This window comes from Rhipicephalus microplus, chromosome X (assembly GCF_043290135.1).
Source record: "Rhipicephalus microplus isolate Deutch F79 chromosome X, USDA_Rmic, whole genome shotgun sequence".
NCBI lineage: Eukaryota > Metazoa > Arthropoda > Arachnida > Ixodida > Ixodidae > Rhipicephalus > Rhipicephalus microplus.
Window position 1 is genome coordinate 294239777 of NC_134710.1, and position 144179 is coordinate 294383955.

The 144179-nt window shown below is 45.9% G+C and overlaps 2 protein-coding genes across 6 annotated transcripts; one reads left to right on the plus strand and one right to left on the minus strand.

The window, feature by feature from the left end:
* Positions 1-1319: 1319 nt before the first annotated feature.
* LOC142775281 (uncharacterized) lies at positions 1320-90792 on the plus strand. Its single transcript, XM_075876615.1, has 17 exons — positions 1320-1548; positions 10009-10199; positions 11558-11653; positions 13099-13231; positions 16244-16497; positions 26560-26643; positions 30983-31078; positions 48030-48099; positions 58188-58378; positions 59739-59834; positions 61279-61411; positions 64422-64675; positions 74039-74108; positions 84190-84380; positions 85739-85834; positions 87268-87400; positions 90450-90792. The coding sequence occupies exons 1-17, from the start codon at positions 1466-1468 to the stop codon at positions 90730-90732; spliced, it is 2454 nt and encodes an 817-aa protein (XP_075732730.1). The 5' UTR covers positions 1320-1465; the 3' UTR covers positions 90733-90792.
* Positions 90793-96117: 5325 nt separating this feature from the next.
* Positions 96118-108328, minus strand: LOC142776168 (uncharacterized). Of its 5 annotated transcripts, none has more exons than XM_075879369.1 (5): positions 107960-108328; positions 102896-102950; positions 100518-100744; positions 96565-96724; positions 96118-96467 (listed from the first exon to the last, which is right to left on the minus strand). In XM_075879369.1, the coding sequence occupies exons 1-5, from the start codon at positions 108104-108106 to the stop codon at positions 96205-96207; spliced, it is 852 nt and encodes a 283-aa protein (XP_075735484.1). In that variant the 5' UTR covers positions 108107-108328; the 3' UTR covers positions 96118-96204. The 5 variants fall into 5 exon arrangements, with proteins under 5 accessions (XP_075735484.1, XP_075735485.1, XP_075735483.1 ...); XM_075879370.1 differs by having other exon boundaries at positions 100656-100744; positions 102896-102958; positions 107950-108328; XM_075879368.1 differs by having other exon boundaries at positions 102896-102958; positions 107950-108328.
* Positions 108329-144179: the final 35851 nt, after the last annotated feature.

A 144179-nucleotide genomic window follows, 5' to 3' on the forward strand; every position in this document is an offset into this window, starting at 1 on the left:
TCAGCCGATTGCAACACCTCCCACATGCTAGTCATGGTTCATAAAAAGTCCGAAAGTCTAGATAAAAAACAAACGGCTCGGTACTGTCGCTGCAGACGCAATTTAGTCATGCATAGAGCTTCTGTTTATTGTTTTGTTTCTCCTAGGCTGATCCTCGGAGAGATTTGTTAATATGAACAAAGCCGTATTTTTAACAACCAAACCCACACTAAAGTTTATTAGAAGGGTAAAAACCTGAAGATCTCCAACAACACCGAAACACTTAATAATCAATTGACTAGACACGACAAAGATTATCTATAAAGACCCAAGAAGAAAGGTCAGAATCTTCAACTAAATCGAACGTCCGAATGACTGAGCGGTATGAGTAAAGCGACATATCAGTGCAGCCTCACCCACACGCTCAACTTCGGCGACGATTAGCGAACCGGAACGCGCTTATTCCGACCTTAAGGGTGAACACGGGCTGGCTGGTGCGATGTGCGAACGCTGGCTGGAGGCGACGCGTCAAGGAACCAGGGTTCACCTGACCACGCATTTAGGTGTGCAGCTCGGGCCCATAGCCCGACGGCTGTTGCTGGCCTGTCAGAACCGAAGTCCGCAGGCCCTGGGCAGGAGTTCAAGACTAGATTGCTATGATCCCCTCGAGTGCAAATACGACGGAAGGAGGACCCGGCCGGTTGAAGTCTTGGAAGCTCAGGTCCGACACGTGACGGCCCATCTTCAGTCCCCGGTCTGGTGATAACCTTCCCGTACCAACGTTCTCTTCGATCTATCTTGTTCTTCTCTACTCAGGCCCCCTAGTGTCAATTTTCCTCGTCATCGTCTTCAGCCAGCTTTCTGTCGCACCGTGGACTGCTTGTGTTCTTTTAGTGTCGCGCAATTTTACAAGACACGCAGAAACGCGCACTATTCAAAAGCGATCCATACAGTACAAGGGCATCGTGCGCGCAAGAATTTGGAAAAAACAGGCCTGCCATTTACAAATGAAATCAAACAGTGGACATAACAAACGCCATGGCTGACAAGTGACAACAGCTCAGAGAATTAGCGCATGAGGCAGATAGCACCCGGATGAGGTAGTCCCATGCCAGCTACATTTGAGTGCTCTCTAACCTGTGTTAATTCCTTTGAAAACAATGTGAAAAAGTTTTAAAGGGACAGGGGTTAGCGTTACTAATGATTTCGTTAATGTTAACAGACTAAGTAAAAGTGCTAGTTACACCCAGGTAGTGATGGGATGGTATGAGCTCGAGAGCGGAGTTGTCAAGCAGATAAGCAGTGGAGTAAGGTGTTCAGGAAATGTTTAGGACTTTCCATTCAGTAGTGTTTAGGGTGTGGCTGTACTAATAGAGTAGCATTCAAAAGCACTGCATCATGTAGAATACTTCTGGAGGTGAAAAGGACACGTGCGATAGACGGGGCGGATCTTGAAATCGAGTGAACTCGGTATGCTCTGTTTCTGATGCCATGTGCAGGGGACCACATGCGTGAAACCTCAGAAGCTCCGACGGCTGGTATAGAGGCAAAAATGCACACGCCTATGAGGTGAGTTTTCAAAGCCATTTTTTTACAGTTCGACGGAATACTTTAGTCTTTACAGTGATGTAGAATAAAATATACTTGGTTCTGTGCTGAGAGTGATGAAAACTGGCATAGTATACTGCTGAATGCTTTAATCAGTAGTTCTGAATTCCGAAGTAGTAAACTCCATTAGACCTCTTAGAGGTGTCTGTAATATAGTTTGTGTTCGCATGGTTAGTGTGTGTGTACATGCACTAACCAGTCATGTAAAATCAATGTATCAATGTAAAAAGTCTGTTAGGAGATGACTGTGAGCTGTGTCGTTTAATTAAGCTATTCTTGTGTGAACTTTTTCTTTGTAAGAATAAAAATAAAATTATTGTGAGTCATTTCACTTTGCGAAGCTGGCTTGTCATGCAGCAAGGTGGCCAGATGGTGGAGGCGAGACTGGTATGAAAGGCTAGGTTGCGAACGTGCCCATTAAAGTCAAAACCACTGTGACAAGTCTTCCTTGACACATCAACGATGACTTTGCCGTGGTTATGAATACACTCAAACCTCGATATAATGAACCCGGATATAATGAAATATCGGTTATAACGAAGCAAATGAAAAATTGTCTTGCAATAAAGTGTTTACAATATATACCTTTACAACAAATTTTCGAATATAGTGAGCTTTTTTATGCAAGATTTAACTTCATTATAATGCTGTTTGAATGTAGGCTTCATTGCAATGCGTAACATACGAAAGCCAGCTTACAAAAATAAAGGATATGCCCATCCTTTTAAAGCAGCCTTTGCCTGTAGACACAAACGCTTACTGGGAAGAAATGGCTTCCGGACAATATTGCCACGTTCTATTCCCCAAGTTTTGTTGTCGTTCCAAAACGCTGCACAATTCTCAGCGCAAACCACGCCTGCAGTTTTCCGAAAGCTTCCGGACTGTAGTAGATCATTTCGATAAGATCATGCCCACCCTGCGAACTGTACAGATTATTCTGGAACCTACGCCACCGCCAGCGATAACGCTAGAAGATTCGACCACAAGAGTATAAATGCCGACGCGCTTCGCCGCTTGTCAGTAGTTGATCGACGGCCGACGTTCTGTTCGCCGCTATCAGTCCAAGACTGCTACTGTAATTGGGCTTTCCGTTTGCCGGGCACAGGTTCGCCCAAATCAACAGTTAAATTCCAACACAGTCTCCTGTCTTCGGCCACGTCACGACCCCGTGACAATATAACCCCTTCAGCAATGGTGTGTGCAGCTGTACACGTCAACTACGCGAGCAAATTGCGCACCGCGTGTTTCCCCCGCAGGGGCGCCTGCGCAGGTATGCGTTTGGTGTGTAGCGACACCACGGACCCGAGCTAACGGGGAGTTTTGACTCCCTTCCACGCCTAGCCGTGCGTGGCTTTGCCGTGTCCGGGGAAAAGGGGATCCAGGGGGTTGAGCTGACGCTGGGTGATGGGACCTTTAAGGCCCCCCGGCAGAGGCAACATACCTCTTTGGCCCCGGCTTCACGTAGACGGCACCCTTGGGCTGACCCACCCAGGGGAAATCGGTAGTCGCCTTTTTCTGTCTCTCTCTCTCTCTCTCTCCCCTGATCTTCGTCTTTTTCTCTTTCAATCTTTCCTGTCATCTCCTCACTTCTGTTTACTTCCATCCTTCAGGTGGCAAGGGTTAACCTTGTGTAGTTACCCAACCTTGGGTAGTTATATTCGGTTATAGCGGCGATCCATGGCTGGCGTCTCCAACTGTTTACTATTCAACCTTGTAGCGTCCCCTTGTTGGGCTCGGTGGTGGGTGGCCACCATCGCCGCCACACTTTAAACAATCTGTATGGCTAACTTTTTCCTCCCTCTCCCTGATCGCCGCCCGAAAAGGTGGCGCATCGAAGACCCGTTCCTCCTTTCAAAACCAAAGCAGTCTTTCCCCAAGTTTCATGTCATACATAGCCAGAAAGAAAACAAAACAGTCCGAGCAATCTCCTCCTTTCTTGTCTCAAAAACGCTCACAGAAGCAATCGGGCCAGAATATCGTGTAACCAAGTTCGGAAGCGGCGACCTCCCTTTGGAGGTTCGCGACAAGCTGCAATATGACAATTTACCTAAACTTGTAGCATTTGGGGATAACCCAGTTTCCGTAGGCCCCCACAGGTCCTTGAACACAGTCCGCGGTGTCATCTCTGATGACGACCTTCTTGGATTATCAGAGAGTGAATTATTGGAAGGCTGGCAAGACCAGAATGTAGTGAAGGTTCAAAGAATAGTAATACGACGAGACAAAAAAGAAACACCAACGAAACATATTATTATCACCTTTGGTACTAGCGATTTACCCGATTCAATCGAAACTGGCAACTGCAAGCTTCAAGTCGGGCCCTACATACCAAATACTCGTAAGTGTTTCAAATGTCAGCGCTTTGGACACGGTTCACAAAGCTGCAGAGGGCGCGTGACTTGCGCAAACTGTAGCTCCAACGAACGCCCATCGCACAATTGTACTGCTGCAGCCCGCTGTGCGAATTGCAAAGGAGACCATCCCGCCTACTCGCAAATGTGCCCATCCTGGAAAAAGGAAAAACAAAATCTTCAACTCAAAGTTAAATTCAATCTGTCTTTTCAAGAGGCGCGCCAGCGCTTCTACCTCCATAACAAGCACTCTCCTTCTTTTGCAGATGTGACGCGCCAGGGCGCCATGCAACATCTTTCCACGTCTGCGAATGTCACACGAAGTGTGACTACGGTCCCGGCATCTGTGCCCAAGGCTGGAGTAGCCTGTGCTGCTCTGCCTCCTGCCAAACAGGTTCAGCAGACTTCAGAGTCTGCCGGACCCCGGACCACTGCACCTGCAGTTGCGTCCGAAACTTCTGTGAATGTGCCTGCTCATCAGGCACCATCCGCCACCTCGCAGGAGGTGATAGATACAAGTCCCATTCCTCCGGCGCCTCATACGCCGAAGGATAGGCGCAACTCTTTGGAGCGCGCCCAGAAAGAAAAACGTCGAATTACGGGGCCCCAAAAGGTCCTGTAACCTGAAGTGACACTTCTTGTACACACAGCACCACACATCTTTAAAATGACACATATAATACAGTGGAACGTGAGAGGCATACTGAGGAACATCTACGATATCCAAGAACTTCTACACAAACATACACCAAAAGTGCTGTGTGTGCAAGGAACACACTTAAAATCAAGACACACTAACTTTCTTCGAAATTACGTTATCTTTTGAAAAAACCGAGATGATACTGCCGCCTCATCCGGTGGTGTTGCCATAATTGTTAATCAAGGAACAGCCTGTACACGTTTAGCCCTTCAGACATCCCTGGAAGCAGTAGCTGTCCAAGCTGTCATCTTCAACAATTTGCAGTATATACATACCGCCACACCATCAACTGACTAAACACGAGTTTTAGTCGCTGATAGCAGAACTTCCAGAACCGTATCTCGTCCTAGGGGACTTTAATGCTCACAGTAGCTTATGGGGCGACTCTCGCTGCGATGTGCGAGGTCGCCTCATTGAACAGTTTTTTTTCTTCCGGTGCGTGCCTTCTGAATCGGAAAGAGCCGACATATTACAACATCGCTAACAATGCGTACTCAGCCAGAGACCTCAGCATAACATCTCCATCACTCTTGCCTCTACTTAAATGGAAGGTCATTATTAATCCATATGGCAGTGACCATTTTCCTATCGTTATCAGCACATCAAAAACAAATGTATGTCCTGCACAGGTTCCCAAATGGCTCACCGACAAAGCCGATTGGGAACAGTATCAAAAAATGACTCTCCTAACTTGGACTGACATGGAGTGGTTAAGCGTAGACGCTGCTGTGAGCTACCTGACAGCATTTTTGATCGATGCTGCAACGAAATGTATACCACAAACATGTGGACAGTCAGGCAAACGACGAGTCCTATGGTGGAATAATGAGTGTTGTAATGGGCGAAAGGAGAAGAACAAGGCATGGAGGTTGTTTCGGAATTCACCGACAGCCAAAAATCTTGACAGCTTTAAGAGAATAAAATCTCAAAGCAGGAGAACGCGCAGGCAGGCCCGAAGAGAAAGCTGGCACAAGTTTTTATCAGGGATCAATTCATATACACAAGAGGCTAAAGTCTGGAACATGGTTCGTAGGGTAGCAGGAAGACAAGTACATACACTCCCACTCGTTAACACACAGGGTGACAGCCTGGAAGACCAGGCAAACTTCCTCGGTGCCCACTGCGAGCAGGTTTCTAGCTCATCACACTATACTCAAGCTTTTTAAAGATATAAAGCAAGCATAGAAAAGCAGAAACTAGAACACAAGTGTACAAACTACGAGGTATACAACCAGCCTTTCAACTTAGCTGAGCTACAAACGTCGCTAAACTCCTGAAGTAATTCTGCCCCAGGCAACGATCGTGTAGTGTATGAATTGTTGAAAAACCTGCCGCTCGAAACGCGAAAAACATTACTCTCCCTATACAATGCTACCTGGTTTTCTGGCATCATCTCTGCTTCCTGGAAAGAGGCTACAATTATTCCCATTTCAAAAGACGGCAATGACCCTTCCTCAGTTTCAAGTTATAGGCCCATTGCACTTACAAGCTGCCTTTGTAAACTTTTTGAAAAGATCATAAACCGCCGACTTTTACATCTCCTTGAAACACAGTCTGCTCGACAGATTCCAGTGTGGACTTCGAGAGGGTAGATCCACCACCGACCATCTGGTGCGTATAGAGGCACAGATCCGAGACGCTTTCGCCCACAAACAATACTTCCTCTCTGTGTTCCTCGATATCGAGAAGGCTTACGAAACAACATGGCGTTTTGGCATATTAAGAGACTTGTCTCACCTGGGTGTGCGCGGTAGAATGTTTTCAATAATCGAGAGTTACTTGTCCAATCGAACATTCAGTATCCGTTCCGTGTAGGCAGTGTTCTCTCCCAAACATTTGTCCAGGAGACGGGAGTACCGCAAGGTGGTGTACTTAGTTGTACACTTTTTATTATCAAAATGAATTCCTTGCACCTGTCCATCCCCCGCAATATGTTCTATGTACATATGTCGACGATGTTCAGCTTGGCTTCAAGTCATGCAACTTGGCAATATGTGAGCGGCAAGTTCAGCTGAGTTTAAACAAGGTCTCCAAATGGGCAGATGAAAACGGATTTTGACTTAACCCACAAAAAAGCACGTGTGTCTTGTTCTCTCGAAAGAGAGGCATGCACTCGGAACCTGACATTCGACTGAACGGGCAACCTCTGTCTGTCAAAGCCGAGCATAAATTCTTAGGCTTATCTTAGACAAATTGACCTTCGTACCACACATGAAGTATTTAAAAACAAAATGTTTAAAAGCCATGAATGTTATAAAAGTGTTGTCACGTTCTACTTGGGGTAGTGATAAGCAATGTCTCATGAACATGTATAGAAGCCTCATTCACAACCGCTTAGATTATGGGGCCGTTGTTTATCAGTCTGCGACTCAAAGTGCTTTGAAGATGCTGAATCCCGTGCACCATTTGGGCATCTGCCTTTCTACGGGTGCTTTTTGCACCAGCCCCGTAGAAAGCCTTTACGTTGAGTCAAATGAGTATTCGCTTCATCTGCAGAAAACCTACATGTCTTTTGTATATTTCCTTAAGGTGAAAGCAGACAAGAAGCACCCCTCATACTCTACTATTAATGATTTGTCGAGCTCCATTCTATTTCAAAACAGGCCTTCAATGAGGCAGCCCTTCTCAGTTCGCCTGAAGGGTCTAGCTGAAGAAACTGGAGTGTCACTTGAACACAGTTTAATGGCTCCTGTAACATACCCGCCACCGTGGCAGTGGAAGCCTATAGACTGCGATGTGTCTTTCCTAGAAGTTACTAAACATGCACCAATTGCCCATATCCGAACATACTTCCTGGAACTTCAACTCAAATACACACGTCCTGAGTTCTTTTCAGATGCTTCTAAGGCTAGCTCCTCTGTGTCCTACGCTGCTGTCGGGCCATCCTTTTCGGATGCTGGCCCTCTGCATCCCGGTACAAGTATCTTCACGGCGTAAGCTTACGCGATTTGTGGCTGCTAAACACATCAAACAACTACAAATACAAAAAGCAGTAATTTATACGGACTCCCTCAGTGTGGTAACGGCTCTGCACAATCTTAAAAAACAAAAAAACCCTGTCCTCGTCTCGCTTTACTCCACTTTATGCGCACTCTACACACTCAAACAACATGTAGTGTGCTGTGTGCCAGGGCACCGTGAGATCCAAGGCAACATGATGGTGGATCAGCTTGCTGCATCTGTCCACGAAAGCGCTGCCACTACATTCATATATATCCCAGCCCTTGATCTTAAGCCGTTTCTCAAACGAAAGCTCAGGAACTACTGGCAAAGCAAGAGGGATCGATACACACAAAACAAACTGCATGTTACTAAGCCACACCTCAGATCAACGCTATATCACGCGTAGAGCCAAAGACTCTTCAGGCAGTCATACACACAATGCCTCATCCTCTGTCAGATCCGAAACCCCTGCGGCATTGCAGTAATTGCCAAAAAGCCCAGCACGTAGAATAGTCATGCCATCATGTCATTTCTTGCCATGGCAGCTTTTAACGCTAAGCATGAATGCATGGGTCCGATTTCGGGCCACGGAATCTGCACTGCAGTCGAAGTTAAATGCGAAAACAGCCATACGTTTAATTTTGGTGTGTATTGAAGAACCAAGAATAGCGAACAGTGATCAGAGATGTCCTGCTATGCCATGCTTCGGAATAGTTTTTTTTCAAATGGCACCACAGGTTACCACGTGCTTGTGATGGCACAGTAATGCTAGTGACCACTCTTAAGTGATCTTTATTCGCGTGAGGTAGGAATGGGCTACAGGTTTGGTGAGGTGAACTTCAGCTGTTCAAGCTGGGGATTTCTCCTTGGTGTAGCAACTGTGTAGATGCACCGCTCAGTTTTAGTGTGCATTGCTGTGCCTGGGTGTCATACAGTAAAACATTGGCGATACGAATGTTGCAGTGTCACCAAAAATATTCGAATCATGTGAACTTCGTATCACCAGACAATATAGAGTATGAGCATCAAAAAAAAAAATCTGGCATGCATTTCTATTACTGCGTCTTGGGGCCACAACGCCGCGAACTGCTTTGAATACTTTCCAGTGAAGTTTTTAGGCAGGGAAATGCATGGTACCCTGCGTGTAAAAGACACCTCAAGTAAAAGACTAGAATTGCTGTCCATTGCACGTCCCTCGTTTTCTTACAGTATTTTCTACAGAACAGTATTTTCTTACCGCGGTGTTGTAGATGTTTCTTTGGGAGATTTAGGGCAATGCGAGCACCATGGGAGAGTTTTCAGGTCTGCGTGTCCCCAACAGTCGCGCATGTTGATGTTCCGAGGCCTAGCTCTTTTGCAGAGACCGTCTTCTTCATCTTTCAGTCCTCGTTCACCATTCATAACATGTCTCAATGCTCGAGGACACGGCCCCCATTGTTGTCCACATGTGGCTGCCACATCGACAGCACCGCATTCCTTGAAGTGTAAAAAAAAAGATCGCGTCGTCAACGTTATCTGTAATCTCTACATGAAGGCATACGAAAGTGCATTAAGGCTTTCAAAATTAGTTCATGCAATCTTGGAGGCTGCGACATGTCATTGAAGGTATAGTTTACTGAAATTGACGAGAAAGGACTCTGGCACTGCGATTGTTCAACCCCCATGGTAATGATGGCTACTACACGGATTTCCTAGGCTTCTTGCTTGCGGGCTTCGAACCCACTTGTGGATTTTTTTTATTGGGGTTTTGGTTTTGTTTTCAATGAAAAAAAAGAATGAAGGGACCCTTGTGGGCTTCTTGAACAGATTTGAATTGGTGAGCCTGAAAAGCCAGAAAGGTGTAGCGCAACAGCTTGACCTTTGCTAAATTTTTTGCGGCAAAGTGGATTGAGGCCACATGGAGCCAAATTGTGCCGAGAGAAATTAGATTACACAATTTCGTGGACTACCCATCATTTAAACTCTGGCTAAAGCGCCGTGCGTTGCATCTCCCATGCACGCTAGCGCCAAAGTCACCTTTAGTATAATAGGACACTCCGTGACTGAAGGTATATTCTGACGAATTGGCGGTGTGGCACTCTAGCCCGCACTTGGGTTTCCGCACCTGTGCATGCTTGTTGCGCATTCTGTGACAGCAGGAGCAGCTCCATGTCATACGTATTTCGTAGCGGAGGTTCATATCAAACGCCCCGGGGCGACAATCGGTACACAACCATCCTAGAATACATTGTGGGCTAGTAAACCTCTGCCGGACCAAAGAACGATTCCCATCACCCCAAAATTTGTACAAGCACTGTTCCTACAACCACAGTTTTACCGTACAATGGGTTTTCTGTGGGAGGCCTCAGAATTTAGTTTTGCTTCTTAATGATATGAACTTACTCACCCCTCACCTCTTTGCTTGTCACTGCTACTGTGAACCTTCAGGTCAAAGAGCAGCCTGCCTCCAACCGACCGTAAAGGCAGTGACACGAGCCTTTCAAGTGGCTGCTCCTACAGCCCGTTGCCCCCATCTATAGTGCCGGACTTCAAGACTCCCGACTTTGAGCGGTTCCGCAGTCCTTTAAAGGACTGCACCATACACAGGAATCCCAGCAAAGGTCTTGCCATGCGATATGGTAAGTACATGCTGCATACTTCGATGTCAATGCCTAAGAAGCACAAAAACTGCCAAAAATTACTCAGAAAAATGTGGTTGCAAAGCTTTAAGCATATTTCTGATGACCATTGAAACTCTGAGTGGTCTGGTGAGGGCCAATCTTGGGGTGACGAAAAATTCAAGTTCGAGTGCTACATATCTGGTTTTAGACAGTGTCAAATTAACGGAAAAATCGAGGTAGCAGTGGCCTTCTGTAACTTGAGTGTGCTTTAAGGGAGGATGGGGGATAAAGTTTAGAGACTTTCTGAACGAAAAATCGCTTTTAGATTTGAGTTGTTTTGAATTGGTGGTGCATTAACGACGCTGAGGATGCTTGGTTGTTTGTGCGGCAGAAGACAATAAAAAAATAATTTTTCCTCGAGATGTTGGCGTGGAGGTCTCTTACAAAGTCACGGCTGCAAAGTGGGCAAGATGCCGATTGTTAAAGGAACATGAAAGAACAAACTGTTTCTTCACGTATTAGTAAAGCACAGTTTTGCTGTCCTGAAAACACTACTCTTGTCGCGACACCGCGACATGAGGCCTCTTATGCGAGAAAATGTGCGAAAAGAAAATGCGGGTGAAGACTCCACAGTGTGAAATTTTAAAAATGGCACTACAAGCTTAAGTTTTACTGATAATAATATTAATGAACTTCTGACAGTCAAACTTAAAGCAACACAGTTCTTAGAGTGCAGTTTGTCAATCTAACTGAAGTCATTGTTTGCTTTTAGTTTAAGCACCGACATCAAATTCAAAACACCTTTACAAAAATGTCATAAGAGGCGTGTGACTATCCTTAGCCTGTACTACAAATCGCTTGAAATGGACATAGTGTTAAAAAAAGTTGGATAATTTAATATTTTTCAAATGACAGTTCTCCTAAGCTGATATACCTGATCAATCACTATAACAGCTGTTTTTTTTCTAATAAAGCTAGGTTGTTAAAATTCAGAGGTCATCTATCTCTGCAATTTTCATCAATGTTTGTAAAGCAGTTCCATTATTGACTTCAGCTCTGCAGAGCCCGTTAATTATGTACTCAAACCTTACTACAACAAAGTGTCATGCTGCACAAAAAATAAGTTTGTGATATATAAAAATTCGTTATAAAGGTGCATTCCTTACACTCTTTATATACCAAGTTTACTCTTAATTTATTTCATCATAACTGATATTCATAATGCCAGTGTTCGAGTTTTGAGTGTAGTTGACCTCTATCAACTTTCCATTGATGACAGAGCCATATTGCTAAGCCTTTAAGGCAGTTTTTAATAAAGACAATTCATAACTGGGTATGAAACGAGACTCCTGTGTGGTTTTCATCTCTCCATTCAGATGACAGCTCTTCAGAGCTCGATTCTCCGGTAAGCGCTACGATCGACGTCAAGAAAACGGTGGCTTTCCCGATCCCCGACACGCCAGCACATTACAGTGAGTACTCCGTAAGGACCTCGTAGTGTCAGTTTTTCATGTGCTGTTGTTTCTGGCTGTTTCAAATAAATGCGTGAGCATGGCGGGGCGATTAAATTTATTTGTGGGACACAATGTTCTTGATATTAAAAAAAAAGCCATAAGAAATAAGGGCGAGGTGCAAGTGTTAGCCTCGATAATGACAGTACTTGAGAGCGATAAAACTGTCCTGTGCGATCAAGACATCCTTCAAAACAGTACCCCTTTGGTGTCTCCTGTGTAACTCAGCCAAAAAATAGTTTTGGACTGGAACACATGAAGTTGACTGACTCCTGGTTTGACTTGTGTGGTTTTACTCTGGCACAACCATACGAGCAATTGGTCCAAAATGGGAACCTCGCGAGGAGTGTATAATTTTTTATAATATGGCGTTTCACCGGCAAAGTCATTAAAAATTAAGGACATCTTAGTGCTTTTATTCATGTCGCTATAGTTATCTCTCATGGAAATGAATGTATAGGCATGCATCATGTGCAGGTCTGTTGTTAAGTTTTCTGCCATGACTGCGGATAATCTCGGTAATGTTCAGCACTATTGCAAAAGTGTAAAAAACTGTGATTGGCTGTGAACCTTTCGAACGAGGTTTTTAATTTGGGTACAAGAGTATTAACAAAGGAAAGAGCCACTGTGAAGGGAACTCAGATGACCTACACAGCATTTTCTTCAACCACATCATGTTCAACACCATAAAGTCAGTACCCTCCTCCCCCCTAATTGAGCTGTTTTCACGTCGGGTTTTTCCTCCACACCCTCAAACTTTTGCGATGGCCTACGAATTTTGAATAAATTTAATGCACATTATTTCGAATCGCAAAAAATGCGGGTACAATGAGCACTATAGGTGGTGCTAGCAGGCGGCATGGTGGGGCTGGAGCTTTTCCAGTGGTGCAGCTGTTACCCAGTCTCGGTGTCTTCGGGCGAAAGCTATATACCCGAGGGCATTATGACTAGACTGCTTCAGTAGTTTCATTCCCAGCAGGCAGTGTTGCTTTGCTTCAGCAGCAGTTAGCAACTTTGATTGTAAGAGCGCAGTTGAAAGCGCTGTTGTTCACACACCTTTTCGGCGGGCGTAGCAAGTGGCTAGTATACCCTTTTACATGCTGCACTCCTGCCATTTATGTACTACATGTTGAGATGACGCACCACAAAAAACTTCTTTGTGCCCTGGTGCAGCCGTATTGCATTAAACGATTGCTTTGTGGAAATAAAACAATCGATTCAAAATAAGTTCACTGCCAAGTCTTAATTCTTATAACGTCATGATTTGTTGCGACCACATTCATTGCTTCACCCTTGTAGTAAAACTGTTTTTATTGGCGGTTTTTCATTAGAGGTGTTGTTTATATGCTAGAAAATTATAGCAGTTACTTAACTAGGTTATACTATTATACCATATTCACTTGCAGCTGACACACCTGAACTGAGTGGCAGCCCTGAGGTGTTCACACTTCCCGTCAATGTGAACATGAGGCGGAAGCGTGCAACAAGGAATGTGTCTCCTCTTGTTCTACCGGAATCGTTGCCGGAACACCTTACGGAGTATGTCTAAAATCTTTTGCTTTGGCATCCAATGATTATATATATATATGAAAGAAGTGTATACTTAAGGGCTCGTTTTTCAGTGTTTTACACAATAATTGTGAGATATAACAGACTATATTGCCAAGGAAAGTATAGGGGAAAATATTAGACCGAATTTTAATGTAAATATAAAGAAAAGTGGGTGAAAAAAATTATATATATATAATGTGTGTGTGTGTTGTATGAATATTGCGTGCGTTAGTAAGTTTTAGTTGCTAAGGAAAGTTTTTTTCTGTGACAGCCGAGAAAACTACTAGTTGCGAAATGAGTGTGCAATGCCTTTGCATGCTATGAAGTATTTCGAGAGCTTGAGGGGATTTGAGAGTGCAGTTGCAAACATTCTAAAATCCAAATGATTAGCACGCGTACACACACACACACACACACATACACACTTTGTTCAACATTTGAGAGAAGAGGTGTAGTTAAGACATTATTCTGTAAAGATAAACTGCTTTATTGTGGCTGGGAGAAGACGTCGGAGCATAAGTGGACAGGATGAACACAGATCGATTTGGAAAGCAAGAGTGTACCTGTTTGTAGCAGGAAGCCACAAGGAAATCCTTGTGTCCATATGCTTCGAGTTGTCGATGAACTCGCTCTCACGGTGCCAATTGCTAGCTTTCTGGAAGAGCGACCGCCCCGTAAAGGCGTTGGTCCCGAGTGCGAATCTCGCACCAGGACGAATTTTTTAGGAACTAAGAAGCTTTTCTTTCTGACAAATCCTTACGGATTTTCTTATAGCTTCATGCTGCAAATGGGTGATTTTCCCCTTTTTTAATCCCTCCGCCAACTTGCGGGTTTCCGCAGAACTCATCTGTAACAGACTGATTTATTAAAATTACACCAACTTGCCTCCTGTAACAGTGCACGTGCTCAATAAGTCATGACCTCGTGCTAACAGAATGCTCCGTGAAGGCCCCCTGTGTACTTTTAAAACCAGCAGGTGTTCAGTGTACAAATAGCTTCTTAGAAATAGGACTCAAACGACTATGTGCCTGCCGCTCTCTCTGCTGGCTTTCTAGAAAATGGTAAGGTGGCGAGCGGTGATGCGGCGGGGAGATTCGACGGTGTACATGAAAGGGATCGCATGTGCACGAGAGAGATTCAGTGCGAGAGTAGCCTTTCCTCGATGAGATTCAGCCTCGGCAATTATTGCGGTTTTGGCGAGTAGCAGAATCCGTTTGTTACTCCAAAAGCCGGCACGTTGCCGAGCATGTGATCTCTTGCACGTCCCGCGCAATTCAAACTCACCGTGGTCGTCGGCACTGGGAAACGCCTTTTTGAACACTCGGACTGCGTGTTCAGTTCGTGCTTTGTCTCATTGCAAGGAATCATCGATGCGAGACAGATTGTTCTTGAATCGAAGTCTATCGTGTACGCCACCACTGTGTCCAGAAGTGCACTCGATAAAGTCTCGTTCGTAACTGCAGTCAGCACCGATGTTGAGGTGCTGTGGCCCATTTTGTTATTTTACAGTTTGTTGACGTGCTCGGTGTGCCTGCATTCTTGGATAATGGCCTGCATCTCTTTTGTCTGAAACAAGCGTGTCACAATCTGCGCACGTTTGCACAGGTCTTCGTTATACAGACGTTGAGCCCGATGACAAAGGCTTTGTTTGTGCGATTTCGGGGAAGTGCCCTGCAGACTTGCGCTTTTTTCGTGTACAATGGCATTAGAGCACTGAAGTTCACGTAAAGAGAGTGTCTGCTGCGCTTGGTGGCGGGAACCATTGAATAAGTAAGTATGTGCGCGCCATCTGCCGCGGCGCCCGTGCAGCAGCTGTTTAGCTTGGCACGCTTGCCTTTTCTTAGGAGCTTCGCTTGGTGGTGACGTTGAAGTGCCGAGCTAAGGAGCTTCGTGCCTAAAAATGATCAAGCTCTTTCTTTGCAAAAAAAACTCCACTGTTCTCTGCAGAATGGGAGTGGTGTGTGGCCGAACGACCTATGTGGGGCAGACCGGGTTATCTATTAAGCGTTTAATAGAGCATTCCAGCTCACTAGGAGGTGAGTGGGAAGCACCTTCTGTTTAATTGTAGGACATGTGCCAAGAAGTAGAAGCCAGTTTTAATGTGATAACTTTGGGGAGCTCATTTTGCAGAAATCAGGACATCGGAGTTATTTGTTGAGAGTGAAAAATCACTTTATCTGTGACTGAAAGAATAAGATGCAAATAAAATAAATATTTCAGGGTCCAAGTGGCGAGCGATGCTGTCTGCATGGCAAGCAAGTGTTCTACCACAGTCACAATATTTGTCAGAATAGCCTCGGAAAAAAAATGCACTATATCAGTGTCATGTAGTGGAAAGAGCTTACGCTTCATATATTGCGTGGCAGAAGCATACAGTCTCGCCAGGCATCAAAATATGTGAATTTAGCAAAAAGTGGGTGCTCTGAAAGGCCACCCATTATAAGGTCCTCGAACATATTTAACCATAGTCAGCAGCAGAACCATCAACAAAGGTAACAGCTCGGTAGGTTCGCGTGTTGCCCTACGGACACGTAGTGGGCCCTCCGCTGATTCACAAAGTAAAAATGGCCTAGGGGCACTTAACAACGGGGCTTGTAACAGGCATTCATCGATGCTTTGAAACGACCAATGTTACGCACACAGCCATTTGGGAAAGGGAAGGAGGTCTCGAGTTTCTCGTTACGATTCGCCGTCACTCCAGCTAAACCATTCCGACGCTCTGGGTCGGACATATTCTGTGTTCAGAAGACTACTTAAAAGGAGTGGCCTGTCTGCTGTGCTTGTTGTTCTCCTTCTGGATCGATCTGTGTAAATACACTAGCAAATAGTTGTTTCATCTCGTTTTACATCACAGTATCGTGGTTAGTTGGCGTAAAACCACCAGTAATAACTGAATGGTGGCAGAAATCCATCCTTATTTGTGGTGTGGTGTACATTGGTGTGCAAGAGTCTTCTTCAAGTTTCAGTTTGCAGTCCACACTTTTGTTTTTTTCGTTGCAGGAGATTAGAACAGGAGCCTGAAAGTGACAAAGTTGATGAATCGAACGACAAAGATGATGAATCAGACGAGTCTGACTATGGCGAGGACACGGGGGGTGCCACAGAAATCCCCAGTGCTCGAGCACCGACAGTGCCGCTTTTCCCGAGCCCAGACTTGGCAGCCTACAGGCGCATCATCCACGAGGAGATGGCCAGGTGTTACGGTGCACACATAGTGTCAGCAGTCTCAACAGCCGATTCTCCGGCAAGCACAGGTGAGCATACTAGTAATTATAGACTGTGATGGACACTGTGGAACAGTTTAACCTCCACTATAACGGAATTGTCTGTATAACAAACTACAGAAGGCTTTCAGTAAACGGGAAATCTGTTGAATGGAACTGCTGCTTATTAAATGAAACTGCCTCTGGTATATTTGGTCTCGTACTTGAATTCTACACGCTTGTTTGTCGCTTGGTAAATGGAACTCTTGTTAAACGGAATATCCTGGTATCTTTAGGTCTGTTTGATAAGCTTCCTGTAACATGCTGCCGATATGAAAGACTGTGTTTTCGAGTAGTGGAGTTTGCAGGCCTTGCTGCCAGAGGAATACATAGAACAGTGTTTTTTTTTTCAGCTGCACTATAGCAAGCATACGCACAACTGAAAAGGAAAGCAACTGCACATTTTGCAATAGAAGTTTACCTCTGTGAGGGTCAAATTTTTTGTGACATAACCTCCAAAGATGTTTATTTTTTTTATTCCTGAACTAAATTTTTGGGCTATTCTATCTTTTAAAATAATTCTCATTGTTTTGAGGGACCATAAAGCATCAAGCAAAATCCTAAAAAAGAAACTCTTATGATTTTTTTAGAACTACCGTAATTACTCGAATCTAACGCACACCTTTTTTCCAATTAAGCGAGTTCATAAACCGCATGCGCGTTAGAATTGAGTACGAAAAAAAGTGAATACGGTCATTCTATCGCCATCGACATTTCCAAAATGGCCGCCCTCTTCGTGCGTCGGCATGGCGCGTCGGCCATTTCTGCCTATGTGTTTCCCATGTGCAGCACTTCGTACGTGTGCTGAGGAGTTCGTCATCTTGTAGTGCATTAGCATCGACGGCATGGAAGGGCCGACTCCAAAAACTCGAGTGCACTACGATGCCGCTTTTAAAAGAAACGTCATCGCGTGTGCAGAAACGGACAGAAATCGGGCCGCATCGCGGTCGGTCAGAGTTCCCGAAACGTGCGTGCGGGACTGGCGAAAACAAAAACAGAAGATTGTCGACAGCAAAGCTTCACGCAAAGGCTCTAGTGGACCACTGCAGGGTCCGTTTCCGCAAATTGAAGAACTGCTTGGCGAGTATGTGCTTGAGCAGCGAGCGGCACAGCGGCCCGTGACGACAGAACTGCTCCAAGTGCGAGCTATGCAATTAGCCTTAGAAAAAGGTCTAACGCGGAGCCAGTTTAAAGCGAGCGGGTGCTGGCTAACTAACTTTATGAAAAAGAAAGGCTTTTTTCTCCGAAGGTGAATGGGCATATTCGAAAAGTTTTGCGGAGGATTACGATGAAAAGCTTCACAGTTTTCAGAGGTTCGTCCTAAACTTGCAGCACAACAACGGCTACCTGCTTGGGCAAATCGGGAATGTCGATCAGACGCCTCTTCACTTCGACATGCCTGGCACCACAACCGTCGAGAATAATGGGGCGAAGAAAGTTCGCGTGCTGACATCAGTCCACGGTAAAACTACTGTGACGGCAATGCTCTGTTACACGTCAGATGGGCACAAGCTTGCCCCGTACCTCATATTCGGAGTTCATCGGGTGTGGCAAAGACAGTTTTTTTTCCTTGTCATCCTCGTGCATTGGAATTTGCCAATAACTGGAGCACAGGTCAAAGCTTGAAAAATATTCCGCTTCTTGTAAGGAATCTAAGGCATCATCAGTGCGAGGCAAGGAATATACGTATTTTCTGGTTACATCGTTTATTGCGTGGTAGTCAACGCAGAATCGCACCGAACCGTCTTTTTTTCGTATGAGAACGACAGGTGACGACCAAGGGCTTGAGGAGGGGCGGATGATGTTTCGCTTGAGCATATCAGCAACGTGCTTGTCGATGATCTCGCATTCGCTGGAAGAAACACGGTATGGTCGACGACAGACAAAAGAAGTTCCGTCGGTGTGTATGCGATGAGCCACCGCAGAAGTCTGGCTTAGAGCAGTGGAATGTACATCGAAAAAAAATTATGCTAGTTTCGTCTGCTTGCGGGGGAGTGAGATCCGTGCTGATGGCATGAATGAGAGCCGTAGTAGGTGGATCATCTGTTGGTATTGAACGTGATTCCACCGGAGAGGTATCTGAAGCGACTACAGAGATAGGTTGTGTGTCCACGCGGGAAACTACAACAGTGCCCTTGGTCAGCAGAATCGGCTTATTGGTGATATTCAGTACTGCGAGAAATGCGGTGCCGTCGGAGAAGCGGACAAGACTCGATGAAAGTGCAATCCCTATGGATAGACAACGGCCTGATTGACTGACTAGGACGTCACCGTGGTCCATGGAGTCAAACATAACCGTGATAACATGCTCGTGGTTAGGTGGCACAAGGAAGTCATTGGCTGTTCGTAGCGGGTCCCATGAAGATTTCGGGGAAATATCATCCGTTTCTCGCATATGTATGAGTCGTTGTCGACAATAGATTGAAGCAGCAGCATCAGGAAGAAATCCCCATCCTACATTAAGCATAAAAGCACAAGAAGCCAGCACGGAATTGAATATGATGCCGGATACCATCAATGAAAACTCTAACGGTGCATTGGGCTGATGGCCGTAGCTGCGAGTCATTTGCGCTACGTAAGAGAGTGCCAGAATAAGGGGTGGTAACCTTGTGTAGACGAGTACACAAATCCGCATGAATAACAGAAATAGCAGCCCGTGTCCACCAATTCCTGAACTGGTACTCCTTCCGCATACACTAATAACAAGTTGGCTAAGCCCTCTGGAGGTCTTTGTGTTTGTTCGAGCGATGAAGCTTTCCCTCCAAAAACTGCACCAGCTAGTTTTCCTAGTGGTAGTCAGAAGTAGGTACAGCCGGTCTCAGAGGAGAAGTTGAGCGTCGCAGAGGTGAAGGGGACCGGCGGGGTCCGGGATAGCAGGGGCGAGGTGCGGCGTGTGGAGAAGTCGGAGAGAAGGAACGTGTCGTAGGGCGTCGCTGGTACTGGTTCGGGGATGGCTCCGAATCCTTTTCGTAATCATCGTAGCCACAACGTTCGTCCTGTTGGCGCTTGCGGCAAAATCGTGAAATATGGCCGCGAATGCCACAATAGTAACATATTGGGTGAGGCGAGTGCCAGGGGGCGTAGTGCGCTGGAGCTGTCACAGGCGCTGGTACTGGCGCTGGGACAGGCGAGTGTGGTGCAAATGCTGCTACGTTGACTGCGCAGGAATAGGATGCGCGTGCTGAACCAAGGCAGGTGGTATGGCAGCAACATGTGCATACGTCATGGGTGGTGTTCGTGGTGCCGTAGTGTTCGATGGGAGAGCGCCAGCCATGGATGAGAGCTCTTCTTTGATGATTTCGCGCAGACCAGCAGATTGAGAGTGAGGCCGAGGGGCGGGTGCACATGGCAACCCTTGCACTTGAAGTTCCTCGCGAATCAGAGTGAGAATCAGTGCGCGCAAATCCGCATCCAAGGAAGGCAGGCTGCCACTGGCGTCTGGGTAGTCTGGGTGCAATCGAATGGCTTGGAGTTTTTCAAGATGCTGACATGTCGTGATGACGTCCTCAACGGTGGTGGGGTTTTTAACAGCCAGATCGTTAAACGCGACATGGCCTATCCCTTTGATGATGTGGCGAACACGATCAGCCTCTGTCATCGCGGAGTTCACGCGGTGGCAAAAGGCAAGGCCGTTGTCAGTGTAGGAAGTGTACGTCTCCCCGGGATGTTGGGCACGCCCATCGAAGTTTTGTTTCGACACTTCGGAATCAATGTTCGGTTTCCAAAAAATCATACGGACTTGTTAAGCAAAAGTAGGCCAATCCGAAAGCTACCCTCGTGGTTAAAAAACCACGTTTTCGCGACATCGGACAGATAGAAGGCGACGTGACGAAGTTCCTGAGGCTCATCTCATTGGTTATAAACACTGGTCATGTCGTATTCTTTTAGCCATACCTCGACATCTTCACGTGAAAGACCACAGAATATGGGTGGGTCGCACTGCCAGGCGTTGACGATCCACGCAGGAATGGTTTCTAGGACAGGGGTGCTGGATGTTCCGGGCAACGGTTCTTGAGCCATGACAGCGGACGGGGGTAGCAAGCGGCGACCCGACCGAAGCTCCAGGGGAACGTGACGTCGGAGAGGACTTGGGGATCGAAGCAGCCTCTACCACTCTGTAAGACAGTAGCATCGTTGGAGTCTCGACGGCGTTTATTAGGCCGAATCAACTGATCATCTCTTCGAACAAAGACGACGTTTTTCGGGATGATGATTATATACAGATGAAGAAGATGAAGGTCAAACGTTGTCAATACTGTGCTTACAATATCTCTATCCAGAATTCCAATTCTGGCATGTCGCCAATCACATCCTCAACTTAACAAAGGTGCCGTACTTGCTTCTCAATGCGCGCTTGGGGCAACTGTATACATTTGTTGGGAATGTTTTTAAAGCTGTCATCCTATTCAGCCTCACAACAGACGAGAATATGTGCAGTGTGCAGCTAGAGTCACAGGGAAAACAAGACCAGCTGGCCTCTTCAGATGACTTGTTTTTATTGCATATTTGTAATAGATCACGCAAACAACAGCCTTGACTCGTTAACGTAAAAAAACCATGCAGTTCTGTCATGCAGGGAGCTTATTTTTAATGTTTTGTTTCTCCTGGGCTGTGCCTCGGAGAGTTTTTGTTAATAAGGACATAGCTCTTTGTAACAAAAAACCCAAATAAAATTTAATAGAAAAGTAAAAAAGACGAAAATCCCCCACAAAACCGAAACGCTAATAAACAGTTGACTACACAGGACGAAAATTTCTATAAACACCCAACAAAAAAGTTCAAACTGTTCAACTAAATCTAACGTCAGAATGGCTGAGCGGTGGAGTAGAGCGAGATATCAGTGCCTTCACACGCACATGCGGAATTTCGGCGAAAATGAGCAAACCGGAACGCGGTGATTCCGGCTTTAGGAGCGAACGTGGGTTCGCTAGTAGCGATGTGCTAGCGCTAGCTCGAGGCGACGCGTCAAGCAACCTGGGTCAACGTGGCCGGGCAGCTGGACGCACAGCTCGGCACCGCAGCCCGACTGCTTTTGTTCGCCTGTCAGAACGGAAGCCCTCAGGTCCTGGGCAAGAGTTCAGGACCGTATGGCTATGGTCCCCTCGAGTGAAAACAAGACGGCAGGAGGCTCCGGCCGGTTGAAGTCTTGGAGGCTCGGGCCCGACACCCGACGGCCCGTCTTCAGCGCCTGGTCTGGTGATGACCTTCCAGTGCCAACGTCTTCTTTGATCTACCTCGTTCTTCGCTGCTAAGTCTTCTGCTTCCGCTCTGGCCCACTTGTGCCGTCCTGATTGCAGGCGGCTCAAGTGGCGTGGTGCCCAGTCATTGGCCCCTAGAATCTTCGAGTCGACTGGTGATTGGGCCACCCTCCTTCTACGTTGTTAACGTAGCGCCCTATTTCCAATGTTTCTTGTCGTCGTCTTCAGCCGGCTTTGTGTCTGCGCCTACACTTGTCTTATTTAGGCGTCGCGCAATTTTACAAGGCACTCGGAACCCTTACAAATGAGTTTTTCTGTAAAAATTGCTGCTTGGTGCGTGGAACACATCGCTAGGAGCTTTGAACATCAAAGCATTGATTTGATTGATATGTGGGGTTTAACATCCCAAAACCACCATATGATTATGAGAGAAGCCGTAATGGAGGGCTGCAAAAATTTCGACCACCTGGGGTTCTTTAACGTGCACTAAAATCTGAGCACACGGGCCTACGACATTTCCGCCTCCATCGGAAATGCAGCCGCCGCAGCCAGGAATTGAACCCACTACCTGTGGGTAAGCAACCGATCCCCAAAGCCACTAGACCACCACGACGGGGCTAGAATATCAAAGCAAAGTTGCATATACTGATGCGTGTCGCATACAGTCAGGGAGCACACAATGCATGCCAATGTCAAAAAAATAGGTGGACACCTGTACCAGTGTACTTGCATATCAACATGGTTAACAAAAACTGACATGTTTTTGTCACTTTGCTGTACCAATACAATCCTAGCCATTGTACATATGCTCACTTTGCTTTCACAATATCTGGACCCGTTTAGTCTCAAAGACTGGTCTCATTGTGCCACGTATTATTTGTGCCTAACCAACAACACACATAGGATACAATGGTTATCCCGATAATTCATTGAACCAAAGCTTTCACTGTACACATTAGTAAGTGCCAGAAAATTGACAACTTGTTATATTGAACCAAAATATCTGTAAATAATCTGACAGTAATGCTCAAATGCAAGTTCACAACTAGTACCACTACCTGTAAAAATATGTTTCTCCGCACGAGATACTTCAAATTGACCCACGCAAAGTCTATTCATGTCATATCAAACCTAGCACTTTTCATCGTTCAACTGGCTAAGCGTCAAACACAAGTACGCAACAAACAGGGCTACGTGCAAAACATTTATGTCTTTTTTCCTGAGTGGAAAGTCCTTAATGAGCCACCATTTAAAACAACAGCACTCAAGTAACAGCATCCCAAACAAAACGCTACATTTTTTTAGCAAGTATACAACAACAATGAAAGCTCAACGCCTTCAAGCGCATTCAATGAGGCACAAGTGTTGCGACCAACAAGAAACTGACCAGACAGTGAACCGGATTCCACACCCGAACGTAGCATAGATTCAACCCAAATGCGAAGCGTTGCCTCCCGGCGCACAGAGACAGGAGCGTCTGAACATCTTACTTCACCCGAACGGTTTCCTCTGTCTCACAGTCTAAACAATGCGCACTTTGAGTGCCCTCTGTAACCTGAGACGTGAGGCGAAGTGCATGAATTGCTTCGCTTCCTAAAGTTGAATGTTCTTGCAATCGGTTATCATGGTTTGCTTCGGCTTAAACTTTTTTGTGGTGTTCAGTGCTGTTCACTTTCTCAAAATGGACATTCTGTTTTGCCACGTGTCCATATGCTAAAGGCCAACATCTGACTCGATACTTACTTGGACGAGCGCTTCTGCACTCCCATTCTGCTTTCTGAGGCAAATAGTACTGCCACTATTCAGTAAACTAACATTCCCTTTCTCTATGAGCGCGATATACGTATGATCCAGGACCATCGACGGGGCGCCTGTTGCTACCTTTACCGATTGAAAAGTATCAGCGGCCACTATTTCGGAGCCTTTGTGGTGTTTGCTGTCATCATCCCAGTGACGTTTTTGCGCTCCTTCAATTGAGCTTCTGAGAGGTAGCCAGTAATGTGCTCGGCTTTTGAGATATTATTAGACACACCTAATTCTGGATCGAACTTCTTTGTTCCCTGCTCTCGAAGCTTTTATCTACATCGTCGAGCTTCACAATATTTTTCAAGGCTTTCAGGCTGCCCTTACCCGGGCAGCACTTCTTCATAGGTGCTTGGCCTCTCAGAGGTTTCCAGCAGTCCTTGTTCCTAATAGAACTACTATGTTCTCAGGTTGAGAAGCTGTTCATCACTTGACAAGCTCAGCATTGTTCATGCCTTTTAGGATGCCAACCTCTCTGCCTTCCTCTATCACAGCTCCTCGTTCCGAAGTTAGGCCGTCGCGAAGCCCGAGGCTTGTTTTGCAGGGAACTACTTCTCTCCAGCAAATGCTGCTATCGGAGGAAACATTCACTTGTTGCCCTATCCTCTGTATCCTCAGCTGCCGCTTTTTCGCCATCGCAAGCACGAGTCGCAACTCGGGTTCTAGCCTCTCAAAATCGAGCTGCTACTTTTTTTCGTGAGTCTCATGATCTAGCAGCGCTTTCTTTTCGCACGTCTCTCGCTCGAGCTGCTCACTCTTTTAGCCTTTAGCTCCGTTTCAAGCTTTCCCTAAGGCTCTTTTCGTTGTAACGCCTTTTGCTCATGCTGTCTCTGCATCCGCTCCTCATACCATACTCTAAACTGGCTCCATTGAGACCCATGCGTTTAGCCGATTGCAACACCTCCCACATGCTAGTCATGGTTCATACAAAGTCCGAAAGTCTAGATAAAAAACAAACGGCTCGGTCCTGTCGCTGCGGACGCCATTTAGTCATGCATAGAGCTTCTGTTTAATGTTTTGTTTCTCCTAGGCTGATCCTCAGAGAGTTTTGTTAATATGAACAAAGCCGTATTTTTAACAACCAAACCCACACTAAAGTTTATTAGAAGGGTAAAAACCTGAAGATCTCAGACAACACCGAAACACTTAATAATCAATTGACTACACACGACAAAAATTATCTATAAAGACCCAAGAAGAAAGGTCAAAATCTTCAACTAAATCGAACGTCCGAATGACTGAGCGGTATGAATAAAGCGACATATCAGTGCAGCCTCACCCACACGCTCAACTTCGGCGACGATTAGCGAACCGGAACGCGCTTATTCCGACCTTAAGGGTGAACACGGGCTGGCTGGTGCGATGTGCGAACGCTGGCTGGAGGCGACGCGTCAAGGAACCAGGGTTCACCTGACCACGCATTTAGGTATTGCAGCTCGGGCCCATAGCCTGACGGCTGTTGCTGGCCTGTCAGAACCGAAGTCCGCAGGCCCTGGGCAGGAGTTCAAGACTAGATTGCTATGATCCCCTCGAGAGCAAACACGACGGAAGGAGGACCCGGCCGGTTGAAGTCTTGGAAGCTCAGGTCCGACACCCGACGGCCCATCTTCAGTCCCTGGTCTGGTGATAACATTCCCGTACCAACGTTCCCTTCGATCTACCTTGTTCTTCTCTACTCAGGCCCCCTAGTGTCAATTTTCCTCGTCATCGTCTTCAGCCGGCTTTCTGTCGAACCGTGCACTGCTTGTGTTCTTTTAGTGTCGCGCAATTTTACAAGACACGCAAAAACGCGCACTATTCAAAAGCGATCCATACAGTACAAGGGCATCGTGCGCGCAAGAATTTAGAAAAAACAGGCCTGCAATTTACAAATGAAATCAAACAGTGGACATAACAAACGCCATGACTGACAAGTGACAACAGCTCAGAGCATTAGCGCATGAGGCAGATAGCACCCGGATGAGGTAGTCCCATGCCAGCTACATTTCAGTGCTCTCAAACCTGTGTTATTTCCTTTGAAAACAATGAACCATCTCGCCAAAGGGAAGCCTGCTGGGATGCGAACCAGCAGCGGTGCGCACGACGTTGACCTCTCTTAAACGTGCGTCAACGCGGGTGCTGGTAGAACGGTTTGAAAGAAAACTCAGTGTAGCATTTACTCGAGTAAAGGTTTGCTTGAAGCGCAAAAACACAGAAGGGTGGGTCATTTAAAGGCTTACCCCTTAGGAAGCGCTCACAGATGTTCAATTGTCCTCAGCGGCAGCAACCAACGACGAAATAAATGGCTGCGTAGGTTCGCCTGTTGCCCTACAGACGCGTAGTGAGCACTTCACTGACTCGCACAAGAAATAATTACGACATTGCGGGCACTTGGCCACCCTGCTCGCAATACGTATTCTGTCGTTCTACGAAGAGGGCAGTGTTCCGTGCAGTGGCGTTCGCTTCTTTGCAACACGCTCGAGGCATAAACCGAACACTCAAGGAGCAAGGAGGCCCACGAGGCCCGATTAGGTTCTCGCGATTTGTTCTTGAAGGCGAAGCTGAACCGTCCTTCAATGTTTAAAATATACTATAGATAGTGAAGTCTTAATTCCTACTTGTGCGATATGTAAATCAACTTCGGTATGCTCGATGTACTATACATGGTGCAGTGGTCTGATTCTTTCGCCCGTTCTCACGTTATCAAGAACACTGCAGCGAGGTACTACAGTGTAAAGAACCCACGTGCGCACCTTGTGAAAAATTACCTGTAAGGCGTGTTTTATCGGCGTCTCACGGTATGAATAAAAATTTCACATTTTGCATATTGCACACGCATTCTTACACCGAAAATTATTTTTATCACTTCTTAACACTTCTAAACAACAATAGTTTATTACCTATCAAAAACGGAAAACTCCCATAATCAGTCATCAAGTCTCATAAGTATACATTCATTTAGTGCTTCTAGAAAGCTGCCACAATTTTCTAACACTATTGTTGATAGCTGCTACACAACTGAAAAGGTACACTCTTCTGCGTTTAACACCACAATTTATTAATAACTTTTCAGCTGAAGGGGCGACCACCAGGAGCACAGGACGTACCAGAGCTGGCGTGACGACGGCTGCCGATGCACGTCGCCCGCTATTCACAGGTAAGATATGCATGACGACATTATACACGTCGAATAACAGCGATCACCAAACGCGAAAAGCGCTGATAGTCAGACGATTTATGTGTAGAGGAAAGGCTATACGATTATTTTTGTTACCGCCTCTACTTCACGCTTTCGCATAGACCAAATTACCGCATGGCTCGCGCTCCAAGAGCCATGTTTCAATCGTAGCGTGCCTCTTCTTAGCACCCGCGTTGACACCTGGGGTTTTGTTTGTCAAGATTGACGGAATACGCGGGCAAACATAAGGCTATCTTCGGTTGCGAGGACGGTTTCGAAATGCTGCCTAGATAACACAAAAATATTTAGCACAAAGAAAGCCTAATAAAAGAAGAAGAAGTGGACGCATGTTCCTATTTTTAAGTTTCTATTTTTTATATGAAAAACATGTCACTGACATGTGAGCGGGAGATTACAAATATGTAATTACACAACACATAAAAAAACATGCAAACATGAACAAAAACACGTAATAACTTTGGCCGGCCGCGGTGGTCTAGTGGTTAAAGGACTCGGCTGCTTACCCGCTGGTTACGGGATCGATTCCTGGCGGCGGCGGCTCTGGCGGCTGCATTTCTGATGGAGGCGGAAATGTTGTATGCCCGTGTGCTCAGATTTCGATGCATGTTAAAGAACTCTAGGTGGTCTAAATTTCCGGAGCCCTCCGCTCTACCGTATCTCATAATCATATGGTGCTTTGGGACGTTGAACCCCACATATCAATCAACATATTTGTTTTAAAGGTCTGTCTCTAGGCTAGTCTCAATTTGGTTGAATGTATGTGATAAGAGTTGTAGGTGACTGCAACAATAATTCAACACTCAACTAGTCACTGATCCAGAAGCTTGCTATAATCAGCTGGACGATAACTAAAATTACTATACTTTGCCGGAAATGCAAATAAGCCCCAAAAAAGAAGAAAAAAAGAAAGGTATGGAAAAGCTATGCATGTGACAAGGATAAACAAGAGAAATTCCGCTTAACAGTACGCGCAAAAGGCAACTCTGGCTGCAAGAGGGGTGGTTTGATCACGAGATACAGCTGTGGCGTGCCTTTATTCAGTGTCCGTAGCGTGAAATTCCCCTCTGCCGAAAGGAAGTAGCCGCAGTACATACACGCCCGTCACGCTAGGTGACCGAACCAGCACCGTAAATAGATTCAATATATCACACGTTACATTTTTGCTTATTAGATCATCTCATAAACGAGCTCTATCCAGTGGCGTTCGCGTTGCCTATGCGCGTCTCCTCCCCCTCTCTCTTCTCTAGGCATCTCTCTCCGCAGTTTCTTCACACCCACTGCATTCGCATGTCCCCTCACCTCTCTCGCCTCTCCTACCTTCCCCCTCTTCGTCTTGCAATGCTGACGCAAGCAGCATCTGCTAGCGAGTTTCTTGATTGAAAGAAACGACTGCTCACGCTGCCCAACCGTTCACTGGCCACCCCGCATACTATAGGCACTGGATCTTGACCTTCAATGTATTGCTGGTGGACAAGTCTGCTTGTGCGTTGTTGAACAATGAAAATTCGTGATGGGCTTGTTCAAATAGTAAACGCCGGCTCATCCCTGCGCGCTTTGCACGTCCACTGGTTTCTCTTCTGCACAACGCCGCCATGAGCACGATTCTCAACAGAAACACCAGTGCCAGCGTTAGCATTCGCTGCTTCGCTGATTCACACGTTTCCTTTAAGCGGAATATTGAGTACTTTTTTTCTACAAAGTTGATTTCACAAAAAGAAAAGCAGCGACTTATCCACTGCGAGTGGGTTAATTTTGGTATTTGGTAAATTAAGTCCCAGTGCATGTAGAAGCAGTTGAGTCTGTATCTCCGCATATTTCCGGATGTCACGCTATCCTACACATTGAACATTTCCTTTAGTTAATGCGATGCGCAAAGTGTGAATGATCAGTAGCTTTTCTCGTGAAACTTGAAACAAATTGCGCATACAGGAGGCTTATATAAATAAAACGCAATTCGGCAACAGCTAAAACACCCATCACATCAGGCCTCCTAACATTTGGCTCTCCTGAGAACCTTTGTGTAAAATGCAAATAAACTTCCTTCGAAGGCGGAATCTTACAAAGAAAGTAACATGACGTCTGCAAATGCGATGGCGTGCCAGACAAGTTATTTTTTTATCACTTCTGTTTCTTCATAGTTATATTACAATTGTTTCCAAGAACATATCCTATATTTTTCTTGGCATAATAGTCAGTGTGTTCTCCATATGATTGTGTCTAACAAAAAGAACGAGCCCTTAAATTTACTATTTCCTTCACTTTAACCAAGAGGGATTTTAAAAACGAGACGTATATAACGCAGAGAAGGATAAACTAGAAAGAAACTTGCCACGTTTGCGCGTCCCCTTTTCCAGAAGTTAGACAAACGTCTTCTTATACAAAGTCTTGGCTGCATCGACAATGTTACAAATATCTGGACAACTGTGTTGATTCCATTCATCAGCCCACTCTCCCCCATTCTACCCCCGAACAAAAAGAGGCCAAATTCACATATTTGGTTATTGCGATATATTTTCACTTACTAACACATGAAAATATTTAGGCATGGGCCCGTCTGAATCAAGTAAATATTGCCGAAGTTAAACAAAATGATGTACAACTTGAGGGTCGTGAGCGGAGTAGATGCTTTTTCAGCAATTTACTGAGGCGTGCCGGCTGCAGTTAGCTTATGCAAGCTGTCTCTTTCCATTGATTTGTATTCAAATTCCAAGAAATCATTTCAGTTACTAGTGCGTGCATGTCTTGGTATTCAGTTTTTTTAAGAATTTTATTATCACGCGATGGTTCTCAAGTGGGGTCTGCCTAGCTATTTCCTGTGGAACATGAAAACCATCCCGAAAGAACAAAAATAACGCATTGTATACACTTTAAGAGCTACTATAGCTAGGAACAAGACAGCACAACTTACTGACAAGCTCACGAAGTCGAATCACAGTGAAACTTTAGTTTGAGCATTCTTTGTCAGATAGAAATACAAGAAACGTTTTGCTGTGGATGTGAATATTCATGACATCCCGTCTATTTTCCTCGCTGCGAGACGGACCGGTTTCACTTCCACTTCTAAACAAAGGTCCACCCTGTCTTGATAGCGAAATCAAGGTAAAATGACGCTGAGGAAGCTAAGAAGTAAAAAGAGCACGCTCTAAAACAAAAAAAAAAAGAAAAGGGTGACGGCACGTGGCTAGAGGATTACGGTTAGTTTTTGGCTGAAAAGCTGCGTTGAGACGCACTGTTGATCTCTCTAGGCACGTTAGCCCATAAAAACCTGGGTCATTTGCGAACGCAGTCTTCGGATTTCACAAAAGCCACAGCGGACATTATTTGTAGTCCTTATTTGTAGTGTAGTAATTACGATACCAATGTTAAGAAAGTGAACAAAAGGACAACTTAAACCGCCGGTAGAGAGTGAGCCGAAAAGTTTCGGAGAACGAGCCCGATGCTTCTCTAATTGTGCTGCTGTGGCACTCATTCTACATTCCGATTTGCCGGGTATTTCTATTCGTCTAAACATGATAGCCTGAGCCAGTGTTGCTGCTAGCCACGTCGGCGAGTGCGCGACTCCTTTTTTTGTTTTTTGCGCCACATACCGTCACGTTGTACGTGAATGTTTAGCGAGCTCGGAGCTGAGCAATAAGCCCTCGAATAATCCCTGAAGGCAGTCAAAGCGGGTTTGAGTCACCAATTCTGTTCATGTCTAGTGTCCGTTCCGTTTATCTCTTTTTTGCTTGTGTCTGCGTCCGGTTCTTTTGTCTTCTACGGATATGAATTTAAATACCAGAAGGCAACAAGTCTGCTACAATGAGGTACCTTACATGAATGAACGAAATAGTCTGAATTTATTGAGATATACTCACCTTCCCTAACAAAGAAGTGTGGACGCCTCTCAGCATACTCGCCCTTTACCAGAGCGTTACGCGACAGCAAACATTTCTCACATCCTACATTATCTGAAACAAGTAGGTTCTACACGCTAATGACAGTGTCTAATGTGATAGCGTCTAATGAAGCTCTAACGTACCATATATGCAAGTCTTTTCTGCTCATGCATAGCGCCTTTGCAGTACCATTACTATTGTATTTCTATTGAATCTTTTGACCCCTCATTGAGAGATCATTGAACTCACTGTTGTATTAGCTTTTCAGTTTGGGCTAAGCTTACGACTGTTTCAGGAAAGATTCATGGATTAGGTATAATTGTCACCTATAGGTTGTTTTTCATGATTGTTTGGCGCAGCCATCTCCTCGGTGGCAAAATGCGAACTTAGCACATTTGAATCACTCGAGACGTGTCCCGCAGATCCCAAGCGTTTTGTGTCGGCATCGCCACAAGCCACCTACGCAGCGAGCACACTGTTGAGTTCGACAACGAAGGCCACCAGTGGGAGGCGGAGGGGTAAGCGTATCGAGACGTGGCAGCTATCTCCCTCTTGAATTAGGCCGTTCAGAAGTATAGAAGCTATTCCAACTGATGGTGAAAATAGTTTTATTTAAATGCTACAGAAACGAGGAGAGTCCCTTTCCTCGGACATGTATTACAACCTTTGCGATAACCGGGATTCACTGAACAAGTTTTACATCAAGTTGAGACGAACCGGATCTTGAATGATGTAGTGCAATGCACAGCTAGAGGGCAATAGTTGCGGCCTTATGAAAATATTTATTTGATAGCATAGTAGCCGCCGCAGTATATTTGCGCCTAGAGTATACAAATTTCTCATTAGCTTCACTTTGGCCGCCTTTGTGGCTTACCAGCTGGTTGAGATGCTGTGTGAACTCCTACAGCCTGACCGCACGTGCCCGCTGAAGCATGTCAGCGCGTAGTTTATTGTGAGGGTTGCCAGATCCTTGAAGAGCAAAGAAGCCACAAAATCAGGCAAAATGGCCTGAGCAGTAGTCAACTGCAGTCGTTGTTTTATTATAGAACCAGGAAATAAGCGAAACATCACTGAGGTTTAGTTGAACAATCCCCCCATTCTTACTCGTATTTTACAAAATCATCTATCACATCGATAGTTATCACATAAAGATAACGTAAAAAGATAGGGGACTTACCGAAGAGGCATTAGGACTAGAAAATTGGCAGGTAATACTGCACCGACCGTCAAGTGTGCACAACCTGGTTCATTTTTGACAGCATGCACCGCAGCGCTTATAATTTGGAATGAGCAAAATAAATTGCATTTCGCAAAAAACGTAGCGCAATTTTGTAATGACAATAATGCAGAGGTTGTAACACATTTCATACGTAGTCCAAATATAAACCTGATGATTGCAACAATTTCGTGTGACATTCAATTCTTTAGGTCGCTTTTTGTAAGAGTCACAACAAAAAACACTGGCTCCGTTTCTGCGTTAGATTACAAAACACAAAAAGCTTCATCACCCTCTATGAAATGTCTCGCACAGGGTTAGCACCTGATACATCCCGGTATGTTTATAAAGTAAGACAGTAGCAGTGTTAGAGTCTCGACGGCGTTTATTAGGCCGTATCGCCTGATCAACCCTTCGAACGAAGACGACGTTTTTCATGATGATGATTATATACAGATGAAAAAGATGAAGGTCAATCGTTGTCAATATTGTGCTTACACTAATTTCTTCCTCGCGCGGAAGCGGCCAATTAGGCTACTGTTTGTGATTGTGGATTGCGGCGCACTAATGGTTTTAAGCGCGACACGTGAACAACCTCGGTACCACGAAAACAGCCGTCGCAAGGCATGACAACAGAGGTTACTGGATAGTTAACAGGTGACGCCTGCTCGACTATAGTGTAGGGGCCGATGAAACGTGAGTGAAGCTTATCACACAGGCCGGGAACCCGCGTTGGGGTCCATGACAGCACTTTGTCTCCAGTATTGAAGGGTACTACGCGGTGAACGCCATCGTAGCGAGTGTTCCGCTCTAGTTGACTTGCCTGTGTATTGAGGTGGGCGCGTCAGCGACAATCGGCCAGATGAGAGATTAAGTGCTCCCTCGATGACGATGACGAGTTCACAGGGACGTCAAAAAAGATGTTGAGCGGAGATGTTGGTTGACAGCCATGGACGAGAAAGAATGGGGAATAGCCTGTGGTGCGCTGTGTAGCGGTAATGAACGCATATGTCACGAATGGCAGGATGGTATCCAAGTTGGTGTGGTCGGCGTTGATTTACATAGATATCATGCCGGTCAAAGTTCAATGAAGCGCTCTGTGAGGCCGTTAGTCTGGGGATGGTCGCTGGATGTCGTCTTATGAATCGTATTACATGCGTGGAGGACATGTTCGAGTAATTTCGAGAGAAACGCTTTGCGTGATCGCTCAATGAGATGCGTGGTTCACCATGTCTTAGGAAGATTGCCTCCAGAAAAAGTGTGGCAATGTCCTCTGCTGATCCTGGAGGAAGTGGAGCTGTTTCGGCGTACCTTGTAAGTGGTCAACTGCTGTGACAATCCAGCGCTTGCCGCTAGCTGATATTGGTAGCGGTCCATACAGGTCAATGCCAATGACATCGAAGGGAGCGTCAGGACACGGAAGAGGTTGTAGAAGACCGGCCGGGAAGGAAGTGGGTCGCCTGCGGCGTTGGCAAAGCGAGCATGACGCAACATATCGCGCTACGCAGTTGGAAAGGCCAGGCCAGGCAAAACGACTGCAGATGCGTTCAGACGTTTTTCGAAAACCAAGATGACCAGCCTTGGGGTCATCGCGAAACGCTTCCGATATCTGCGCCCTTAATTAACGAGGAGCAACAGGGACCAAGCGGTGTCCTTTGAGATGAAAGACAAAGCGGTAAAGGATTGAGTTTTAAGTCTTGAAGTTCCGCCGCTGTCGATGGGCGCGGGCGTTAGTAGGACGAGATTAGCCTCGAAGGCGCTGCATTATAGAGCGACAGTAAGTGTCGCTGCGTTGGTGGGATGCAAACGTCTCGTTGCCGAAGGTAGAAAGAAAATTGACAGCGGCGAGTGAATGAACTGAGGGAGACACTTTGATGGATTCACTCACAGTTGGCGACAGGCCAAGAGTGCCTGATGAGGATTGTAAAGGACAGCAGCTAAGGGCATCGGCATCGTTGTGTTTCTTGCCGGATTTGTAGATAACGTCAAACTCGTATTCTTGGAGACGAAGTATCCAGCGACCGAGACGTCCAGACGAATTCTTCAACGTCGACGACCAGCACAAAGCGTGGTGGTCAGTGACAATGGTAAAGTGGCGGCCGTGAAGATATGGTCGAAACTTATGGATGGCCCAGACAACGGCGAGACACTCCTGCTCGGTGATGGTGTAGTTTTTCTCTGCTGCTGTGAGGGTGCGACTAGCATATGCGATCACACGTTCGTCATAACGCTCTGTTCTTTGCAGAAGTCAGGTGCCGAGTCCGTGTCCGCTGGCATCAGTATGGAGGAGAGTGGGTGCGGCGTTATCGAAATGACAAAGCGCTGGCTCAGGTGTAAGGGCACGTTTCAAGGTGCCAATAGCCATTTTGCATTCGTCCGGCCATATGTATGACGCTCCCGAAGAAAGGAGTTGGTGAAGTGGCGCCGCATTGGTGGCGAAGTCTCGTATAAAGCGCCGGAAGTACGACGCAGGGCCAAGAAAGCTGCGGAGCTTTTAGGCACGTTGACGCACCGGGAAGTGAAGAATGGTGGTAATCTTGTCGGGATCATGCCGGATTCCATCTGTGCTGACGAGATGTCCGAGTACTTTAATACTTTTGCCAGCACAGTGGTACTTTTTGGTGTTGAGCTGAAGGCAAGCAGCAGCGAGTCACGTCAGAACTTCATGTAGGCGCTGCAAGTGCTGTTCGAATGTTGAAAAAATATGACGATGTCGTCAAGGTAACATAAGCACGTTTTCAACTTGAGGCCCCGAAATACAGTATCTATCAGTCGTTCAAACGTTTCTGGCGCATTGCAGAGGCCGAAAGGCATCACGTGAAATTCGTAAAGTTCATCAGGTGTGGCAAAGACAGTTTTTTTCCCTGTCATCCTCGTGCATTGGAATTTGCCAATAACCGGAGCACAGGTCAAAGCTCGAAAAATATTCCGCTTTTTGTAAGGAATCTAAGGCATCATCAATGCGAGGCAAGGGATATACGTATTTTCTGGTTACATCGTTTATTGCGCGGTAGTCAACGCAGAATCGCACCGAACCGTCTTTTTTTTTCGTACGAGAACGACAGGTGACGACCAAGGGCTTAAGGAGGGGCGGATGATGTTTTGCTTGAGCATATCAGCAACGTGCTTGTTGATGATCTCGCATTCGCTGGAAGAAACACGGTATGGTCGACGACAGACAATAGAAGTTCCGTCGGTGTGTATGCGATGAGCCACCGCAGAAGTCTGGCTTAGAGCAGTGGAATGTACATCGAAAAAAAAAGTGCCGCCATATCCACGAAGTGAATGATGATGAGTGGGTGAAGCTCCGGAGGTAAACCTGGTAAACCATGAATCCTCCGTACATTTTGCCCACTCGATTTTATTGCAACGCTCCACCTAGCGTACGTCGCCGCACTATATCGAACGATGACACGCGCCATATGTGGCATCATTCCTATTTTATAACACCTCGCATCTTTCATAATCAACTACACGTACCGCCGTCTAGTTTATAACATCTTGCATCTTTTGGATGGATGGATGGATGGATGGATGGATGGATGGATGGATGGATGGATGGATGGATGGATGGATGGATGGATGTATGGATGGATGGATGGATGGATGGATGGATGGACGGACGGACGGACGGACGGACGGATGGATATGGCTGTACCCTTTAGATCGGGCGGTGGCTAGCGTAATACCTAATGCCGTCAGCTACAAGTACCGCCATCTAGTGAACACTGCAAGAACTGAACGAGAGGTGGCTACATACAGGGGACGCACAGCCCACGCCTTAAAGAGCTTCGCTCCTAAAAAAATTATGCTAGTTTCGTCTGCTTGCGGGGGAGGGAGACCCGTGCTGATGGCATTGATGAGAGCCGTAGTAGGTGGAGCATCTGTTGGTATTGAACGTGATTCCACCAGACAGGTATCTGAAGCGACTGCAGAGATAGGTTGTGTGTCCACGCGGGAAACTACAACAGTGCCCTAGGTCAGTAGAATCGGCTTATTGGTGATATTCAGTACTGCGAGAAATGCGGTGCCGTCGGAGAAGCGGACAAGACTCGATGAAAGTGCAATCCCTCTGGATAGACAACGGCCTGATTGACTGACTAGGACGTCACCATGGTCCATGGAGTCAAACATAACCGTGATAACATGCTCGTGGTTAGGTGGCACAAAGAAGGTATTGGCTGTTCGTAGCGGGTCCCATGAAGATTTCGGGGAAATATCATCCGTTTCTCGCATATGTATGAGTCGTTGTCGACAATAGATTGAAGCAGCGGCATCAGGAAGAAATCCCCATCCTACATTAAGCATAAAAGCACAAGAAGCCAGCACGGAATTGAATATCATGCCGGATCCCATCAATGAAAACTCTAACGGTGCATTGGGCTGATGGCCGTATCTGCGAGTCATTTGCGCTACGTAAGAGAGTGCCAGAATAAGGGGTGGTAACCTTGTGTAGACGAGTACACAAATCCGCATGAATAACAGAAATAGCAGCCCCCGTGTCCACCAATGCCTGAACTGCTACCCCTTCCGCATACACTAATAACAAGTTGGCTAAGCCCTCTGGAGGTCTTTGTGTTTGTTCGAGCGATGAAGCTTTCCCTCCAAAAACTGCACCAGCTAGTTTTCCTAGTGGTAGTTAGAAGTAGGTACAGCCGGTCTCAGAGGAGAAGTTGAGCGTCGCAGAGGTGAAGGGGACCGGCGGGGTCCGGGATAGCAGGGGCGAGGTGCGGCGTGTGGAGAAGTCGGAGAGAAGGAACGTGTTGTAGGGCGTCGCTGGTACTGGTTCGGGGATGGCTCCGAATCCTTTTCGTAATCATCGTAGCCACAACGTTCGTCCTGTTGGCGCTTGCGGCAAAATCGTGAAATATGGCCGCGAATGCCACATTAGTAACATATTGGGTGAGGCGAGTGCCAGGGGGCGTAGTGCGCTGGAGCTGTCACAGGCGCTGGTACTGGCGCTGGGACAGGCGAGTGTGGTGCAAATGCTGCTACGTTGACTGCGCAGGAATAGGATGCGCGTGCTGAACCAAGGCAGGTGGTATGGCAGCAACATGTGCATACGTCATGGGTGGTGTTGGTGGTGCCGTAGTGTTCGATGGGAGAGCGCCAGCCATGGATGAGAGCTCTTCTTTGATGATTTCGCGCAGACCAGCAGATTGAGAGTGAGGCCGAGGGGCGGGTGCACATGGCAACCCTTGCACTTGAAGTTCCTCGCGAATCAGAGTGAGAATCAGTGCGCGCAAATCCGCATCCGAGGAAGGCAGGCTGCCACTGGCGTCTGGGTAGTCTGGGTGCAATCGAATGGCTTGGAGTTTTTCAAGATGCTGACATGTCGTGATGACGTCCTCAAGGGTGGTGGGGTTTTTAACAGCCAGATCGTTAAACGCGACATAGCCTATCCCTTTGATGATGTGGCGAACACGATCAGCCTCTGTCATCGCCGAGTTCACGCGGTGGCAAAAGGCAAGGCCGTTGTCAGTGTAGGAAGTGTACGTCTCCCCGGGATGTTGGGCACGCCCATCGAACTTTTGTTTCGACACTTCGGAATGAATGTTCGGTTTCCAAAAAATCCTACGGACTTGTTAAGCAAAAGTAGGCCAATCCGAAAGCTACCCTCGTGGTTAAAAACCACCTTTTCGCGACATCGGACAGATAGAAGGCGACGTGACGAAGTTTCTGAGGCTCATCTCATTGGTTATAAACACTGGTCATGTCGTATTATTTTAGCCATACCTCGACATCGTCGCGTGAAAGACCACAGAATATGGGTGGGTCGCACTGCCAGGCGTTGACAATCCACGCAGGAATGGTTTCTAGGACAAGGGTGCTGGATGTTCCGGGCAACGGTTCTTGAGCCATGACAGCGGACGGGGGTAGCAAGCGGCGACCCGACCGAAGCTCCAGGGGAACGTGACGTCGGAGAGGACTTGGGGATCGAAGCAGCCTCTACCACTCTGTAAGACAGTAGCAGCGTTGGAGTCTCGACGGCGTTTATTAGGCCGAATCAACTGATCATCTCTTCGAACAAAGACGACTTTTTCGGGATGATGATTATATACAGATGAAGAAGATGAAGGTCAAACGTTGTCAATATTGTGCTTACAATATCTCTATCCAGAATTCCAATTTTGGCATGTCGCCAATCACATCCTCAACTTAACAAAGGTGCCGTACTTGCTTCTCAATGCGCGCTTGGGGCAACTGTATACATTTGTTGGGAATGTTTTTCAAGCTGTCATCCTATTCAGCCTCACAACAGACGAGAATATGTGCAGTGTGCAGCTAGAGTCACAGGGAAAACAAGACCAGCTGGCCTGTTCAGATGACTTGTTTTTATTGCATATTTGTAATAGATCACGCAAACAACAGCCTTGACTCGTTAACGTAAAAAAACCATGCAGTTCTGTCATGCAGGGAGCTTATTTTTAATGTTTTGTTTCTCCTGGGCTGTGCCTCGGAGAGTTTTTGTTAATAAGGACATAGCTCTTTGTAACAAAAAACCCAAATAAAATTTAATAGAAAAGTAAAAAAGACGAAAATCCCCCACAAAACCGAAACGCTTAATAAACAGTTGACTACACAGGACGAAAATTTCTATAAACACCCAACAAAAAAGTTCAAACTGTTCAACTAAATCTAACGTCAGAATGGCTGAGCGGTGGAGTAGAGCAAGATATCAGTGCCTTCACACGCACATGCGGAATTTCGGCGAAAATGAGCAAACCGGAACGCGGTGATTCCGGCTTCAGGAGCGAACGTGGGCTCGCTAGTGGCGATGTGCTAGCGCTAGCTCGAGGCGACGCGTCAAGCAACCTGGGTCAACGTGGCCGGGCATCTGGACGGACAGCTCGGCACCGCAGCCCGACTGCTTTTGTTCGCCTGTCAGAACGGAAGCCCTCAGGTCCTGGGCAAGAGTTCAGGACCGTACGGCTATGGTCCCCTCGAGTGAAAACACGACGGCAGGAGGCTCCGGCCGGTTGAAGTCTTGGAGGCTCGGGCCCGACACCCGACGGCCCGTCTTCAGCGCCTGGTCTGGTGATGACCTTCCAGTGCCAACGTCTTCTTCGATCTACCTCGTTCTTCGCTGCTCAGTCTTCTGCTTCCGCTCTGGCCCACTTGTGCTGTCCTTATTGCAGACGGCTCAAGTTGCGTGGTGCCCAGTCATTGGCCCCTAGAATCTTCGAGTCGACTGGTGATTGGGCCACCCTCCTTCTACGTTGTTGTCACACCTGTCCCGTTTATTAGGGAGGCGATCGCCGGGCTAATTCCAAGAGCCGAAGTATCGGCCCCCCGAACCGCACCACGAAAGCGTGGACAATTTAGAAGTGGTCCTTATTGGTGCGCCAGCGGACGCCGGCTGTGGCCCAAAGAACAAGACAGAGCCGAGAGTTGAGAAACAAACAAAATTATATTCTCATTAACGGCAGATCAAAAACAATACACACGTATGCACACTCCACAATAGTTACATACAATACGTCACCAAACAGACAATGTACTACACAGTACAATCAACCACACTTGAAACAACGGACACAGACAACAATACGCACTACAATGCAGTCGCATGCATTGAGCAACCAAGACACTTAAAGACTAAAGAGATATAAAACCTATTCAGTCCAAAGTCCTTGGAACAAAGTCTGAATGATACTCTTCCGAGAATCACTCACTCAAAGTCCAGCGTTGTTGTCGTTCCGCAGCTCTCTGAAGTTTCTCTTCCAGGAAACCTCGCCGGAGTTTCTCTTCCAGGAAAACTCCCGTCTTCAATAGGCCACTCTCCAAGCTTCGAACTTCTTCGCCGGAAATCCGTCGGCTTCACACACGCAGCTGTTGCCCGCGTCTTCGCTCGATAGCGGTAAACCCACGCTCTTGCCTGTAGCTCGAGCCGTCCCTACGGACCAAAAACTTCGCCGACTACACGGCGGACTCTCGACGCACTCTGGCGTTAACTTCCGTCACCTCCTGTTCTGTCACTACGGGCAGAACCTTCGCCGACTCCACGGCGGAATTTCTACGCGCTCCGGCGCTAACTTCCGTCTCCTCCTGATCTGTCACTACGGGCAGAACCTTCGCCGACTCCACGGCGGAATTCCTACGCGCTCTGGCGTTAACTTCCGTCACCTCCTGCTTTCTCGTCTCGGCCGCTCGATTAAATACCTTCCGCGCCGCTTTCCAGAATTTTCTCGTCCTTTCGTCGGCGCGATACGCAGCGAAGGCTGGAGAGAGGCGAGACGGTTTGTCAGCCCTCCGCGTCGGGTGACTCAGCTCGGCGTAGCCACGCCTCCTTCGTTCTGGAAATTTCTAGCGCTTGCCCGGCCGCCGCTGTGGGGTGAGGAGGTTCGTCTGCGAAGCCGTGCTTCTGCGGGGAGAGCGCGCGCCCGGGAGCCTTGGATGTTTGCTTTCTTTTTTTTTTTTCTTTTTACCTCGCGGCGTTCCTACCGCCCGTTGTCGCAAGGATTTGGCGGCGCGCTCTCTTTTTAGCGCTCGTTCTGTGACACTGCCCCCCACTTTAAGAATATTATCTCATAATATTCAAAACCACACAAACGAGCGCGAACAGTCACCACTCATTCTCACAGACTGTAACACGATCCGTCGCTCATGACACTTCACATTCACAATATATCTCTCAATACAATCGTACATTGTAGTTCAATTCCACAACACATGAAATATAGCCACAGGTACATGCCTACAACACTTCATCACACATTCTAAACAATACAAACGTACAAAGTTCTGTCTATCCAACAATTGTACAACACTATACATCACACCATCGCACAGAACACTGACTCACTCGACATACACTTGAGACACAGGATAACAAGAACCTTAACACAACATATGTCACTCAGCCCTGCCGAACAAATTCTGATTCCACCTCAGCACCTATCTTGAGTACTTCGAACAGCGCTTGCGCCCCTTTTTGCGGTGCTCGCTCGATCTCTTCTTGTGCTTCCACGTTCTTTTTTGGCGAGCCCTTTCCAACCAAGATATCTGAGGCGTCGTCTCAGCCATCGTTGTCTCTTCCGACACCGTTAACGCGTCATTACATTCGACGAGTCCTGTCTGTTTATTTACCCGCTTGATAATGCCTCTACATTTTGCCCGGCTGGCCAACTCCGTCTCCTTTACACTGTCGGTCGGTTGAGGTCGTGCCGACGTAAGTCCAGTTGCTCGGCCCGTGAACTCATTCGACACGATCGTCTTCTCCTTCGCTGTCTCTTGCGCCGCGGCTTCGCCTTGGGCTCTAGTGAGATCCGTCACGGGATGCTCCTCCATTGTATCTTGCGGCCGCTGTGTTGGCGAGGGCTCTATCTTCGGGTCTTCTCCCAAACATTCTGGATCACTTGGCCCTCGCGCCCCGTCGATGTTTCCGATGACCAGGTCATACAGGGGGGTCGTCATGCATAAAGCAGTAACCTTCCCGCTGAAGTACGGGGTTTCAACCTCGATTTCTGCTTCGGGAAGCATCCGAACTGTACGGTCAATTAGGCAAACCGGTTTCGTTCTGCCTGTCAACTCACTTTCCCGTACCAAATTTCTCCGCACGATAACAGTGGAACTGCCGGTATCTCTTAACACCGTGATCTTTTTGCCCGCAACTTTTCCAGGCAGCGTTGGCATTCCTTTCGTAACACCGGTTGGCTGCTTTGACATTACAGCACCCACAATAGGAATTTTCTCCCCATTCTTCAACTCTACGAATCCATCAGTGACGGCATTATTATCAGATTTCGGTGCTGCTTGCACACAGGATACCTGGTGAGTTTGACTCACTCCGTTCCGACATGCATCTGCTTTGTGCCCAGTCTGACCACACTTGAAACATTTTACAACCGTGGGGCTCGTGAAGTTAGTTCGGCAGTGGCTAGCACGGTGACCCACTCGGTTACACAGAAAACATCGCGGAATTTTCTCCGGTGCATGCTTCTTTTCCTCAGGAGCCGATTTCTTCGAATCCTCGGGACCCTCCTTCTTGACTTTGGCCAAATTAGTGCCACCTTGCGCTTCCAAGAATTGATCAGCTAATTCAAGCATGTCTTCAAGTGACTTAGCTCTCCTCTCTTTCAAGTACAGCGACAGGCTTGGGTGGCAACTAGTAAGAAATTGTTCTCTAATTAGGAGCTCTCTAAGCTCCTCGTACTCTTGTGCTGTCCCTGAAAGTTCAATCCATCTGTCGAAATAATGGCAAAGTCGGGCGGCATACTGCGTAGCCGTTTCACCATCAGCTGGCTTTCCTGTCCGAAATCTGTCCCGGAATCCTTCCACAGTGAATCTAAATCGCTTCAACAAAGCAGCTTTCACCTTTGCATAGTTGGCCGCATCGGTCGGCGTCAGCCTACCGTACACACTGAGCGCTTCACCACTCAAGCAAGTACTCAAAGCAGTTGCCCATTGATGTTCCGGCCAATTCTGGCTCTTCGCAATCGTCTCAAATCGGTGGAGGTACGCGTCTAGGTCGTCCTTCCTTTCATCAAACGCTACGAGCAGCTTGCTTGGGTTCAAGCGGAAGCCGTGATCCTCTCGTTCGCTGCTTTCCACTCTAGCTTGGACCGGAGTTTCACTTCGCTGTTGCAAACGGAGCCGCTCGAGTTCTATCTCGTGCTGTCGCTGCCGTTCCCTTTCCTCTCTTTCTTCTTTCGCCCTTTCAGCTGCCAACCTCTCTCTCTCCAGCTCGGCTGCTTTTTCTTCTTTTTCCCTCTGGGTGACCCACTTCCGTAGTTCGGCGCCAGAAAGACCCATCTTTTCACCAAGAGCAACTAACTTTTCGAGATCCATGGTGTCTCGCAAATAAAACCTTGCCGCGTGCAAAAAGTATCTGCCTAGATCAGTCTATCGGAGCACTCCCCTGCACTCGTTAACGAGAACACTGAACAACCCACAAAATCGTTCCGATAGCACTATCAACAACTCGAGGCTCTTTCTCACTACTTGGACACACTGTGCACCAAAAGGTCCTGTCGCGGACGCCAGATTAATTGTCACACCTGTCCCGTTTATTAGGGAGGCGATCGCCGGGCTAATTCCAAGAGCCGAAGTATCGGCCCCCCGAACCGCACCACGAAAGCGTGGACAATTTAGAAGTGGTCCTTATTGGTGCGCCAGCGGACGCCGGCTGTGGCCCAAAGAACAAGACAGAGCCGAGAGTTGAGAAACAAACAAAATTATATTCTCATTAACGGCAGATCAAAAACAATACACACGTATGCACACTCCACAATAGTTACATACAATACGTCACCAAACAGACAATGTACTACACAGTACAATCAACCACACTTGAAACAACGGACACAGACAACAATACGCACTACAATGCAGTCGCATGCATTGAGCAACCAAGACACTTAAAGACTAAAGAGATATAAAACCTATTCAGTCCAAAGTCCTTGGAACAAAGTCTGAATGATACTCTTCCGAGAATCACTCACTCAAAGTCCAGCGTTGTTGTCGTTCCGCAGCTCTCTGAAGTTTCTCTTCCAGTAAACCTCGCCGGAGTTTCTCTTCCAGGAAAACTCCCGTCTTCAATAGGCCACTCTCCAAGCTTCGAACTTCTTCGCCGGAAATCCGTCGGCTTCACACACGCAGCTGTTGCCCGCGTCTTCGCTCGATAGCGGTAAACCCACGCTCTTGCCTGTAGCTCGAGCCGTCCCTACGGACCAAAAACTTCGCCGACTACACGGCGGACTCTCGACGCACTCTGGCGTTAACTTCCGTCACCTCCTGTTCTGTCACTACGGGCAGAACCTTCGCCGACTCCACGGCGGAATTTCTACGCGCTCCGGCGCTAACTTCCGTCTCCTCCTGATCTGTCACTACGGGCAGAACCTTCGCCGACTCCACGGCGGAATTCCTACGCGCTCTGGCGTTAACTTCCGTCACCTCCTGCTTTCTCGTCTCGGCCGCTCGATTAAATACCTTCCGCGCCGCTTTCCAGAATTTTCTCGTCCTTTCGTCGGCGCGATACGCAGCGAAGGCTGGAGAGAGGCGAGACGGTTTGTCAGCCCTCCGCGTCGGGTGACTCAGCTCGGCGTAGCCACGCCTCCTTCGTTCTGGAAATTTCTAGCGCTTGCCCGGCCGCCGCTGTGGGGTGAGGAGGTTCGTCTGCGAAGCCGTGCTTCTGCGGGGAGAGCGCGCGCCCGGGAGCCTTGGATGTTTGCTTTCTTTTTTTTTTTTCTTTTTACCTCGCGGCGTTCCTACCGCCCGTTGTCGCAAGGATTTGGCGGCGCGCTCTCTTTTTAGCGCTCGTTCTGTGACAGTTGTTAACGTAGCTCCCTATTTCCAATGTTTCTTGTCGTCGTCTTCAGCCGGCTTTGTGTCTGCGCCTACACTTGTCTTATTTAGGCGTCGCGCAATTTTACAAGGCACTCGGAACCCTTTCAAATGAGTTTTTCTGTAAAAATTGCTGCTTGGTGCGTGGAACACATCGCTAGGAGCTTTGAACATCAAAACATTGATTTGATTGATATGTGGGGTTTAACATCCCAAAACCACCTTATGATTATGAGAGACGCCGTAATAGAGGGCTGCAAAAATTTCGACCACCTAGGGTTCTTTAACGTGCAATAAAATCTGAGCACACGGGCCTACGACATTTCCGCCTCCATCGGAAATGCAGCCGCCGCAGCCAGGATTTGAACCCACTACCTGTGGGTAAGCAACTGAGCCCCAAAGCCACTAGACCACCACGACGGGGCTAGAACATCAAAGCAAAGTTGCATATACTGATGCGTGTCGCATACAGTCAGGGAGCACACAATGCATGCCAATGTCAAAAAATAGGTGGACACCTGTACCAGTGTACTTGCATATCAACATGGTTAACAAAAACTGACATGTTTTTGTCACTTTGCTGTACCAATACAATCCTAGCCATTGTACATATGCTCACTTTGCTTTCACAATATCTGGACCCGTTTAGTCTCAAAGACTGGTCTCATTGTGCCACGTATTATTTGTGCCTAACCAACAACACACATAGGATACAATGGTTATCCCAATAATTCATTGAACCAAAGCTTTCACTGTACACATTAGTAAATGCCAGAAAATTGACAACTTGTTATATTGAACCAAAATATCTGTAAATAATCTGACAGTACAGCTCAAATGCAAGTTCACAACTAGTACCACTACCTGTAAAAATATGTTTCTCCGCATTAGATACTTCAAATTGACCTACGCAAAGTCTATTCATGTCATATCAAACCTAGCGCTTTTCATCGTTCAACTGCCTAAGCGTCAAACACAAGTACGCAACAAACATGGCTACGTGCAAAACATTTATGTCTTTTTTCCTGAGTGGAAAGTCGTAATGAGCCAGCATTTAAAACAACAGCACTCAAGTAACAGCATCCCAAACAAAACGCTTCATTCTTTAGCAAGTATACAACAACAATGAAAGCTCGACGCCTTCAAGCGCATTCAATGAGGCACAAGTGTTGCGACCAACAAGAAACTGACCAGACAGTGAACCGGATTTCACGCCCGAACGTAGCATAGATTCAACCCAAATGCGAAGCGTGTCCTCCCGGCGCACAGAGACAGGAGCGTCTGAACATCTTACTTCACCCGAACGGTTTCCTCTGTCTCACAGTCTAAACAATGCGCACTTTGAGTGCCCTCTGTAACCTGAGACGTGAGGCGAAGTGCATGAATTGCTTCGCTTCCTAAAGTTGAATGTTCTTGCAATCGGTTATCATGGTTTGCTTCGGCTTAAACTTTTTTGTGGTGTTCAGTGCTGTTCACTTTCTCAAAATGGACATTCTGTTTTGCCACGTGTCCATATGCTAAAGGCCAACATCTGACTCGATACTTACTTGGACGAGTGCTTCTGCACTCCCATTCTGCTTTCTGAGGCAAATAGTGCTGCCACTATTCAGTAAACTAACATTCCCTTTCTCTATGAGCGCGATATACGTATGATCCAGGACCATCGACGGGGTGCCTGTTGCTACCTTTACCGATTGAAAAGTATCAGTGGCCACCATTTTGGAGCCTTTGTGGTGTTTGCTGTCATCATCCCAGTGACGTTTTAGCGCTCCTTTAATTGAGCTTCTGAGAGGTAGCCAGTAATGTGCTCGGCTTTTGAGACATTATTAGACACACCTAATTCTGGATCGACTTCTTTGTTCCCTGCTCTCGAAGCTTTTATCTACATCGTCGAGCTTCACAATATTTGTCATGGCTTTCAGGCTGCCCTTACTCGGGCAGCACTTCTTCATAGGTGCTTGGCCTCTCAGAGGTTCCCAGCAGTCCTTGTTCCTAATGGAACTACTATGTTCTCAGGTTGAGAAGCTGTTCATCACTTGACAAGCTCAGCATTGTTCATGCCTTTTAGGATGCCAATTTCTCTGCCTTCCTCTATCACAGCTCCTCGTTCCGAAGTTAGGCCGTCGCGAAGCCCGAGGCTTGTTTTGCAGAGAACTACTTTTCTCCAGCAAATGCTGCTATCGGAGGAAACATTCACTGGTTGCCCTATCCTCTGTATCCTCAGCTGCCGCTTTTTCGCCACCGCAAGCACGAGTCGCAACTCGAGTTCTAGCCTCTCAAAATCGAGCTGCTACTTTTTTTCGTGAGTCTCATGATCTAGCAGCGCTTTCTTTTCGCACGTCTCACGCTCGAGCTGCTCCCTCTTTTAGCCTTTAGCTCCGTTTCAAGCTTTCCCTATGGCCCTTTTCGCTGTACAGCCTTTTGCTCATGCTGTCTCTGCATCCGCTCCTCATACCATACTCTAAACTGGCTCGCTCGAGACCCATGCGTTCAGCCGATTGCAACACCTCCCGCATGCTAGTCATGGTTCATAAAAAGTCCGAAAGTCTAGATAAAAAACAAACGGCTCGGTACTGTCGCTGCGGACGCAATTTAGTCATGCATAGAGCTTCTGTTTAATGTTTTGTTTCTCCTAGGCTGATCCTCGGAGAGATTTGTTAATATGAACAAAGCCGTATTTTTAACAACCAAACCCACACTAAAGTTTATTAGAAGGGTAAAAACCTGAAGATCTCCAACAACACCGAAACACTTAATAATCAATTGACTAGACACGACAAAGATTATCTATAAAGACCCAAGAAGAAAGGTCAAAATCTTCAACTAAATCGAACGTCCGAATGACTGAGCGGTATGAGTAAAGCGACATATCAGTGCAGCCTCACCCACACGCTCAACTTCGGCGACGATTAGCGAACCGGAACGCGCTTATTCCGACCTTAAGGGTGAACACGGGCTGGCTGGTGCGATGTGCGAACGCTGGCTGGAGGCGACGCGTCAAGGAACCAGGGTTCACCTGACCACGCATTCAGGTGTGCAGCTCGGGCCCATAGCCCGACGGCTGTTGCTGGCCTGTCAGAACCGAAGTCCGCAGTCCCTGGGCAGGAGTTCAAGACTAGATTGCTATGATCCCCTCGAGTGCAAACACGACGGAAGGAGGACCCGGCCGGTTGAAGTCTTGGAAGCTCAGGTCCGACACCCGACGGCCCATCTTCAGTCCCCGTTCTGGTGATAACCTTCCCGTACCAACGTTCTCTTCGATCTATCTTGTTCTTCTCTACTCAGGCCCCCTAGTGTCAATTTTCCTCGTCATCGTCTTCAGCCAGCTTTCTGTCGCACCGTGGACTGCTGGTGTTCTTTTAGTGTCGCGCAATTTTACAAGACACGCAGAAACGCGCACTATTCAAAAGCGATCCATACAGTACAAGGGCATCGTGCGCGCAAGAATTCGGAAAAAACAGGCCTGCCATTTACAAATGAAATCAAACAGTGGACATAACAAACGCCATGACTGACAAGCGACAACAGCTCAGAGCATTAGCGCATGAGGCAGATAGCACCCGGATGAGGTAGTCCCATGCCAGCTACATTTAAGTGCTCTCTAACCTGTGTTAATTCCTTTGAAAACAATGTGAAAAAGTTTTAAAGGGACAGGGGTTAGCGTTACTAATGATTTCGTTAATGTTAACAGACTAAGTAAAAGTGCTAGTTACACCCAGGTAGTGATGGGATGGTATGAGCTCGAGAGCGGAGTTGTCAAGCAGATAAGCAGTGGAGAAAGGTGTTCAGGAAATGTTTAGGACTTTCCATTCAGTAGTGTTTATGGTGTGGCTGTACAAATAGAGTAGCATTCAAAAGCACTGCATCATGTAGAATACTTCTGGAGGTGAAAAGGACACGTGCGATAGACGGGCTGGATCTTGAAATCGAGTGAACTCGGTATGCTCTGTTTCTGATGCCATGTGCAGGGGACCACATGCGTGAAGCCTCAGAAGCTCCGACGGCTGGTATAGAGGCAAAAATGCACACGCCTATGAGGTGAGTTTTCAAAGCCATTTTTTTACAGTTCAACGGAATACTTTAGTCTTTACAGTGATGTAGAATAAAATATACTTGGTTCTGTGCTGAGAGTGATGAAAACTGGCATAGTATACTGCTGAATGCTTTAATCAGTAGTTCTGAACTCCGAAGTAGTAAACTGCATTAGACCTCTTAGAGGTGTCTGTAATATAGTTTGTGTTCGCATGGTTAGTGTGTGTGTACATGCATTAACCAGTCATGTAAAATCAATGTATCAATGTAAAACGTCTGTTAGGAGATGACTGTGAGCTGTGTCGTTTGATTAAGCTATTCTTGTGTGAACTTTTTCTTTGTAAAAATAAAAATAAAATTATTGTGAGTCACCACATGGTGGAGGCCAGACTGGTATGAAAGGCTAGGTTGCGAACGTGCCCATTAAAGTCAAAACCACTGTGACAAGTCTTCCTTGACACATCAACGATGACTTTGCCGTGGTTATGAATACACTCAAACCTCGATATATTGAACCCGGATATAATGAAATATCGGTTATAACGAAGCAAATGAAAAATTGTCTTGCAATAAAGTGTTTACAATATATACCTTTACAACGAATTTTCGAATATAGTGAGCTTTTTTATGCAAGATTTAACTTCATTATAATGCTGTTTGAATGTAGGCTTCATTGCAATGCGTAACATACGAAAGCCAGCCTACAAAAATAAAGGATATGCCCATCCTTTTAAAGCAGCCTTTGCCTGTAAACACAAACGCTTACTGGGAAGAAATGGCTTCCGGACAATATTGCCACATTCTATTTCCCAAGTTTTGTTGTCGTTCCAAAACGCTGCACAATTCTCAGCGCAAACCGTGCCTGCAGTTTTCCGAAAGCTTCCGGAATGTATTAGATCATTTCGATAAGATTATGCCCACCCTGCGAACTGTACAGATTATTCTGGAACCTACGCCACCGCCAGCGATAACGCTAGAACATTCGACCACAAGAGTATAAATGCCGACTCGCTTCGCCGCTTGTCAGTAGTTGATCGACGGCCGACGTTCTGTTCGCCGCTATCAGTCCAAGACTGCTACTGTAATTGGGCTTTCCGTTTGCCGGGCACAGGTTCGCCCAAATCAACAGTTAAATTCCAACACAGTCTCCTGTCTTCGGCCACGTCACGACCCCGTGACAATATAACCCCTTCAGCAATGGTGTGTGCAGCTGTACACGTCAACTACGCGAGCACATTGCACACCGCGTGTTTCCCCCGCAGGCGCGCCTGCGCAGGTATGCGTTTGGTGTGTAGCGACACCACGGACCCGAGCTAACGGGGGAGTTATGACTCCCTTCCACGCCTAGCCGTGCGTGGCTTTGCCGTGTCCGGGGAAAAGGGGATCCAGGGGGTTGAGCTGACGCTGGGTGATTGGACCTGTAAGGCCCCCCGGCAGAGGCAACACACCTCTTTGGCCCCGGCTTCACGTAGACGGCACCCCTGGGCTGACCCACCCAGGGGAAATCGGTAGTCGCCTTTTTCTGTCTCTCTCTCTCTCTCTCTCTCTCTCTCCCCTGATCTTCGTCTTTTTCTCTTTCAATCTTTCCTGTCATCTCCTCACTTCTGTTTACTTCCAACCTTCAGGTGGCAAGGGTTAACCTTGTGTAGTTACCCAACCTTGGGTAGTTATGTTCGGTTATAGCGGCGATCCATGGCTGGCGTCTCCAACTGTTTACTATTCAACCTTGTAGCGTCCCCGTGTTGGGCTCGGTGGTGGGTGGCGACCATCGCCACCACACTTTAAACAATCTGTATGGCTAACTTTTTCCTCCCTCTCCCTGATCGCCGCCTGAAAATGTGGCGCATCGAAGACCCGTTCCTCCTTTCAAAACCAAAGCAGTCTTTCCCCAAGTTTCATGTCATACATAGCCAGAAAGAAAACAAAACAGTCCGAGCAATCTCCTCCTTTCTTGTCTCAAAAACGCTCACAGAAGCAATCGGGCCAGAATATCGTGTAACCAAGTTCGGAAGCGGCGACCTCCCTTTGGAGGTTCGCGACAAGCTGCAATATGACAATTTACCTAAACTTGTAGCATTTGGGGATAACCCAGTTTCCGTAGGCCCCCACAGGCCCTTGAACACAGTCCGCGGTGTCATCTCTGATGACGACCTTCTTGGATTATCAGAGAGTGAATTATTGGAAGGCTGGCAAGACCAGAATGTAGTGAAGGTTCAAAGAATAGTAATACGACGAGACAAAAAAGAAACACCAACGAAACATATAATTATCACCTTTGGTACTAGCGATTTACCCGATTCAATCGAAACTGGCAACTGCAAGCTTCAAGTCGGGCCCTACATACCAAATCCTCGTAAGTGTTTCAAATGTCAGCGCTTTGGACACGGTTCACAAAGCTGCAGAGGGCGCGTGACTTGCGCAAACTGTAGCTCCAACGAACGCCCATCGCACAATTGTACTGCTGCAGCCCGCTGTGCGAATTGCAAAGGAGACCATCCCGCCTACTCGCAAACGTGCCCATCCTGGAAAAAGGAAAAACAAATTCTTCAACTCAAAGTTAAATTCAATCTGTCTTTTCAAGAGGCGCGCCAGCGCTTCTACCTCCATAACAAGCACTCTCCTTCTTTTGCAGATGTGACGCGCCAGGGCGCCGTGCAACATCTTTCCACGTCTGCGAATGTCACACGAAGTGTGACTACGGTCCCGGCATCTGTGCCCAAGGCTGGAGTAGCCTGTGCTGCTCCGCCTCCTGCCAAACAGGTTCAGCAGACTTCAGAGTCTGCCGGACCCCGGACCACTGCACCTGCAGTTGCGTCCGAAACTTCTGTGAATGTGCCTGCTCATCAGGCACCATCCGCCACCTCGCAGGAGGTGATGGATACAAGTCCCATTCCTCCGGCGCCTCATACGCCGAAGGATAGGCGCAACTCTTTGGAGCGTGCCCAGAAAGAAAAACGTCGAATTACGGGGCCGCAAAAGGTCCTGTAACCTGAAGTGACACTTCTTGTACACACAGCACCACACATCTTTAAAATGACACATATAATACAGTGGAACGTGAGAGGCATACTGAGGAACATCTACGATATCCAAGAACTTCTACACAAACATACACCCAAAGTGCTGTGTGTGCAAGGAACACACTTAAAATCAAGACACACTAACTTTCTTCGAAATTACGTTATCTTTCGAAAAAACCGAGATGATACTGCCGCCTCATCCGGTGGTGTTGCCATAATTGTTAATCAAGGAACAGCCTGTACACGTTTAGCCCTTCAGACATCCCTGGAAGCAGTAGCTGTCCGAGCTGTCATCTTCAACAATTTGGAGTATATACATACCGCCACACCATCAACTGACTAAACACGAGTTTTAGTCACTGATAGCAGAACTTCCAGAACCTTATCTCGTCCTAGGGGACTTTAATGCTCACAGTAGCTTATGGGGCGACTCTCGCTGCGATGTGCGAGGTCGCCTCATTGAACAGTTTTTTTTCTTCCGGTGCGTGCCTTCTGAATCGGAAAGAGCCGAAATATTACAACATCGCTAACAATGCGTACTCAGCCAGAGACCTCAGCATAACATCTCCATCACTCTTGCCTCTACTTAAATGGAAGGTCCTTATTAATCCATATGGCAGTGACCATTTTCCTATCGTTATCAGCACATCAAAAACAAATGTATGTCCTGCACAGGTTCCCAAATGGCTCACCGACAAAGCCGATTGGGAACAGTATCAAAAAATAACTCTCCTAACTTGGACTGACATGGAGTGGTTAAGCGTAGACGCTGCTGTGAGCTACCTGACAGCATTTTTGATCGATGCTGCAACGAAATGTATACCACAAACATGTGGACAGTCAGGCAAACGACGAGTCCTATGGTGGAATAAGGAGTGTTGTAATGCGCGAAAGAAGAACAAGGCATGGAGGTTGTTTCGGAATTCACCGACAGCCAAAAATTTTGACAGCTTTAAGAGAATAAAATCTCAAGGCAGGAGAACGCGCAGGCAGGCCCGAAGAGAAAGCTGGCACAAGTTTTTATCAGGGATCAATTCATATACACAAGAGGCTAAAGTCTGGAACATGGTTCGTAGGGTAGCAGGAAGACAAGTACATACACTCCCACTCGTTAACACACAGGGTGACAGCCTGGAAGATCAGGCAAACTTCCTCGGTGCGCACTGCGAGCAGGTTTCTAGCTCATCCCACTATACTCAAGCTTTTTAAAGATATAAAGCAAGCATAGAAAAGCAGAAACTAGAACACAAGTGTACAAACTACGAGGTATACAACCAGCCTTTCAACTTAGCTGAGCTACAAACGTCGCTAAACTCCTGAAGTAATTCTGCCGCAGGCAACGATCGTGTAGTGTATGAATTGTTGAAAAACCTGCCGCTCGAAACGCGAAAAACATTACTCTCCCTATACAATGCTACCTGGTTTTCTGGCATCATCTCTGCTTCCTGGAAAGATGCTACAATTATTCCCATTTCAAAAGACGGCAATGACCCTTCCTCAGTTTCAAGTTATAGGCCCATTGCACTTACAAGCTGCCTTTGTAAACTTTTTGAAAAGATCATAAACCGCCGACTTTTACATCTCCTTGAAACACAGTCTGCTCGACAGATTCCAGTATGGATTTCGAGAGGGTAGATCCACCACCGACCATTTGGCGCGTATAGAGGCACAGATCCGTGACGCTTTCGCCCACAAACAATACTTCCTCTCTGTGTTCCTCGATATTGAGAAGGCTTACGAAACAACATGGTGTTTTGGCATATTAAGAGACTTGTCTCACCTGGGTGTGCGCGGTAGAATGTTTTCAATAATCGAGAGTTACTTGTCCAATCGAACATTCAGTGTCCGTTCCGTGTAGGCAGTGTTCTCTCCCAAACATTTGTCCAGGAGACGGGAGTACCGCAAGGTGGTGTACTTAGTTGTACACTTTTTAATATCAAAATGAATTCCTTGCACCTGTCCATTCCCCGCAATATGTTCTATGTACATATGTCGACGATCTTCAGCTTGGCTTCAAGTCATGCAACTTGGCAATATGTGAGCGGCAAGTTCAGCTGAGTTTAAACAAGGTCTCCAAATGGGCAGATGAAAACGGATTTTGACTTAACCCACAAAAAAGCACGTGTGTCTTGTTCTCTCGAAAGAGAGGCATGCACTCGGAACCTGACATTCGACTGAACGGGCAACCTCTGTCTGTCAAAGCCGAGCATAAATTCTTAGGCTTATCTTAGACAAATTTACCTTCGTACCACACATGAAGTATTTAAAAACAAAATGTTTAAAAGCCATGAATGTTATAGAACTGTTGTCACGTTCTACTTGGGGTAGTGATAGGCAATGTCTCATGAACATGTATAGAAGCCTCATTCACAACCGCTTAGATTATGGGGCCGTTGTTTATCAGTCTGCGACTCAAAGTGCTTTGAAGATGCTGGATCCCGTGCACCATTTGGGCATCTGCCTTTCTACGGGTGCTTTTTGCACCAGCCCCGTAGAAAGCCTTTACGTTGAGTCAAATGAGTATTCGCTTCATCTGCAGAAAACCTACATGTCTTTTGTATATTTCCTTAAGGTGAAAGCAGACAAGAAGCACCCCTCATACTCTACTATTAATGATTTGTCGAGCTCCATTCTATTTTAAAACAGGCCTTCAATGAGGCAGCCCTTCTCAGTTCGCCTGAAGGGTCTAGCTGAAGAAACTGGAGTGTCACTTGAACACAGTTTAATGGCTCCTGTAACATACCCGCCACCGTGGCAGTGGAAGCCTATAGACTGCGATGTGTCTTTCCTAGAAGCTACTAAACATGCACCAATGGCCCATATCCGAACATACTTCCTGGAACTTCAACTCAAATACACACGTCCTGAGTTCTTTTCAGATGCTTCTAAGGCTAGCTCCTCTGTGTCCTACGCTGCTGTCGGGCCATCCTTTTCGGATGCTGGCCCTCTGCATCCAGGTACAAGTATCTTCACAGCGTAAGCTTACGCGATTTGTGGCTGCTAAACACATCAAACAACTACAAATACAAAAAGCAGTAATTTATACGGACTCCCTCAGTGTGGTAACGGCTCTGCACAATCTTAAAAAACAAAAAAACCCTGTCCTCGTCTCGCTTTACTCCACTTTATGCGCACTCTACACACTCAAACAACATGTAGTGTGCTGTGTGCCAGGGCACCGTGAGATCCAAGGCAACATGATGGTGGATCAGCTTGCTGCATCCGTCCACGAAAGCGCTGCCACTACACTCATATATATCCCAGCCCTTGATCTTAAGCCGTTTCTCAAACGAAAGCTCAAGAACTACTGGCAAAGCAAGAGGGATCGATACACACAAAACAAACTGCATGTTACTAAGCCACACCTTGGCCATTGGCCGCCAGTATCAAAATCGCCTCGCACAGAGGTAACACTAACGAGGCTCAGGATAGGACACACATACACGACACACTCGCATATTTTGTCCGGTGGCGATCCATCATTGTGTTACAGATGTGGTGAAGCACTAACAGTTCTTCATATTTTAATCCAGTGCAAACAACTAGACACTCTAAGAAAACAACACTTTTCATTACCCTACCGACAACATATACCTTTACTCCCTGCAATGTTCGTCGGTAGGGAACCACTGTTCGCTCATAAATCGCTGCTAGCTTTTTTAAGAGATGTTCACTTTTATCGTGTCATATGCCCAGGCAATGAGTAGCGCGACCTCTTAAGAGAGGTTTTCGCTGCAATGGCTACACAACAAAGCACTTGCCTCGCAGCCCTTGGACACAAGGGCGCTGATGAGGCACTTGTGCTAGTGCCAAATATTTTTACACGTTTTTATTATCAAAACCTTTGTCACTCTTTTTTACTGTGCATATCACGCCACTGTCATGATTTTAAAACTAATGTTTTTACCCGTATTATCGCGAGGAATTGTAAGGCCCCTATAGAGCCACGCAACATATGATTGTCCACATCTCTACTCATTGAAATGGCGCTCTTTGGCCATCAATTGGCCCTTGCGCCGTAAAGCGCCACACATCAATCAATCAATCAAACCGCGTGTTTCTTCAAACTGCCTGAAACTTAGTGTGTGCATTTGCACAGTCTTTGTTATGGACAGCTAGTTAAAAGTCATTCTTCTGCGTGTTGTCGAACAGGATCGCTGTGCCGACGTTTCCATGTCTAGTGATTGTTTGACATGCCTCATTCCGGGACCGATGTACACAGCTGCAAAGCAAACTGGGCGTTCGTATATTTTGAGCCTAAAGTTTAGTTCTTCTTGTGCAGCAATGAAACATAGCTAATTGTTTTATATATAGATATACAATGAGATACTAATGATGATTAATTACAGAAATGCACACATAACAGCAGGGTACCTCGTTTCCTCTACTAAAATGCGATATAGTGCATTGAAGTTGAGTGTATCTAGTTGAGACACATTTTCAGTCTATCATAATTGTCGTCTGAAGAGGATCAAGTCGCATGGAAATGGGACGGCACTAGAGTGTTTTTGTTTTATTGTTTGACGTTTTCTTGGGGCACTGTTTGACAAAACAATACTTGGAATACCAATGACGCCATCGCTCTTCAGGAGGGCGAGCCATGGCGGTGGAAGACGCAAGGCATTTGTATAGTTATGCTATATTCACATTTTGTAAGCGTGGGTGTGCATTCTAGTCAATGGCTGTTGCCAGGGGTTCGTTGTCTACTTCAAAATGCTTTAATTAGTTTTTCCTTCTGAGCACAAACTTGCTCTCAATGCATATAAGGCTTTACTGTAAAGCAAAATGTGCCCATTAGTGGTGGCAGTGGCTTGATTTCCAACATATGGCTGCGCCAGTGCTTCGAAGTACCTTTCTTGGAAGCCTATATAAAAGCCTTTCGCTTCAAACTTTTTTCACTGAAGCTGTGGCAAAATTCTTTCTTCAATGAGCTACACAGTGTGCCTTGATGAGTACGTAAGTTTATGGATTTATGCACATTGTGCCTTGATGAGTACTCAGGTTGTGATTATTTTCCTCATTTGTGTGGTACAGATCAACGCTATATCACGCGTAGAGCCAAAGACTCTTCAGGCAGTCATACACACAATGCCTCATCCTCTGTCAGATCCGAAACCCCTGCGGCATTGCAGTAATTGCCAAAAAGCCCAGCACGTAGAATAGTCATGCCATCATGTCATTTCTTGCCATGGCAGCTTTTAACGCTAAGCATGAATGCATGGGTCCGATTTCGGGCCACGGAATCTGCACTGCAGTCGAAGTTAAATGCGAAAACAGCCATACGTTTAATTTTGGTGTGTATTGAAGAACCAAGAATAGCGAACAGTGATCAGAGATGTCCTGCTATGCCATGCTTCGGAATAGTTTTTTTTCAAATGGCACCACAGGTTACCACGTGCTTGTGATGGCACAGTAATGCTAGTGACCACTCTTAAGTGATCTTTATTCGCGTGAGCTAGGAATGGGCTACAGGTTTGGTGAGGCGAACTTCAGCTGTTCAAGCTGGGGATTTCTTCTTGGTGTAGCAACTGTGTAGATGCACCGCTCAGTTTTAATGTGCATTGCTGTGCCTGGGTGTCATACAGTAAAACATTGGCGATACGAATGTTGCAGTGTCACCAAAAATATTCGAATCATGTGAACTTCGTATCACCAGACAATATAGAGTATGAGCATCAAAAAAAAAATCTGGCATACATTTCTATTACTGCGTCTTGGGGCCACAACGCCGCGAACTGCTTTGAATACTTTCCAGTGAAGTTTTTAGGCAGGGAAATGCATGGTACCCTGCGTGTAAAAGACACCTCAAGTAAAAGACTAGAATTGCTGTCCATTGCACGTCCCTCGTTTTCTTACAGTATTTTCTACAGAACAGTATTTTCTTACCGCGGTGTTGTAGATGTTTCTTTGGGAGATTTAGGGCAATGCGAGCACCATGGGAGAGTTTTCAGGTCTGCGTGTCCCCAACAGTCGCGCATGTTGACGTTCCGAGGCCTAGCTCTTTTGCAGAGACCGTCTTCTTCATCTTTCAGTCCTCGTTCACCATTCATAACATGTCTCAATGCTCGAGGACACGGCCCCCACTGTTGTCCACATGTGGCTGCCACATCGACAGCACCGCATTCCTTGAAGTGTAAAAAAAAAGATCGCGTCGTCAATGTTATCTGTAATCTCTACATGAAGGCATACGAAAGTGCATTAAGGCTTTCAAAATTACTTCATGCAATCCTTGAGGCTACGACATGTCATTGAAGGTATAGTTTACTGAAATTGACGAGAGAGGACTCTGGCACTGCGATTGTTCAACCCCCATGGTAATGATGGCTACTACACGGATTTCCTAGGCTTCTTGCTTGCGGGCTTCGAACCCACTTGTGGATTTTTTTATTGGGGTTTTGGTTTTGTTTTCAATGAAAAAACGAATGAAGGGACCCTTGTGGGCTTCTTGAACAGATTTGAATTGGTGAGCCTGAAAAGCCAGAAAGGTGTAGCGCAACAGCTTGACCTTTGCTAAATTTTTTGCGGCAAAGTGGATTGAGGCCACATGGAGCCAAATTGTGCCGAGAGAAATTAGATTACACAATTTCGTGGACTACCCATCATTTAAACTCTGGCTAAAGCGCCGTGTGTTACATCTCCCATGCACGCTAGCGCCAAAGTCACCTTTAGTGTAATAGGACACTCCGTGACTGAAGGTATATTCTGACGAATTGGCGGTGTGGCACTCTAGCCCGCACTTGGGTTTCCGCACGTGTGCATGCTTGTTGCGCATTCTGTGACAGCAGGAGCAGCTCCATGTCATACGTATTTCGTAGCGGAGGTTCATATCAAACGCCCCGGGGCGACAATCGGTACACAACCATCCTAGAATATATTGTGGGCTAGTAAACCTCTGCCGGACCAAAGAACGATTCCCATCACCCCAAAATTTGTACAAGCACTGTTCCTACCACCACAGTTTTACCGTACAATGGGTTTTCTGTGGGAGGCCTCAGAATTTAGTTTTGCTTCTTAATGATATGAACTTACTCACCCCTCACCTCTTTGCTTGTCACTGCTACTGTGAACCTTCAGGTCAAAGAGCAGCCTGCCTCCAACCGACCGTAAAGGCAGTGACACGAGCCTTTCAAGTGGCTGCTCCTACAGCCCGTTGCCCCCATCTGTAGTGCCGGACTTCAAGACTCCCGACTTTGAGCGGTTCCGCAGTCCTTTAAAGGACTGCACCATACACAGGAATCCCAGCAAAGGTCTTGCCATGCGATATGGTAAGTACATGCTGCATACTTCGATGTAAATGCCTAAGAAGCACAAAAACTGCCAAACATTACTCAGAAAAATGTGGTTGCAAAGCTTTAAGCATATTTCTGATGACCATTGAAACTCTGAGTGGTCTGGTGAGGCCCAATCTTGGGGTGACGAAAAATTCAAGTTCGAGTGCTACATATCTGGTTTTAGACAGTGTCAAATTAACGGAAAAATCGAGGTAGCAGTGGCCTTCTGTAACTTGAGTGTGCTTTAAGGGAGGATGGGGGATAAAGTTTAGAGACTTTCTGAACGAAAAATCGCTTTTAGATTTGAGTTGTTTTGAATTGGTGGTGCATTAACGACGCTGAGGATGCTTGGTTGTTTGTGCGGCAGAAGACAATAAAAAAATAATTTTTCCTCGAGATGTTGGCGTGGAGGTCTCTTACAAAGTCACGGCTGCAAAGTGGGCAAGATGCCGATTGTTAAAGGAACATGAAAGAACAAACTGTTTTTTCACGTATTAGTAAAGCACAGTTTTGCTGTCCTGAAAACACTACTCTTGCCGCGACACCGCGACATGAGGCCTCTTATGCGAGAAATTGTGCGAAAAGAAAATGCGGGTGAAGACTCCACAGTGTGAAATTTTAAAAATGGCACTACAAGCTTAAGTTTTACTGCTAATAATATTAATGAACTTCTGACAGTCAAACTTAAGGCAACACAGTTCTTAGAGTGCAGTTTGTCAATCTAACTGAAGTCATTGTTTGCTTTTAGTTTAAGCACCGACATCAAATTCAAAACACCTTTACAAAAATGTCATAAGAGGCGTGTGACTATCCTTAGCCTGTACTACAAATCGCTTGAAATGGGCATAGTTATAAAAAAAGTTGGATAATTTATTATTTTTCAAATGACAGTTCTCCTAAGCTGATATACCTGATCAATCACTATAACAGCTGTTTTTTTTTTCTAATAAAGCTAGGTTGTTAAAATTCAGAGGTCATCTATCTCTGCAATTTTCATCAATGTTTGTAAAGCAGTTCCATTATTGACTTCAGCTCTGCAGAGCCCGTTAATTATGTACTCAAACCTTACTACAACAAAGTGTCATGCTGCACAAAAAATAAGTTTGTGATATATAAAAATTCGTTATAAAGGTGCATTCCTTACACTCTTTATATACCAAGTTTACTCTTAATTTATTTCATCATAACTGATATTCATAATGCCAGTGTTCGAGTTTTGAGTGTAGTTGACCTCTATCAACTTTCCATTGATGACAGAGCCATATTGCTAAGCCTTTAAGGCAGTTTTTAATAAAGACAATTCATAACTGGGTATGAAACGAGACTCCTGTGTGGTTTTCATCTCTCCATTCAGATGACAGCTCTTCAGAGCTCGATTCTCCGGTAAGCGCTACGATCGACGTCAAGAAAACGGTGGCTTTCCCGATCCCCGACACGCCAGCACATTACAGTGAGTACTCCGTAAGGACCTCGTAGTGTCAGTTTTTCATGTGCTGTTGTTTCTGGCTGTTTCAAATAAATGCGTGAGCATGGCGGGGCGATTAAATTTATTTGTGGGACACAATGTTCTTGATATTAAAAAAAAAGCCATAAGAAATAAGGGCGAGGTGCAAGTGTTAGCCTCGATAATGACAGTACTTGAGAGCGATAAAACTGTCCTGTGCGATCAAGACATCCTTCAAAACAGTACCCCTTTGGTGTCTCCTGTGTAACTCAGCCAAAAAATAGTTTTGGACTGGAAACATGAAGTTGACTGACTCCTGGTTTGACTTGTGTGGTTTTACTCTGGCACAACCATACGAGCAATTGGTCCAAAATGGGAACCTCGCGAGGAGTGTATAATTTTTTATAATATGGCGTTTCACCGGCAAAGTCATTAAAAATTAAGGACATCTTAGTGCTTTTATTCATGTCGCTATAGTTATCTCTCATGGAAATGAATGTATAGGCATGCATCATGTGCAGGTCTGTTGTTAAGTTTTCTGCCATGACTGCGGATAATCTCGGTAATGTTCAGCACTATTGCAAAAGTGTAAAAAACTGTGATTGGCTGTGAACCTTTCGAACGAGGTTTTTAATTTGGGTACAAGAGTATTAACAAAGGAAAGAGCCACTGTGAAGGGAACTCAGATGACCTACACAGCATTTTCTTCAACCACATCATGTTCAACACCATAAAGTCAGTACCCTCCTCCCCCCTAATTGAGCTGTTTTCACGTCGGGTTTTTCCTCCACACCCTCAAACTTTTGCGATGGCCTACGAATTTTGAATAAATTTAATGCACATTATTTCGAATCGCAAAAAATGCGGGTACAATGAGCACTATAGGTGGTGCTAGCAGGCGGCATGGTGGGGCTGGAGCTTTTCCAGTGGTGCAGCTGTTACCCAGTCTCGGTGTCTTGGGGCGAAAGCTATATACCCGAGGGCATTATGACTAGACTGCTTCAGTAGTTTCATTCCCAGCAGGCAGTGTTGCTTTGCTTCAGCAGCAGTTAGCAACTTTGATTGTAAGAGCGCAGTTGAAAGCGCTGTTGTTCACACACCTTTTCGGCGGGCGTAGCAAGTGGCTAGTATACCCTTTTACATGCTGCACTCCTGCCATTTATGTACTACATGTTGAGATGACGCACCACAAAAAACTTCTTTGTGCCCTGGTGCAGCCGTATTGCATTAAACGATTGCTTTGTGGAAATAAAACAATCGATTCAAAATAAGTTCACTGCCAAGTCTTAATTCTTATAACGTCATGATTTGTTGCGACCACATTCATTGCTTCACCCTTGTAGTAAAACTGTTTTTATTGGCGGTTTTTCATTAGAGGTGTTGTTTATATGCTAGAAAATTATAGCAGTTACTTAACTAGGTTATACTATTATACCATATTCACTTGCAGCTGACATACCTGAACTGAGTGGCAGCCCTGAGGTGTTCACACTTCCCGTCAATGTGAACATGAGGCGGAAGCGTACAACAAGGAATGTGTCTCCTCTTGTTCTACCGGAATCGTTCCCGGAACACCTTACGGAGTATGTCTAAAATCTTTTGCTTTGGCATCCAATGATTATATATATATATGAAAGAAGTGTATACTTATGGGCTCGTTTTTCAGTGTTTTACACAATAATTGTGAGATATAACAGACTATATTGCCAAGGAAAGTATAGGGAAAAATATTAGACCGAATTTTAATGTAAATATAAAGAAAAGTGGGTGAAAAAAATTATATATATATAATGTGTGTGTGTGTGTTGTATGAATATTGCGTGCGTTAGTAAGTTTTAGTTGCTAAGGGAAGTTTTTTTCTGTGACAGCCGAGAAAACTACTAGTTGCGAAATGAGTGTGCAATGCCTTTGCATGCTATGAAGTATTTCGAGAGCTTGAGGGGATTTGAGAGTGCAGTTGTAAACATTCTAAAATCCAAATGATTAGCACGCGTACACACACACACACATACACACTTTGTTCAACATTTGAGAGAAGAGGTGTAGTTAAGACATTATTATGTAAAGATAAACTGCTTTATTGTGGCTGGGAGAAGACGTCGGAGCATAAGTGGACAGGATGAACACAGATCGATTTGGAAAGCAAGAGTGTACCTGTTTGTAGCAGGAAGCCACAAGGAAATCCTTGTGTCCATATGCTTCGAGTTGTCGATGAACTCGCTCGCACGGTGCCAATTGCTAGCTTCCTGGAAGAGCGACCGTCCCGTAAAGGCGTTGGTCCCGAGTGCGAATCTAGCACCAGGACGAATTTTTTAGGAACTAAGAAGCTTTTCTTTCTGACAAATCCTTACGGATTTTCTTATAGCTTCATGCTGCAAATGGGTGATTTTCCCCTTTTTTAATCCCTCCGCCAACTTGCGGGTTTCCGCAGAACTCATCTGTAACAGACTGATTTATTAAAATTACACCAACTTGCCTCCTGTAACAGTGCACGTGCTCAATAGGTCATGACCTCGTGCTAACAGAATGCTCCGTGAAGGCCCCCTGTGTACTTTTAAAACCAGCAGGTGTTCAGTGTACAAATAGCTTCTTAGAAATAGGACTCAAATGACTATGTGTCTGCCGCTCTCTCTGCTGGCTTTCTAGAAAATGGTAAGGTGGCGAGCGGTGAATGCGGCGGGGAGATTCGACGGTGTACATGAAAGGGATCGCATGTGCACGAGAGAGATTCAGTGCGAGAGTAGCCTTTCCTCGATGAGATTCAGCCTCGGCAATTATTGCAGTTTTGGCGAGTAGCAGAATCCGTTTGTTACTCCAAAAGCCGGCACGTTGCCGAGCATGTGATCTCTTGCACGTCCCGCGCAATTCAAACTCAGCGTGGTCGTCGGCACTGGGAAACGCCTTTTTGAACACTCGGACTGCGTGTTCAGTTCGTGCTTTGTCTCATTGCAAGGAATCATCGATGCGAGACAGATTGTTCTTGAATCGAAGTCTATCGTGTACGCCACCACTGTGTCCAGAAGTGCACTCGATAAAGTCTCGTTCGTAACTGCAGTCAGCACCGATGTCGAGGTGCTGTGGCCCATTTTGTTATTTTACAGTTTATTGACGTGCTCGGTGTGCCTGCATTCTTGGATAATGGCCTGCATCTCTTTTGTCTGAAACAAGCGTGTCACAATCTGCGCACGTTTGCACAGGTCTTCGTTATACAGACGATGAGCCCGATGACAAAGGCTTTGTTTGTGCGATTTCGGGGAAGTGCCCTGCAGACTTGCGCTTTTTTCGTGTACAATGGCATTAGAGCACTAAAGTTCACGTAAAGAGAGTGTCTGCTGCGCTTGGTGGCGGGAACCATTGAATAAGTAAGTGTGTGCGCGCCATCTGCCGCCGCGCCCGTGCAGCAGCTGTTTAGCTTGGCACGCTTGCCTTTTCTTAGGAGCTTCGCTTGGTGGTGACGTTGAAGTGCCGAGCTAAGGAGCTTCGTGCCTAAAAATGATCAAGCTCTTTCTTTGCAAAAAAAAACTCCACTGTTCTCTGCAGAATGGGAGTGGTGTGTGGCCGAACGACCTATGTGGGGCAGACCGGGTTATCTATTAAGCTTTTAATAGAGCATTACAGCTCACTAGGAGGTGAGTGGGAAGCACCTTCTGTTTAATTGTAGGACATGTGCCAAGAAGTAGAAGCCAGTTTTAATGTGATAACTTTGGAGAGCTCATTTTGCAGAAATAAGGACATCGGAGTTATTTGTTGAGAGTGAAAAATCACTTTATCCGTGACTGAAAGAATAAGATGCAAATAAAATAAATATTTCAGGGTCCAAGTGGCGAGCGATGCTGTCTGCATGGCAAGCAAGTGTTCTACCACAGTCACAATATTTGTCAGAATAGCCTCGGAAAAAAAATGCACTATATCAGTGTCATGTAGTGGAAAGAGCTTACGCTTCATATATTGCGTGGCAGAAGCATACAGTCTCGCCAGGCATCAAAATATGTGAATTTAGCAAAAAGTGGGTGCTCTAAAAGGCCACCCATTATAAGGTCCTCGAACATATTTAACCATAGTCAGCAGCAGAACCATCAACAAAGTGAACAGCTCGGTAGGTTCGCGTGTTGCCCTACGGACACGTAGTGGGCCCTCCGCTGATTCACAAAGTAAAAATGGCCTAAGGGCACTTAACAACGGGGCTTGTAACAGGCATTCATCGATGCTTTGAAACGACCAATGTTACGCAGACAGCCATTTGGGAAAGGGAAGGAGGTCTCGAGTTTCTCGTTACGATTCGCCGTCACTCCAGCTAAACCATTCCGACGCTCTGGGTCGGACATATTCTGTGTTCAGAAGACTACTTAAAAGGAGTGGCCTGTCTGCTGTGCTTGCTGTTCTCCTTCTGGATCGATCTGTGTAAATACACTAGCAAATAGTTGTTTCATCTCGTTTTACATCACAGTATCGTGGTTCGTTGGCGTAAAACCACCAGTAATAACTGAATGGTGGCAGAAATCCATCCTTATTTGTGGTGTGGTGTACATTGGTGTGCAAGAGTCTTCTTCAAGTTTCAGTTTGCAGTCCACACTTTTGTTTTTTTCGTTGCAGGAGATTAGAACAGGAGCCTGAAAGTGACAAAGGTGATGAATCGAACGACAAAGATGATGAATCAGACGAGTCTGACTATGGTGAGGACACGGGGGGTGCCACAGAAATCCCCAGTGCTCGAGCACCGACAGTGCCGCTTTTCCCGAGCCCAGACTTGGCAGCCTACAGGCGCATCATCCATGAGGAGATGGCCAGGTGTTACGGTGCACACATAGTGTCAGCAGTCTCAACAGCCGATTCTCCGGCAAGCACAGGTGAGCATACTAGTAATTATAGACTGTGATGGACACTGTGGAACAGTTTAACCTCCACTATAACGGAATTGTCTGTATAACAAACTACAGAAGGCTTTCAGTAAACGGGAAATCTGTTGAATGGAACTGCTGCTTATTAAATGAAACTGCCTCTGGTATAATTGGTCTCGTACTTGAATTCTACACGCTTGTTTGTCGCTTGGTAAATGGAACTCTTGTTAAACGGAATATTCTGGTATCTTTAGGTCTGTTTGATAAGCTTCCTGTAACATGCTGCCGATATGAAAGACTGTGTTTTCGAGTAGTGGAGTTTGAAGGCCTTGCTGCCAGAGGAATACATAGAACAGTGTTTTTTTTTCAGCTGCACTATAGCAAGCATACGCACAACTGTAAAGGAAAGCAACTGCACATTTTGCAATAGAAGTTTACCTCTGTGAGGGTCAAATTTTTTGTACATAACCTCCAAAGATGTTTATTTTTTTTATTCCTGAACTAAATTTTTGGGCTATTCTATCTTTTAAAATAATTCTCATTGTTTTGAGGGACCATAAAGCATCAAGCAAAATCCTAAAAAAGAAACTCTTATGGTTTTTTTAGAACTACCGTAATTACTCGAATCTAACGCACACCTTTTTTCCAATTAAGCGAGTTCATAAACCGCATGCGCGTTAGAATTTAGTACGAAAAAAAAATGAATACGGTCATTCTATCGCCATCGACATTTCCAAAATGGCCGCCCTCTTCGTGCGTCGGCATGGCGCGTCGGCCATTTCTGCCTGTGTGTTTCCCATGTGCAGCACTTCGTACGTGTGCTGAGGAGTTCGTCATCTTGTAGTGCATTAGCATCGACGGCATGGAAGGGCCGACTCCAAAAACTCGAGTGCACTACGATGCCGCTTTTAAAAGAAACGTCATCGCGTGTGCAGAAACGGACAGAAATCGGGCCGCATCGCGGTCGGTCAGAGTTCCCGAAACGTGCGTGCGGGACTGGCGAAAACAAAAACAGAAGATTGTCGACAGCAAAGCTTCACGCAAAGGCTCTAGTGGACCACTGCAGGGTCGTTTCCGCAAATTGAAGAACTGCTTGGCGAGTATGTGCTTGAGCAGCGAGCGGCACAGCGGCCCGTGACGACAGAACTGCTCCAAGTGCGAGCTATGCAATTAGCCTTAGAAAAAGGCCTAACGCGGAGCCAGTTTAATGCGAGCGGGTGCTGGCTAACTAACTTTATGAAAAAGAAAGGCTTTTTTCTCCGAAGGTGAATGGGCATATGCGAAAAGTTTTGCGGAGGATTACGATGAAAATCTTCACAGTTTTCAGAGGTTCGTCCTAAACTTGCAGCACAACAACGGCTACCTGCTTGGGCAAATCGGGAATGTCGATCAGACGCCTCTTCACTTCGACATGCCTGGCACCACAACCGTCGAGAAGAATGGGGCGAAGCAAGTTCGCGTGCTGACATCAGTCCACGGTAAAACTACTGTGACGGCAATGCTCTGTTACCTGTCAGATGGGCACAAGCTTGCCCCGTACCTCATATTCGGAGTTCATCGGGTGTGGCAAAGACAGTTTTTTTTCCTTGTCATCCTCGTGCATTGGAATTTGCCAATAACCGGAGCACAGGTCAAAGCTTGAAAAATATTCCGCTTCTTGTAAGGAATCTAAGGCATCATCAGTGCGAGGCAAGGGATATACGTATTTTCTGGTTACATCGTTTATTGCGTGGTAGTCAACGCAGAATCGCACCGAACCGTGTTTTTTTTGTATGAGAACGACAGGTGACGACCAAGGGCTTGAGGAGGGGCGGATGATGTTTCGCTTGAGCATATCAGCAACGTGCTTGTCGATGATCTCGCATTCGCTGGAAGAAACACGGTATGGTCGACGACAGACAAAAGAAGTTCCGTCGGTGTGTATTCGATGAGCCACCGCAGAAGTCTGGCTTAGAGCAGTGGAATGTACATCGAAAAAAAAATTATGCTAGTTTCGTCTGCTTGCGGGGGAGTGAGATCCGTGCTGATGGCATGGATGAGAGCCGTAGTAGGTGGATCATCTGTTGGTATTGAACGTGATTCCACCGGACAGGTATCTGAAGCGACTACAGAGATAGGTTGTGTGTCCACGCGGGAAACTACAACAGTGCCCCTGGTCAGCAGAATCGGCTTATTGGTGATATTCAGTACTGCGAGAAATGCGGTGCCGTCGGAGAAGCGGACAAGACTCGATGAAAGTGCAATCCCTCTGGATAGACAATGGCCTGATTGACTGACTAGGACGTCACCGTGGTCCATGGAGTCAGACATAACCGTGATAACATGCTCGTGGTTAGGTGGCACAAGGAAGTCATTGGCTGTTCGTAGTCGGTCCCATGAAGATTTCGGGGAAATATCATCCGTTTCTCGCATATGTATGAGTCGTTGTCGACAATAGATTGAAGCAGCAGCATCAGGAAGAAATCCCCATCCTAAATTAAGCATAAAAGCACAAGAAGCCAGCACGGAATTGAATATGATGCCGGATACCATCATTGAAAACTCTAACGGTGCATTGGGCTGATGGCCGTATCTGCGAGTCATTTGCGCTACGTAAGAGAGTGCCAGTATTAGGGGTGGTAACCTTGTGTAGACGTGTACACAAATCCGCATGAATAACAGAAATAGCAGCCCCCGTGTCCACCAATGCCTGAACTGCTACCCCTTCCGCATACACTAATAAGAAGTTGGCTAAGCCCACTGGAGGTCTTGGTGTTTGTTCGAGCGATGAAGCTTTCCCTCCAAAAACTGCACCAGCTAGTTTTCCTAGTGGTAGTCAGAAGTAGGTACAGCCGGTCTCAGAGGAGATGTTGAGCGTCGCAGAGGTGAAGGGGACCGGCGGGGTCCGGGATAGCAGGGGCGAGGTGCGGCGTGTAGAGAAGTCGGAGAGAAGGAACGTGTGGTAGGGCGTCGCTGGTACTGGTTCGGGGATGGCTCCGAATCCTTTTCGTAATTATCGTAGCCACAACGTTCGTCCTGTTGGCGCTTGCGGCAAAATCGTGAAATATGGCCGCGAATGCCACAATAATAACATATTGGGTGAGGCGAGTGCCAGGGGGCGTAGTGCGCTGGAGCTGTCACAGGCGCTGGTACTGGCGCTGGGACAGGCGAGTGTGGTGCAAATGCTGCTACGTTGACTGCGCAGGAATAGGATGCGCGTGCTGAACCAAGACAGGTGGTATGGCAGCGACTTGTGCATACGTCATGGGTGGTGTTGGTGGTGCCGTAGTGTTCGATGGGAGAGCGCCAGCCATGGATGAGAGCTCTTCTTTGATGATTTCGCACAGACCAGCAGATTGAGAGTGGGGCCGAGGGGCGGGTGCACATGGCAACCCTTGCACTTGAAGTTCCTCGCGAATCAGAGTGAGAATCAGTGCGCGCAAATCCGCATCCGAGGAAGGCAGGCTGCCACTGGCGTCTGGGTAGTCTGGGTGCAATCGAATGGCTTGGAGTTTTTCAAGATGCTGACATGTCGTGATGACGTCCTCAACGGTGGTGGGGTTTTTAACAGCCAGATCGTTAAACGCGACATGGCCTATCCCTATGATGATGTGGCGAACACGATCAGCCTCTGTCATCGCCCAGTTCACGCGGTGGCAAAAGGCAAGGCCGTCGTCAGTGTAGGAAGTGTACGTCTCCCCGGGATGTTGGGCACGCCCATCGAACTTTTCTTTCAACACTTCGGAATGAATGTTCGGTTTCCAAAAAATCCTACGGACTTGTTAAGCAAAAGTAGGCCAATCCGAAAGCTACCCTCGTGGTTAAAAAACCATGTTTTCGCGACATCGGACAGATAGAAGGCGACGTGACGAAGTTTCTGAGGCTCATCTCATTGGTTATAAACACTGCTCATGTCGTATTCTTTTAGCCATACCTCGACATCGTCGCGTTAAAGACCACAGAATATGGGTGGGTCGCACTGCCAGGCGTTGACGATCCACGGAGGAATGGTTTCTTGGACAGGGGTGCTGGATGTTCCGGGCAACGGTTCTTGAGCCATGACAGCGGACGGGGGTAGCAAGCGGCGATCCGACCGAAGCTCCAGGGGAACGTGACGTCGAAGAGGACTTGGGGATCGAAGCAGCCTCTGCCACTCTGTAAGACAGTAGCAGCGTTGGAGTCTCGACGGCATTTATTAGGCCGAATCAACTGATCATCTCTTCGAACAAAGACGACGTTTTTCGGGATGATTATTATATACAGATGAAGAAGATGAAGGTCAAACGTTGTCAATATTGTGCTTACAATATCTCTATCAAGAATTCCAATTTTGGCATGTCGCCAATCACATCATCAACTTAACAAAGGTGCCGTACTTGCTTCTTAATGCGCGCTTGGGGCAACTGTATGCATTTGTTGGGAATGTTTTTAAAGCTGTCATCCTATTCAGCCTCACAACAGACGAGATTATGTGCAGTGTGCAGCTAGAGTCACAGGGAAAACATGACCAGCTGGCCTCTTCAGATGACTTGTTTTTATTGCATATTTGTAATAGATCACGCAAACAACAGCCTTGACTCGTTAACGTAAAAAAACCATGCAGTTGTGTCATGCAGGGAGCTTATTTTTAATGTTCTGTTTCTCCTGGGCTGTGCCTCGGAGAGTTTTTGTTAATAAGGACATAGCTCTTTGTAACAAAAAACCCAAATAAAGTTTAATAGAAAAGTAAAAAAGACGAAAATCCCCCACAAAACCGAAACGCTTAATAAACAGTTGACTACACAGGACGAAAATTTCTATAAACACCCAACAAAAAAGTTCAAACTGTTCAACTAAATCTAACGTCAGAATGGCTGAGCGGTGGAGTAGAGCAAGATATCAGTGCCTTCACACGCACATGCGGAATTTCGGCGAAAATGAGCAAACCGCAACGCGGTGATTTCGGCTTTAGGAGCGAACGTGGGCTCGCTAGTGGCGATGTGCTAGCGCTAGCTCGAGGCGACGCGTCAAGCAACCTGGGTCAACGTGGCCGGGCAGCTGGACGCACAGCTCGGCACCGCAGCCCGACTGCATTTGTTCGCCTGTCAGAACGGAAGCCCTCAGGTCCTGGGCAAGAGTTCAGGACCGGATGGCTATGGTCCCCTCGAGTGAAAACACGATGGCAGGAGGCTCCGGCCGGTTGAAGTCTTGGAGGCTCGGGCCCGACACCCGACGGCCTGTCTTCAGCGCCTGGTCTGGTGATGACCTTCCAGTGCCAACGTCTTCTTCGATCTACCTCGTTCTTCGCTGCTCAGTCTTTTGCTTCCGCTCTGGCCCCCTTGTGCCGTCCTGATTGCAGACGGCTCAAGTTGCGTGGTGCCCAGTCATTGGCCCCTAGAATCTTCGAGTCGACTGGTGATTGGGCCAGCCTCCTTCTACGTTGTTAACGTAGCGCCCTATTTCCAATGTTTCTTGTCGTCGTCTTCAGCCGGCTTTGTGTCTGCGCCTACACTTGTCTTATATAGGCGTCGCGCAATTTTACAAGGCGCTCGGAACCCTTTCAAATGAGTTTTTGTGTAAAAATTGCTGCTTGGTGCGTGGAACACATCGCTAGGAGCTTTGAACATCAAAGCATTGATTTGATTGATATGTGGGGTTTAACATCCCAAAACCACCATATGATTATGAGAGACGCCGTAATGGAGGGCTGCAAAAATTTCGACCACCTGGGGTTCTTTAACGTGCACTAAAATCTGAGCACACGGGCCTACGACATTTCCGCCTCCATCGGAAATGCAGCCGCCACAGCCAGGATTTGAACCCACTACCTGTGGGTAAGCAACCGAGCCCCAAAGCCACTAGACCACCACGACGGGGCTAGAACATCAAAGCAAAGTTGCATATACTGATGCGTGTCGCATACAGTCAGGGAGCACACAATGCATGCCAATGTCAAAAAAATAGATGGACACCTGTACCAGTGTACTTGCATATCAACATGGTTAACAAAAACTGACATGTTTTTGTCACTCTGCTGTACCAATACAATCCTAGCCATTGTACATATGCTCATTTTGCTTTCACAATATCTGGACCCGTTTAGTCTCAAAGACTGGTCTCATTGTGCCACGTATTATTTGTGCCTAACCAACAACACACATAGGATACAATGGTTATCCCGATAATTCATTGAACCAAAGCTTTCACTGTACACATTAGTAAATGCCAAAATATTGACAACTTGTTATATTGAACCAAAATATCTGTGAATAATCTGACAGTACAGCTCAAATGCAAGTTCACAACTAGTACCACTACCTGTAAAAATATGTTTCTCCGCACGAGATACTTCAAATTGACCTACGCAAAGTCTATTCATGTCATATCAAACCTAGCACTTTTCATCGTTCAACTGGCTAAGCGTCAAACACAAGTACGCAACAAACAGGGCTACGTGCAAAACATTAATGTCTTTTTTCCTGAGTGGAAAGTCCTTAATGAGCCAGCATTTAAAACAACAGCACTCAAGTAACAGCATCCCAAACAAAACGCTTCATTCTTTAGCAAGTATACAACAACAATGAAAGCTCAACGCCTTCAAGCGCATTCAATGAGGCACAAGTGTTGCGACCAACAAGAAACTGACCAGACAGTGAACCGGATTCCACACCCGAACGTAGCATAGATTCAACCCAAATGCGAAGCGTTGCCTCCCGGCGCACAGAGACAGGAGCGTCTGAACATCTTACTTCACCCGAACGGTTTCCTCTGTTCAACAATGCGCACTTTGAGTGCCCTCTGTAACCTGAGACGTGAGGCGAAGTGCATGAATTGCTTCGCTTCCTAAAGTTGAATGTTCTTGCAATCGGTTATCATGGTTTGCTTCGGCTTAAACTTTTTTGTGGTGTTCAGTGCTGTTCACTTTCTCAAAATGGACATTCTGTTTTGCCACGTGTCCATATGCTAAAGGCCAACATCTGACTCGATACTTACTTGGACGAGTGCTTCTGCACTCCCATTCTGCTTTCTGAGGCAAATAGTGCTGCACTATTCAGTAAACTAACATTCCCTTTCTCTATGAGCGCGATATACGTATGATCCAGGACCATCGACGGGGTGCCTGTTGCTACCTTTACCGATTGAAAAGTATCAGTGGCCACCATTTTGGAGCCTTTGTGGTGTTTGCTGTCATCATCCCAGTGACGTTTTAGCGCTCCCTCAATTGAGCTTCTGAGAGGTAGCCAGTAATGTGCTCGGCTTTTGAGACATTATTAGACACACCTAATTCTGGATGGAACTTTTTTGTTCCCTGCTCTCGAAGCTTTTATCTACATCGTCGAGCTTCACAATATTTGTCATGGCTTTCAGGCTGCCTTTACTCGGGCAGCACTTCTTCATAGGTGCTTGGCCTCTCAGAGGTTCCCAGCAGTCCTTGTTCCTAATGGAACTACTATGTTCTCAGGTTGAGAAGCTGTTCATCACTTGACAAGCTCAGCATTGTTCATGCCTTTTAGGATGCCAATTTCTCTGCCTTCCTCTATCATAGCTCCTCGTTCCGAAGTTAGGCCGTCGCGAAGCCCGAGGCTTGTTTTGCAGAGAACTACTTCTCTCCAGCAAATGCTGCTATCGGAGGAAACATTCACTGGTTGCCCTATCCTCTGTATCCTCAGCTGCCGCTTTTTCGCCATCGCAAGCACGAGTCGCAACTCGAGTTCTAGCCTCTTAAAATCGAGCTGCTACTTTTTTTCGTGAGTCTCATGATCTAGCAGCGCTTTCTTTTCGCACGTCTCTCGCTCGAACTGCTCCCTTTTTTAGCCTTTAGCTCCGTTTCAAGCTTTCCCTATGGCCCTTTTCACTGTACAGCCTTTTGCTCATGCTGTCTCTGCATCCGCTCCTCATACCAAACTCTAAACTGGCTCGCTTGAGACCCATGCGTTCAGCCGATTGCAACACCTCCCACATGCTAGTCATGGTTCATAAAAAGTCCGAAAGTCTAGATAAAAAACAAACGGCTCGGTACTGTCGCTGCGGACGCAATTTAGTTATGCATAGAGCTTCTGTTTAATGTTTTGTTTCTCCTAGGCTGATCCTCGGAGAGATTTGTTAATATGAACAAAGCCGTATTTTTAACAACCAAACCCACACTAAAGTTTATTAGAAGGGTAAAAACCTGAAGATCTCCAACAACACCGAAACACTTAATAATCAATTGACTAGACACGACAAAGATTATCTATAAAGACCCAAGAAGAAAGGTCAAAATCTTCAACTAAATCGAACGTCCGAATGACTGAGCGGTATGAGTAAAGCGACATATCAGTGCAGCCTCACCCACACGCTCAACTTCGGCGACGATTAGCGAACCGGAACGCGCTTATTCCGACCTTAAGGGTGAACACGGGCTGGCTGGTGCGATGTGCGATCGCTGGCTGGAGGCGACGCGTCAAGGAACCAGGGTTCACCTGACCACGCATTTAGGTGTGCAGCTCGGGCCCATAGCCCGACGGCTGTTGCTGGCCTGTCAGAACCGAAGTCCGCAGGCCCTGGGCAGGAGTTCAAGACTAGATTGCTATGATCCCCTCGAGTGCAAACACGACGGAAGGAGGACCCGGCCGGTTGAAGTCTTGGAAGCTCAGGTCCGACACCCGACGGCCCATCTTCAGTCCCCGGTCTGGTGATAACCTTCCCGTACCAACGTTCTCTTCGATCTATCTTGTTCTTCTCTACTCAGGCCCCCTAGTGTCAATTTTCCTCGTCATCGTCTTCAGCCAGCTTTCTGTCACACCGTGGACTGCTTGTGTTCTTTTAGTGTCGCGCAATTTTACTTGACACGCAGAAACGCGCACTATTCAAAAGCGATCCATACAGTACAAGGGCATCGTGCGCGCAAGAATTTAGAAAAAACAGGCCTGCCATTTACAAATGAAATCAAACAGTGGACATAACAAACGCCATGGCTGACAAGTGACAACAGCTCAGAGCATTAGCGCATGAGGCAGATAGCACCCGGATGAGGTAGTCCCATGCCAGCTATATTTGAGTGCTCTCTAACCTGTGTTAATTCCTTTGAAAACAATGTGAAAAAGTTTTAAAGGGACAGGGGTTAGCGTTACTAATGATTTCATTAATGTTAACAGACTAAGTAAAAGTGCTAGTTACACCCAGGTAGTGATGGGATGGTATGAGCTCGAGAGCGGAGTTGTCAAGCAGATAAGCAGTGGAGAAAGGTGTTCAGGAAATGTTTAGGACTTTCCATTCAGTAGTTTTTAGGGTGTGGCTGTACTAATAGAGTAGCATTCAAAAGCACTGCATCATGTAGAATACTTCTGGAGGTGAAAAGGACACGTGCGATAGACGGGGTGGATCTTGAAATCGAGTGAACTCGGTATGCTCTGTTTCTGATGCCATGTGCAGGGGACCACATGCGTGAAACCTCAGAAGCTCCGACGGCTGGTATAGAGGCAAAAATGCACACGCCTATGAGGTGAGTTTTCAAAGCTATTTTTTTACAGTTCGACGGAATACTTTAGTCTTTACAGTGATGTAGAATAAAATATACTTGGTTCTGTGCTGAGAGTGATGAAAACTGGCATAGTATACTGCTGAATGCTTTAATCAGTAGTTCTGAACTCCGAAGTAGTAAACTCCATTAGACCTCTTAGAGGTGTCTGTAATATAGTTTGTGTTCGCATGGTTAGTGTGTGTGTACATGCATTAACCAGTCATGTAAAATCAATGTATCAATGTAAAAAGTCTGTTAGGAGATGACTGTGAGCTGTGTTGTTTGATTAAGCTATTCTTGTGTGAACTTTTTCTTTGTAAAAATAAAAATAAAATTATTGTGAGTCACCACATGGTGGAGGCCAGACTGGTATGAAAGGCTAGGTTGCGAACGTGCCCATTAAAGTCAAAACCACTGTGACAAGTCTTCCTTGACACATCAACGATGACTTTGCCGTGGTTATGAATAAACTCAAACCTCGATATAATGAACCCGGATATAATGAAATATCGGTTATAACGAAGCAAATGAAAAATTGTCTTGCAATAAAGTGTTTACAATATATACCTTTACAACGAATTTTCGAATATAGTGAGCTTTTTTATGCAAGATTTAACTTCATTATAATGCTGTTTGAATGTAGGCTTCATTGCAATGCGTAACATACGAAAGCCAGCTTACAAAAATAAAGGATATGCCCATCCTTTTAAAGCAGCCTTTGCCTGTAAACACAAACGCTTACTAGGAAGAAATGGCTTCCGGACAATATTGCCACGTTCTATTTCCCAAGTTTTGTTGTCGTTCCAAAACGCTGCACAATTCTCAGCGCAAACCGTGCCTGCAGTTTTCCGAAAGCTTCCGGACTGTAGTAGATCATTTCGATAAGATCATGCCCACCCTGCGAACTGTACAGATTATTCTGGAACCTACGCCACCGCCAGCGATAACGCTAGAACATTCGACCACAAGAGTATAAATGCCGACTCCCTTCGCCGCTTGTCAGTAGTTGATCGACGGCCGACGTTCTGTTCGCCGCTATCAGTCCAAGACTGCTACTGTAATTGGGCTTTCCGTTTGCCGGGCACAGGTTCGCCCAAATCAACAGTTAAATTCCAACACAGTCTCCTGTATACGGCCACGTAACGACCCCGTGACAATATAACCCCTTCAGCAATGGTGTGTGCAGCTGTACACGTCAACTACGCGAGCACATTGCGCACCGCGTGTTTCCCCCGCAGGGGCGCCTGCGCAGGTATGCGTTTGGTGTGTAGCGACACCACGGACCCGAGCTAACGGGGGAGTTTTGACTCCCTTCCACGCCTAGCCGTGCGTGGCTTTGCCGTGTCCGGGGAAAAGGGGATCCAGGGGGTTGAGCTGACGCTGGGTGATTGGACCTGTAAGGCCCCCCGGCAGAGGCAACACACCTCTCTGGCCCCGGCTTCACGTAGACGGCACCCCTGGGCTGACCCACCCAGGGGAAATCGGTAGTCGCCTTTTTCTGTCTCTCTCTCTCTCTCTCCCCTCATCTTCGTCTTTTTCTCTTTCAATCTTTCCTGTCATCTCCTCACTTCTGTTTACTTCCATCCTTCAGGTGGCAAGGGTTAACCTTGTGTAGTTACCCAACCTTGGGTAGTTATGTTCGGTTATAGCGGCGATCCATGGCTGGCGTCTCCAACTGTTTACTATTCAACCTCATAGCGTCCCCTTGTTGGGCTCGGTGGTGGGTGGCCACCATCGTCACCACACTTTAAACAATCTGTATGGCTAACTTTTTCCTCCCTCTCCCTGATCGCCGCCCGAAAAGGTGGCGCATCGAAGACCCGTTCCTCCTTTCAAAACCAAAGCAGTCTTTCCCCAAGTTTCATGTCATACATAGCCAGAAAGAAAACAAAACAGTCCGAGCAATCTCCTCCTTTCTTGTCTCAAAAACGCTCACAGAAGCAATCGGGCCAGAATATCGTGTAACCAAGTTCGGAAGCGGCGACCTCCCTTTGGAGGTTCGCGACAAGCTGCAATATGACAATTTACCTAAACTTGTAGCATTTGGGGATAACCCAGTTTCCGTAGGCCCCCACAGGCCCTTGAACACAGTCCGCGGTGTCATCTCTGATGACGACCTTCTTGGATTATCAGAGAGTGAATTATTGGAAGGCTGGCAAGACCAGAATGTAGTGAAGGTTCAAAGAATAGTAATACGACGAGACAAAAAAGAAACACCAACGAAACATATAATTATCACCTTTGGTACTAGCGATTTACCCGATTCAATCGAAACTGGCAACTGCAAGCTTCAAGTCGGGCCCTACATACCAAATCCTCGTAAGTGTTTCAAATGTCAGCGCTTTGGACACGGTTCACAAAGCTGCAGAGGGCGCGTGACTTGCGCAAACTGTAGCTCCAACGAACGCCCATCGCACAATTGTACTGCTGCAGCCCGCTGTGCGAATTGCAAAGGGGACCATCCCGCCTACTCGCAAACGTGCCCATCCTGGAAAAAGGAAAAACAAATTCTTCAACTCAAAGTTAAATTCAATCTGTCTTTTCAAGAGGCGCGCCAGCGCTTCTACCTCCATAACAAGCACTCTCCTTCTTTTGCAGATGTGACGCGCCAGGGCGCCGTGCAACATCTTTCCACGTCTGCGAATGTCACACGAAGTGTGACTACGGTCCCGGCATCTGTGCCCAAGGCTGGAGTAGCCTGTGCTGCTCCGCCTCTTGCCAAACAGGTTCAGCAGACTTCAGAGTCTGCCGGACCCCGGACCACTGCACCTGCAGTTGCGTCCGAAACTTCTGCGAGTGTGCCTGCTCATCAGGCACCATCCGCCACCTCGCAGGAGGTGATGGATACAAGTCCCATTCCTCCGGCGCCTCATACGCCGAAGGATAGGCGCAACTCTTTGGAGCGCGCCCAGAAAGAAAAACGTCGAATTACGGGGCCCCAAAAGGTCCTGTAACCTGATGTGACACTTCTTGTACACACAGCACCACACATCTTTAATATGACACATATAATACAGTGGAACGTGAGAGGCATACTGAGTAACATCTACGATATCCAAGAACTTCTACACAAACATACACCAAAAGTGCTGTGTGTGCAAGGAACACACTTAAAATCAAGACACACAAACTTTCTTCGAAATTACGTTATCTTTCGAAAAAACCGAGATGATACTGCCGCCTCATCCGGTGTTGTTGCCATAATTGTTAATCAAGGGACAGCCTGTACACGTTTAGCCCTTCAGACACCCCTGGAAGCAGTAGCTGTCCGAGCTGTCATCTTCAACAATTTGCAGTATATACATACCGCCACACCATCAACTGACTAAACACGAGTTTTAGTCGCTGATAGCAGAACTTCCAGAATCGTATCTCGTCCTAGGGGACTTTAATGCTCACAGTAGCTTATGGGGCGACTCTCGCTGCGATGTGCGAGGTCGCCTCATTGAACAGTTTTTTTTTCTTCCGGTGCGTGCCTTCTGAATCGGAAAGAGCCGACATATTACAACATCGCTAACAATGCGTACTCAGCCAGAGACCTCAGCATAACATCTCCATCACTCTTGCCTCTACTTAAATGGAAGGTCATTAATAATCCATATGGCAGTGACCATTTTCCTATCGTTATCAGCACATCAAAAACAAATGTATGTCCTGCACAGGTTCCCAAATGGCTCACCGACAAAGCCGATTGTGAACAGTATCAAAAAATGACTCTCCTAACTTGGACTGACATGGAGTGGTTAAGCGTAGATGCTGCTGTGAGCTACCTGACAGCATTTTTGATCGATGCTGCAACGAAATGTATACCACAAACATGTGGACAGTCAGGCAAACGACGAGTCCTATGGTGGAATAATGAGTGTTGTAATGCGCGAAAGGAGAAGAACAAGGCATGGAGGTTGTTTCGGAATTCACCGACAGCCAAAAATCTTGACAGCTTTAAGAGAATAAAATCTCAAGGCAGGAGAACGCGCAGGCAGGCCCGAAGAGAAAGCTGGCACAAGTTTTTATCAGGGATCAATTCATATACACAAGAGGCTAAAGTCTGGAACATGGTTCGTAGGGTAGCAGGAAGACAAGTACATACACTCCCACTCGTTAACACACAGGGTGACAGCCTGGAAGATCAGGCAAACTTCCTCGGTGCCCACTGCGAGCAGGTTTCTAGCTCATCACACTATACTCAAGCTTTTTAAAGATATAAAGCAAGCATAGAAAAGCAGAAACTAGAACACAAGTGTACAAACTACGAGGTATACAACCAGCCTTTCAACTTAGCTGAGCTACAAACGTCGCTAAACTGCTGAAGTAATTCTGCCCCAGGCAACGATCGTGTAGTGTATGAATTGTTGAAAAACCTGCCGCTCGAAACGCGAAAAACATTACTCTTCCTATACAATGCTACCTGGTTTTCTGGCATCATCTCTGCTTCCTGGAAAGAGGCTACAATTATTCCCATTTCAAAAGACGGCAAGGACCCTTCCTCAGTTTCAAGTTATAGGCCCATTGCACTTACAAGCTGCCTTTGTAAACTTTTTGAAAAGATCATAAACCGCCGACTTTTACATCTCCTTGAAACACAGTCTGCTCGACAGATTCCAGTGTGGATTTCGAGAGGGTAGATCCACCACCGACCATCTGGTGCGCATAGAGGCACAGATCCGAGACGCTTTCGCCCACAAACAATACTTCCTCTCTGTGTTCCTCGATATTGCGAAGGCTTACGAGACAACATGGCGTTTTGGCATATTAAGAGACTTGTCTCACCTGGGTGTGCGCGGTAGAATGTTTTCAATAATCGAGAGTTACTTGTCCAATCGAACATTCAGTGTCCGTTCCGTGTAGGCAGTGTTCTCTCCCAAACATTTGTCCAGGAGACGGGAGTACCGCAAGGTGGTGTACTTAGTGGTACACTTTTTATTATCAAAATGAATTCCTTGCACCTGTCCATCCCCCGCAATATGTTCTATGTACATATGTCGACGATGTTCAGCTTGGCTTCAAGTCATGCAACTTGGCAATATGTGAGCGGCAAGTTCAGCTGAGTTTAAACAAGGTCTCCAAATGGGCAGATGAAAACGGATTTTGACTTAACCCACAAAAAAGCACGTGTGTCTTGTTCTCTCGAAAGAGAGGCATGCACTCGGAACCTGACATTCGACTGAACGGGCAACCTCTGTCTGTCAAAGCCGAGCATAAATTCTTAGGCTTATCTTAGACAAATTGACCTTCGTACCACACATGAAGTATTTAAAAACAAAATGTTTAAAAGCCATGAATGTTATAAAAGTGTTGTCACGTTCTACTTGGGGTAGTGATAAGCAATGTCTCATGAACATGTATAGAAGCCTCATTCACAACCGCTTAGATTATGGGGCCGTTGTTTATCAGTCTGCGACTCAAAGTGCTTTGAAGATGCTGAATCCCGTGCACCATTTGGGCATCTGCCTTTCTACGGGTGCTTTTTGCACCAGCCCCGTAGAAAGCCTTTACGTTGAGTCAAATGAGTATTCGCTTCATCTGCAGAAAACCTACATGTCTTTTGTATATTTCCTTAAGGTGAAAGCAGACAAGAAGCACCCCTCATACTCTACTATTAATGATTTGTCGAGCTCCATTCTATTTCAAAACAGGCCTTCAATGAGGCAGCCCTTCTCAGTTCGCCTGAAGGGTCTAGCTGAAGAAACTGGAGTGTCACTTGAACACAGTTTAATGGCTCCTGTAACATACCCGCCACCGTGGCAGTGGAAGCCTATAGACTGCGATGTGTCTTTCCTAGAAGTTACTAAACATGCACCAATTGCCCATATCCGAACATACTTCCTGGAACTTCAACTCAAATACACACGTCCTGAGTTCTTTTCAGATGCTTCTAAGGCTAGCTCCTCTGTGTCCTACGCTGCTGTCGGGCCATCCTTTTCGGATGCTGGCCCTCTGCATCCAGGTACAAGTATCTTCACAGCGTAAGCTTACGCGATTTGTGGCTGCTAAACACATCAAACAACTACAAATACAAAAAGCAGTAATTTATACGGACTCCCTCAGTGTGGTAACGGCACTGCACAATTTTAAAAAACAAAAAAACCCTGTCCTCGTCTCGCTTTACTCCACTTTATGCGCACTCTACACACTCAAACAACATGTAGTGTGCTGTGTGCCAGGGCACCGTGAGATCCAAGGCAACATGATGGTGGATCAGCTTGCTGCATCCGTCCACGAAAGCGCTGCCACTACACTCATATATATCCCAGCCCTTGATCTTAAGCCGTTTCTCAAACGAAAGCTCAGGAACTACTGGCAAAGCAAGAGGGATCGATACACACAAAACAAACTGCATGTTACTAAGCCACACCTTGGCCATTGGCCGCCAGTATCAAAATCGCCTCGCACAGAGGTAACACTAACGAGGCTCAGGATAGGACACACATACACGACACACTCGCATATTTTGTCCGGTGGCGATCCATCATTGTGTGACAGATATGGTGAAGCACTAACAGTTCTTCACATTTTAATCCAGTGCAAACAACTAGACACTCTAAGCAAACAACACTTTTCATTACCCTACCGACAACATATACCTTTACTCCCTGCAATGTTCGTCGGTAGGGAACCACTGTTCGCTCATAAATCGCTACTAGCTTTTTTAAGAGATGCTCACTTTTATCGTGTCATATGCCCAGGCAATGCGTAGCGCGACCTCTTAAGAGAGGTTTTCGCTGCAATGGCTACACAACAAAGCACTTGCCTCGCAGCCCTTGGACACAAGGGCGCTGACGAGGCACTTGTGCTAGTGCCAAATATTTTTACACGTTTTTATTATCAAAACCTTTGTCACTCTTTTTTACTGTGCATATCACGCCACTGTCATGATTTTAATACTAATGTTTTTACCCGTATTATCGCGAGGAATTGTAAGGCCCCTATAGAGCCACGCAACATATGATTGTCCACATCTCTACTCATTGAAATGGCGCTCTTTGGCCATCAATTGGCCCTTGCGCCGTAAAGCGCCACACATCAATCAATCAATCAAACCGCGTGTTTCTTCAAACTGCCTGAAACTTAGTGTGTGCATTTGCACAGTCTTTGTTATGGACAGCTAGTTAAAAGTCATTCTTCTGCGTGTTGTCGAACAGGATCGCTGTGCCGACGTTTCCATGTCTAGTGATTGTTTGACATGCCTCATTCCGGGACCGATGTACACAGCTGCAAAGCAAACTGGGCGTTCGTATATTTTGAGCCTAAAGTTTAGTTCTTCTTGTGCAGCAATGAAACATAGCTAATTGTTTTATAATTAGATATACAATGAGATACTAATGATGATTAATTACAGAAATGCACACATAACAGCAGGGTACCTCGTTTCCTCTACTAAAATGCGATATAGTGCATTGAAGTTGAGTGTATCTAGTTGAGACACATTTTCAGTCTATCATAATTGTCGTCTGAAGAGGATCAAGTCGCATGGAAATGGGACAGCACTAGAGTGTTTTTGTTTTATTGTTTGACGTTTTCTTGGGGCACTGTTTGACAAAACAACACTTGGAATACCAATGACGCCATCGCTCTTCAGGAGGGCGAGCCATGGCGGTGGAAGACGCAAGGCATTTGTATAGTTATGCTATATTCACATTTTGTAAGCGTGGGTGTGCATTCTAGTCAATGGCAGTTGCCAGGGGTTCGTTGTCTACTTCAAAATGCTTTAATTAGTTTTTCCTTCTGAGCACAAACTTGCTCTCAATGTATATAAGGCTTTACTGTAAAGCAAAATGTGCCCATTAGTGGTGGCAGTGGCTTGATTTCCAACATATGGCTGCGCCAGTGCTTCGAAGTACCTTTCTTGGAAGCCTATATAAAAGCCTTTCGCTTCAAACTTTTTTCACTGAAGCTGTGGCAAAATTCTTTCTTCAATGAGCTACACAGTGTGCCTTGATGAGTACGTAAGTTTATGGATTTATGCACATTGTGCCTTGATGAGTACTCAGGTTGTGATTATTTTCCTCATTTGTGTGGTACAGATCAACGCTATATCGCGCGTAGAGCCAAAGACTCTTCAGGCAGTCATACACACAATGCCTCATCCTCTGTCAGATCCGAAACCCCTGCGGCATTGCAGTAATTGCCAAAAAGCCCAGCACGTAGAATAGTCATGCCATCATGTCATTTCTTGCCATAACAGCTTTTAACGCTAAGCATGAATGCATGGGTCCGATTTAGGGCCACGGAATCTGCACTGCAGTCGAAGTTAAATGCGAAAACAGCCATACGTTTAATTTTGGTGTGTATTGAAGAACCAAGAATAGCGAACAGTGATCAGAGATGTCCTGCTATGCCATGCTTCGGAATAGTTTTTTTTCAAATGGCACCACAGGTTACCACGTGCTTGTGATGGCACAGTAATGCTAGTGACCACTCTTAAGTGATCTTTATTCGCGTGAGCTAGGAATGGGCTACAGGTTTGGTGAGGCGAACTTCAGCTGTTCAAGCTGGGGATTTCTCCTTGGTGTAGCAACTGTGTAGATGCACCGCTCAGTTTTAGTGTGCATTGCTGTGCCTGGGTGTCATACAGTAAAACATTGGCGATACGAATGTTGCAGTGTCACCAAAAATATTCGAATCATGTGAACTTCGTATCACCAGACAATATAGAGTATGAGCATCAAAAAAAAAATCTGGCATACATTTCTATTACTGCGTCTTGGGGCCACAACGCCGCGAACTGCTTTGAATACTTTCCAGTGAAGTTTTTAGGCAGGGAAATGCACGGTACCCTGCGTGTAAAAGACACCTCAAGTAAAAGACTAGAATTGCTGTCCATTGCACGTCCCTCGTTTTCTTACAGTATTTTCTACAGAACAGTATTTTCTTACCGCGGTGTTGTAGATGTTTCTTTGGGAGATTTAGGGCAATGCGAGCACCATGGGAGAGTTTTCAGGTCTGCGTGTCCCCAACAGTCGCGCATGTTGACGTTCCGAGGCCTAGCTCTTTTGCAGAGACCGTCTTCTTCATCTTTCAGTCCTCGTTCACCATTCATAACATGTCTCAATGCTCGAGGACACGGCCCCCATTGTTGTCCACATGTGGCTGCCACATCGACAGCACCGCATTCCTTGAAGTGTAAAAAAAAGATCGCGTCGTCAATGTTATCTGTAATCTCTACATGAAGACATACGAAAGTGCATTAAGGCTTTCAAAATTAGTTCATGCAATCTTGGAGGCTACGACATGTCATTGAAGGTATAGTTTACTGAAATTGACGAGAGAGGACTCTGGCACCGCGATTGTTCAACCCCCATTGTAATGATGGCTACTACACGGATTTCCTAGGCTTCTTGCTTGCGGGCTTCGAACCCACTTGTGGATTTTTTTATTGGGGTTTTGGTTTTGTTTTCAATGAAAAAAAGAATGAAGGGACCCTTGTGGGCTTCTTGAACAGATTTGAATTGGTGAGCCTGAAAAGCCAGAAAGGTGTAGCGCAACAGCTTGACCTTTGCTAAATTTTTTGCGGCAAAGTGGATTGAGGCCACATGGAGCCAAATTGTGCCGAGAGAAATTAGATTACACAATTTCGTGGACTACCCATCATTTAAACTCTGGCTAAAGCGCCGTGTGTTACATCTCCCATGCACGCTAGCGCCAAAGTCACCTTTAGTGTAATAGGACACTCCGTGACTGAAGGTATATTCTGACGAATTGGCGGTGTGGCACTCTAGCCCGCACTTGGGTTTCCGCACGTGTGCATGCTTGTTGCGCATTCTGTGACAGCAGGAGCAGCTCCATGTCATACGTATTTCGTAGCGGAGGTTCATATCAAACGCCCCGGGGCGACAATCGGTACACAACCATCCTAGAATACATTGTGGGCTAGTAAACCTCTGCCGGACCAAAGAACGATTCCCATCACCCCAAAATTTGTACAAGCACTGTTCCTACCACCACAGTTTTACCGTACAATGGGTTTTCTGTGGGAGGCCTCAGAATTTAGTTTTGCTTCTTAATGATATGAACTTACTCACCCCTCACCTCTTTGCTTGTCACTGCTACTGTGAACCTTCAGGTCAAAGAGCAGCCTGCCTCCAACCGACCGTAAAGGCAGTGACACGAGCCTTTCAAGTGGCTGCTCCTACAGCCCGTTGCCCCCATCTGTAGTGCCGGACTTCAAGACTCCCGACTTTGAGCGGTTCCGCAGTCCTTTCAAGGACTGCACCATACACAGGAATCCCAGCAAAGGTCTTGCCATGCGATATGGTAAGTACATGCTGCATACTTCGATGTCAATGCCTAAGAAGCACAAAAACTGCCAAAAATTACTCAGAAAAATGTGGTTGCAAAGCTTTAAGCATATTTCTGATGACCATGGAAACTCTGAGTGGTCTGGTGAGGGCCAATCTTGGGGTGACGAAAAATTCAAGTTCGAGTGCTACATATCGAGTTTTAGACAGTGTCAAATTAACGGAAAAATCGAGGTAGCAGTAGCCTTCTGTAACTTGAGTGTGCTTTAAGGGAGGATGGGGGATAAAGTTTAGAGATTTTCTGAACGAAAAATCGCTTTTAGATTTGAGTTGTTTTGAATTGGTGGTGCATTAACGACGCTGAGGATGCTTGGTTGTTTGTGCGGCAGAAGACAATAAAAAATAATTTTTCCTCGAGATGTTGGCGTGGAGGTCTCTTACAAAGTCACGGCTGCAAAGTGTGCAAGATGCCGAAATTTAAAGGAACATGAAAAAACAAACTGTTTTTTCACGTATTAGTAAAGCACAGTTTTGCTGTCCTGAAAACACTACTCTTGCCACGACACCGCGACATGAGGCCTCTTATGCGAGAAAATGTGCGAAAAGAAAATGCGGGTGAAGACTCCACAGTGTGAAATTTTAAAAATGGCACTACAAGCTTAAGTTTTACTGCTAATAATATTAATGAACTTCTGACAGTCAAACTTAAGGCAACACAGTTCTTAGAGTGCAGTTTGTCAATCTAAATGAAGTCATTGTTTGCTTTTAGTTTAAGCACCGACATCAAATTCAAAACACCTTTACAAAAATGTCATAAGAGGCGTGTGACTATCCTTAGCCTGTACTACAAATCGCTTGAAATGGACATAGTTATAAAAAAAGTTGGATAATTTATTATTTTTCAAATGACAGTTCTCCTAAGCTGATATTCCTGATCAATCACTATAACAGCTGTTTTTTTTTCTAATAAAGCTAGGTTGTTAAAATTCAGAGGTCATCTATCTCTGCAATTTTCATCAATGTTTGTAAAGCAGTTCCATTATTGACTTCAGCTCTGCAGAGCCCGTTAATTATGTACTCAAACCTTACTACAACAAAGTGTCATGCTGCACAAAAAATAAGTTTGTGATATATAAAAATTCGTTATAAAGGTGCATTCCTTACACTCTTTATATACCAAGTTTACTCTTAATTTATTTCATCATAACTGATATTCATAATGCCAGTGTTCGAGTTTTGAGTGTAGTTGACCTCTATCAACTTTCCATTGATGACAGAGCCATATTGCTAAGCCTTTAAGGCAGTTTTTATTAAAGACTATTCATAACTGGGTATGAAACGAGACTCCTGTGTGGTTTTCATCTCTCCATTCAGATGACAGCTCTTCAGAGCTCGATTCTCCGGTAAGCGCTACGATCGACGTCAAGAAAACGGTGGCTTTCCCGATCCCCGACACGCCAGCACATTACAGTGAGTACTCCGTAAGGACCTCGTAGTGTCAGTTTTTCATGTGCTGTTGTTTCTGGCTGTTTCAAATAAATGCGTGAGCATGGCGGGGCGATTAAATTTATTTGTGGGACACAATGTTCTTGATATTAAAAAAAGCCATAAGAAATAAGGGCGAGGTGCAAGTGTTGCCTCGATAATGACAGTACTTGAGAGCGATAAAACTGTCCTGTGCGATCAAGACATCCTTCAAAACAGTACCACTTTGGTGTCTCCTGTGTAACTCAGCCAAAAAATAGTTTTGGACTGGAAACATGAAGTTGACTGACTCCTGGTTTGACTTGTGTGGTTTTACTCTGGCACAACCATACGAGCAATTGGTCCAAAATGGGAACCTCGCGAGGAGTGTATAATTTTTATAATGTGGCGTTTCACCGGCAAAGTCATTAAAAATTAAGGACATCTTAGTGCTTTTATTCATGTCGCTATAGTTATCTCTCATGGAAATGAATGTATAGGCATGCATCATGTGCAGGTCTGTTGTTAAGTTTTCTGCCATGACTGCGGATAATCTCGGTAATGTTCAGCACTATTGCAAAAGTGTAAAAAACTGTGATTGGCTGTGAACCTTTCGAACGAGGTTTTTAATTTGGGTACAAGAGTATTAACAAAGGAAAGAGCCACAGTGAAGGGAACTCAGATGACCTACACAGCATTTTCTTCAACCACATCATGTTCAACACCATAAAGTCAGTACCCCCCTCCCCCCTAATTGAGCTGTTTTCACGTCGGGTTTTTCCTCCACACCCTCAAACTTTTGCGATGGCCTACGAATTTTGAATAAATTTAATGCACATTATTTCGAATCGCAAAAAATGCGGGTACAATGAGCACTATAGGTGGTGCTAGCAGGCGGCATGGTGGGGCTGGAGCTTTTCCAGTGGTGCAGCTGTTACCCAGTCTCGGTGTCTTGGGGCGAAAGCTATATACCCGAGGGCATTATGACTAGACTGCTTCAGTAGTTTCATTCCCAGCAGGCAGTGTTGCTTTGCTTCAGCAGCAGTTAGCAACTTTGATTTTAAGAGCGCAGTTGAAAGCGCTGTTGTGCACACACCTTTTCGGCGGGCGTAGCAAGTGGCTAGTATACCCTTTTACATGCTGCACTCCTGCCATTTATGTACTTCATGTTGAGATGACGCACCACAAAAAACTTCTTTGTGCCCTGGTGCAGCCGTATTCCATTAAACGATTGCTTTGTGGAAATAAAACAATCGATTCAAAATAAGTTCACTGCCAAGTCTTAATTCTTATAACGTCATGATTTGTTGCGACCACATTCATTGCTTGTAGTAAAACTGTTTTTATTGGCGGTTTTGCATTAGAGGTGTTGTTTATATGCTAGAAAATTATAGCAGTTACTTAACTAGGTTATACTATTATACCATATTCACTTGCAGCTGACACACCTGAACTGAGTGGCAGCCCTGAGGTGTTCACACTTCCCGTCAATGTGAAGATGAGGCGGAAGCGTGCAACAAGGAATGTGTCTCCTCTTGTTCTACCGGAATCGTTGCCGGAACACCTTACGGAGTATGTCTAAAATCTTTTGCTTTGGCATTCAATGATTATATATATATATGAAAGAAGTGTATACTTAAGGGCTCGTTTTTCAGTGTTTTACACAATAATTATGAGATATAACAGACAATAATGCCAAGGAAAGTATAGGGGAAAATATTAGACCGAATTTTAATGTAAATATAAAGAAAAGTGGGTGAAAAAAAATTATATATATATAATGTGTGTGTGTGTGTTGTATGAATATTGCGTGCGTTAGTAAGTTTTAGTTGCTAAGGGAAGTTTTTTTCTGTGACAGCCGAGAAAACTACTAGTTGCGAAATGAGTGTGCAATGCCTTTGCATGCTATGAAGTATTTCGAGAGCTTGAGGGGATTTGAGAGTGCAGTTGCAAACATTCTAAAATCCAAATGATTAGCACGCGTACACACACACACACACACACACACACACACACACACACACACACACACACACACACACTTTCTTCAACATTTGAGAGAAGAGGTGTAGTTAAGACATTATTCTGTAAAGATAAACTGCTTTATTGTGGCTGGGAGAAGACGTCGGAGCATAAGTGTACAGGATGAACACAGATCGATTTGTAAAGCAAGAGTGTACCTGTTTGTAGCAGGAAGCCACAAGGAAATCCTTGTGTCCATATGCTTCGAGTTGTCGATGAACTCGCTCTCACGGTGCCAATTGCTAGCTTCCTGGAAGAGCGACCACCCTGTAAAGGCGTTGGTCCCGAGTGCGAATCTCGCACCAGGACGAATTTTTTAGGAACTAAGAAGCTTTTCTTTCTGACAAATCCTTACGGATTTTCTTATAGCTTCATGCTGCAAATGGGTGATTTTCCCCTTTTTTAATCCCTCCGCCAACTTGCGGGTTTCCGCAGAACTCATCTGTAACAGACTGATTTATTAAAATTACACCAACTTGCCTCCTGTAACAGTGCACGTGCTCAATAAGTCATGACCTCGTGCTAACAGAATGCTCCGTGAAGGCCCCCTCTGTACTTTTAAAACCAGCAGGTGTTCAGTGTACAAATAACTTCTTAGAAATAGGACTCAAACGACTATGTGCCTGCCGCTCTCTCTGCTGGCTTTCTAGAAAATGGTAAGGTGGCGAGCGGTGATGTGGCGCGGACATTCGACGATGTACATGAAAGGGATCGCATGTGCACGAGAGAGATTCAGTGCGAGAGTAGCCTTTCCTCGATGAGATTCAGCCTCGGCAATTATTGCGGTTTTGGCGAGTAGCAGAATCCGTTTGTTACTCCAAAAGCCGGCACGTTGCCGAGCATGTGATCTCTTGCACGTCCCGCGCAATTCAAACTCAGCGTGGTCGTCGGCACTGGGAAACGCCTTTTTGAACACTCGGACTGCGTGTTCAGTTCGTGCTTTGTCTCATTGCAAGGAATCATCGATGCGAGACAGATTGTTCTTGAATCGAAGTCTATCGTGTACGCCACCACTGTGTCCAGAAGTGCACTCGATAAAGTCTCGTTCGTAACTGCAGTCAGCACCGATGTTGAGGTGCTGTGGCCCGTTTTGTTATTTTACAGCTTGTTGACGTGCTCGGTGTGCCTGCATTCTTGGATAATGGCCTGCATCTCTTTTGTCTGAAACGAGCGTGTCACAATCTGCGCACGTTTGCACAGGTCTTCGTTATACAGACGATGAGCCCGATGACAAAGGCTTTGTTTGTGCGATTTCTGGGAAGTGCCCTGCAGACTTGCGCTTTTTTCTTGTACAATGACATTAGAGCACTGAAGTTCACGTAAAGAGAGTGTCTGCTGCGCTTGGTGGCGGGAACCATTGAATAAGTAAGTGTGTGCGCGCCATCTGCCGCCGCGCCCGTGCAGCAGCTGTTTAGCTTGGCACGCTTGCCTGTTCTTAGGAGCTTCGCTTGGTGGTGACGTTGAAGTGCCGAGCTAAGGAGCTTCGTGCCTAAAATTGATCAAGCTCTTTCTTTGCAAAAAAAAAAAACTCCACTGTTCTCTGCAGAATGGGAGTGGTGTGTGGCCGAACGACCTATGTGGGGCAGACCGGGTTATCTATTAAGCGTTTAATAGAGCATTCCAGCTCACTAGGAGGTGAGTGGGAAGCACCTTCTGTTTAATTGTAGGACATGTGCCAAGAAGTAGAAGCCAGTTTTAATATGATAACTTTGGTGAGCTCATTTTGCAGAAATCAGGACATCGGAGTTATTTGTTGAGAGTGAAAAATCACTTTATCCGTGACCGAAAGAATAAGATGCAAATAAAATAAATATTTCAGGGTCCAAGTGGCGAGCGATGCTGTCTGCATGTCAAGCAAGTGTTCTACCACAGTCACAATATTTGTCAGAATAGCCTCGGAAAAAAAATGCACTATATCAGTGTCATGTAGTGGAAAGAGCTTACGCTTCATATATTGCGTGGCAGAAGCATACAGTCTCGCCAGGCATCAAAATATGTGAATTTAGCAAAAAGTGGGTGCTCTAAAAGGCCACCCATTATAAGGTCCTCGAACATATTTAACCATAGTCAGCAGCAGAACCATCAACAAAGTGAACAGCTCGGTAGGTTCGCGTGTTGCCCTACGGACACGTAGTGGGCCCTCCGCTGATTCACAAAGTAAAAATGGCCTAGGGGCACTAAACAACGGGGCTTGTAACAGGCATTCATCGATGCTTTGAAACGACCAATGTTACGCACACAGCCATTTGGGAAAGGGAAGGAGGTCTCGAGTTTCTCTTTACGATTCGCCGTCACTCCAGCTAAACCATTCCGACGCTCTGGGTCGGACATATTCTGTGTTCAGAAGACTACTTAAAAGGAGTGGCCTGTCTGCTGTGCTTGCTGTTCTCCTTCTGGATCGATCTGTGTAAATACACTAGCAAATAGTTGTTTCATCTCGTTTTACATCACAGTATCGTGGTTCGTTGGCGTAAAACCACCAGTATTAACTGAATGGTGGCAGAAATCCATCCTTATTTGTGGTGTGGTGTACATTGGTGTCCAAGAGTCTTCTTCAAGTTTCAGTTTGCAGTCCACACTTTTGTTTTTTTCGTTGCAGGAGATTAGAACAGGAGCCTGAAAGTGACAAAGGTGATGAATCGAACGGCAAAGATGATGAATCAGACGAGTCTGACTATGGCGAGGACACGGGGGGTGCCACAGAAATCCCCAGTGCTCGAGCACCGACAGTGCCGCTTTTCCCGAGCCCAGACTTGGCAGCCTACAGGCGCATCATCCACGAGGAGATGGCCAGGTGTTACGGTGCACACATAGTGTCAGCAGTCTCAACAGCTGATTCTCCGGCAAGCACAGGGGAGCATACTAGTAATTATAGACTGTGATGGACACTGTGGAACAGTTTAACCTCCACTATAACGGAATTGTCTGTATAACAAACTACAGAAGGCTTTCAGTAAACGGGAAATCTGTTGAATGGAACTGCTGCTTATTAAATGAAACCGCCTCTGGTATAATTGGTCTCGTACTTGAATTCTACACGCTTGTTTGTCGCTTGGTAAATGGAACTCTTGTTAAACGGAATATCCTGGTATCTTTAGGTCTGTTTGATAAGCTTCCTGTAACATGCTGCCGATATGAAAGACTGTGTTTTCGAGTAGTGGAGTTTGCAGGCCTTGCTGCCAGAGGAATACATAGAACAGTGCTTTTTTTTCAGCTGCACTATAGCAAGCATACGCACAACTGAAAAGGAAAGCAACTGCACATTTTGCAATAGAAGTTTACCTCTGTGAGGGTCAAATTTTTTGTGACATAACCTCCAAAGATGTTTATTTTTTTATTCCTGAACTAAATTTTTGGGCTATTCTATCTTTAGAATAATTCTCATTGTTTTGAGGGACCATAAAGCATCAAGCAAAATCCTAAAAAAGAAACTCTTATGATTTTTTTAGAACTACCGTAATTACTCGAATCTAACGCACACCTTTTTTTCCAATTAAGCGAGTTCATAAACCGCATGCGCGTTAGAATTGAGTACGAAAAAAAATGGATACGGTCATTCTATCGCCATCGACATTTCCAAAATGGCCGCCCTCTTCGTGCGTCGGCATGGCGCGTCGGCCATTTCTGCCTATGTGTTTCCCATGTGCAGCACTTCGTACGTGTGCTGAGGAGTTCGTTATCTTGTAGTGCATTAGCATCGACGGCATGGAAGGGCCGACTCCAGAAACTCGAGTGCACTACGATGCCGCTTTTAAAAGAAACGTCATCGCGTGTGCAGAAACGGACAGAAATCGGGCCGCATCGCGGTCGGTCAGAGTTCCCGAAACGTGCGTGCGGGACTGGCGAAAACAAAAACAGAAGATTGTCGACAGCAAAGCTTCACGCAAAGGCTCTAGTGGACCACTGCAGGGTCTGTTTCCGCAAATTGAAGAACTGCTCGGCGAGTATGTGCTTGAGCAGCGAGCGGCACAGCGGCCCGTGACGACAGAACTGCTCCAAGTGCGAGCTATGCAATTAGCCTTAGAAAAAAGTCTAACGCGGAGCCAGTTTAAAGCGAGCGGGTGCTGGCTTACTAACTTTATGAAAATGAAAGGCCTTTTTCTCCGAAGGTGAATGGGCATATGCGAAAAGTTTTGCGGAGGATTACGATGAAAAGCTTCAGAGTTTTCAGAGGTTCGTCCTAAACTTGCAGCACAACAACGGCTACCTGCTTGGGCAAATCGGGAATGTCAATCAGACGCCTCTTTACTTCGACATGCCTGGCACCACAACCGTCGAGAAGAATGGGGCGAAGCAAGTTCGCGTGCTGACATCAGTCCACGGTAAAACTACTGTTACGGCAATGCCCTGTTACACGTCAGATGGGCACAAGCTTGCCCCGTACCTCATATGTGGAGTTGATCGGGTGTGGCAAAGACAGTTTTTTCCTTGTCATCCTCGTGCATTGGAATTTGCCAATAACCGGAGCACAGGTCAAAGCTTGAAAAATATTCCGCTTCTTGTAAGGAATCTAAGGCATCATCAATGCGAGGCAAGGGATATACGTATTTTCTGGTTACATCATTTATTGCGCGGTAGTCAACGCAGAATCGCACCGAACCGTCTTTTTTTTCGTACGAGAACGACAGGTGACGACCAAGGGCTTGAGGAGGGGCGGATGATGTTTCGCTTGAGCATATCAGCAACGTGCTTGTCGATGATCTCGCATTCGCTGGAAGAAACACGGTATGGTCGACGACAGACAATAGAAGTTCCGTCGGTGTGTATGCGATGAGCCACCGCAGAAGTCTGGCTTAGAGCAGTGGAATGTACATCGAAAAAAAAATTATGCTAGTTTCGTCTGCTTGCGGGGGAGTGAGATCCGTGCTGATGGCATTGATGAGAGCCGTAGTAGGTGGAGCATCTGTTGGTATTGAACGTGATTCCACCAGACAGGTATCTGAAGCGACTACAGAGATAGGTTGTGTGTCCACGCGGGAAAATACAACATTGCCCTTGGTCAGCAGAATCGGCTTATTGGTGATATTCAGTACTGCGAGAAATGCGGTGCGGTCGGAGAAGCGGACAAGACTCGATGAAAGTGCAATCCCACTGGATAGACAACGCCCTGATTGACTGACTAGGACGTCACCGTGGTCCATGGAGTCAGACATAACCGTGATAACATGCTCGTGGTTAGGTGGCACAAGGAAGTCATTGGCTGTTCGTAGCCGGTCCCATGAAGATTTCGGGGAAATATCATCCGTTTCTCGCATATGTATGAGTCGTTGTCCACAATAGATTAAAGCAGCAGCATCAGGAAGAAATCCCCATCCTAAATTAAGCATAAAAACACAAGAAGCCAGCACGGAATTGAATATGATGGCGGATCCCATCAATGAAAACTCTAACGGTGCATTGGGCTGATGGCCGTATCTGCGAGTCATTTGGGCCACGTAAGAGAGTGCCAGAATAAGGGGTGGTAACCTTGTGTAGACGAGTACACAAATCCGCATGAATAACAGAAATAGCAGCCCCCGTGTCCACCAATGCCTGAACTGCTACCCCTTCCGCATACACTAATAACAAGTTGGCTAAGCCCTCTGGAGGTCTTGGTGTTTGTTCGAGCGATGAAGCTTTCCCTCCAAAAACTGCACCGGCTAGTTTTCCTAGTGGTAGTCAGAAGTAGGTACAGCCGGTCTCAGAGGAGATGTTGAGCGTCGCAGAGGTGAAGGGGACCGGCGGGGTCCGGGATAGCAGGGGCGAGGTGCGGCGAGTGGAGAAGTCGGAGAGAAGGAACGTGTCGTAGGGCGTCGCTGGTACTGGTTCGAGGATGGTTCCGAATCCCTTTCGTAATCACCGTAGCCACGGCGTTCGTCCTGTTGGCGCTTGCGGCAAAATTGTGAAATATGACCCCGAATGCCACAATAGTAACATATTGGGTGAGGCGAGTGCCAGGGGGCGTAGTGCGCTGGAGCTGTCACAGGCGCTGGTACTGGCGCTGGGACAGGCGAGTGTGGTGCAAATGCTGCTACGTTGACTGCGCAGGAATAGGATGCGCGTGCTGAACCAAGGCAGGTGGTATGGCAGCGACTTGTGCATACGTCATGGGTGGTGTTGGTGGTGCCGTAGTGTTCGATGGGAGAGCGCCAGCCATGGATGAGAGCTCTTCTTTGATGATTTCGCGCAGACCAGCAGATTGAGAGTGAGGCCGAGGGGCGTGTGCACATGGCAACCCTTGCACTTGAAGTTCCTCGCGAATCAGAGTGAGAATCAGTGCGCGCAAATCCGCATCTGAGGAAGGCAGGCTGCCACTGGCGTCTGGGTAGTTTTCATTTTTTTAGCAAGTATACAAAACAATGAAAGCTCAACGCCTTCAAGCGCATTCAATGAGGCACAAGTGTTGCGACCAACAAGAAACTGACCAGACAGTGAACCGGATTCCACACCCGAACGTAGCATAGATTCAACCCAAATGCGACGCGTTGCCTCCCGGCGCACAGAGACAGGAGCGTCTGAACATCTTACTTCACCCGAACGGTTTCCTCTGTCTCACAGTTTAAACAATGCGCACTTTGAGTGCCCTCTGTAACCTGAGACGTGAGGCGAAGTGCATGAATTGCTTCGCTTCCTAAAGTTGAATGTTCTTGCAATCGGTTATCATGGTTTGCTTCGGCTTAAACTTTTTTGTGGTGTTCAGTGCTGTTCACTTTCTCAAAATGGACATTCTGTTTTGTCACGTGTCCATATGCTAAAGGCCAACATCTGACTCAATACTTACTTGGACGAGTGCTTCTGCACTCCCATTCTGCTTTCTGAGGCAAATAGTGCTGCCACTGTTCAGTAAACTAACATTCCCTTTCTCTATGAGCGCGATATACGTATGATCCAGGACCATCGACGGGGTGCCTGTTGCTACCTTTACCGATTGAAAAGTATCAGTGGCCACCATTTCGGAGCCTTTGTGGTAATTGCTGTCATCATCCCAGCGACGTTTTAGCGCTCCTTCAATTGAGCTTCTGAGAGGTAGCCAGTAATGTGCTCGGCTTTTGAGACATTATTAGACACACCTAATTCTGGATGGAACTTCTTTGTTCCCTGCTCTCGAAGCTTTTATCTACATCGTCGAGCTTCACAATATTTGTCATGGCTTTCAGGCTGCCCTTACTCGGGCAGCACTTCTTCATAGGTGCTTGGCCTCTCAGAGGTTTCCAGCAGTCCTTGTTCCTAATGAAACTACTATGTTCTCAGGTTGAGAAGCTGTTCATCACCTGACAAGCTCAGCATTGTTTATGCCTTTTAGGATGCCAATTTCTCTGCCTTCCTCTATCATAGCTCCTCGTTCCGAAGTTAGGCCGTCGCGAAACCCGAGGCTTGTTTTGCAGGGAACTACTTCTCTCCAGCAAATGCTGCTATCGGAGGAAACATTCACTGCCCAGGCAGCACGCCGCCGTTGGACAATCTTGGACCAACATCGGCTAACATCGGCACCGACGTCGGGCCGACGTCGGAAGTGCAACTTCTTCCAATGTCGGGCCGACGTTCAAGCCAATGATGGGCTGACGTTTTGCCGATGTTTTAGCCAGTATGCAACCAACATTGGGCCGACGAAGGCCCATCGTATTGCCGACAAAGCTGCCAATGTTCGGCCAACATTGGGCCATATTTCAGCCAATCACATGCCATTTTTACGCCGATGTTAGCTGCACGACGAATATTGGCTACGGATGTACGACCGACATTGGACCAATCCAGGGCCACATTGCAGCCAATCAAATGCCGTTATTACACCGATGTTTCCTGCACGACGAATATTGACTACTGATTGGCTTGCCATTATGTAACCATTATTAGTAGGGAATTTTTCTTACCAGAAGATTTAAACAATATGCCTCGATGACCCGCTCTTGTAGCTTTGCAGCCCTGTATACTTGGGGCAACAGAAAATTGAATGCTGAGAACTGAAAGCAGTTACTCGATCTATTTCATCTTTTATACCTCATTCCCTTTGCTAACACTAAAAGTGTAGTTTATTTTTTTACCAATTTATCTTTTGCAATAGCGAGTGCTTTATTTGGTACTGGTATTTGGTACAGCAGATCGAAAAAAGTCGTTAGGAAGTAAATGTTGAAAGCGTATGTCCCCCACTTGCAATCCCCACATATGTCCCCCACATGGTAATCGAGAATATTCATAGTTTAGAGCATTTTTTTGTAACTAAAACATGGTGATGGTGCTTCCGAATCAGCATAAGCTAGCCGAACAGTGCACCACCGACAGTCTGCAGATTATTTATTCTTTGTTTTTTTTTTATTTGATACAACGAAAAATGTATATATTGAAAAATATATATACACAACTAAAAAAGCCCCGCTCTACTGCAGGTCAGGTTGCGTTGGGGGCACAGTGACAGTGGTGCTGTCAAGGCCCTGGCTGCTGTGGCTGGGCAGGAAGCCAGCTGCCGCGAGCAGCCGATAATCTGCACTCTGAGAGTGGGGATCATCGGGCTGCTCCACAACAAATGCTTCTCTGAAGCGCCGCTTCCTGCCCCCACAGCGATCACCAGACCCTGGCAGCCACCTCTTAATAAAGTTGAGGGCCTCCGCCTGGTCGCACCCTGCTTTTTGGCAGATGACATCTGCATACAAGAACAGAAATACCATAGTACACATGAAGCACTGCAGTACAGAGAATACACAAGGGTACACACACATAAAACAATGAACAAGTCTAACCTGTCACTAATCTACAGAGCCTCAGGTTCACAAAGGCCCTTTTCCCTTTTCTGCCATGAAGGCTGTACAGCACTTGCACGTCATGTGCCAATACAGCCTTCATGGCATTCACACCAATTTCTCGGAGGCCACGTCCCCCAATCTGCAGGAGGTGCTTGCGCTGTAAAAAAATGCAAGAAGCATAGATGGGGTAAACGCAACAGCACATCGAAATGTTTTCATGATAAAAATCTGCAAGAACAGGACACTGAAAACAACAACTTGAATTTTTGGGCACCACACCATTTCATTGTTTTTTTACGCTAACTTCAACTCACTTGACCTAAAATGGTTTCCACATCAGCCCTCTCACACTCAGTGTGAGAACCTTTCAGAGTCCTTCTCTGAATGCAGTTTCGCTGTTATGAAATCAAATACAACACTGTTATAACCCTTAATAAATATTGATTCTAGCTATGAAATAGTATAATTACTTTGTACAGTGCTCAAATTCCAATACACGTTTCTTCGAGGTTACAATGTCTTTGCCTGAATGTTGACCAGGAGTAGCTTCTACAGGTGAAAAACGATAAAATATGTGGAATTCAAAAAGAAGCTTGGACATGTTTTTAATCAATGCATTGTAAGCAGAGCACAACAAGATAAATGAACATGATCAAGGCGTACTAAGAGGCAACCTTAGAGCGACCAAATCTTGGTCATAGATGAAACTGATAGAAAAATAAAGGTCGCACTAGATGGTCGCACCATTTGCTGTTTATATTTTTCTGTGATAGCCAACAAAGAGGCATGTCGCTATAGAAATCTCATCACAATAAACAAAGGTGCATTTTTCTTCACACTGCGAAATTGGGTGCATGTTAGATTTTTAAAAAAGTAAGAAATCGGCTAACACAAGGCAGGGTGAACTGTAGCTCAATGTAGAGAGAGCCACAGCGGACACGAAATAGGGTGATAAATGAACAAAATTACTGAATGTCTGTTTTAAGCAGGCTACTGCTAGTCACTGCCCATCAAACACACGATGCCGCCTACATCGTCTGCTAGCTTAGGACAGTTCACTCAGACTTCACAGACTATAGTAAATACAGTCGAATCTCATTAATTCCAACACACTTAATTCGAACTGACGCTGTGGTCCTATCAAAGCTATACCGCGTTCCGAAAATGCTCTCAGCACCCCGCCCCATCCTGCGGTGGCACTTCAGACACCTCATCGCTGTGCTTGAAGAAGAAAATGAAGAAAAGGAAAGAAAAGACTGCGGTGGAATGTTTGCCAAATGCCAATCTGCGACATTCCTGTGCCCCGCTTCGGCTTTTTCCGTCCCTGCCACGTAGAGACCCTTCTCCTCTTAACACTGCACATGAAGAGAAAGAGGGGAAAAAAAGCTGTCGCAGAGAGTTGGCTCTCTCATGCCGATCTGCAACGCGCCGGTGTCACGCTTCCCTGTTTTTCGTTCCTGCTATGTAGAGACTCTTCTCCTTTCAACACCGCGCATGAAGAGAGAAAAAAAAAAAAGCTGCCGCGGAGTGTTTCTCTCTCGAATGCCGATCTGCTTTTCTCCAGGTGGAGACGCTCCTCCATTCTCATCATGTGCTGGCCACGCTCCGGCTGCAGCGCAGATGGTAACAGTGGAAACACAGTTATCTTCGAAGAGTGTCAGCACTGGACATTGCCGCGCGCAACTTCTTTTGCCAGGAGAATACTGAAGCTGAAGTACAAATGCTTTGCAAACTGCACGCAAAACTTGTTGACTCGTTGCAAGGCCAACGTGTACAGACATGTATTGACTACTTTAATTAATGACGGATGTCCTGTAATTTGTGAATAAAACTTCTCCATGCACATGCATCACTGCATGGTAAGCCCTCCGCTCGTTTACCCTATTCACTCTATTCTACCGCACCCTCGATTGTAACGCGCGCCCGGTTTCCACGACGACAAAAAAAAAAAAAAAAAAGACATCGGTTGCAATGCGCACCCTTTTTTCTCGTTAGCCCGCTTGATCACACCACTCGCGAAAACGACTCTTTTTGAGAGCGTCTTCCGTTTAAATATGAAGTACGGGGGAAGCTTATGCCTATCTGACGTGCAACAGAGCATTGCTGTCACTCTAGTTTTACCGTGGCCCGATGTCAGTACACAAACTTGCTTCGCCCCCTTCTCCTAGACGGTTGTGGTGCCAGGCATGTCGAAGTAAAGAGGCGTGTGATCGGCATTCCCGATTTGCCCAAGCAGGTAGCCGTTGTTGTGCCGCAAGTTTAGGAGGAACCTCTGAAGACTCTGAAGCTTTTCTTCGTACTCCTCCGGCAACTTCCGGCATATGCCCGTTCGCCTTTTCTCTTCATAAAGTTCGTTAGCCAGCACCTGCTCGCTTTAAACTGGCTCTGCGTAAGACCTTTTTCTAAGGCTAGTTGCATAGCCCGCACTTGGAGCAGTTCTGTCGTCACGGGCCGCTGTGCCACTCACTGCTCAAGCACATACTCGCCGAGCAGTTCTTCAATTTGCGGAAACTGACCCTGCTGTGGTCCACTGAAGCCTTTACGTGCAGCTTTGCTGTCGACAATCTTCCGCTTTTGTTTCCGCCAGTCTTGCACGCACGTTTCAGGAAACGGGAACGCACGTTTTGTGAACGACCGCGATGCGGCTCGATTTCCGTCTGTTTCTGCACACGCGATGACTTTCCTTTCAAAAGCGACATCGTGGTGCACTCGAATTCTTGGAGTCTGCCCTTCCATGCCGTCGATGCTAATGCACTACAAGATGACGAACTCCTCAGCACACGTGCGAAGTGCTGCACATGGGAAACACATAGGCAGAAATGGCCGACGCACGTAGGGGGTGGCCATTTCGGAAATGCCGATGGCTATAGAATAACCGTATTCATTTTTTTCGTACTCGATTCTAACGCGCATGTGATTTTTGAACTCGCTTAACCGGAAAAAAGGTGCCCGTTAGATCCGAGTAATTACGGTACTGCTTGTCATCATTATCCCTGTGATCATGGATGACGTACACACTGTCCTGAAAAGACATGCATGGCAAACACACAATTCTAAGAAAATTACATTCTGCTGCAATCACTGCAAGCAAGATGCAGCCGTGTCAAGGTGATCAATGATTGTGATCACAAAGCTGAAAGTATACAGTCACGCCCTTTTTTTAAGGCTAGCCCTTTTTTTAAGGCTAACTGTATAGCCTGCACTTGGAGCAGTTCTGTCGTCACGGGCCGCTGTGCTGCTCACTGCTTAATCACATACTCGCCGAGCAGCTCTTCAATTTGTGGAAACCGACCCTGCTGTGGTCCACTGAAGCCTTTGCGTGAATCTTTGCTGTCGACAATATTCTGCTTTTGTTTCCGCAAGTCCCGTACGCACGTTTCGGGAACTCCGAATGACCGCGATGCGGCCCGATTTCTGTCCGTTCCGGCACACGCGACGACTTTTCTTTTAGAAGCAGCATTGTGGTGCACTCGTCGAGTTTTTGGAGTCGGCCCTACCATGCCATCGATGCTAATGTACTACAAGATGACGAACTCCTCAGCACACGTATGAGGTGCCGCGCATGGGAAACACATAGGCAGAAATGACCGACGCGCCATGCCGACGCACGTAGGGGGCGGCCATTTTGTAAGCGGCGATGGCAATAGAATGACCATATTCATTTTTTTTTTTTCGTACTCGATTCTAACGCACATGCGATTTATGAACTCTCTTAACCGGAAAAAAGGTGCGTGTTAGATTCAAGTAATTACGGTAACTTTCATTATTTTGAACTTCTTTTAATTTGAACAAATTTTCTGGCCTCTTTGAGTACGAATTATTCATATTCGACTGTAGTACAGTGCCTCATGAGATAACCTCACTAGTTTGTTTCCCGAAACACAGTATCTTAAAGCAGTACTAAATTTCTGCATGTTACATAGGCATATTAAAAATCAAGAAATATACACCAAAGCCGCAGCCACAGCTTTACTCTGCACAGCTGCCTCTGCTGCCTCCACTTCTCCAATTGTACCAGCAGGCAGCCGGGGAAGGTCAAAGGGGCGCTGTGCTGGCTGGGCGTGCTGAGGCACGGACAAGAGCCGTACCTTGTGCTTCAGCTGTCGCACCTCCTGCAGAACCTCTCTTTGTTGCTGCCGGATGCCAAGTTGGATCCGCAGGATCCGTAGCAATAGAGCTGAAACATACAAGAGTACATACCATATTTACTCGCACAATTTGCATCCTCACATAATTTGCTCACCAGTATAATTAGCCAGCCTGCTTTACTACAAGAAACTTTTTGCTCGCATACTTTGCCCTCCCCAACCAGCCCGAGCCACCTTGCCAGCACACACACAGACACATTTGACTTCATGATGCTCTGGTCAGGCAAATCTCTTGTCGAGCAGGCGAGTGCAGTCTTACACAAAATGGACTGAGTGCAAGGTCCCTTCTTCCATGAACTTTTATGCTTTCCCTAGAATATCGAACTTGAAAACTGAAACCTGTTTATGTGTAGTGCGAAATGCCTAAAGTTTTGCCTCCTATCTTCCCACCTCTTCCACGGCAAGAATGTATTCCCGAGACACAGCACAGATGTTGAACGCGTGCAAGGACCTGTCACATCAACTAGATGAGGCAGGTTTTCGCACTCATTTTTTTTTTCGGTTTCGCCATCTGGTCATTGCGTTTTTACCGTTCCTTGTGATAGGCTACAATAATTATATACGAGGCAGATTGCTGTTATAAAGCTTACCGAAGAAAACTGAAACCGTGCTACCGCTAAGCACATCAGCGTGGAGTTCTTCGACATGCAATATTCAGTATGGGAGCCAGCAGAAGAGTGCGTTGAATAAGACTTAGCATAGAAGCTTGGGTGTGTTGGTTAGATATCGGAGGGAACACAACGCAATAGAAGACTGGGACAAGGAATGGACACACACACACATGAAGGGCGACACACACAGCACTGTGTTGGCATCGCGCTTCCTTGTCTGCATCTTACTTTACGTTGGGTTCCCGACAATTATTGGAGAGTACTTATGTTCTCTGGTATAACCCTGTCGTGGGAACTGGTTTTTGTGAGCACTGTTCGGAAGAACTTCAAGAAAATTGGGGCGTTTGAACAGGCTTAGCAAACAAATGACAATCCGCTTTGAGACAGCTGTGACAGCGCCTGCAACATATATTCCCAGTTGAGCTTTTAGGCCAGCGATTCCCACTAGCTTCGCACATGACCGGATTGACAAAAAAAGTACACATAATACGCGAGTATATACCGCATTTGACTCTGTAGCTTTGATGAACCAGGCAGATACATAAATTTATCCAAAACTCCATTGATTCTGTTGCAAAATTATTCAACAAACAAATTGCGATGTTATCCATGTTACTATACGATTGTGGCACTTTACCATTGCAGCTTTCCAGGAGGCACACATAGTGCAGCGTTAGTTCACCACTCGCAGTTAATTGTATGCAGTAGGTTGCTCACAACAACTGACTGCATGCAATGGTGAACATCTTGCATGCTTGCACCGCTGTTTCAGCATGCTGGCTGCTTCCCATATGGCTATCAATTGCTGTTCACAAAATTGGGAAGATGAAGAAAGACTACACAGTGCCCTCTGGCCACCCTATACTCCAAACCTCCAGCCAACAAACAAACAAAAGAAACAGAAGTATGCAAATGAATATTATTCCTAATGCACCTGGAATGGAGTGTAGTTTTCACCAATTCTGTGTGTTAAGTCAATATGGAGTGAGTTAACTCCACAAAGTAGCTTTTCTCATAACAGTGTTCACTCTATTGTAACACAAGGAGTGACTTCATAGCATCTAGAAAGAAAAATAGAATCTTCAGTATTTGATAGAAATGTGAGGCTCTACCTTAAAACAACAATAATCTGGAAAAAGAACTCATTTTATTCGAAAAAAAAAAGGTAGCACAGTTGATCCCCTTTACAAGAGACACTGATGTAACAGACAAACGGGGATAAGAGGCACCAGTGTGCAGGCTGACATTTGACCCATCATGCATCAGGCACTCCGTAGATGCACCTGTGCAGCCGGGAGCCCTGCAGTCAAGCATGCTGAGCAAGACTGTTGACCACTGTACAATGACACATTGCCACAAAATTTCAAAACTTCATTTCACAGTCTTCTGCAAAAGCTTCTTACACTCTTGCATAATTTTTGCACAAGCTTCTCTCATTCTTGCGTGATTTTCGTCAAAACATATAAGTGTTGGAAGTTGTATGTCCCCAAAAACTTGCACAATACAAATAGCATACATTAAAGTCTATCACTTAATACGTGCATAGTGTAACAATGAAAGGAAACTCACGCATGGTTTGGTCCGAGCCTTCCCCGTGCGGTGCCTCCTTGAGCCTTGGAGAGCACTGTACAGCTAGAGCAAAGTAGCATCAATCCAGTGTTAATGGCAGGTTAACAAGACGACAAAACTAACCCCCATATTCATTAACGCTCCCCGACTCGACTTTCACCCTTCACTTGACAGAGTTGAGCACTGCGCCGCTGCTCGTTTGAAAGCGACGCTGCGCTACTCGAGAATCACAGCAGATTATTGCTGACATGCAGCAATTTTCTCTGCTTAGAGACGGCGCTCCCATCAGCCATCTCAAGTGAAGGTGAAGCGCTGAGTGGAGGGACGTTCTAGAATACGGGGGTAAGATTGGTTGCAAGAACACTACAATAGACACACTTAATTTTTACACTTCATCTATATTGTACAGCTACACACATTCTGCATCCTTATAATGCAACATATACATACAGGCTTATAAAGTAAACACTGTAGGCTGCTCAAATAACACCTACACAAAAAAATTACCCAAAAGTGGCCATGCGCAAAGTACTTTTATTTGAAACTCACAAAACTTTTGCGGTGATGGAGAATAAATAAGACAGGTTACGCTTGGAGGCACACGAGACCTCCGCAGCTTTCATAAAGTACAAAAAACAATATGGTATGTGTGTGTGTATGTACGCATGAAGCTTCAGCCTTTACATACGGTTTCTTGAAAGAATCGACTATGAATTTTATGGCACCTGTGTCCTTCAGCGCAATTGAAAGCCTGCTGATCAGTGTGTGCAATTGTGGAATAGTTACATAGAAAATGGCGTGAAACACCTAAAATCAAATTTTTCTAGCTAGGAAATATGCAGCTGTGTATACACAACACATGCTGCAAACAGTGGGAGGTGACCACAAGAGTGATTTGAGTGTAAGCGGCAGTATTCCGCATTCATGCACCCCGCCATTTTCAACTGTTGCCCAAAAGCAGCACCACTTCAGCGTGCTACTTTTTTTTTACATCATAAACAGCACGGAATACAGCGAGGATGAAAACAACATATGCAATTAAATTTTGAGCACTATTTATGGTGCGCATGATTGATTGATTGATATGTGGGGTTTAACGTCCCAAAACCACTATATGATTATGATAGACGCCGTAGTGGAGGGCTCCGGAAATTTAGACCACCTGGGGTTCTTTAATGTGCACCTAAATCTGAGCACACGGGCCTACAACATTCCCGCCTCCATCGGAAATGCAGCCACCGCAGCCGGGATTCGAACCCGCGCCCTGCGGGTCAGCAGCCGAGTACCTTAGCCACTAGACCACCGCGGCGGGGATGGTGCGCATGAAAAAAAAAAAAAAAAAAAAAAAAAAGGCCTTTGTACAACAACGAATTCATAATTTGCCTTCACGGACCTTCTGTTAGGCTGCACCACATACAGATTTTTTGTGGCTTTCAAAAAAGATTTGAAAAAAAAAAAAAATAATAACCGTGTTTACTCTCGTCATGAGCGCACTGATTAAGTCACCCTCATTTCAGTCGCCAAAATTTTGAATTTTTTTTTTCTCCCACATATTAAACACACACGTTACGTTCATCCGCTGAAGTCCCACGGGCTCCCCCCCCCCCCCCCACCCTGCCGCCTTCGCTCGCTACCACGTGCCATTTTATTTTTGTTTCTATTTGTTCACGGAACGTCCCCTGTCTTTTTTAATTATCTCTTGTAACATATGTGGCATTATCTTGTTCCCGAGGTGCCACAGGTGCTCTGCTATGTAGATGCACCATTCCATTAAACTAGTATTTTTGATCAACTGTGCATTTCTGATGTTTACCTTGGAAGTACGTAAAACTGGCATGCTTCTTGATCTACGATACACATGTGGCTTGTCTCACTTTGAAGGAAAAGTTAGCATACAATGGTGTAAATGCTTAGAATTTGAAATATTGAGGCAGCAGCACACCGCAGATGATCATATGGTAAAGAAACAAGTGCTGCCTTATTACTGGCAAGTTGTCACTTATATGTACAAATAAATTTTGCGAGCTAAAAAAAGTACAAAAGCACAGCGAGGCTATGATGTGGTTCAACCTGTGGGTTCGCTTCATTTATCACGCCATATGATGAAGCTTCCTTTGGTAAAACTGCTCAGATAAGAAAAAAAGTTTGCTGTCCAATACAGCAACTATACAAAGTGTGCACGTGCATCTCGCAGCGCCTTTTCGTCACTTCCGAAATGCGCCACCAACATGCCCGGGCACCAACCGAATCTGTTGCCTACAACTGCCATGTTGTCTCCTCGTGCTTGCACCCATTTAGTTTTGCCTCACGATGCAAGTTTGAGAAATTATGAGCTGCTAGTGAGGCAAGTTGATTTAGTAGTCCACGCAGAGAGAGCAGAGCTTAGGGTGTTTCTTCGCTGAAAGTTATAACCTGAAATTGAGAACGCACATTCCGATTTTCCTAAAAGTACCAGCGTATTTGGCTGGTGCAGATTAACAAAAGCTACTTGAAGAAACTTTGCAATATTTGCATCTTCAGGTGCAACTTCATTACGGGTAAGTGCCATAGCCAAGTATTTACCTGCAAACAGATATAGCTTACCAAGATACTGTACATACAAACTTGTCCGCAGTTAAAATCATGATGGCGAGGAAGGCGGTTAAAATCGTGATGGCGATCGCGGAGATTTGGTATTGCATTGAAACAAACTATAAAGAATGGGAAACAATATTAGTTCACTTTGAAGTACAGCCAATCAATCGGTTCAAGTTGGGCGTCAGGATTTTTTTTAATTAGTCAATTAATTCTATACACGGTCTCTATCATGTTCAGTGACTCCACTGTACATTAGTGTACAACAAAAGCAAAAATACAAAGTGAAAAGTGTGTTAAAGCATACGCGGAAAATAAAGTGATGACTGGCATTACCGCGGCACACACCACGCAAAGTCGCTATCTGCCTTGTATAATATTTTCCTCGACTATTTCCACAAATTGCAATCAAAGAGGCTCAAGCTCAACATCAGCACTGTTTAAAACACTTGGGGGGGGGGGGGGGGCATTGCTACTTTGGTGGCGTAGGCCGTGACAATATATTCATAATATTATATCTCTTGTAAACTTGCCTAGCTCTGCACGACTAGTTTTCGATGGGAGCAGCTGTGCTTCGCACATCCACTCTTAAAAGTGCGGCTCGAGAGATTTTGAGCTTTCACTTGTTTTTGGGCCAGGCAATCTGTAGTGAAAGCAAGATAATAGGCCCTCATAGGTTGTGGCGGGCAGCTGGTGTACGCCGTGGCTGGTATATGTGTCTCACATCTTGATTATCTGGTCTTGTATCGAGTGAACGAGCGAGGCCTTCCTAATCCAATGAGCTCGTTAAAGTAAGACAACAAAAAACCACAATGCTTCCACATCGTTCACAGCAACAGATGACGAGCCCCCAACAAACCGCACTGCAGCACGTGAACTGCCGTAGGTACCCAGGGAGTTGCCCGGGCATGGCGGGAGAGGGCGACAACGGCAGAAGTGACATCACAAGAACACTATGTATAAAGGGGACATTTAAAGACTTTTTTCCCATTTTTAAACTTCGTGCACTGTTCTGTCACAATTTATAGCTCAGAATAGTTGTATTTTGAAAAGGGCACTAATTCATAAGCCCAATGGTTCAAGCATGGGTGCATTTAGGGGGCCCATTCTACGTTTTACTTATGCCCTTCAAGAACTTGCTTACAGGGCCAAAGTCCTGTTTCAGAAAGAACACGCTAGTGCGTGGCCAGCAGTCCGTCAAGCATTAGTGCTGGTGAGATTTGGAAATGCAGCGCATGAGCATCCTCATCTGCTACTTCTCTGCTCATGCTCTCGGGGCTTACTTGCGAGGCACGGTCCTTCGCACTTTTCATTTTCACACTGTAAATCAACTGATACGAACTCTGCCTTCCATTATTTATTAAACCAATATTTCATGGTCACGAGGACGAGCTTAAAATGTTTGCTACATCAGACCTGAACAGCATTTTGAGTCATCGAAACTTGCTAGTTGCAGCGAGCATTATGCGAAAAATATGATGTGCTTTACGGTGACAACTTGCAAAACACTGCAGCAACGATTAAAATCATGCATTTTTTGTGCTCACAGGAAATCCCTGAAGCAGGAGGCACTGGGCTAGATAAATTGCGCAGCTAAAATACGGATGCGCTTTCCAATGCTGTCATGCGTACAGGCGGAGAAATGGCAGACAAAACTGGGCGCACCCCGATTCTATGCGCATGCGTCCCATTCACAAGCCTCGCTGCCAGTTGGCACCACATGGCTCACTGTCCATGAGCTCGCTTGTTTCCTGTAACAGTGGACCATACGGTACACCTATTTAAAAACGAGGATAGAATGTATATAATGCAGCATCTGATGAAGCCATGACGATGTGTTGCTGATGAAATCTGGAACTCTAGTTAGCACCCTTATTGTTAACCAGCCGACCGACTAGCAAAAAGATTTGCGACTGAAATGATGGCATCTACACCTGCCCTTAAAGGGACACTGAACAAAGTTTTTGCCGCCGAGATTTTCAGCCAAAGCAAAAGATTGGGCCATGAAATTCATATACAGTAATAATTTCAAGCAGAAACTACGAAAACATACTGAATTTAATGAGCCTTTTACAAAATGCCGCGTCTAGCTTTTAGACACGGCGTTTTCTAAAAGGTCGCGACATTTATTTTTCAAGTTTTTTTTGTTATTCAAGACAAATCTACGGTGCATTGTTCACAGAAAACAAAATTGCCTCGGTAAGATTTCTTTGCGAGCAGCTTACTAATTTTAAGGCAGGCGCGTTGATTCGTGAACTGAAGGATGCGAGTGATCGATCTTGCCTGCTAGTGGCTAGGCGACAAAGGCTTTACCTCATGTCCTGGTGTAGCGAAGTCACGCAAATGGGGCAGAAAATGTGCATTATCATTTATTTCACCTAAATATCACACGTATGTGACTTACTGCCGGTGACAGGTGATCAAGATGAAGCCGACAAGTTGCAAATCTGAACAAGAATTCACTCGAATGAAAAACCAACCTATACTCACGTGCACGGTGAAGTCGAACACGTCGTCCGTCAATGTTGTCGCTGATGCCCGAAGGAAAAGAGAAGAGGACAAGCGACGGGGTCGTCTCTTTCTATAAAGTCGGCGGAACTGCCAGAACGGCCAACACAAAAGGCATCGGGTTGACATTCCTCCATCTGGGCATCAGTCGCTCCACCCGGGCATGCAGCTGCTACTGGTTCTACTACTATCCTCTTCCCCGTGCCTCTTCCCGACATTGCAGTGTTGCTGCCATACTCGCGAATCTTTTTAAATTAAAGCACGCAATCATGTATTATCGTGCGCCCTACTAAACTTAAAAACAGTGCGCCGGTACATGAGATCACGAAGCGCGGTCCACGCCATCACAAGAGCAATTAGAGAAATGAAACTAAGAAAACAAAAATGTATAAAATATTTTGTCTCAATACGATCCGCAATCCAGTTTCCTGCAGCGGCTTTTGGCTCTGTATGAACGGCCAAGCCAGTGCCAAGCCAAGCTTGCGTCTCGGATCAGCTGTTTGTTTCCATCGAGAATTCAACAGTGAACTGGCAATTTGTTTATACCTGTGTCACACGGGCGCGCAAAAAGTCTTTTAAGTAAGCGGTCTTTTACAAAGTTGAAAGACTTTTAACAAAGAGGTGTTGCGGCGCAGACACACGGCAGCAACGATCTCCTTTTAGTGTTTTCGTTCCAAGACGCTAGCGAAAGCGTGGCGCTAGCAGTTAAAAAAGAAGCAATGAAAATTAAACGATGTATCACGATGTACAAATTAAAGACTTGTTGCACTGCTCGTTTCTTCAAATAAATTTAAGAATAAGAGATGAAGAAACACCAATGTGAAAGTTTGTTGCACTAGTTAAGGAAGCATTCCCATAACTAGCGACGTGCACAAGTCCGTCTGGCACCACTGGGCATCACTGTTGAGAGCTTGCACAGTGAGCTCGAAAGACAGTGCACCAGCATGCGTGAAACCATCACTCCCGAGAAGCGAGTCGGCATTGCCCTATACAAGCTTGACCACTTGAATGACGGGCAAACACACGACTGCCACGCTTTCCTCGCTTGTGCAAAATGGCTCGGCGCGAGACCGAGCGTCCTTACGTAATATTGCCGACGCGTCGTAGCTGCTCACGAGAGTAGAAAAGGAAATAACCAATAAAAGAGTTCATTACACCTTCTGCAGGATATGAAATTTGTTTTTACAAAGAGTTTTGGTGACAGAAAAATAAGCGTTCGCTCTTTTTTTTTTCCATCACTCGAAAATTGCTGGCGCCTACTGGTTTCGAGGCTACTCGTTCGGAGCCGTAAAAGAGATCGACGAACTCGGTTTACGAAAAAGACCGCTTCTGAAAAGGAGTTCGCTCTGTGCCGTGTGTCTGCTGTCAGGAACTCCTTTTCGGAAAAAGACCGCTTACTTAAAAGACTTTTAAGTGCCCGTCTGACAGGGGTATTAGATGATATTGCTAAAGGGCTTGAAATTGAATATTTCTCTACGTACTACTGCTGTACTTTTCCTCTCTGTTTCCTGATCACAGTGATGATATTGAGGAGGTTACAATTCAGAAAACAGCAAGTGCAGCTCAAGCATTGCTAGTATCGCTGTTTCGGTAATAAAATGTTACAAAGATTTTGCCCCGCGACCTGCTTGCCGTGTTCGAGCACCCAGTAGAAATTTACGGTGCCGCGTTTGAAGGGTTGAATAAAATTGCAATATTACGAAAGAAAGGCTCTGAAGCAACATCGCATTTTATCAGGCCTACACCTCCCACACCTAGACGAGTAAAACTCGTCGATATTATCTTGCAAAGCTGTGTATAATATTTAAAACACATTCTTTAGCCCACGATGAATTGTTCTCTCGTGTGGCTTCTCCATTTGGTACTGTCATGTTAACTTACAAAGGCAACTTTTCATATTTAGTCTCTTTAGATGTTGCAAAAGCTTGACACGTGGTGTGTATGCCATACTGATAATTCTCCTCGTAACCTGGGTCCGCCTCTTTAAACAGCGTCGCATTTTATTGTTCGCAATTGTGTTTGTTTTATACTGTAAGCGAGCTGTGTGATTTCATCAATATTCACGAGTGTTCCCTGACTATACAAACACGTGCGTCTTATTTGATGCGGTGCACGTTTGTATGTAGCAAAAAATGTCATTTCGTCAGCGTGTGTCTGCATACACTTGCATGCCCTGCAGTACGTGTACATAATTAATGCAGTAAGAACTGCAATGCATAGCCTTGCATGGGACATATATTCCATGCACCCTCAGAGAAATGTTGTTTGTTATGAGCCTACTGTTTATCATTACATTTTTTTTTTCGTTAAAGTTTCATCTCCATATAAAGCAGCTGTATACAGGCACGAGCTTCAGCAGCTTCCTCGTTGTTCCATTTTAAATAAAAACACCAAGCCTACCCGAATCAATGATCTGTTTGCTATCATTACTGTTATGTGTTCTACGATGTACACAAGGACAGTAGTATACAAAAAATAGGGAGGGAATTGAATGCCCTGCCTGCATGGCTGCGCCGTTTCACAAGATCAGGCGCTGCGCTGTGAAGCTTCCTACCGGCCTGCAGAAATTCAAGGGAGCGTACAATAGCGTGGTTCAAGAGGACTTGTGGGGAATACTAGACACACTGGGTGTAAAAGATGGAGTCACTAATCGTTTAAAGGAAATCTATAAAACTAACAAGGTAGTTAAAAAGTGGGAAAAACAGGTATCCAAGCCCACAGTGGTGAAACGTGGACTTAGGCAGGCGTGCCCACTGTCACCCTTATTCATGATGTACCTAGAAGGATTAGAGGCCAAATTAGAGGCAAGGGGACTTGGCTTCAACCTCTCTTTAGTCAAACAAGGAAAACTCATTGATCAGGCACTACCAGCATTAATCTACGCAGATGATATGGTGCTAATGGCCAACAACAAGGAAGATTTGCAGAGGTTGATGGACATCTGCGGTAATGAGGGAGATAGGTTAGATTTTAGATTCAGTTAGGAAAAATCAGTAGTCATGATTTTTAATGATAACAAAGGTAGTGAGCTTAGAATACAGGAAGTCACGCTAGAGATAACAGATAAATACAAATAACTGGTCGTATGGATAAGCAATGGGACCGAGTACCTGAGGGAACACGAAATATGCGTGACGACTAAAGATAACAGGAATGCAGCAGTGATGAAAAATAGGGCACTGTGGAATTACAATAGGTATAAGGTTGTGAGAGGAATATGGAAAGGGGTCATGGTTCCTGGGCTGACGTTCGGCAATGCGGTCTTGTGCATGAGATCAGAAGTTCAAGGAAGATTAGAAATTAAGCAACGTGGAATAGGTAGGCTTGCTTTAGGAGCTCACGGGAATACACCAAACCAGGGAGTACAAGGTGATATGGGATGGACATCATTTGATGGCAGGGAAGCTAGCAGCAAGATAAAATTTGAGAAGCGATTGAGAGAAATGGGGGAGGAGCGTTGGGCTATGAAGGTTTTCAGCTACTTGTACATGAAGAATGTCAATACAAAATGGAGGAAGCGAACCAGGAAATTGACTGGTAAATACTTAGAAAACAGCAGGTGGCCAAACCAGAAAGAACTATCAGTTAAAAAGGAACTGCAGGAAACGGAGACTGACATGTGGAGAATTGGCATGATTAAGAAGTCCGCACTAGAGATCTATCGAACTTTTAAGCAGGAAATTGCCAAAGAAAGAATCTATGATAATACTCAGGGTAGTTCTCCACTGTTTGAGGCCAGGACGGGACTATTGCGAACCAAGACATATTGGGCCAAATATGAAGAGGTAGACACAATATGCAGTGCGTGCGAAGAAAAAGAAAAAACTGCCGAACACTTGACAATGCTCTGTAAAGGGCTTCACCTTATAGTTCAAGATGATGGCGCAGAGTTTTTCAAAGCACTGGTGTTTAGGGACAGGGAGGGCAAAATAGACTTTAAGCGGGTAGACTTAACTAGAAGGAGGTTATCTGATTGGTGGCTAAAGTCAAGGCACGATTGAAAATTAAACCCTTCACTTCAAAGTACCCGTCCAACTTTACTATTTAAAGGGGAAAAAAAATCTATGGTTAGTTCACTAAGCATTACGGCTAGGTGACGTTAGCCGCCGCCCAATCTAAAGGGTACGGCCACATCCATCCATCTATCCAGCCAAGAATATGCTCTCTGGCTTGTTGCTCCAGGCCTAGTCAGGTAGATTTTCTGGCCTCACCGTTGAATTGTTTGCTCGGGTTGTGGCTTGCAAACATTGCGGTTTTGGGCTTCGTATCATCTAGTTCTGTCATCATGTCCTCCAAGTGGAGGACATGTCGCAGTGTGAGGAGGGAGTACGACAAGGCGCTGATAGAATGAGCTATCAGTCTTACCAGGCAGGCGGCTGAGAGCACACCGAGGCAGCTGACGCACACCAGCACTATCCGCTTTCTGTATAATACAGGCTAGGGAATTATAGAAACACAGAGCAGAAATCAACTCTTGTGCCTCTCTCAGGCACTCACAAGGCGGAACCTGCTTCGAACACTGAGGATTGAGCTAAGCAACACCATGCGTGACGATAAATCATGGTCTCCTATTGCAATAATGATTAAGGCACGCATGCAACTTAAACCATTGTCACACAAGATGAATTCACAACACCATTGAAGTGAACCCAAGGCACGTGCTGATTATTATGTACGGTACTAGTGCTAAATTCATGCAGACGTTTAGTTGGCGCTGCAGTAGGCCTAGTTGAAGGAATGGCCACAGCTACTGCTGTGATGGAGAACGGGCTCATTAACATCTTCATGTAGATTAAAACGGCTTACCCCGAAATGGCTGGGAGGGTCACGCTATCCCTAGCAGTGGCACATGCAGTTGCATATTTAACGATTACAGAAATGGCGTACCGATTTCCAAAGCACCTATCAATACTTCCGTCAAGGCGTAGCACCAAACACTTTATCGCACATTTCGGGAAACATTCCTTTTTCTCCCAATCTGGTGGCTAGGCATGACTACGCCCAAGAATAAGCATGTTATTATGTATGTCGTAGGTATTTTCATCTGATCCCTGAAAAATTATTTCCCTAAACCCATGGAAAAAAAAGAAAATGGAATTCGCACCTGTCATCACATTGCACCCCATCACAGGAATGGGATCAGATTGGCCTGGCGCTCAATACTCCCTTACGCCTAATCAGAGCTCGGTATGGCACCAGCTCCAGACAAAACCATTTATAATCTCCTGTCTGGCACATCTGTTTTACTCTGCTTTCTCTCAGCCAGAGTGCACCATGTACCTGTGGTTCACCCCTGGTGGATCTTTTTCACTGTTTGTGAATTGCACAAAAAGCCCTTACTGGTAGATCCTATTCCCAATTCTTCACTATTCTCACGGGAGGCCACTCTTTGAGCAGCTTACATCACGACATGTGCGTGTCATAATGTCAGTGCCGTCTTTTTCAGAGTCGGCGCCGTCTTTTCTTTCTCTTTTGCTCCTTCCCTGTCCTGTGTTTCTGGTGTTGCGCTGCAAACAAGTGAAGATGTTAAAGAACACCAGATGTTCAAAATTTGCTTCTCATTATTATATCGTGGTTTTGGGAATTAAAACCCCAGATATATTGAAAGAAGACGCATGAAAAGGGAAGGATGATATTTGAAACTGGCAAAAAGGGATGACAGACTTCTTAAGCTATGCTGCCATTGAGATTTTCAGCTGTTCACGCAATTCTCACACGTGGCTTTGATGCAGCTATGCACATATCACACAAGCATGCTGACTGTACAGTTAGTATAACTGCAACCTTCATGTACCCAGCCTTCATGTACCCTCTATGACATTTCAGAACATCTGAGTGAGTGTTAGCATCAAGTTATGTTCTTCATGCTGGGGAACCAGTGTGATGAGTTACCATTTCTACAGAATGAAGCCCTGTCTACCTGGAACAAGCTGCAAGATATATAACTCAACGGCCCTTTTCAGGGCCAGTCAATCTCTGTCCGGCTTGGATGCACCAACCGATTCCCTTTATCATCAACCCTCAATAAAACTAGCAAATGTTTGTACATGTGCAAGCAGTGTCATTCAATATCTTAGGAAATGCTTGTGAAGCAATTTCAAGGAGAATTGTTTTTCTGATCTCATAGTGAGGCATTAGGAACACCTTAGTCACACCAAATGCCATTATTCAATGAGAGGAACAAGAGAAATATTTCACTGGGAACTATGAAGTAAACAAAAAAGAAATGTTTTCAGATACGAGATCATTTCATAAAAAAGCTCAGAAGTTGCTATGTGTGGCCACATTCAATCTGTGCAAGCATCGTGTGGTTACAAAATTCTGTACCAAACATAGGTTCAGCTTTCTGGAATAGACCGCGCTGCACAAGCTAGCTCAGTGCATGCACTTCTGTACCCTGCCAGAGAATATTTTTACCACCAGTATGTTGTAACGTGAAGTGAAATGGTGATTGCATACTAGGGCGCGTCCTGCAGGACCCCAATAAAGTTGTTTCACTTGATCGGTTGGTGTGCTGTAAGCAGAACATTTCCAAGAAAAATCGTATAGTTTGGAGGAGGACTTAAGCAAGGAAAGGTGTAGATAAAACACTGGATTCACTGGCATTATCCTCACCAAGTATAACATTGTTTTTCTGGTGAAGCTTTGTGTCTGAACAGCGAGCAGGATAAGCTGGTAAAAACATGCAAAATGGGAAGTCTAGCACAGCAATCTGTGCAGTACTGCTCATTTCATGGAGCATTAATTTCACAGGCTTTGCTCATTGTTAGCGTTAAGCCTATATTATGTCCACTGCAGGGTGGAAGCCCAATCAATATTCCCTGTCCTGTATGAGCCAATTTCATATTATGGCTGATAATTTCTCGATCTCATTGGAACTAATCACCTGCCACCCTCTGCTACATTTCATGTGTCCTAATATAAATTAATTGACATTACTGACCTGTCATCCATCTTTTTTTCTCATTCCCAACTAATGCATTCATTTTTGATAAACTCTGCTTTCTTCCCATGTCTTAATATTATGCTAGCCTTTTTTCATTTTTCTGAAACATTATCTTTGCTCAGAAGCTAGAAGTTATAAGAAAGAACATAACGACATTCTACCTCCTGAGTATATGACATCATCAATACAAAAATGTAATAAAAGTGAGAAAACATCCTATCTATATAAGGGGCCCTAAAATACTGCAGGAGGCAACAAATAAACTGGTATTTGTATAAAGGCAGTGACAAAAACTTTGACTACTGTCACTTATTCTGATTCTTGGGACATCTTTTTTAGTACATCATAACACATAATTACACATTTACACAATTTACACAGAGGAATTGCCACCACGTGCATTGAGGCCACCCTTCAGAAGTCATGTGAGCACAAGGATGAGGTAAGCCTTAAAAACCAGATTAAAAGACTAAAGGATGCTGGATATCCCAACAGCACCATCACACCCGTGTGCTAAACCCTCCTGCAGAAAGTCAAGTTAAACAAAACAGGACCAAAATAAAAACAGAATGACCAAAGATCTTTGCATGCTATACCGTACGTACATAAGGTGTTTCACAATATAAAGAAAATAGCGAGCCGATATGATTTTATCTTGTTATTTGCCATCCCTTGCAAGTTTCCAAAAGTGTGTGTACTAAAAAGCAACAGGAATAGCCATTATTTCACCATTCGTCATGAGAATAGGTATACTGAATGCCAATATAATGTTGTGTATGAGATACTATTGACACGTGGAAACGTAAACATAAGACAAACTGGGCAATGCCCCAATGTTTGAGCAAGACAGCATGCTTAAAATGTTAAGAGTGGCTATGGTAGTCGCGTGGCCATACACTGTAAAGAATGTAAGTGCAGTTCTATGTTTCATAAAACACTGTTTTTGAAAAAAGCAAGAACAAGAAATAAAAGAGAGACTGTGAAAGCATTTTCTTGTCAGGAAGGCCATGGATCAGTGCATCAGTATACCTTCACTCATCCATTCGGAGAGAGAGTATTCTTTTCTCAGTTAAGATTATATTATCATGGTCTCACATGTGTCGTTGTGCATGAGCACTGTTCTTGTACTCTGTAAAAAAGTGGGCGTAGTACCTTCAATAAAATTTAGTTGGCAGTCAGCGCTCTTTCCTGTCCTTTTTGTCTCTTCCTGAACTTCTCTCACTGTTACTAGAACACAACCACGATGAACCAACTTGCCCAGATTAAGCTATTGTTGACGAAAAGTCAGAGCATGAAAATACTTCAGGGGCTCAGAACCTCCTCACTACCCGTCTAGTTACAGCCCTGGTCTATGTGTTCCGAGAGTGAAGCACTAGTGGAGCTATCTAACTACCTAACGGTGAGGAGGGTTTGTGTATACTCGAGCTTCTTTCATGACATGGTGACCGGTGGCAGGTTGTTGAAATAATATGCTGTGTGGGAGGTCAAGATTTTGATTAAGAACGGTGAGTATGAGCCGGTCACATTAGGCGTTCAAGACTTTTTGCGATATTCACTCTAGCATAGGACCTTGGTTGGTGGTTGACGTGTGCATTTGATCACATTGTAGTCTTCCATCATAATTTTTTTGCCACTTGGCGTCGACGCTCTTGAGTTGTAACAAAGTAATTAAGCATCCAGGTACAAGTATCTTCTGTCAGTGTTTCAATGAAGAGCTGAATATGAGTAATAGCTTCCATCGATACTTCTGGCATTGGTGTATGCACATTTCTTTTGAAGTTCTCTTGTAAAAAAGGCATTAAAGGTATGTTTTTGTGACTTTTTAGTATTGGCCAGAACTGCTGGTGTGTCCGAACGGCTCTTCGATTGGTTGTGGTGTTGTCTTGTTCAGGGCCACAGAGCTTTCAGTCTTTTTTTATATTTGCCTTCACAGGAATGCTCTTTGCATGCTTCTTCAGTACTTTGTATTATTCCTAAAGCATTGACTTCCAGATTTTGATTGTGGTGCTTTAATCTAGTGTTCAACTTCACGCTAGCTTCATTTGCACGCAAAGCAAGAACTCAGGAGTATGGTAACTTTTGCTATGGGTTTTCCCTTCTTCAGTCTACTGTATTTTTGCCTGTGTTGTCTAAGCGCTGACAGCCTCGTGCGACAGCTTTTTTTTTTGTGCACTTATTGTGTGCCAATGACTTATTTGCCTCCTCAGCTAAAGACTTTTTGTATTATAAGAGAAAGCTCTGTCTGTATTGCTTTTGTCATTTGCTGATGGTGTATCTTCAGTATCTTTTCTCAGTGTACACTATACTTGAATGGAAGAGCAGCATGACTACCTTCAGCTGTTAGCAGGCTTTTAGCTGCTGTAATACTGATTGATGCTCCTTTCTCGGGCGTTCTATTTTGGATGGTTGGCATGTCATTGCTTCTTTTAAACTTTAAAACTGCAGGTGCACCTTTTTCTGGTTACACCTGGTATATTTTTCCAGTGGTTATATATATATATATATATATATATATATATATATATATATATATATATATATATATATATATATATATATTGCTAACTTGAGCACATCAGGTGGGAAGAGTACTTTTATTACTTGCCAAGATTGTGGCCCCTTATGGTGGGAATCATAATGCACTGTTGATGTGTCAAATTCACATAGCATAATGCCAAGGCACTCGATCATTATCCAAGGAAGAAAATTATGTTCTTTTGCGTGAGTTTGAGCAACTCATAGTAGTTTGTATGTAGATGAATACTTCATCATTCTTGGCTGTCATGTTTTATGGAAGCACATGTGCTTCGTTAATAACAAAAAAGCACGCACGCTCACGCCACTGCAGTGGCGTGAGCGTGCGTGTTTTTTTTTTTTTTTTTGTTATTAACGATTTGCCCTATGCACTCACGTTTCTTCTTTTTTTGTGTGTGTCGTACTTCTCGTATCGCGCAGTCTACCGTTTTGGGCACACGTACAAAAATACATAAAAAAGATGCGTTCCACGCCGAAATTCGCGTTCGCAACGAGCTGGGCACCGACAGGGTGCCCTACTACGCCCACACACTCCGCAACACCTTACCAACCGTTCGCTGCGATGTTGTTGGGAATTCGTGTGGTCGTTGCATGGCTATAGCGCGTGCGTGCGTGCGCACGCGCGTCTGTGTGTTAGATCACGGCAACTGCATATGTTGTATGATTCAGTCACCATAACGCAACTGACGACCCCCGCTCTTCCCACACGTCAAGCAGCAGCAAGTGCCGTTAACCGTACTGTGCTGTGAACGCAAAACAGATTCGAATAGGTCGCGTAGATAGCTAGCCCGACACATGATACGATAAGATTTGCGTCAGATATTTGACGTCTACATGCACGCGGAAGACAGCGGTATCCGCAGCAGCTTCGTCATACGTACGGATAGCACCGCATCGGACGTCACGTCTGACAGAGAAACTTGATCGGTAATTTTTTCTCACTTAAAAAGTCTACCTTGCACAACTTCAACCAACGATTATGCATTTCAACGAGCTGTGCATGGTTTAATGATTGATTGATTGATATGTGGGGTTTAACGTCCCAAAACCACCATATGATTATGAGAGACGCCGTAGTGGAGGGCTCCGGAAATTTCGACCACCTGGGGTTCTTTAACGTGCACCCAAATCTGAGCACACGGGCCTACAACATTTCCGCCACCATCGGAAATGCAGCCGCCGCAGCCGGGATTCAAACCCGCGGCCTGCGGTTCAGCAGCCGAGTACCTTAGCCACTAGACCGCCGCGGCGGGGCATGGTTTAATGACGAAAAGATAGTTCTAATATTGTGCCCGGCACATATATTACTCTCTCTCTCTCTAACTTGAAAAATCGGCGCGTGAATTGGGGCCAGAACAGCGCCAAAAAGCAGCACACGCAGAAATTGGCTCATATTCTAATATTATGACATCGTGATGTTGACTTTTCAGCTGACGCCGGCAATAACGTTCAAACGGCGGGCCAATAATGCCGGTCTTATTGGATGGCTCCGCCCATATTGGCTGCTACTTGTACAACCTGGCCCGATGTGTCCGTTCTAATAGGCCGGCACAGCCTATATGGGCGGAAAGTTCTGAAAGCTGGCCCAATATAACCAATCTAATAGACTGGCACAGCCATCATTGGCGGAATGTTGTTAATGCTGGTCCAACATAGCCGTTCTATTCGGCTGGCAGAACCAATATTGGGGGTACATTGTCAACGCTGGTCCAACGTCGCCGTTCTATTTGGCTGGCATAGCCAATCTTGGCGGTACGTTGTGAAAACTGGGCCGTTCATGGGCCAGGCAATGCCGATCTATCCCCAATATTGGGCCAACCTTCTGTGCTGCCTGGGTGGTTGCCCTATCCTCTGTATCCTCAGCTGCCGCTTTTTCGCCATCGCAAGCACGAGTCGCAACTCGAGTTCTAGCCTCTCAAAATCGAGCTGCTACTTCTTTTCGTGAGTCTCATGATCTAGCAGCGCTTTCTTTTCGCACGTCTCTCGCTCGAGCTGCTCCCTCTTTTAGCCTTTAGCTCCGTTTCAAGCTTTCCCTATGGCCCTTTTCGCTGTACAGCCTTTTGCTCATGCTGTCTCTGCATCCGCTCCCCATACCATACTCTAAACTGCCTCGCTTGAGACCTATGCGTTCAGCCGATTGCAACACCTCCCACATGCTAGTCATGGTTCATAAAAAGTCCGAAAGTCTAGATAAAAAACAAACGGCTCGGTACTGTCGCTGCAGACGCAATTTAGTCATGCATAGAGCTTCTGTTTATTGTTTTGTTTCTCCTAGGCTGATCCTCGGAGAGATTTGTTAATATGAACAAAGCCGTATTTTTAACAACCAAACCCACACTAAAGTTTATTAGAAGGGTAAAAACCTGAAGATCTCCAACAACACCGAAACACTTAATAATCAATTGACTAGACACGACAAAGATTATCTATAAAGACCCAAGAAGAAAGGTCAAAATCTTCAACTAAATCGAACGTCCGAATGACTGAGCGGTATGAGTAAAGCGACATATCAGTGCAGCCTCACCCACACGCTCAACTTCGGCGACGATTAGCGAACCGGAACGCGCTTATTCCGACCTTAAGGGTGAACACGGGCTGGCTGGTGCGATGTGCGAACGCTGGCTGGAGGCGACGCGTCAAGGAACCAGGGTTCACCTGACCACGCATTTAGGTGTGCAGCTCGGGCCCGTAGCCCGACGGCTTTTGCTGGCCTGTCAGAACCGAAGTCCGCAGGCCCTGGGCAGGAGTTCAAGACTAGATTGCTATGATCCCCTCGAGTGCAAACACGACGGAAGGAGGACCCGGCCGGTTGAAGTCTTGGAAGCTCAGGTCCGACACCCAACGGCCCATCTTCAGTCCCCGGTCTGGTGATAACCTTCCCGTACAAACGTTCTCTTCGATCTATCTTGTTCTTCTCTACTCAGGCCCCCTAGTGTCAATTTTCCTCGTCATCGTCTTCAGCCAGCTTTCTGTCGCACCGTGGACTGCTTGTGTTCTTTTAGTGTCGCGCAATTTTACAAGACACGCAGAAACGCGCACTATTCAAAAGCGATCCATACAGTACAAGGGCATCGTGCGCGTAAGAATTTGGAAAAAACAGGCCTGCCATTCACAAATGAAATCAAACAGTGGACATAACAAACGCCATGGCTGACAAGTGACAACAGCTCAGAGAATTAGCGCATGAGGCAGATAGCACCCGGATGAGGTAGTCCCATGCCAGCTACATTTGAGTGCTCTCTAACCTGTGTTAATTCCTTTGAAAACAATAAACCATCTCGCCAAAGGGAAGCCTGCTGGGATGCGAACCAGCAGCGGTGCGCCCGATGTCGACCTCTTTTAAACGTGCGTCAACGCGGGTGCTGGTAGAACGGTTTGAAAGAAAACTCAGTGTAGCATTTACTCGAGTGAAGGTTTGCTTGAAGCGCAAAAACACAGAAGGGTGGGTCATTTAAAGGCTTACCCCTTAGGAAGCGCTCACAGATGTTCAATTGTCCTCAGCGGCAGCAACCAACGACGAAATAAATGGCTGCGTAGGTTCGCCTGTTGCCCTACAGACGCGTAGTGAGCACTTCACTGACTCGCACAAGAAATAATTACGACATTGCGGGCACTTGGCCACCCTGCTCGCAATACGTATTCTGTCGTTCTACGAAGAGGGCAGTGTTCCGTGCAGTGGCGTTCGCTTTTTTGCAACACGCTCGAGGCATAAACCGAACACTCAAGGAGCAAGGAGGCCCACGAGGCCCGATTATGTTCTCGCGATTTGTTCTTGAAGGCGAAGCTGAACCGTCCTTCAATATTTAAAATATACTATAGAGAATGAAGTCTTACTTCCTACTTGTTGTGCGATATGTAAATCAACTTCGGTATGCTCGATGTATTATACATGATGCAGTGGTCTGATTCTTTCGCCCGTTCTCACGTTATCAAGAACACTGCAGCGAGGTACTACAGTGTGAAGAACCCACGTGCGCACCTTGTGAAAAATTACCTGTAAGGCGTGTTTTATTGGCGTCCCACGGTATGAATAAAAATTTCACATTTTGCATATTGCACACGCATTGTTACACCGACAATTACTTTTATCGTTCCTTAACACTCCTAAACAATAGTTTTATTACCTACCAAAAACGGAAAATTCGCATAATAAGTCATCAAGTCTCATAAGTATACATTCATTTAGTGCTTGTAGAAAGCTGCCACAATTTTCTAACACTATTGTTGATAGCTGCTACACAACTGAAAAGGTACACTCTTCTGCGTTTAACACCACAATTTATTATTAACTTTTCAGCAGAAGGCGCGACCACCAGGAGAGCAGGACGTACCAGAGCTGGCGTGACGACTGCTGCCGATGCACGTCGCCCGCTATTCACAGGTAAGATATGCATGACGACATTATACACGTCGAATAACAGCGATCACCAAACGCGAAAAGCGCTGATAGTCAGACGATTTATGTGTAGAGGAAAGGCTTTACGATTATTTTTGTTACCGCCTCTCTTTCACGCTTTCGCATAGACGAAATTACCGCATAGCTCGCGCTCCGCGAGCCATGTTTCAATCGTAGCGTGCCTCTTCTTAGCACCCGCGTTGACACCTGGCGTTTTGTTTGTCAAGATTGACGGAATACGCGGGCAAACATAAGGCTATCTTCGGTTGCGAGGACGGTTTCGAAATGCTCCCTGGCTAACACAAAAATATTTAGCACAAAGAAAGCCTAATAAAAGAAGAAGAAGTGGATGCATGTTCCTCTTTTTAAGTTTTTATTTTTTATATGAAAAACATGTCACTGACATGTGAGCGGGAGATTACAAATATGTAATTACACAACACATCAAAATTACATGCAAACATGAACAAAAACACGTAATAACTTTGGCCGGCCGCGGTGGTCTAGTGGCTAAAGGACTCGGCTGCTGACCCGCTGTTCACGGGATCGAATCCTGGCGGCGGCGGCTCTGGCGGCTGCATTTCTGATGGAGGCGGAAATGTTGTATGCCCGTGTGCTCAGATTTCGATGCATGTTAAAGAACTCTAGGTGGTCTAAATTTCCGGAGCCCTCCGCTCTACCGTATCTCATAATCATATGGTGCTTTGGGACGTTGAACCCCACATATCAATCAACATATTTGCTTTAAAGGTCTGTCTCTAGGCTAGTCTCAATTTGGTTGAATGTATGTGATAGGAGTTGTAGGTGACTGCAACAATAATTCAACACTCAACTAGTCACTGATCCAGAAGCTTGCTATAAACAGCTGGACGATAACTAAAATTACTATACTTTGCCGGAAATGCAAATAAGCCCCAAAAAAGAAGAAAAAAAGAAAGGTATGGAAAAGCTATGCATGTGACAAGGATAAACAAGAGAAATTCCGCTTAACAGTACGCGTAAAAGGCAACTCTGGCTGCAAGAGGGGTGGTTTGATCACGAGATACAGCTGTGGCGTGCCTTTATTCAGTGTGCGTAGCGTGATGTTCCCCTCTGCCGAAAGGAAGTAGCCGCAGTACATGCACGCCCGTCACGCTAGGTGACCGCATCAGCACCCTAATTAGATTGAATATATCACACGTTACATTTTTGCTTATTAGATCATCTCTATACGAGCTCTATCCAGTGGCGTTCGCGTTGCCTATGCGCGTCTCCTCCCCCTCTCGCTTCTCTAGGCATCTCTCTCCGCAGTTTCGTCACACCCATTGCATTCGCATGTCCCCTCACCTCTCTCTCCTCTCCTACCTTCCCCCTCCTCGTCTTGCAATGCCGACGCAAGCAGCATCTGCTAGCGAGTTTCTTGATTGAAAGAAACGACTGCTCACGCTGCCCAACCGTTCACTGGCCACCCCGCATACTATAGGCACTGGATCTTGACCTTCAATGTATTTCTGGTGGACAAGTCTGCTTGTGCGTTGTTGAACAATGAAAATTCGTGATGGGCTTGTTCAAATAGTAAACGCCGGCTCATCCCTGCGCGCTTTGCACGTCCACTGGTTTCTCTTCTGCACAACGCCGCCATGAGCACGATTCTCAACAGAAACACCAGTGCCAGCGTTAGCATTCGCTGCTTCGCTGATTCACACGTTTCCTTTAAGCGGAATATTGAGTACTTTTTTTCTACAAAGTTGATTTCACAAAAAGAAAAGCAGCGACTTATCCACTGCGAGTGGGTTAATTTTGGTATTTGGTAAATTAAGTCCCAGTGCATGTAGAGGCAGTTGAGTCTGTATCTCCGCATATTTCCGGATGTCACGCTATCCTACACATTGAACATTTCCTTTAGTTAATGCGATGCGCAAAGTGTGAATGATCAGTAGCTTTTCTCGTGAAACTTGAAACAAATTGCGCATGCAGGAGGCACATATAAATAAAACGAAATTCGTCAACAGCTAAAACACCCATCACATCAGGCTCTCCTAACATTTGGCTCTCCTGAGAAGCTTTGTGTAAAATTCAAATAAACTTCCTTCGAAGACGGAATCTTACAAAGAAAGTAACATGACGTCTGCAAATACGATGGCGTGCCAGACAAGTTATTTTTTTATCACTTGTCTTTCTTCATAGTTATATTACAATTGTTTCCAAGAACATATCCTATATTTTTCTTGGCATAATAGTCAGTGTGTTCTCCATATGATTGTGTCTAACAAAAAGAACGAGCCCTTAAATTTACTCTTTCCTTTACTTTAACCAAGAGGGATTTTAAAAACGAGACGTATATAACGCAGAGAAGGATAAACTAGAAAGAAACTTGCCACGTTTGCGCGTCCCCTTTTCCAGAAGTTAGACAAACGTCTTCTTATACAAAGTCTTGGCTGCATCGACAATGTTACAAGTATCTGGACAACTGTGTTGATTCCAGTCATCAGCCCCCTCTCCCCCATTCTACCCCCGAACAAAAAGAGGCCAAATTCACATATTTGGTTATTGCGATATATTTTCACTTACTAACACATGAAAATATTTAGGCATGGGCCCGTCTGAACCAAGTAATTATTGCCGAAGTTAAACAAATTGATGTACAACTTGTGGGTCGTGAGCGGAGTAGATGCTTTTTCAGCAATTTACTGAGGCGTGCCGGCTGCAGTTAGCTTATGCAAGCTGTCTCTTTCCATTGATTTGTATTCAAATTCCAAGAAATCATTTCAGTTACTAGTGCGTGCATGTCTTGGTATTCAGTTTTTTTAAGAATTTTATTATCACGCGATGGTTCTCAAGTGGGGTCTGCCTAGCTATTTCCTGTGGAACATGAAAACCATCCCGAAAGAACAAAAATAACACATTGTATACACTTTAAGAGCTACTATAGCTATGAACAAGACAGCACAACTTACTGTCAAGCTCACGAAGTCGAATCACAGTGAAACTTTAGTTTGAACATTCTTTATTAGATAGAAATACAAGAAAATATTTGCTGTGAATGTGCATATTCATGACATCCCGTCTATTTTTCTCACTGCGAGACTGACCGGTTTCACTTCCACTTCTAAACAAAGGTCCACCCTGTCTTGCTAGCGAAGTCAAGGTAAAATGATGCTGAGGAAGCTAAGAAGTAAAAAGAGCACGCTCTAAAACAAAAAAAAAAAGAAAAGGGTGACGGCACGTGGCTAGAGGATTACGGTTAGTTTTTGGCTGGAAAGCTGCGTTAAGACGCACTGTTGATCTCTCTAGGCACGTTAGTTTTTAAAACCTGGGTCATTTGCGAACGCAGTCTTCGGATTTCACAAAAGCCACAGCGGACATTATTTGTAGTCCTTATTTGTAGTGTAGTAATTACGATACCAATGTTAAGAAAGTGAACAAATGGACAACTTAAACCGTCGGTAGAGAGTGAGCCGAAAACTTTCGGAGAACGAGTCCGATGCTCCTCTAATTGTGCTGCTGTGGCACTCATTCTACATTCCGATTTGCCGGGTATTTCTATTCGTCTAAACATGATAGCCTGAGCCAGTGTTGCTGCTAGCCACGTCGGCGAGTGCGCGACTCCTTTTTTTTTGTTTTTTGCGCCAAATACCGTCACGTTGTACGTGAATGTTTAGCGAGCTCGGAGCTGAGCAATAAGCCCTCGAATAATCCCTGAAGGCAGTCAAAGCGGGTTTGAGTCACCAATTCTGTTCATGTCTAATGTCCGTTCCGTTTATCTCTTTTTTGCTTTGTCTGCGTCCGGTTCTTTTGTCTTCTACGGATATGAATTTAAATACCAGAAGGCAACAAGTCTGCTACAATGAGGTACCTTACATTAATGAACGAAGTAGTCTAAATTTTTTGAGATATACTCACCTTCCCTAACAAAGAAGTGTGGACGTATCTCAGCATACTCGCCCTTTACCAGAGCGTTACGCGACAGCAAACATTTCTCACATCCTACATTATCTGAAACAAGTAGGTTCTACACGCTAATGACATGTCAGTCAATGCTATATACATAATAATGGGGCCGTGCCTAATGAAGCTCTAACGTACCATATATGCAAGTCTTTTCTGCTCATGCATAGCACCTTTGCAGTACCATTACTATTGTATTTCTATTGAATCTTTTGACCCCTCATTGAGAGACCATTGAACTCACTGTTGTATTAGCTTTCCAGTTTGGGCTAAGCTGACGACTGTTTCAGGAAAGATTCATGGATTAGGTATAATTGTCACCTATAGGTTGTTTTTCATGATTGTTTAGCGCAGCCATCTCCTCGGTGGCAAAATGCGAACTTACCACATTTGAATCACTCGAGACGTGTCCCGCAGATTCCAAGCGTTTTGTGTCGGCATCGCCACAAGCCACCTACGCAGCGAGCACACTGTTGAGTTCGACAACGAAGGCCACCAGTGGGAGGCGGATGGGTAAGCGTATCGAGACGTGGCAGCTATCTCCCTCTTGAATTAGGCCGTTCAGAAGTATTGAAGGTATTCCAACTGATGGTGAAAATAGTTTTATTTAAATGATACAGAAACGAGGAGAGTCCCTTTCCTCGGACATGTATGACAACCTTTGCGATAGCCGGAATTCACTGAAGAAGTTTTACATCGAGTTGAGATTAACCGGATCTTGAATGATGTAGTGCAATGCACAGCTAGAGGGCAATAGTTGCGGCCTTGTCAGAATATTTATTTGGTAGCATAGTAGCCGCCGCAGATGACTTGCGCCAAGAGTATACAAATTTCTCATTAGCTTCACTTTGGCCAGCTTCGTGGCTTACCAGCTGGTTGAGATGCTGTTTGAACTCCTACAGCCTGACCGCACGTGCCCGCTGAAGCATGTCAGCGCGTAGTTTATTGTGAGGGTTGCCAGATCCTTGAAGAGCAAAGAAGCCACAAAATCAGGCAAGATGGCCTGAGCAGTAGTCAACTGCAGTCGTTGTTTTATTATAGAACCAGGAAATAAGAAAACATCACTGAGGTTTAGTTGAACAATCCCCCCATTCTTACTCGTATTATACAAAATCATCTATCACATCGATAGTTATCACATAAAGATAACGTAAAAAGATAGGGGACTTACCGAAGAGGCATTAGGACTAGAAAATTGGCAGGTAATACTGCACCGACCATCAAGTGTGCACAACCTGGTTCATTTTTGACAGCATGCACCGCAGCGCTGATAATTTGGAATGAGCAAAATAAATTGCATTTCGCAATAAACGTAGCGCAATTTTGTAATGACAATAATGCAGAGCTTGTAACACATTTCATACGTAGTCCAAATATATTCCTGATGATTGCAACAATTTCGTGTGACATTCAATTCTTTATGTCGCTTTTTGTAAGAGTCACAACAGAAAACACTGGCTCCGTTTCTGCGTTAGATTACAAAACACAAAAAGCTTCATCACCCTCTATGAAATGTCTCGCACAGGGTTAGCACCTGATACATCCCGGTATGTTTATATTGTAAGACAGTAGCAACGTTAGAGTCTCGACGGCGTTTATTAGGCCGTATCACCTGATCAACCCTTCGAACGAAGACGACGTTTTTCATGATGATGATTATATACAGATGAAAAAGATGAAGGTCAATCGTTGTCAATATTGTGCTTACACTAATTTTTTTCTCCCGCGGAAGCGGCCAATTAGGCTGCTGTTTGTGATTGTGGTGTACGGCGCACTAATGGTTTTAAGCGCGACACGTGAACAACCTCTGTACCGCGAAAACAGCCATCCGAAGGCATGACAACAGGGGTTACTGGATAGTTAACAGGTGACGCCTGCTCGACTATAGTGTAGGGGCCGATGAAACGTGAGTGAAGCTTATCACATAGGCCGGGGAACCCGCATTGGGGTCCACAACAGCACTTTGTTTCCAGTATTGAAGGGAACTACGCGGTGGACGCCATCGTAGCGAGTCTTCCGCTCTAGTTGACTTGCCTGTGTATTGAGGTGGGCGCGTCAGCGACAATCGGCCAGATGAGAGATCAAGTGCTCCCTCGATGACGACGACGAGTTCACAGGGATGTCAAAAAAGATGTTGAGCGGAGATGTTGGTTGACAGCCGTGGACGAGAAAGAATGGGGAATAGCCTGTGGTGCGCTGCGTAGCGGTAATGAACGCATATGTCACGAATGGCAGGATGGTATCCAAGTTGGTGTGGTCGGCGTTGATTTACATAGATATCATGCCGGTCAAAGTTCAATGAAGCGCTCTGTGAGGCCGTTAGTCTGGGGATGGTCGCTGGATGTCGTCTTCTGAATCGTATTACATGCGTGAAGGACTTGTTCGAGTAATTTCGAGAGAAACGCTTTGCACGATCGCTCAATGAGATGCGTGGTTCACCATGTCTTAGGACGATTGCCTCCAGAAAAAGTGTGGCAATGTCCTCTGCTGATCCTGAAGAAAGTGGAGCTGTTTCGGCGTACCTTGTAAGTGGTCAACTGCTGTGACAATCCAGCGCTTGCCGCTAGCTGATATTGGTAGCGGTCCATAGAGGTCAATGCCAATGACATCGAAGGGAGCGTCAGGACACGGAAGAGGTCGTAGAAGACCGGCCGGGAAGGAAGTGGGTCGCCTGCGGCGTTGGCATAGCGAGCATGACGCAACATATCGCGCTACGCAGTTGGAAAGGCCAGGCCAGGCAAAACGACTACGGATGCGTTCAGAGGTTTTTTGAAAACCAAGATGGCCAGCCTTGGGGTCATCGTGAAACGCTTCCGAAATCTGCGCCCTTAATTAACGAGGAGCAACAGGAACCAAGCGGTGTCCTTTGGGATGAAAGACAAAGCGGTAAAGGATTGATCGAGTTTTAAGTCTTCAAGTTCCGCCGCTGTCGATGGGCGCGGGCGTTGGGAGGACGAGATTAGCCTCGAAGGCGCTGCATTATAGAGCGACAGTAAGTGTCGCTGCGTTGGTGGGATGCAAACGTCTCGTTGCCGAAGGTAGAAAGAAAATTGACAGCGGCGAGTGAATGAACTGACGGAGACACTTTGATGGGTTCACTCACAGTTGGCGACAGGCCAGGAGTGCCTAATGAGGATTGTAAAGGACAGCAGCTAAGGGCATCGGCATCGTTGTGTTTCTTGCCGGATTTGTAGGTAACGTCAAACTCGTATTCTTGGAGACGAAGTATCCAGCGACCGAGACGTCCAGACGAATTCTTCAACGTCGACGACCAGCACAAAGCGTGGTGGTCAGTGACAATGGTAAAGTGGCGGCCGTGAAGATATGATCGAAACTTATGGATGGCCCAGACAACGGCGAGACACTCCTGCTCGGTGATGGTGTAGTTTTTCTCTGCTGCTGTGAGGGTGCGACTAACGTATGCGATCACACGTTCGTCATAACGCTCTGTTCGTTGCAGAAGTCAGGTGCCGAGTCCGTGTCCGCTGGCAGCAGTATGGAGGAGAGTGGGTGCGGCGTTATCGAAATGACAAAGCGCTAGCTCAGGCTTAAGGGCACGTTTCAAGGTGCCAATAGCCATTTTGCATTCGTCCGGCCATATGTATGACGCTCCCGAAGAAAGGAGTTGGTGAAGTGGCGCAGCAATGGTGGCGAAGTCTCGTATAAAGCGCCGGAAGTACGACGCAGGGCCAAGAAAGCTGCGGAGCTTTTAGGCACGTTGACGCACCGGGAAGTGAAGAATGGTGGTAATCTTGTCGGGATCATGCCGGATTCCATCTGTGCTGACGAGATGTCCGAGTACTTTAATACTTTTGCCAGCAAAGTGGCACTTTTTGGTGTTGAGCTGAAGTCAAGCAGCAGCGAGACACGTCAGAACTTCATCTAGGCGCTGCAAGTGCTGTTCGAATGTTGAAAAAAATATGACAATGTCGTCAAGGTAACATAAGCACGTTTTCAACTTGAGGCCCCGAAATACAGTGTCTATCAGTCGTTCAAACGTTTCTGGCGCATTGCAGAGGCCGAAAGGCATCACGTTAAATTCGTAAAGTTCATCGGGTGTGGCAAAGACAGTTTTTTTCCTTGTCATCCTCGTGCATTGGAATTTGCCAATAACCGGAGCACAGGTCAAAGCTCGAAAAATATTCCGCTCCTTGTAAGGAATCTAAGGCATCATCAATGCGAGGCAAGGGATATACGTATTTTCTGGTTACATCGTTTATTGCGCGGTAGTCAACGCAGAATCGCACCGAACCGTCTTTTTTTTCGTACGAGAACGACAGGTGACGACCAAGGGCTTGAGAGGGGCGGATGATGTTTCGCTTGAGCATATCAGCAACGTGCTTGTCGATGATCTCGCATTCACTGGAAGAAACACGGTATGGTCGACGACAGACAATAGAAGTTCCGTCGGTGTGTATGCGATGAGCCACCGCAGAAGTCTGGCTTAGAGCAGTGGAATGTATATCGAAAAAAAATTATGCTAGTTTCGTCTGCTTGCGGGGGAGTGAGATCCGTGCTGATGGCATTCATGAGAGCCGTAGTAGGTGGAGCATCTGTTGGTATTGAACGTGATTCCACCAGACAGGTATCTGAAGCGACTACAGAGATAGGTTGTGTGTCCACGCGGGAAACTACAACAGTGCCCTTGGTCAGCAGAATCGGCTTATTGGTGATATTCAGTACTGCGAGAAATGCGGTGCCGTCGGAGAAGCGGACAAGACTCGATGAAAGTTCAATCCCTCTGGATAGACAACGGCCTGATTGACTGACTAGGACGTCACCGTGGTCCATGGAGTCAGACATAACCGTGATAACATGCTCGTGGTTAGGTGGCACAAGGAAGTCATTGGCTGTTCGTAGCCGATCCAATGATGAGTTCGGGGAAATATCATCCGTCTGTCGCATATGTATGAGTCGTTGTCGACAAGAGATGGAAGCAGCAGCATCAGGAAGAAAGTCCTATCCTAAAATAAGCATAAAAACACAAGAAGCCAGCACGGCAAATTGAATATGATGCCGGATCCCATCAATGAAAACTCTAACGGTGCATTGTTCTGACGGCCGTATCTGCGAGTCATTTGCGCTACGTAAGAGAGTGCCAGAATAAGGGGTGGTAACCTTATGTAGACGAGTACACAAATCCGCATGAATAACAGAAATAGCAGCCCGTGTCCACCAATTCCTGAACTGGTACTCCTTCCGCATACACTAATAACAAGTTGGCTAAGCCCTCTGGAGGTCTTGGTGTTTGTTCGAGCGATGCAGCTTTCCCTCCAAAAACTGCACCAGCTAGTTTTCCTAGTGGTAGTCAGAAGTAGGTACAGCCGGTCTCAGAGGAGATGTTGAGCGTCGCAGAGGTGAAGGGGACCGGCGGGGTCCGGGATAGCAGGGGCGAGGTGCGGCGAGTGGAGAAGTCGGAGAGAAGGAACGTGTCGTAGGGCGTCGCTGGTACTGGTTCGAGGATGGTTCCGAATCCCTTTCGTAATCACCGTAGCCACGGCGTTCGTCCTGTTGGCGCTTGCGGCAAAATTGTGAAATATGACCCCGAATGCCACAATAGTAACATATTGGGTGAGGCGAGTGCCTGGGGGTGTAGTGCACTGGAGCTGTCACAGGCGCTGGTACTGGCGCTGGGACAGGCGAGTGTGGTGCAAATGCTGCTACGTTGGACTGCGCAGAAATAAGATGCGCGTGCTGAACCGAGGCGCGTGGCATGGCAGCGACTTGCGCATACGTCTTGGGTGGTGTTGGTGGCGCCGTAGTGTTCGATGGGAGAGCGCTAGCCATGGATGAGAGCTCCTCTTTGATGATGTCGCGCAGACCAGCAGATTGAGAGTGAGCCCGAGGGGTGGGTGTACATGGAAACCCTTGCGCTTGAAGTTCCTCGCGAATGAGAGTGAGAATCAGTGCGCGCAAATCCGCATCCGAGGAAGGCCAGCTGTCACTGGCATCTGGGTAGTCTGGGTGCAATCGAATGGCTTGGAGTTCTTCAAGATGCTGACATGTCGTGATGACGTCCTCAAGGGTGGTGGGGTTTTTAACAGCCAGATCGTTAAACGCGACATAGCCTATCCCTTTGATGATGTGGCGAACACGATCAGCCTCTGTCATCGCCGAGTTCACGCGGTGGCAAAAGGCAAGGCCGTTGTCAGTGTAGGAAGTGTACGTCTCCCCGGGATGTTGGGCACGCCCATCGAACTTTTGTTTCGACACTTCGGAATCAATGTTCGGTTTCCAAAAAATCCTACGGACTTGTTAAGCAAAAGTAGGCCAATCCGAAAGCTACCCTCGTGGTTAAAAAACCACGTTTTCGCGACATCGGACAGATAGAAGGCGACGTGACGAAGTTCCTGAGGCTCATCTCATTGGTTATAAACACTGGTCATGTCGTATTCTTTTAGCCATACCTCGACATCGTCGCGTGGAAGACCACAGAAGATGGGTGGGTCGCGCTGCCGGGCGTTCACGATCCACGCAGGAATTGTTTGTTGGACAGGAGTGCTGGATGTTCCGGGCAACGGTTCTCGAGCCATGACAACGGACGGGGGAAGCAAGCGGCGACCCGACCGAAGCTCCAGGGGAACGTGACGTCGGAGAGGACTTGGGGATCGAAGCAGCCTCTACCACTCTGTAAGACAGTAGCAGCGTTGCAGTCTCGACTGCGTTCATTAGGCCGAATCAACTGATCATCTCTTCGAAAGAAGACGACGTTTTTCGTGATGATGATTATATACAGATGAAGAAGATGAAGGTCAAACGTTGTCAAGATTGTGCTTACAATATCTCTATCCAGAATTCCAATTTTGGCATGTCGCCAATCACATCCTCAACTTAACGAAGGTGCCGAACTTGCTTCTCAATGCGGGCTTGGGCAATTGTATACATTTGTTGAAAATGTTTTTAAAGCTTTCATCCTATTTGGCCTCATAACAGACGAGACAATGTGCAGTGTGCAGCTAGAGTCACAGGAAAAACAAGACCAGCTGGTCTCTTCACATAACTTGTTTTTATTGCATCTTTGTAATAGATCACGCAAACAACAGCCTTGACCCGTTAACGTAAAAAAACCATGCAGTTCTGTCATGCAGAAAGCTTTTTTTAATGTGTTGTTTCTCCTGGGCTGAGCCTCGGAGAGCTTTGTAAATAAGGACACAGCTCTTTGTAACAACAAAACCCAAACAAAGTTTAATAGAAAAGTAAAAAAGACAAAAATCCCCCACAAAACCGAAACACTTAATAAACAGTTGACTACACAGGACGAAAAATATCCATAAACACCCAACCAAAAAGTTCAAAGTGTTCAACTAAATCTAACGTCAGAATGGCTGAGCGGTGGAGTAGAGCAAGATATCAGTGCCTTCTCACGCACATGCTTAATTTCGGCGAAAATGAGCAAACCGGAACGCGGTGATTGCGGCCTTAGGAGCGAACGTGGGCTCGCTAGTGGCGATGTGCTAACGCTAGCTCGAGGCGACGCGTCAAGCAACCTGGGTCAACGTGGCCGGGCAGCTGGACGCACAGCTCGGCACCGCAGCCCGACTGCTTTTATTTGCCTGTCAGAACGGAAGCCCTCAGGTCCTGGGCAAGAGTTCAGGACCGGATGGCTATGGTCCCCTCGAGTGAAAACACGACAGCAGGAGGCTCCGGCCGGTTGAAGTCTTGGACGCTCGGGTCCGGCACCCGACGGCCCGTCTTCAGCGCCTGGTCTGGTGATGACCTACCCGTGCCAACGTCTTCTTCGATCTACCTCGTTCCTCGCTGCTCAGTCTTCTGCTTCCGCTCTGGCCCACTTGTGCCGTCTTGATGGCAGACGGCTCAAGTTGCGTGGTGCCCAGTCATTGGCCCCTAGAATCTTTGAGTTGACTGGTGATGGGGCCACCTTCCTTCTACTTTGTTAACGTCGCCCTATTTCCAATGTTTCTTGTCGTCTTCAGCCGGCTTTGTGTCTGCGCCTATACTTGTCTTATTTAAGGGTCGCGCAATTTTACAAGGCACTCGGAACCCTTTCAAACGAGTTTTTCTGTTAAAAAAATGCTGCTTGGTTCGTGGAACACATCCCTTGGAGCTTTGAACATCAAAGCATTGATTTGATTGATATGTGGGGTTTAACGTCTCAAAACCACCATATGATTATGAGAGACGCCGTAGTGGAGGGCTCCGGACATTTCAACCACCTGGGGTTCTTTACCGTGCACCCAAATCTGAGTACAAGGGCCTACAATATTTCCGCCTCCATCGGAAATGCAGCCGCTGCAGCCGGGATGCAAACCCGCGACCTTCGGGTCAGCTGCCGAGTACCTAAGCCACTAGACCACCACGACCTGGCTTGAACATCAAAGCAAGGTTGCTTATACTGATGCGTGTCACATACAGTCAGAGAGCACACAATGCATGCCACTGTCAAAAAAAAAAAATAGGTGGGCACCTGTACCAGTGTAGTTGCATATCAACATGGTTTACAAAAACTGACATGTTTTTGTCACTTTGCTGTACCAATACAATCCTAGCCATTGTACATTAGCTCACTTTGTTTCACAATATCTGGACACGTTTAGTCTCAAAGACCGGTCTCATGGTGCCACGTATTATTTTATGCCTGACCAACAACACACATAAGATACAATGATTATCCCGACAATTCTTCGAACCAAAGCTTTCACTGTACACACAAGTAAATGCCAAAAAATTGACAACTTGTTATATTGAACCAAAATATCTGTAAATAATCTTACAGTACAGCTCAAATGCAAGTTCACAACTAGTACCACTACCTGTAAAAATATGTTTCTCCGCACGAGATACTTCAATTTGACCTACGCAAAGTCTATTCATGTCATATCAAACCTAGCACTTTTCATCGTTCGATTGGCTAAGCGTCAAACACAAGTACGCAACAAACACGGCTACGTACAAAATATTTATGTCTTTTTTCGGGAGTGCAAAGTCCTTAATGAGCCACCATTTAAAACAACAGCACTCAAGTAATGGCATCCCAAACAAAACGCTTCATCTTTTTAGCATGTTTACAACAACAATGAAAGCTCAACGCCTTCAAGCGCGTTTGATGAGGCACAAGTGTTGAGACCAACGAGAAACTGACCAGACAGTGAACCGGATTCCACACCCGAACGTAGCACAGATTCAACCCAAACGTGAAGCGTTGCCTCCCGGCGCACAGACAGGAGCGTCTGAACATCTTCCTTCACCCGAACAGTTTCCTCTGTCTCACAGTCTAAACAATGCACACTTTGAGTGCCCTCTGTAACCTGAGACGTGAGGCGAAGTGCATGAATTGCTTCGCTTCCTAAAGTTGAATGTTCTTGCAACCGGTTATCATGGTTTGCTTCGGCTTAAAATTTTTGTGGTGCTCATTGCTGTTCACTTTCTCAAAATGGACATTCTTTCTTGCCACATGTCCATCTGCTAAAGGCCAACATCTGACTCGATACTTATTTGGACGAGTGCTTCTGCACTCCCATTCTGCTTTCTGAGGCAAATAGTGCTTCCACTATTCGGTAAACTAACATTCCCTTTCTCTATGAGCGCGATATACGTATAATTAAGGACTATCGACTGGGTGCCTGTTGGTACATTTAGCGATTTTTGAAATGTATCAGTGGCCACCATTTCGGAGCCTTTGTGGTGTTTGCTGTCATCATCCCAGTGACGTTTTAGCGCTCCTTCAATGGAGCTTCTGCGAGGTAGCCAGTAATGTGCTCGGCTTTTGAGACATTCTAAGACACACCTCATTCTGGATGGAACTTCTTTGTTCCCTGCTCTCGAAGTTTTTATCTACATCGTCGAGCTTCACAACATTTTTCAAGTCTTTTAGGCTGCCCTTATTCCGGCAGTCTTCTTCATAAGTGCTTGGCCTCTCAGAGGTTCCCAGCAGTCCTTGTTCCTAATGAAACTACTATGTTCCCAGGTTGAGAAGCTGTTCATCACTTGACAAGCTCAGCATTGTTCATGCCTTTTAGGATGCCCACCTCTCAGCCTTCCTCTATCCTCGCTCCGAAATTAGGCCATCGCGAAGCCCGAGACTGTCTTTGCAGGGAACTACTTCTCTCCAGCAAATGCTGCTATCGGAGGAAACATTCACTGGTCGCCCTATCCTCTGTATCTTCAGGTGCCCCTTTTTCGCCATCGGAAGCCCGAGTCGCCACTCGAGTTCTAGCCTCTGAAATTTGAGCTGCTGCTTTTTTTTCGTGAGTCTCACGATCTAGCAGCGCTTTATTTTCGCACGTCTCTCGCTCGATCTGCTCCCTCTCTTAGCCTTTAGCTCCATTTCGAGCTTTTCCTATGGCCTTTTCGCTGTGCAGTCTTTTGCTCATGCTTCATACTCTAAACTCGCTCCCTTGAGACCCATGCGTTCAGCCGATTCCAACACCTCTTTCATGCTAGTCATGGTTCATACAAAGTCTAAAACTCTGGATAAAAAAAAAACGGCTTGGTCCTGTCGCTGCGGACGCCATTTAGTCATGCAGAGAGCTTCAGTTTAATGTTTTGTTTCTCCTAGGCTGATCCTCGGAGAGTTTTGTTGATATGGACAAAGCCGTATTTTTTAACAACCAAACCCACACTAAAGTTTATTAGAAGGGTAAAAACATGCCAATCTCCAACAAAACCGAAACACCTAATAATCAATTGACTAGATACGACAAAACTTATCTATAAAGACCCAAGAAGAAAGTTCAAAGTCTTCAACTAAATCTAACGTCCGAATAACTGAGCGGTATGAGTAAAGCAAGATATCAGTGCAGCCTCACCCACACGCTGATCTTCGGTGACGATGAGCGAACCGGAACGCGCTTATTCCGACCTTAAAAGTGAACGCGGGCTGGCTGGTGGCGATGTGCGAACGCTGGCTGGAGGCGACGCGTCAAGGAACCAGGGTTCACCTGGCCACGCATTTAGGTGTGAAGCTCGGGCCCGTAGCCGGACGGCTGTTGCTGGCCTGTCAGAACCAAAGTCCGCAGGCCCTGCGCAGGAGTTCAAGACTGGATTGCTATGGTCCCCTCGAGTGCAAACGCGACGGAAGGAGGACTCGGTCGGTAGAAGTCTTGGAAGCTCAGTTCCGACACCCGACGGCCCATCTTCAGTCCCCGGTCCGGTGATAACCTTCCCGTGCCAACGTCCTCTTCGATCTATCTTGTTCTTCTCTGCTCAGGCACCCTAGTGTCAATTTTCCTCGTCATCGTTTTCAGCCGGCTTCTTTGGAAGCGTGCACTGTTTGTGTTCTTTTAGTGTCGCGCACTTTTACAAGACACGCAGAAACGCGCACTATTCAAAAGCGATCCATACAGTACAAGGGCATCGTGCGCGCAAGAATTTAGAAAAACAGGCCTGCCATTTACAAATAAAATCAAACAGTGGACATAACAAACGCCATGGCTGACAAGTGCCAACAGCTCAGAACATTACCGCATGAGGCAGATAGCACCCGGGTGAGGTAGTCAGTCCCATACCAGCTACTTTTCAGTGCTCTCTAACCTGTGTTAATTCCTTTGAAAACAATGAACCATCTCACCAAAGGGAAGCCTGATGGGATGCGAACCAGCTGCGGTGCGCACGACGTTGACCTCGTTGAAACGGGCGTCGACGCGGGTGCTGGTTTAACGGTTTGAAACAAAACTCAGTGTAGCATTGACTCGAGTAAAGGTTTGCTTGAAGCGCAAAAAACACAGAAGGGTGAGTCATTTAAAAGCTTACCCCTTAGAAAGCGCTCACAGATGTTCAATCGTCCTCAGCGGCAGGAACCAACGACGAAATAAATTGCTGCGTAGGTTCGCCTGTTGCCCTACAGACGCGTAGTGAGCACTTCACTGACTCGCACAAGAAATAATTACGACATTGCGGGCACTTGGCCACCCTGCTCGCAATACATATTCTGTCGTTCTACGAAGAGGGCAGTGTTCCGTGCAGTGGCGTTCGCTTCTTTGCAACACGCTCGAGGCAGAAACCGAAAACTCAAGGAGGCCCACGAGGCCCGATTATGTTCTCGCGATTTGCTCTTGAAGGCGAAGCTGAAGCGTCCTTCGATATTTAAAATATACTATAGATAGTGTAGTTTCAATTCCTACTTGTTGTTCGATATCTAAATCAACTTCGGTATGCTCGATGTATTATACATGATGCACTGGTCTAATTCTTTCGCCCGTTCTCACGTTATCAAGAACACTGCAGCGAGGTACTACAGTATATAGAACCCACGTGCGCACCGTGTGAAAAATTACCTGTTAGGCGTGTTTTATTGCCGTCCCACGGTATGAATAAAAATTCACATTTTGCATATAGCACACGCATTGTTACACCGACAATAATTTTTATCGTTCCTTAGCACTCCTAAACAACATAGGTTTCGGTTATACCTACCAAAAATGGAAAATTCGCATAATTAGTCATCAAGTCTCATAAGTATACATTCATTTAGTGCTTCTAGAAAGCTGTCACAATTTTCTAAGACTATCGTTGATAGCTGCTACATAACTGAAAAGGTACACTCTCCACCAACAACAGCACAATTTATTAATACCTTTTCAGCTCAAGATGCGACAAGCAGGACAAAAGGACGCACCAGAGCTGGCGTGCCGACGGCTGCCGAATTACACCGCCCGCTTAACACGGGTAAGATATGCATGACGACATTATACACGTCGAATAACAGCGATCACCAAACGCGAAAAGCGCCGATAGTCAGAAGATTTATGTGTAGAGGAAAGGATATATGATTATGTTTGTTACCGCCTCTACTTTACGCTTTCGCATAGACCAAATTACCGCATGGCTCGCGCTCTGCGAGCCATGTTTCAATCGTAGCGTGCCTCTTCTTAGCACCCGCGTTGACACCTGGGGTTTTGTTTGTCAAGAGTGACGGAATACGCAGGCAAATATAAGGCTATCTTCGGTTGCGAGGACGGTTTCGAAATCCTGCCTAACACAAAAATATTTATCACAAAGAAAGCCTAATAAAAGAAGCAGAAGTGGAAGCATGTTCCTGTTTTTATGTTTTTATTAATTTATATGAAAAACATGTCACTGACATCTGAGCGGGAAATTAAAAATATTTAATTACACAACACATCAATATTAACTGCAAACATGAACAAAAACACGTAATAGCTTTATCCGGCCGCAGTGGTCTAGTGGCTAAAGGACTCGGCTGCTGACCCGCTGGTCACGGGATCGAATCCTGGCGGCGGCGCCTTTGGCGGCTGCATTTCTGATGGAAGCGGAAATGTTGTAAGCCCGTGTGCTCAGATTTCGATGCATGTTAAAGAACTCTAGGTGGTGTAAATTTCCGGAGCCCTCCGCTCCACCGTATCTCATAATCATATGGTGATTTGGGACGTTGAACCCCACATATCAATCAACATATTTGCTTTAAAGGAGTGTCTCTAGGCTAGTCTCAATTTGCTGGAATGTATGTGATAGGAGTTGTAGGTGACTGCAACAATAATTCAACACTCAACTAGTCACTGATCCAGAAGCGTGCTGTAACCAACTGGACGATAACTAAAATTACTATACTTTGTCAGAAATGCAAATAAGCCCCCAACAGGAAGAAAAAAAGAAAGTGATGGAAAACCTATGCATATGACAAGGTTAAACAAGCGAAATTCCGCCTATCAGTATACGCGCAAAAGGCAACTCTGGCTGCAAGAGGGGTGGTTTGATCACGAGATACAGCAGTGGCGTGCCTTTATTCAGTCTCCGTAGCGTGATGTTCCCCTCTGCCGAAAGGAAGTAGCCGCAGTACATGCACGCCCGTCACGCTAGGTGACCGCATCAGCACCCTAATTAGATTGAATATATCACACGTTACATTTTTGCTTATTAGATCATCTCTATACGAGCTCCATCCGGTGGCAATCGCGTTGCGCATGCGCGTCTCCTTCCCCTCTCGCTTATCTAGGCATCTCTCTCCGCGGTTTCTTCACACCCATTGCGTACGCATGTCCCCTCACCTCTCTCTCCTCTCCTACATTCGCCCTCCTCGTCTTGCATGCCGACGCAAGCAGCATCTGCTAGCGAGTTTCTTGATTGAAAGAAACGGCTCCTCACGCTGCCCAACCGTTCACTGGCCACCCCGCATACTATAGGCACTGGATCTTGACCTTCAATGTATTTCTGGTGGACAAGTCTGCTTGTGCGTTGTTGAACAATGAAAATTTGTGATGGGCTTGTTCAAATAGTAAATGCCGGCTCATCCCTGCGCGCTATGCACGTCCCCTGGTTTCTCTTTTGCACAACGCCGCGATGAGCACAATTGTCAACGGAAACACCAGTGCCAGCGTTAGCACTCGCTGCTTCGCTGATTCACACGTTTCCTTTAAGCCGAATATTGAGTACTTTTTTTCTACAAAGTTGATTTCACAAAAAGAAAAGCCGCGACTTATCCACTGCGAGTGGGTTAATTTTGGTATTTGGCGAATTAAGTCCCAGTGCATGTAGAAGCAGGTGAGTCTGTATCTCCGCATATTTCCGGGTGTCACGCTATCCTACACATTGAACATTTCCTTTAGTTAAGGCAATGCGCAAAGTGTGAATGATCAGTTGCTTTTCTCGTGAAACTTGAAACAAATTGTGCATACAGGAGGCACATAAAACTAAAACGAAATTCGGCAACAGCTAAAACACCCATCACATCAGGCTCTCCTGACATGTGGCTCTCCTGAGAAGCTTTGTGTAAGATGCAAATAAACTTCCTTCGAAGACGGAATCTTACAAATAAAGTAACATGACGTCTGTAAATGCGATGGCGGGCCAGACAAATTATTTTTCGTCCACTTCTCTTTCATCATAGGTATATTACAATAGTTTCCAAGAACATATCCTATATTTTTCTTGGCAAAATACTCAGTGTGTTCTCAATATGATTGTGTCTAACAAAAAGAACGAGCCCCTTCTCCTTTACGCTCCCTTAAAAGTACGCTCCCTTGATATCCAAAAATGCTAGCCAAAAAAAAAAATGCTAGGGGCCTGAGTTCCTTTTCTGCTATTTCGACGCATTGCATCAGTGAGAACAGATTGTCTTCCAACCTCCTGTGTTTCCGAAACCCATTCTGCAGTTCCCCCAGCACCCCCTCATCATCTATCCATGTCTGCAGTCTTTCCTTTATAATCTGCATCGCCAGCCTGTAGACCACTGATGTCACTGTTATAGGACGGTAGTTGTTTATATCAGCTTTGCCCCCTTTCCTTTATAGATCATGCTCATCCTGCTGAGTTTCCATCCATAGGGAACTTCTCCATCGATTGTTATTTTGTTCTCTGCCTCTCTCAATGCCTGCTTAGTCTTTGGACCTAACGTCTTTATCAGCATAATTGGAATGCCATCTGGGCCTGTTAATGTTCTACTAGGAACCCTTTTCTCAGCCCTTCCCTCTATTAAGCCCTGACCACACGTACGCGCTGACACACTACAGCGCGCAAGTGTGATCAGGACTTAAATCGAACGCCCGGACGACAAAACGGTGGTATCGAATTAATGTCAATGCCACCTCACATTCGTTTGTGTTTAAAATTGGCATGGCTGGCGAACCAAAGAAAGCGAGAAAAGCACAAAACAATGCTGGTACCCAATGATTGTGTGTCATTCTACATTAGCTAGTCTTCTTCCCTTGCTCTGACACTCTCTTAAGATATAAGCAGTCATGGTGGCCTCCATGCTGAGTTATTAGCTGTGAGAACCTGTCTGTGACGTCACATGAACATCATGTGTTGCAATACAAACCACGCGGGCTGAGGCTCTACTCTCACAAACGCCCTTCCGCGACGGTCTAGGGGCCAAGGTGCTCGGCTGCTGACCCGCAAGTCGCGGGATCGAATCCCGGTTGCGGCGGCTGCGTTTTAGAGGGATTCAAAAATGCCGTTGGCTTGTGTGCTCAAATTTGGCTGTACGTAAAGAACCCCAGGTAGTCCGAATTTCCGGAGCCCTTCACTACTGTGTCCATCCTAATCATATGGTGGTTTTGGGATGTTTGAACCCCACATGTCAATGTGTATTCACAAACACGGCGACCATGTTACAATGGTTGTGTTATGTGTCTAATTGGATAGTATTTCAGGCTAAAAACAAAACCAGCTGCCCAAAATAGTTGAGTTCTCTACGACGGTGTACCTCATACTTATATAACTTAGACGATCTGACTGTTGAGCGAATCAGTTGAACACAACAACAACGCTCAAAACACCAGTACATAGAGAACAAGGCGACAACACACAATCTCCTAGTGATATCTTGGTTTTGGGATGTCGAACTTTTAACCCATGTAACCTTTCTGATTCACAGATCAACATCTAATTAGTCGTCAGGAAAGTTCAGGAGGCCGTTACATTCGGCATGCCAACAACCATCGATTATAGCAGCCCTGCAATACATCCCTTTTGTCTAGATATCTAGATATCACCGATATCAAGAAACCGGTGCGTCCAGTCTTTACGCGATAGTGTTAGGTGCTTGTTTCGCAGAAGTTATGGCGTCGGTTTCGTTAGTTGTGTCCGAAACCACATTCTGTTCATGACCGCAACATCGAAAAAACCCCAAATAAATTGAATAATAAAAAAATTCAGGTCCTAGTGAGGATCGATCTCAGGCAGTTTGCGTGGCAATAAGGTATTCTACTACAGCCACGCGTCTGCTTGAGTCTAGTTAACAGAACTTTCTTTGCCTGCACATGGAGCCAAACAACGTTCATTGATTGATATGTGGGGTTTAACATCCCGAAAACACAATATGATTATGAGAGATGCCATAGTGGAGGGCTCCAAAAATTTCGACCACCTGGGGTTCTTTAACGTGCACCCAAATCTGAGCACACGGGCCTACAACATTTCCGCCTCCATCGGAAACGCAGCCGCCGCAGCCGGGATTCGATCCCGCGACCTGCGGGTCAGCAGCCGAGTACCTTAGCCACTGGATCACCGCGGCGGGGCCAAACAACTTTCATGCTTTACAAAAACGCAGGTCCTGTATACATGCTTCACAATATACGAAGTAGTGATACTGCGTGGTACAAACGTATATTTCTATCAGGCCCCATAACATGCAATTGTCATAACGGCTTTATGGTTTGAAGTGCGCCTCCAATTACAAAATCCACGCACGTTACTTCACGTATTGCCATAGGAAGACGAAATGGAAGCATATCAATTTTTCAAAAAAAAATGCTGTTGGTTTACGGCATGAAACCCACTACACAGAACGCAGGCATATGCCAAAGCTTCAATGAGATAAGCCATGTTCAATTTTATCGATTACATTGTAGTAATCCGCGATTAAACGTCTTCAGCAGAGACATACAAAAAATCATATGCCGAGTGGTTCAAGTGGGCACTACTTGCTGTAAATAGCATTACTTGCTTATAACATTACTTGCTGAAAGGGCTGTAGACCCGTGGGCTCAGATTTGAGTGCACGTTAAAGAACCCCAGGGGGCCGGAATTTCCAGAGTCCTTCATTACGGCACCTGTCATAATCGTATAGTGGATTTGGGGCATTAAACCCTACATGTGTATCAAACAGCCAAAAATTGTGTAATTGTTTTGTGTATAGTTTTGTTCCACTAAGAATCAGCATATTAAACATTTCAAGGGTTGTTAGAACTGTTTTTATGTGTGTGTTCAATACATGCGGCCGCCTTGGTTTCGCAGTCAAGGTTTTGTAACTGATCACCTTAGCTGGATGTACGCCTACGACACTATAGTAAAATATTCCTGGGCTCCATGTAATTCCCTTCATCTGCGTCGCAGTTTCGGCCAACCCGCCTCGACCACCACGACGGACTTCGCGCGACGTGTCCGGCTCGTCATCGAAGCCGAAGTCTGCAATGGTGGTTCAACAGCAACAGCAACTGCGGCACTTTAGGCAGGTAGGTTGGTAGAAATTGATTTTGTCCCTTTGAATTTAAATGGCGAAGGGTTAGTAAAAGACGGTGATGACGCGGTAGTCTTCCGCTTCCCTCTGCGCCCAACCCACGATGACCTCGTCGACGTCAGGTTTGAAACTGCTCAAAGTAGCCTCTGGCTGCTCGCTATTTTATAATACTTTTCGACTGACGGTGGAAGGAGGTACTTATAGGGCACCCGCACAAGAACAATAATTACAGAAAGAGGACGCGTTTTCTGTCGAGCCTTTGAACTGCCAGGGTGAATCGGAATCGAGTTATGTCAGGACCCAGTTGGGTCAAGTGTTAGCATTAGCGCCTTTTGATGGAGAGACTACCGCACTCGCGGAGAAATTCCTTTGTTTAGTTTCATTATTTTTACAATACTGCCGAATCTCTTGACATATTACAGCAGGGAAGGCCCGTGAAATGTATTTCCTTACACAGAACCGTATTGGTTCAAATAAAAACAAATTGACAAAATGACATACTAGGTCATGCATTTTCAATTGC

Coding starts and splice junctions, on each gene's coding strand:
- LOC142775281 (XM_075876615.1), top strand. CDS start 1,466: ATGCCATGTGCAGGGGACCACATGCGTGAAACCTCAGAAGCTCCGACG. Junction 26,644..30,982: donor ACGTCGCCCGCTATTCACAG/GTAAGATATGCA, acceptor CGTGTCCCGCAG/ATCCCAAGCGTTTTGTGTCG. Junction 61,412..64,421: donor TTCCCGGAACACCTTACGGA/GTATGTCTAAAA, acceptor TTTTCGTTGCAG/GAGATTAGAACAGGAGCCTG.
- LOC142776168 (XM_075879368.1), bottom strand. CDS start 108,106: ATGTCAACCCGATGCCTTTTGTGTTGGCCGTTCTGGCAGTTCCGCCGA. Junction 102,959..107,949: donor CACCGTGCACGTGAGTATAG/GTTGGTTTTTCA, acceptor ACTTTGCTCTAG/CTGTACAGTGCTCTCCAAGG. Junction 100,745..102,895: donor AGGCTCGGACCAAACCATGC/GTGAGTTTCCTT, acceptor TGTATGTTTCAG/CTCTATTGCTACGGATCCTG.